Genomic DNA, 144,179 nt, shown 5'->3' on the forward strand with positions numbered 1-144,179 from the left:
CCCTGCGGGACCCCGACGGTGACGTCGGCAGGCCCTACGGCAACGCCAGAGCACGCCGACAGCTTCGCGGCCCGTGACAAGAGCTTCCTCTCACAACCGAGACGACGGACGTGCAAGCAGCCCAGCTTCAAGACCTAACCGCCTAAGGATGCAAGGAAGAAACGCCAGTCCCAAAAAACTCACAGCGACAGAGCGGCGCTGCTCACGCAGCCGGGAACGACGCCGCCCAAGACGACCGTCCGAGACGCCAAAACGATCCACGCCCGAAGCTTGCGACGCCAAAAGAGAAGCGCCCGACGGGCGCCGAGCCCACGACTAGGGCCTCGCCGGGCCCTACTAACGCTGCCGAGGCACCTGCCTGGCTCCTAAAGAACAAAGACAGCAACCGAGACCCGAGGAAGGTCGGAGACACCCAACACGAAACACACACACTGCACAATAACGCACACAGCCTGGAACCGCCCTGCCCGGCACACGTTCCCGTCACATTGAAGAGGAACCCGCTCCTTTTCCCTGCTCTCAAAGGGGACCGCTTCCCGGACAGCCCGCTCCGCTGCACCATCCTTAAAACCCCTGCCTCCCCCAACCCCTTCCCCAGCACCGTTGCCTCAACTTAGCTTTCAAGGGGCCGAGAGTCTCAGTCCACCCATCCTTCAGAAGAACAAGCGCACGGTCAGCCCACTGCATCGGTCCTCCACGGGCCAGGTGCCTTTTCGTCACCTAAACAAAAACAACAACAATACACACACAGCAGCCCTGTCAGCCGGCATCCCATCACTCCACAAGGACCCACCCCCGCAACGCCCCCCACCTCACGCGCGCCCGGCTGCTCCGCTCACCCGGCTGCTCCGTGCCCGTTCCGGACGAGGACGAACGCCATCCCCTGCGGCCCCTAGAGATACCACAGGGCACACAAAGTTACCGTCGCTCCGCCAAAAAAGGAAGAACGAACCACACCAGCCCCGCGCCCCTCCCCTCTGCGACCCAGCTCACCTCAAACGCGCATCCAGGCCCAAAGGCAGCCGGCGCACAACCTGCAAAACCAGAGACAAACGCTTCAACTGAGTGGCCGTACGACACCTTGCTCTCAAACAGCCGCCTGGCCTTCAAGCCCCTCACCTCTCGGACCTCTCGTCGGCACGCGGCGTCTCCCCTCCGAAGCCTGCGTGCGGCACCTGCAAGAACCCAAGCAAAAAAGGACCCGCTCGGGTGCTGCGGGAGTCTCAGGATACCCGCACAAACACCACCCCCCCCCACCCCCCATCTCAGGCATCTCAGACACGCACCTTTTCCTCGACAGCTCACCTGCCCGGCCTCCATCAGATCCGGTTGCCGTCTTGAGGCTCGCCCGCCACCTGCAAGAGCCAAACGCACGTTGCTCGCAACCACCTGCAACGCGACCCCTCAGGACGAATCGCTACGCTTCAGCCCACCCGTCACCGCTCACCCTGTGCCTGGGCACCCCTCCGGTGCCCAGATCCCGCTCGGCTCCTCGCATGCGTCCACAAAGAAAAATTACCACAACGGGCTCATAGAGCCAACAGCCACATCTTCCCTCCAGATACACCGCACACCAACTCACCTGCTTACAGCGCCGTCCTCCATCACCCTGCACGACTCCTCCCTCGGCACCTGCCAAACCGATGCCAAACACGTCACCTGCATGCGCAGCGACAGCTGAACCACGACGCAGGTCTCGATCGCACGTAGGAACACCCCTCGAGAGCCCAACTAGGGCGGCTCTTAAACATGCGCACAATACATCAAACAGTAAGCCCAGCACACAGACAAGCCAGAACACCCTTGACACGCTACCCGCTCAGCTAAGGCTCTAGCTCCCTCCCCCAGACACCTACGGTTGTTCCCTGGGGGCCCACAAAACCCAACAGGAATTACTTCCCTCACCCACCGACAACAGCCAGTCGATCCAAGACGGCTGCAAAATTCCTTCCCCCCCACCCCCGCCACAGCCTGGGCGCATCCCTAGATGCCAGCACCACCCGCCTTGCCCTGACTCTACATCCCCGGGCAAGGCGGCTCCAAGACAAACACAGAACAACGCTACACAGAACGCTACAGGCCACGCGCCCCGAAGGATGAGAGGCAGCTCTCGGAGAGAACGACGACACCCAGACGGAAACCCCCCGTCCGGCAAGACCGCCCTGCGGGACCCCGACGGTGACGTCGGCAGGCCCTACGGCAACGCCAGAGCACGCCGACAGCTTCGCGGCCCGTGACAAGAGCTTCCTCTCACAACCGAGACGACGGACGTGCAAGCAGCCCAGCTTCAAGACCTAACCGCCTAAGGATGCAAGGAAGAAACGCCAGTCCCAAAAAACTCACAGCGACAGAGCGGCGCTGCTCACGCAGCCGGGAACGCCGCCGCCCAAGACGACCGTCCGAGACGCCAAAACGATCCACGCCCGAAGCTTGCGACGCCAAAAGAGAAGCGCCCGACGGGCGCCGAGCCCACGACTAGGGCCTCGCCGGGCCCTACTAACGCTGCCGAGGCACCTGCCTGGCTCCTAAAGAACAAAGACAGCAACCGAGACCCGAGGAAGGTCGGAGACACCCAACACGAAACACACACACTGCACAATAACGCACACAGCCTGGAACCGCCCTGCCCGGCACACGTTCCCGTCACATTGAAGAGGAACCCGCTCCTTTTCCCTGCTCTCAAAGGGGACCGCTTCCCGGACAGCCCGCTCCGCTGCACCATCCTTAAAACCCCTGCCTCCCCCAACCCCTTCCCCAGCACCGTTGCCTCAACTTAGCTTTCAAGGGGCCGAGAGTCTCAGTCCACCCATCCTTCAGAAGAACAAGCGCACGGTCAGCCCACTGCATCGGTCCTCCACGGGCCAGGTGCCTTTTCGTCACCTAAACAAAAACAACAACAATACACACACAGCAGCCCTGTCAGCCGGCATCCCATCACTCCACAAGGACCCACCCCCGCAACGCCCCCCACCTCACGCGCGCCCGGCTGCTCCGCTCACCCGGCTGCTCCGTGCCCGTTCCGGACGAGGACGAACGCCATCCCCTGCGGCCCCTAGAGATACCACAGGGCACACAAAGTTACCGTCGCTCCGCCAAAAAAGGAAGAACGAACCACACCAGCCCCGCGCCCCTCCCCTCTGCGACCCAGCTCACCTCAAACGTGCATCCAGGCCCAAAGGCAGCCGGCGCACAACCTGCAAAACCAGAGACAAACGCTTCAACTGAGTGGCCGTACGACACCTTGCTCTCAAACAGCCGCCTGGCCTTCAAGCCCCTCACCTCTCGGACCTCTCGTCGGCACGCGGCGTCTCCCCTCCGAAGCCTGCGTGCACCACCTGCAAGAACCCAAGCAAAAAAGGACCCGCTCGGGTGCTGCGGGAGTCTCAGGATACCCGCACAAACACCACCCCCCCCCACCCCCCATCTCAGGCATCTCAGACACGCACCTTTTCCTCGACAGCTCACCTGCCCGGCCTCCATCAGATCCGGTTGCCGTCTTGAGGCTCGCCCGCCACCTGCAAGAGCCAAACGCACGTTGCTCGCAACCACCTGCAACGCGACCCCTCAGGACGAATCGCTACGCTTCAGCCCACCCGTCACCGCTCACCCTGTGCCTGGGCACCCCTCCGGTGCCCAGATCCCGCTCGGCTCCTCGCATGCGTCCACAAAGAAAAATTACCACAACGGGCTCATAGAGCCAACAGCCACATCTTCCCTCCAGATACACCGCACACCAACTCACCTGCTTACAGCGCCGTCCTCCATCACCCTGCACGACTCCTCCCTCGGCACCTGCCAAACCGATGCCAAACACGTCACCTGCATGCACAGCGACAGCTGAACCACGACGCAGGTCTCGATCGCACGTAGGAACACCCCTCGAGAGCCCAACTAGGGCGGCTCTTAAACATGAGCACAATACATCAAACAGTAAGCCCAGCACACAGACAAGCCAGAACACCCTTGACACGCTACCCGCTCAGCTAAGGCTCTAGCTCCCTCCCCCAGACACCTACGGTTGTTCCCTGGGGGCCCACAAAACCCAACAGGAATTACTTCCCTCACCCACCGACAACAGCCAGTCGATCCAAGACGGCTGCAAAATTCCTTCCCCCCCACCCCCGCCACAGCCTGGGCGCATCCCTAGATGCCAGCACCACCCGCCTTGCCCTGACTCTACATCCCCGGGCAGGGCGGCTCCAAGACAAACACAGAACAACGCTACACAGAACGCTACAGGCCACGCGCCCCGAAGGATGAGAGGCAGCTCTCGGAGAGAACGACGACACCCAGACGGAAACCCCCCGTCCGGCAAGACCGCCCTGCGGGACCCCGACGGTGACGTCGGCAGGCCCTACGGCAACGCCAGAGCACGCCGACAGCTTCGCGGCCCGTGACAAGAGCTTCCTCTCACAACCGAGACGACGGACGTGCAAGCAGCCCAGCTTCAAGACCTAACCGCCTAAGGATGCAAGGAAGAAACGCCAGTCCCAAAAAACTCACAGCGACAGAGCGGCGCTGCTCACGCAGCCGGGAACGCCGCCGCCCAAGACGACCGTCCGAGACGCCAAAACGATCCACGCCCGAAGCTTGCGACGCCAAAAGAGAAGCGCCCGACGGGCGCCGAGCCCACGACTAGGGCCTCGCCGGGCCCTACTAACGCTGCCGAGGCACCTGCCTGGCTCCTAAAGAACAAAGACAGCAACCGAGACCCGAGGAAGGTCGGAGACACCCAACACGAAACACACACACTGCACAATAACGCACACAGCCTGGAACCGCCCTGCCCGGCACACGTTCCCGTCACATTGAAGAGGAACCCGCTCCTTTTCCCTGCTCTCAAAGGGGACCGCTTCCCGGACAGCCCGCTCCGCTGCACCATCCTTAAAACCCCTGCCTCCCCCAACCCCTTCCCCAGCACCGTTGCCTCAACTTAGCTTTCAAGGGGCCGAGAGTCTCAGTCCACCCATCCTTCAGAAGAACAAGCGCACGGTCAGCCCACTGCATCGGTCCTCCACGGGCCAGGTGCCTTTTCGTCACCTAAACAAAAACAACAACAATACACACACAGCAGCCCTGTCAGCCGGCATCCCATCACTCCACAAGGACCCACCCCCGCAACGCCCCCCACCTCACGCGCGCCCGGCTGCTCCGCTCACCCGGCTGCTCCGTGCCCGTTCCGGACGAGGACGAACGCCATCCCCTGCGGCCCCTAGAGATACCACAGGGCACACAAAGTTACCGTCGCTCCGCCAAAAAAGGAAGAACGAACCACACCAGCCCCGCGCCCCTCCCCTCTGCGACCCAGCTCACCTCAAACGCGCATCCAGGCCCAAAGGCAGCCGGCGCACAACCTGCAAAACCAGAGACAAACGCTTCAACTGAGTGGCCGTACGACACCTTGCTCTCAAACAGCCGCCTGGCCTTCAAGCCCCTCACCTCTCGGACCTCTCGTCGGCACGCGGCGTCTCCCCTCCGAAGCCTGCGTGCGGCACCTGCAAGAACCCAAGCAAAAAAGGACCCGCTCGGGTGCTGCGGGAGTCTCAGGATACCCGCACAAACACACCCCCCCCCCCCACCCCCCATCTCAGGCATCTCAGACACGCACCTTTTCCTCGACAGCTCACCTGCCCGGCCTCCATCAGATCCGGTTGCCGTCTTGAGGCTCGCCCGCCACCTGCAAGAGCCAAACGCACGTTGCTCGCAACCACCTGCAACGCGACCCCTCAGGACGAATCGCTACGCTTCAGCCCACCCGTCACCGCTCACCCTGTGCCTGGGCACCCCTCCGGTGCCCAGATCCCGCTCGGCTCCTCGCATGCGTCCACAAAGAAAAATTACCACAACGGGCTCATAGAGCCAACAGCCACATCTTCCCTCCAGATACACCGCACACCAACTCACCTGCTTACAGCGCCGTCCTCCATCACCCTGCACGACTCCTCCCTCGGCACCTGCCAAACCGATGCCAAACACGTCACCTGCATGCACAGCGACAGCTGAACCACGACGCAGGTCTCGATCGCACGTAGGAACACCCCTCGAGAGCCCAACTAGGGCGGCTCTTAAACATGAGCACAATACATCAAACAGTAAGCCCAGCACACAGACAAGCCAGAACACCCTTGACACGCTACCCGCTCAGCTAAGGCTCTAGCTCCCTCCCCCAGACACCTACGGTTGTTCCCTGGGGGCCCACAAAACCCAACAGGAATTACTTCCCTCACCCACCGACAACAGCCAGTCGATCCAAGACGGCTGCAAAATTCCTTCCCCCCCACCCCCGCCACAGCCTGGGCGCATCCCTAGATGCCAGCACCACCCGCCTTGCCCTGACTCTACATCCCCGGGCAGGGCGGCTCCAAGACAAACACAGAACAACGCTACACAGAACGCTACAGGCCACGCGCCCCGAAGGATGAGAGGCAGCTCTCGGAGAGAACGACGACACCCAGACGGAAACCCCCCGTCCGGCAAGACCGCCCTGCGGGACCCCGACGGTGACGTCGGCAGGCCCTACGGCAACGCCAGAGCACGCCGACAGCTTCGCGGCCCGTGACAAGAGCTTCCTCTCACAACCGAGACGACGGACGTGCAAGCAGCCCAGCTTCAAGACCTAACCGCCTAAGGATGCAAGGAAGAAACGCCAGTCCCAAAAAACTCACAGCGACAGAGCGGCGCTGCTCACGCAGCCGGGAACGCCGCCGCCCAAGACGACCGTCCGAGACGCCAAAACGATCCACGCCCGAAGCTTGCGACGCCAAAAGAGAAGCGCCCGACGGGCGCCGAGCCCACGACTAGGGCCTCGCCGGGCCCTACTAACGCTGCCGAGGCACCTGCCTGGCTCCTAAAGAACAAAGACAGCAACCGAGACCCGAGGAAGGTCGGAGACACCCAACACGAAACACACACACTGCACAATAACGCACACAGCCTGGAACCGCCCTGCCCGGCACACGTTCCCGTCACATTGAAGAGGAACCCGCTCCTTTTCCCTGCTCTCAAAGGGGACCGCTTCCCGGACAGCCCGCTCCGCTGCACCATCCTTAAAACCCCTGCCTCCCCCAACCCCTTCCCCAGCACCGTTGCCTCAACTTAGCTTTCAAGGGGCCGAGAGTCTCAGTCCACCCATCCTTCAGAAGAACAAGCGCACGGTCAGCCCACTGCATCGGTCCTCCACGGGCCAGGTGCCTTTTCGTCACCTAAACAAAAACAACAACAATACACACACAGCAGCCCTGTCAGCCGGCATCCCATCACTCCACAAGGACCCACCCCCGCAACGCCCCCCACCTCACGCGCGCCCGGCTGCTCCGCTCACCCGGCTGCTCCGTGCCCGTTCCGGACGAGGACGAACGCCATCCCCTGCGGCCCCTAGAGATACCACAGGGCACACAAAGTTACCGTCGCTCCGCCAAAAAAGGAAGAACGAACCACACCAGCCCCGCGCCCCTCCCCTCTGCGACCCAGCTCACCTCAAACGCGCATCCAGGCCCAAAGGCAGCCGGCGCACAACCTGCAAAACCAGAGACAAACGCTTCAACTGAGTGGCCGTACGACACCTTGCTCTCAAACAGCCGCCTGGCCTTCAAGCCCCTCACCTCTCGGACCTCTCGTCGGCACGCGGCGTCTCCCCTCCGAAGCCTGCGTGCGCCACCTGCAAGAACCCAAGCAAAAAAGGACCCGCTCGGGTGCTGCGGGAGTCTCAGGATACCCGCACAAACACCCCCCCCACCCCCCACCCCCCATCTCAGGCATCTCAGACACGCACCTTTTCCTCGACAGCTCACCTGCCCGGCCTCCATCAGATCCGGTTGCCGTCTTGAGGCTCGCCCGCCACCTGCAAGAGCCAAACGCACGTTGCTCGCAACCACCTGCAACGCGACCCCTCAGGACGAATCGCTACGCTTCAGCCCACCCGTCACCGCTCACCCTGTGCCTGGGCACCCCTCCGGTGCCCAGATCCCGCTCGGCTCCTCGCATGCGTCCACAAAGAAAAATTACCACAACGGGCTCATAGAGCCAACAGCCACATCTTCCCTCCAGATACACCGCACACCAACTCACCTGCTTACAGCGCCGTCCTCCATCACCCTGCACGACTCCTCCCTCGGCACCTGCCAAACCGATGCCAAACACGTCACCTGCATGCACAGCGACAGCTGAACCACGACGCAGGTCTCGATCGCACGTAGGAACACCCCTCGAGAGCCCAACTAGGGCGGCTCTTAAACATGAGCACAATACATCAAACAGTAAGCCCAGCACACAGACAAGCCAGAACACCCTTGACACGCTACCCGCTCAGCTAAGGCTCTAGCTCCCTCCCCCAGACACCTACGGTTGTTCCCTGGGGGCCCACAAAACCCAACAGGAATTACTTCCCTCACCCACCGACAACAGCCAGTCGATCCAAGACGGCTGCAAAATTCCTTCCCCCCCACCCCCGCCACAGCCTGGGCGCATCCCTAGATGCCAGCACCACCCGCCTTGCCCTGACTCTACATCCCCGGGCAGGGCGGCTCCAAGACAAACACAGAACAACGCTACACAGAACGCTACAGGCCACGCGCCCCGAAGGATGAGAGGCAGCTCTCGGAGAGAACGACGACACCCAGACGGAAACCCCCCGTCCGGCAAGACCGCCCTGCGGGACCCCGACGGTGACGTCGGCAGGCCCTACGGCAACGCCAGAGCACGCCGACAGCTTCGCGGCCCGTGACAAGAGCTTCCTCTCACAACCGAGACGACGGACGTGCAAGCAGCCCAGCTTCAAGACCTAACCGCCTAAGGATGCAAGGAAGAAACGCCAGTCCCAAAAAACTCACAGCGACAGAGCGGCGCTGCTCACGCAGCCGGGAACGCCGCCGCCCAAGACAACCGTCCGAGACGCCAAAACGATCCACGCCCGAAGCTTGCGACGCCAAAAGAGAAGCGCCCGACGGGCGCCGAGCCCACGACTAGGGCCTCGCCGGGCCCTACTAACGCTGCCGAGGCACCTGCCTGGCTCCTAAAGAACAAAGACAGCAACCGAGACCCGAGGAAGGTCGGAGACACCCAACACGAAACACACACACTGCACAATAACGCACACAGCCTGGAACCGCCCTGCCCGGCACACGTTCCCGTCACATTGAAGAGGAACCCGCTCCTTTTCCCTGCTCTCAAAGGGGACCGCTTCCCGGACAGCCCGCTCCGCTGCACCATCCTTAAAACCCCTGCCTCCCCCAACCCCTTCCCCAGCACCGTTGCCTCAACTTAGCTTTCAAGGGGCCGAGAGTCTCAGTCCACCCATCCTTCAGAAGAACAAGCGCACGGTCAGCCCACTGCATCGGTCCTCCACGGGCCAGGTGCCTTTTCGTCACCTAAACAAAAACAACAACAATACACACACAGCAGCCCTGTCAGCCGGCATCCCATCACTCCACAAGGACCCACCCCCGCAACGCCCCCCACCTCACGCGCGCCCGGCTGCTCCGCTCACCCGGCTGCTCCGTGCCCGTTCCGGACGAGGACGAACGCCATCCCCTGCGGCCCCTAGAGATACCACAGGGCACACAAAGTTACCGTCGCTCCGCCAAAAAAGGAAGAACGAACCACACCAGCCCCGCGCCCCTCCCCTCTGCGACCCAGCTCACCTCAAACGCGCATCCAGGCCCAAAGGCAGCCGGCGCACAACCTGCAAAACCAGAGACAAACGCTTCAACTGAGTGGCCGTACGACACCTTGCTCTCAAACAGCCGCCTGGCCTTCAAGCCCCTCACCTCTCGGACCTCTCGTCGGCACGCGGCGTCTCCCCTCCGAAGCCTGCGTGCGGCACCTGCAAGAACCCAAGCAAAAAAGGACCCGCTCGGGTGCTGCGGGAGTCTCAGGATACCCGCACAAACACCCCCCCCCCCCACCCCCCATCTCAGGCATCTCAGACACGCACCTTTTCCTCGACAGCTCACCTGCCCGGCCTCCATCAGATCCGGTTGCCGTCTTGAGGCTCGCCCGCCACCTGCAAGAGCCAAACGCACGTTGCTCGCAACCACCTGCAACGCGACCCCTCAGGACGAATCGCTACGCTTCAGCCCACCCGTCACCGCTCACCCTGTGCCTGGGCACCCCTCCGGTGCCCAGATCCCGCTCGGCTCCTCGCATGCGTCCACAAAGAAAAATTACCACAACGGGCTCATAGAGCCAACAGCCACATCTTCCCTCCAGATACACCGCACACCAACTCACCTGCTTACAGCGCCGTCCTCCATCACCCTGCACGACTCCTCCCTCGGCACCTGCCAAACCGATGCCAAACACGTCACCTGCATGCACAGCGACAGCTGAACCACGACGCAGGTCTCGATCGCACGTAGGAACACCCCTCGAGAGCCCAACTAGGGCGGCTCTTAAACATGCGCACAATACATCAAACAGTAAGCCCAGCACACAGACAAGCCAGAACACCCTTGACACGCTACCCACTCAGCTAAGGCTCTAGCTCCCTCCCCCAGACACCTACGGTTGTTCCCTGGGGGCCCACAAAACCCAACAGGAATTACTTCCCTCACCCACCGACAACAGCCAGTCGATCCAAGACGGCTGCAAAATTCCTTCCCCCCCACCCCCGCCACAGCCTGGGCGCATCCCTAGATGCCAGCACCACCCGCCTTGCCCTGACTCTACATCCCCGGGCAGGGCGGCTCCAAGACAAACACAGAACAACGCTACACAGAACGCTACAGGCCACGCGCCCCGAAGGATGAGAGGCAGCTCTCGGAGAGAACGACGACACCCAGACGGAAACCCCCCGTCCGGCAAGACCGCCCTGCGGGACCCCGACGGTGACGTCGGCAGGCCCTACGGCAACGCCAGAGCACGCCGACAGCTTCGCGGCCCGTGACAAGAGCTTCCTCTCACAACCGAGACGACGGACGTGCAAGCAGCCCAGCTTCAAGACCTAACCGCCTAAGGATGCAAGGAAGAAACGCCAGTCCCAAAAAACTCACAGCGACAGAGCGGCGCTGCTCACGCAGCCGGGAACGCCGCCGCCCAAGACGACCGTCCGAGACGCCAAAACGATCCACGCCCGAAGCTTGCGACGCCAAAAGAGAAGCGCCCGACGGGCGCCGAGCCCACGACTAGGGCCTCGCCGGGCCCTACTAACGCTGCCGAGGCACCTGCCTGGCTCCTAAAGAACAAAGACAGCAACCGAGACCCGAGGAAGGTCGGAGACACCCAACACGAAACACACACTGCACAATAACGCACACAGCCTGGAACCGCCCTGCCCGGCACACGTTCCCGTCACATTGAAGAGGAACCCGCTCCTTTTCCCTGCTCTCAAAGGGGACCGCTTCCCGGACAGCCCGCTCCGCTGCACCATCCTTAAAACCCCTGCCTCCCCCAACCCCTTCCCCAGCACCGTTGCCTCAACTTAGCTTTCAAGGGGCCGAGAGTCTCAGTCCACCCATCCTTCAGAAGAACAAGCGCACGGTCAGCCCACTGCATCGGTCCTCCACGGGCCAGGTGCCTTTTCGTCACCTAAACAAAAACAACAACAATACACACACAGCAGCCCTGTCAGCCGGCATCCCATCACTCCACAAGGACCCACCCCCGCAACGCCCCCCACCTCACGCGCGCCCGGCTGCTCCGCTCACCCGGCTGCTCCGTGCCCGTTCCGGACGAGGACGAACGCCATCCCCTGCGGCCCCTAGAGATACCACAGGGCACACAAAGTTACCGTCGCTCCGCCAAAAAAGGAAGAACGAACCACACCAGCCCCGCGCCCCTCCCCTCTGCGACCCAGCTCACCTCAAACGCGCATCCAGGCCCAAAGGCAGCCGGCGCACAACCTGCAAAACCAGAGACAAACGCTTCAACTGAGTGGCCGTACGACACCTTGCTCTCAAACAGCCGCCTGGCCTTCAAGCCCCTCACCTCTCGGACCTCTCGTCGGCACGCGGCGTCTCCCCTCCGAAGCCTGCGTGCGGCACCTGCAAGAACCCAAGCAAAAAAGGACCCGCTCGGGTGCTGCGGGAGTCTCAGGATACCCGCACAAACACCCCCCCCCCCCCCCACCCCCCATCTCAGGCATCTCAGACACGCACCTTTTCCTCGACAGCTCACCTGCCCGGCCTCCATCAGATCCGGTTGCCGTCTTGAGGCTCGCCCGCCACCTGCAAGAGCCAAACGCACGTTGCTCGCAACCACCTGCAACGCGACCCCTCAGGACGAATCGCTACGCTTCAGCCCACCCGTCACCGCTCACCCTGTGCCTGGGCACCCCTCCGGTGCCCAGATCCCGCTCGGCTCCTCGCATGCGTCCACAAAGAAAAATTACCACAACGGGCTCATAGAGCCAACAGCCACATCTTCCCTCCAGATACACCGCACACCAACTCACCTGCTTACAGCGCCGTCCTCCATCACCCTGCACGACTCCTCCCTCGGCACCTGCCAAACCGATGCCAAACACGTCACCTGCATGCACAGCGACAGCTGAACCACGACGCAGGTCTCGATCGCACGTAGGAACACCCCTCGAGAGCCCAACTAGGGCGGCTCTTAAACATGAGCACAATACATCAAACAGTAAGCCCAGCACACAGACAAGCCAGAACACCCTTGACACGCTACCCGCTCAGCTAAGGCTCTAGCTCCCTCCCCCAGACACCTACGGTTGTTCCCTGGGGGCCCACAAAACCCAACAGGAATTACTTCCCTCACCCACCGACAACAGCCAGTCGATCCAAGACGGCTGCAAAATTCCTTCCCCCCCACCCCCGCCACAGCCTGGGCGCATCCCTAGATGCCAGCACCACCCGCCTTGCCCTGACTCTACATCCCCGGGCAGGGCGGCTCCAAGACAAACACAGAACAACGCTACACAGAACGCTACAGGCCACGCGCCCCGAAGGATGAGAGGCAGCTCTCGGAGAGAACGACGACACCCAGACGGAAACCCCCCGTCCGGCAAGACCGCCTGCGGGACCCCGACGGTGACGTCGGCAGGCCCTACGGCAACGCCAGAGCACGCCGACAGCTTCGCGGCCCGTGACAAGAGCTTCCTCTCACAACCGAGACGACGGACGTGCAAGCAGCCCAGCTTCAAGACCTAACCGCCTAAGGATGCAAGGAAGAAACGCCAGTCCCAAAAAACTCACAGCGACAGAGCGGCGCTGCTCACGCAGCCGGGAACGCCGCCGCCCAAGACGACCGTCCGAGACGCCAAAACGATCCACGCCCGAAGCTTGCGACGCCAAAAGAGAAGCGCCCGACGGGCGCCGAGCCCACGACTAGGGCCTCGCCGGGCCCTACTAACGCTGCCGAGGCACCTGCCTGGCTCCTAAAGAACAAAGACAGCAACCGAGAACCGAGGAAGGTCGGAGACACCCAACACGAAACACACACACTGCACAATAACGCACACAGCCTGGAACCGCCCTGCCCGGCACACGTTCCCGTCACATTGAAGAGGAACCCGCTCCTTTTCCCTGCTCTCAAAGGGGACCGCTTCCCGGACAGCCCGCTCCGCTGCACCATCCTTAAAACCCCTGCCTCCCCCAACCCCTTCCCCAGCACCGTTGCCTCAACTTAGCTTTCAAGGGGCCGAGAGTCTCAGTCCACCCATCCTTCAGAAGAACAAGCGCACGGTCAGCCCACTGCATCGGTCCTCCACGGGCCAGGTGCCTTTTCGTCACCTAAACAAAAACAACAACAATACACACACAGCAGCCCTGTCAGCCGGCATCCCATCACTCCACAAGGACCCACCCCCGCAACGCCCCCCACCTCACGCGCGCCCGGCTGCTCCGCTCACCCGGCTGCTCCGTGCCCGTTCCGGACGAGGACGAACGCCATCCCCTGCGGCCCCTAGAGATACCACAGGGCACACAAAGTTACCGTCGCTCCGCCAAAAAAGGAAGAACGAACCACACCAGCCCCGCGCCCCTCCCCTCTGCGACCCAGCTCACCTCAAACGCGCATCCAGGCCCAAAGGCAGCCGGCGCACAACCTGCAAAACCAGAGACAAACGCTTCAACTGAGTGGCCGTACGACACCTTGCTCTCAAACAGCCGCCTGGCCTTCAAGCCCCTCACCTCTCGGACCTCTCGTCGGCACGCGGCGTCTCCCCTCCGAAGCCTGCGTGCGGCACCTGCAAGAACCCAAGCAAAAAAGGACCCGCTCGGGTGCTGCGGGAGTCTCAGGATACCCGCACAAACACCCCCCCCCCCCCCCCACCCCCCATCTCAGGCATCTCAGACACGCACCTTTTCCTCGACAGCTCACCTGCCCGGCCTCCATCAGATCCGGTTGCCGTCTTGAGGCTCGCCCGCCACCTGCAAGAGCCAAACGCACGTTGCTCGCAACCACCTGCAACGCGACCCCTCAGGACGAATCGCTACGCTTCAGCCCACCCGTCACCGCTCACCCTGTGCCTGGGCACCCCTCCGGTGCCCAGATCCCGCTCGGCTCCTCGCATGCGTCCACAAAGAAAAATTACCACAACGGGCTCATAGAGCCAACAGCCACATCTTCCCTCCAGATACACCGCACACCAACTCACCTGCTTACAGCGCCGTCCTCCATCACCCTGCACGACTCCTCCCTCGGCACCTGCCAAACCGATGCCAAACACGTCACCTGCATGCACAGCGACAGCTGAACCACGACGCAGGTCTCGATCGCACGTAGGAACACCCCTCGAGAGCCCAACTAGGGCGGCTCTTAAACATGAGCACAATACATCAAACAGTAAGCCCAGCACACAGACAAGCCAGAACACCCTTGACACGCTACCCGCTCAGCTAAGGCTCTAGCTCCCTCCCCCAGACACCTACGGTTGTTCCCTGGGGGCCCACAAAACCCAACAGGAATTACTTCCCTCACCCACCGACAACAGCCAGTCGATCCAAGACGGCTGCAAAATTCCTTCCCCCCCACCCCCGCCACAGCCTGGGCGCATCCCGAGATGCCAGCACCACCCGCCTTGCCCTGACTCTACATCCCCGGGCAGGGCGGCTCCAAGACAAACACAGAACAACGCTACACAGAACGCTACAGGCCACGCGCCCCGAAGGATGAGAGGCAGCTCTCGGAGAGAACGACGACACCCAGACGGAAACCCCCCGTCCGGCAAGACCGCCCTGCGGGACCCCGACGGTGACGTCGGCAGGCCCTACGGCAACGCCAGAGCACGCCGACAGCTTCGCGGCCCGTGACAAGAGCTTCCTCTCACAACCGAGACGACGGACGTGCAAGCAGCCCAGCTTCAAGACCTAACCGCCTAAGGATGCAAGGAAGAAACGCCAGTCCCAAAAAACTCACAGCGACAGAGCGGCGCTGCTCACGCAGCCGGGAACGACGCCGCCCAAGACGACCGTCCGAGACGCCAAAACGATCCACGCCCGAAGCTTGCGACGCCAAAAGAGAAGCGCCCGACGGGCGCCGAGCCCACGACTAGGGCCTCGCCGGGCCCTACTAACGCTGCCGAGGCACCTGCCTGGCTCCTAAAGAACAAAGACAGCAACCGAGACCCGAGGAAGGTCGGAGACACCCAACACGAAACACACACACTGCACAATAACGCACACAGCCTGGAACCGCCCTGCCCGGCACACGTTCCCGTCACATTGAAGAGGAACCCGCTCCTTTTCCCTGCTCTCAAAGGGGACCGCTTCCCGGACAGCCCGCTCCGCTGCACCATCCTTAAAACCCCTGCCTCCCCCAACCCCTTCCCCAGCACCGTTGCCTCAACTTAGCTTTCAAGGGGCCGAGAGTCTCAGTCCACCCATCCTTCAGAAGAACAAGCGCACGGTCAGCCCACTGCATCGGTCCTCCACGGGCCAGGTGCCTTTTCGTCACCTAAACAAAAACAACAACAATACACACACAGCAGCCCTGTCAGCCGGCATCCCATCACTCCACAAGGACCCACCCCCGCAACGCCCCCCACCTCACGCGCGCCCGGCTGCTCCGCTCACCCGGCTGCTCCGTGCCCGTTCCGGACGAGGACGAACGCCATCCCCTGCGGCCCCTAGAGATACCACAGGGCACACAAAGTTACCGTCGCTCCGCCAAAAAAGGAAGAACGAACCACACCAGCCCCGCGCCCCTCCCCTCTGCGACCCAGCTCACCTCAAACGCGCATCCAGGCCCAAAGGCAGCCGGCGCACAACCTGCAAAACCAGAGACAAACGCTTCAACTGAGTGGCCATACGACACCTTGCTCTCAAACAGCCGCCTGGCCTTCAAGCCCCTCACCTCTCGGACCTCTCGTCGGCACGCGGCGCCTCCCCTCCGAAGCCTGCGTGCGGCACCTGCAAGAACCCAAGCAAAAAAGGACCCGCTCGGGTGCTGCGGGAGTCTCAGGATACCCGCACAAACACCCCCCCCCCCCCACCCCCCATCTCAGGCATCTCAGACACGCACCTTTTCCTCGACAGCTCACCTGCCCGGCCTCCATCAGATCCGGTTGCCGTCTTGAGGCTCGCCCGCCACCTGCAAGAGCCAAACGCACGTTGCTCGCAACCACCTGCAACGCGACCCCTCAGGACGAATCGCTACGCTTCAGCCCACCCGTCACCGCTCACCCTGTGCCTGGGCACCCCTCCGGTGCCCAGATCCCGCTCGGCTCCTCGCATGCGTCCACAAAGAAAAATTACCACAACGGGCTCATAGAGCCAACAGCCACATCTTCCCTCCAGATACACCGCACACCAACTCACCTGCTTACAGCGCCGTCCTCCATCACCCTGCACGACTCCTCCCTCGGCACCTGCCAAACCGATGCCAAACACGTCACCTGCATGCACAGCGACAGCTGAACCACGACGCAGGTCTCGATCGCACGTAGGAACACCCCTCGAGAGCCCAACTAGGGCGGCTCTTAAACATGAGCACAATACATCAAACAGTAAGCCCAGCACACAGACAAGCCAGAACACCCTTGACACGCTACCCGCTCAGCTAAGGCTCTAGCTCCCTCCCCCAGACACCTACGGTTGTTCCCTGGGGGCCCACAAAACCCAACAGGAATTACTTCCCTCACCCACCGACAACAGCCAGTCGATCCAAGACGGCTGCAAAATTCCTTCCCCCCCACCCCCGCCACAGCCTGGGCGCATCCCTAGATGCCAGCACCACCCGCCTTGCCCTGACTCTACATCCCCGGGCAGGGCGGCTCCAAGACAAACACAGAACAACGCTACACAGAACGCTACAGGCCACGCGCCCCGAAGGATGAGAGGCAGCTCTCGGAGAGAACGACGACACCCAGACGGAAACCCCCCGTCCGGCAAGACCGCCTGCGGGACCCCGACGGTGACGTCGGCAGGCCCTACGGCAACGCCAGAGCACGCCGACAGCTTCGCGGCCCGTGACAAGAGCTTCCTCTCACAACCGAGACGACGGACGTGCAAGCAGCCCAGCTTCAAGACCTAACCGCCTAAGGATGCAAGGAAGAAACGCCAGTCCCAAAAAACTCACAGCGACAGAGCGGCGCTGCTCACGCAGCCGGGAACGCCGCCGCCCAAGACGACCGTCCGAGACGCCAAAACGATCCACGCCCGAAGCTTGCGACGCCAAAAGAGAAGCGCCCGACGGGCGCCGAGCCCACGACTAGGGCCTCGCCGGGCCCTACTAACGCTGCCGAGGCACCTGCCTGGCTCCTAAAGAACAAAGACAGCAACCGAGAACCGAGGAAGGTCGGAGACACCCAACACGAAACACACACACTGCACAATAACGCACACAGCCTGGAACCGCCCTGCCCGGCACACGTTCCCGTCACATTGAAGAGGAACCCGCTCCTTTTCCCTGCTCTCAAAGGGGACCGCTTCCCGGACAGCCCGCTCCGCTGCACCATCCTTAAAACCCCTGCCTCCCCCAACCCCTTCCCCAGCACCGTTGCCTCAACTTAGCTTTCAAGGGGCCGAGAGTCTCAGTCCACCCATCCTTCAGAAGAACAAGCGCACGGTCAGCCCACTGCATCGGTCCTCCACGGGCCAGGTGCCTTTTCGTCACCTAAACAAAAACAACAACAATACACACACAGCAGCCCTGTCAGCCGGCATCCCATCACTCCACAAGGACCCACCCCCGCAACGCCCCCCACCTCACGCGCGCCCGGCTGCTCCGCTCACCCGGCTGCTCCGTGCCCGTTCCGGACGAGGACGAACGCCATCCCCTGCGGCCCCTAGAGATACCACAGGGCACACAAAGTTACCGTCGCTCCGCCAAAAAAGGAAGAACGAACCACACCAGCCCCGCGCCCCTCCCCTCTGCGACCCAGCTCACCTCAAACGCGCATCCAGGCCCAAAGGCAGCCGGCGCACAACCTGCAAAACCAGAGACAAACGCTTCAACTGAGTGGCCGTACGACACCTTGCTCTCAAACAGCCGCCTGGCCTTCAAGCCCCTCACCTCTCGGACCTCTCGTCGGCACGCGGCGTCTCCCCTCCGAAGCCTGCGTGCGGCACCTGCAAGAACCCAAGCAAAAAAGGACCCGCTCGGGTGCTGCGGGAGTCTCAGGATACCCGCACAAACACCCTCCCCCCCCACCCCCCATCTCAGGCATCTCAGACACGCACCTTTTCCTCGACAGCTCACCTGCCCGGCCTCCATCAGATCCGGTTGCCGTCTTGAGGCTCGCCCGCCACCTGCAAGAGCCAAACGCACGTTGCTCGCAACCACCTGCAACGCGACCCCTCAGGACGAATCGCTACGCTTCAGCCCACCCGTCACCGCTCACCCTGTGCCTGGGCACCCCTCCGGTGCCCAGATCCCGCTCGGCTCCTCGCATGCGTCCACAAAGAAAAATTACCACAACGGGCTCATAGAGCCAACAGCCACATCTTCCCTCCAGATACACCGCACACCAACTCACCTGCTTACAGCGCCGTCCTCCATCACCCTGCACGACTCCTCCCTCGGCACCTGCCAAACCGATGCCAAACACGTCACCTGCATGCACAGCGACAGCTGAACCACGACGCAGGTCTCGATCGCACGTAGGAACACCCCTCGAGAGCCCAACTAGGGCGGCTCTTAAACATGAGCACAATACATCAAACAGTAAGCCCAGCACACAGACAAGCCAGAACACCCTTGACACGCTACCCGCTCAGCTAAGGCTCTAGCTCCCTCCCCCAGACACCTACGGTTGTTCCCTGGGGGCCCACAAAACCCAACAGGAATTACTTCCCTCACCCACCGACAACAGCCAGTCGATCCAAGACGGCTGCAAAATTCCTTCCCCCCCACCCCCGCCACAGCCTGGGCGCATCCCGAGATGCCAGCACCACCCGCCTTGCCCTGACTCTACATCCCCGGGCAGGGCGGCTCCAAGACAAACACAGAACAACGCTACACAGAACGCTACAGGCCACGCGCCCCGAAGGATGAGAGGCAGCTCTCGGAGAGAACGACGACACCCAGACGGAAACCCCCCGTCCGGCAAGACCGCCTGCGGGACCCCGACGGTGACGTCGGCAGGCCCTACGGCAACGCCAGAGCACGCCGACAGCTTCGCGGCCCGTGACAAGAGCTTCCTCTCACAACCGAGACGACGGACGTGCAAGCAGCCCAGCTTCAAGACCTAACCGCCTAAGGATGCAAGGAAGAAACGCCAGTCCCAAAAAACTCACAGCGACAGAGCGGCGCTGCTCACGCAGCCGGGAACGACGCCGCCCAAGGCGACCGTCCGAGACGCCAAAACGATCCACGCCCGAAGCTTGCGACGCCAAAAGAGAAGCGCCCGACGGGCGCCGAGCCCACGACTAGGGCCTCGCCGGGCCCTACTAACGCTGCCGAGGCACCTGCCTGGCTCCTAAAGAACAAAGACAGCAACCGAGACCCGAGGAAGGTCGGAGACACCCAACACGAAACACACACACTGCACAATAACGCACACAGCCTGGAACCGCCCTGCCCGGCACACGTTCCCGTCACATTGAAGAGGAACCCGCTCCTTTTCCCTGCTCTCAAAGGGGACCGCTTCCCGGACAGCCCGCTCCGCTGCACCATCCTTAAAACCCCTGCCTCCCCCAACCCCTTCCCCAGCACCGTTGCCTCAACTTAGCTTTCAAGGGGCCGAGAGTCTCAGTCCACCCATCCTTCAGAAGAACAAGCGCACGGTCAGCCCACTGCATCGGTCCTCCACGGGCCAGGTGCCTTTTCGTCACCTAAACAAAAACAACAACAATACACACACAGCAGCCCTGTCAGCCGGCATCCCATCACTCCACAAGGACCCACCCCCGCAACGCCCCCCACCTCACGCGCGCCCGGCTGCTCCGCTCACCCGGCTGCTCCGTGCCCGTTCCGGACGAGGACGAACGCCATCCCCTGCGGCCCCTAGAGATACCACAGGGCACACAAAGTTACCGTCGCTCCGCCAAAAAAGGAAGAACGAACCACACCAGCCCCGCGCCCCTCCCCTCTGCGACCCAGCTCACCTCAAACGCGCATCCAGGCCCAAAGGCAGCCGGCGCACAACCTGCAAAACCAGAGACAAACGCTTCAACTGAGTGGCCGTACGACACCTTGCTCTCAAACAGCCGCCTGGCCTTCAAGCCCCTCACCTCTCGGACCTCTCGTCGGCACGCGGCGCCTCCCCTCCGAAGCCTGCGTGCGGCACCTGCAAGAACCCAAGCAAAAAAGGACCCACTCGGGTGCTGCGGGAGTCTCAGGATACCCGCACAAACACCCCCCCCCCCCACCCCCCATCTCAGGCATCTCAGACACGCACCTTTTCCTCGACAGCTCACCTGCCCGGCCTCCATCAGATCCGGTTGCCGTCTTGAGGCTCGCCCGCCACCTGCAAGAGCCAAACGCACGTTGCTCGCAACCACCTGCAACGCGACCCCTCAGGACGAATCGCTACGCTTCAGCCCACCCGTCACCGCTCACCCTGTGCCTGGGCACCCCTCCGGTGCCCAGATCCCGCTCGGCTCCTCGCATGCGTCCACAAAGAAAAATTACCACAACGGGCTCATAGAGCCAACAGCCACATCTTCCCTCCAGATACACCGCACACCAACTCACCTGCTTACAGCGCCGTCCTCCATCACCCTGCACGACTCCTCCCTCGGCACCTGCCAAACCGATGCCAAACACGTCACCTGCATGCACAGCGACAGCTGAACCACGACGCAGGTCTCGATCGCACGTAGGAACACCCCTCGAGAGCCCAACTAGGGCGGCTCTTAAACATGAGCACAATACATCAAACAGTAAGCCCAGCACACAGACAAGCCAGAACACCCTTGACACGCTACCCGCTCAGCTAAGGCTCTAGCTCCCTCCCCCAGACACCTACGGTTGTTCCCTGGGGGCCCACAAAACCCAACAGGAATTACTTCCCTCACCCACCGACAACAGCCAGTCGATCCAAGACGGCTGCAAAATTCCTTCCCCCCCACCCCCGCCACAGCCTGGGCGCATCCCTAGATGCCAGCACCACCCGCCTTGCCCTGACTCTACATCCCCGGGCAGGGCGGCTCCAAGACAAACACAGAACAACGCTACACAGAACGCTACAGGCCACGCGCCCCGAAGGATGAGAGGCAGCTCTCGGAGAGAACGACAACACCCAGACGGAAACCCCCCGTCCGGCAAGACCGCCTGCGGGACCCCGACGGTGACGTCGGCAGGCCCTACGGCAACGCCAGAGCACGCCGACAGCTTCGCGGCCCGTGACAAGAGCTTCCTCTCACAACCGAGACGACGGACGTGCAAGCAGCCCAGCTTCAAGACCTAACCGCCTAAGGATGCAAGGAAGAAACGCCAGTCCCAAAAAACTCACAGCGACAGAGCGGCGCTGCTCACGCAGCCGGGAACGACGCCGCCCAAGGCGACCGTCCGAGACGCCAAAACGATCCACGCCCGAAGCTTGCGACGCCAAAAGAGAAGCGCCCGACGGGCGCCGAGCCCACGACTAGGGCCTCGCCGGGCCCTACTAACGCTGCCGAGGCACCTGCCTGGCTCCTAAAGAACAAAGACAGCAACCGAGACCCGAGGAAGGTCGGAGACACCCAACACGAAACACGCACACTGCACAATAACGCACACAGCCTGGAACCGCCCTGCCCGGCACACGTTCCCGTCACATTGAAGAGGAACCCGCTCCTTTTCCCTGCTCTCAAAGGGGACCGCTTCCCGGACAGCCCGCTCCGCTGCACCATCCTTAAAACCCCTGCCTCCCCCAACCCCTTCCCCAGCACCGTTGCCTCAACTTAGCTTTCAAGGGGCCGAGAGTCTCAGTCCACCCATCCTTCAGAAGAACAAGCGCACGGTCAGCCCACTGCATCGGTCCTCCACGGGCCAGGTGCCTTTTCATCACCTAAACAAAAACAACAACAATACACACACAGCAGCCCTGTCAGCCGGCATCCCATCACTCCACAAGGACCCACCCCCGCAACGCCCCCCACCTCACGCGCGCCCGGCTGCTCCGCTCACCCGGCTGCTCCGTGCCCGTTCCGGACGAGGACGAACGCCATCCCCTGCGGCCCCTAGAGATACCACAGGGCACAAAAAGTTACCGTCGCTCCGCCAAAAAAGGAAGAACGAACCACACCAGCCCCGCGCCCCTCCCCTCTGCGACCCAGCTCACCTCAAACGCGCATCCAGGCCCAAAGGCAGCCGGCGCACAACCTGCAAAACCAGAGACAAACGCTTCAACTGAGTGGCCGTACGACACCTTGCTCTCAAACAGCCGCCTGGCCTTCAAGCCCCTCACCTCTCGGACCTCTCGTCGGCACGCGGCGTCTCCCCTCCGAAGCCTGCGTGCGGCACCTGCAAGAACCCAAGCAAAAAAGGACCCGCTCGGGTGCTGCGGGAGTCTCAGGATACCCGCACAAACACCACCACCCCCCACCCCCCATCTCAGACATCTCAGACACGCACTTTTTCCTCGACAGCTCACCTGCCTGGCCTCCATCAGATCCGGTTGCCGTCTTGAGGCTCGCCCACCACCTGCAAGAGCCAAACGCATGTTGCTCGCAACCACCTGCGACGCGACCACTCAGGACGAATCGCTACGCTTCAGCCCACCCGTCACCGCTCACCATAGCCTTCTCTGAAGTCTCATCACCACATTGTGTCTCTCCCGCAAAGCCTACATGGAACGTGCAAAAACTTAAGAAAGAAGATACGTGCTACGATATTACCCAGAACAGCAACCTACCCACGCCGAATCCCATCCTCACACATCTTTTCTTTGACAGCTTGCCTGCCCAGCCTCTGTCAGTTCCAGCTGCCACTTTGAGGCTCACCCATTTTCTGTAACACACAAGTAACAGAGGTCACTTTTACGTTCGCTATCAACACAACACCTCAGAAAGAACTGCTACTTCAGCACACCAATCACCTAGCTCAACTCCCCTCCTGTGTCCAGCTCACACTTGGCTCATTCCTTACTGCCTTCTAACTCCCCAAAACACACTGCAGAGTCATTCAGCCATCAGTCACATGTTCCTTCTATATACCACACACCGTCCTACCTTCTTACAGGATTTCCTCGGCTTTCCTATGTCACCCTGAACAACTCCTCCTCTGCCTCTGGAAAAAAAGGACATGGTAGAAGTCACCTGGATGCACAGAAATAGCTTAAATGATCCATAGGTCTTGGTCTCATGTAGGAATACCATGTAGAGCCCAACTACCACCTGCCATTAAAGGACATACGTTAACTCAAGCATTACACCCTATACACGTACAAACCTGAAGACCGTTAGCATGTACTCTCAGCTAGCACTCTAGCTGCCAGCTACAGTCATCTTCTTAACATCTACAAAATACTACTAAAGTTACTGACCTTTCCCATTGCTTTTGGCTATTGGCTCTGCACAAGCCTACACAGGGTTTTACAGAAGTCTATTGATATTAACTATACACTTGTATTGCTCTTCTTTTCTTAAAGAAACTGCATATATAAATTCCCATACATAAATGCATACAGAACACTCACCCTAACCCCAACCACATCTTATCAATACCCTTAACAGTTAATGTCAACACCTTCTAGATTACGCAAGAGAGTTTATGAAAATAATTTTGATTCAATAGAGAATTCCAATAATAAAAAGAAACATACTCAAAACTAAAAAGAAAAAAATAACAGAACAACATACTATCAAGCCATCTTACCACACCTGAACCTCCAATGCAGTATTAAATAAGGAAAAACATATAAGTTTAGACACAAATGATCTTTCAAATTTAAATGCCACCAACCCTTATTGAGTTCTAAAAGCCTTACCTCTCACAAGCATCTGCATGTCTTTAAATATCAAAACATACCTATCCAAAAATATTTAAACAGCTCAAAACTTACAATTAAGTACAGGAACACCAAAGCACCCACACTGGAGAAAGCCAGGAGGGAAGGGAGCTCCCTCACCAGAGGCTGTGGCTCATATACCCCGGGCCCCGCCCACCAACCTTCCCACAATCACCTGGGAAAGGGGAGGGGTGAACCACCACAGGGTATAAAGGCAGCTGAAGGAACAGCAGGGAGTTTTCTCAAGTGCTTTATGTTAACAGCATGGAAAAAGACAAAAAGAGTGGTTCTTACTGTAATTGTACTACTATTTGTTTTTCTTCACCTACATGTATTGCATCAGCAATGTGGCCAGGTAAGAAATTAAACTTCATTTTCCTAGGATGTATACAGGGAAAAACGATGTCTTACTAATTTATATAGAAGAGCACCTCCTGGATTATAATAGCACTATTATGACCATTAGTTGTATGTTTTACTTTTCTGTAAAACAGAAGAGTTATACAATTATGGTTCATTTCTAGCAAAACCACACATACTATCTACATACTAGCAGAGCTATAGTCTAGATATGACTGAATGGCAAAGTGAATTAAATCTCTGGTTCAAATGAAATTATTTTCTATAAATCACTGATAATTCAGAGTAATTTTGACACTCTGATTTCCTTAAGAGACTGATAGCAGTCTCAAAGGACAAAAATTTAAAAAGGGAAATACAGGAGCGGTATCAAAAGTTATATGAAGTGTCCTAATGAGCATATAAGCAGCTAAATAAAGAATAAAAGGGGAAGTGTAATAAAAACTCATTGAGACATGTGTTGCTAAAAATAGATCCAGGCTATTGATTCTCCAAGAATCTCAAGAGAAGATCAGAGCCACCCGTAGATATTTTTGGGGTACCAGATAGCAAAGAGAAACATACTATAAGACAGAAAACAAATTAATTACTGCGGAGTACAAAGATGGCTTTAGGAAAGGTTCTGGCAGAACAAGAGGCGTTGTCACAGGGATAGGAATAGTTTGTAATGGACCAGAGAAACTAAAGCAGTGGTGAGAATGCAGGAAGCTCAAAAGGGAATTGACCAAACTAACAGATATTCTCGGGGGAGCTGGAACGGGGGGCGGCAAAGAATTGAGGAAAGAAAAAAGTGATCGGGGTAACAGATACCGACTCAGGAATAGAGCTGGAGGGTAAAGAGGAGTGAAAAGTGCCCTTCTGAGCTAGAACAGGGCCCTGGGCTATCTCTATGAGGGGATGTCTCATGGGAACTCAGCAAATGGAGCAGAGGAGTCCCGAGGGAGCCCAAGACACCAAAGCAGCCTTGGAGCTGGAGCCTGAGGAGAGTCTAGGAAAGGACTGTGACTAGGATAGAAGATGTCCTGAGGAAGGCAGAGAGACAGAAAAGTATTTGGGGATGTGACAATTACATCCAGAGGGCATCTGAGCTCAGTAAACGCAACATGAGAAAGCCAGGGAACAAATAGAGGCACAAACAGAAGGAAGAAAGGACAGAATGACTGCTGTGCGCAGCATATACAGACTCAGAAAATCTTCAGATGGTGAGAGAGGGGTGTGAGTGCCACGGCAAAGCTAAAAGTGCGCAGAATGTGACCTCAAAGGGGCCGGTAGGTGTTGCGGCGCCCTGAGGGGTCCTGGGTGAGGCGCAGAGACAAAAGAATGCTCTGGGAAACGAGGATACGGTCTGGAGGGGTGTGACCAGATTACAGATCTCCTCAGGAGCCAGGGACCGGCTGGAGGTACCGTAGTCAGCAGACGGTATGCTAAGAGCGCTCCGAGGCACAAGCAAACCCGAAGACTGGGTTCAGAGATAACAAGGGAAGACCAAAGCCTGCTACTGAGCTAAAACAGGGTTGTGGGACGAAAAGGGGCTCTCTGGACACACGATGACTGGGAGCAGAGGGGTCACGAAAGGCTCGCGGGATAAGAGATTGAAAAGGAGAGTAAATGCTACCAAAATGCTGTGGAGCACAGGGAAGGTCTCGGGAGGCATCCTAGATGGCATAGAAAAGAAAAAGATTGCTCTTTTTTGGGAACAGATGTCTTGGAGAGGTGCGATTGTGACAACAATGTGCTGCTGGGGAACGTCTAAGACTGTGAGGTAAAAGGCCTATGAGGTAAAAGATGACATTTTAAAAGCTGCGACACTAACAAAAGACAAGAAATTATTCAAGTGTTAATACAGCCAATGGATAACATTAGGCAGAGGAGTTAAAAACTGATAGTAAAGAAATAGGGAAAAACATAAAACACCAAAGGCCAAGTGACTTGGAGATGTAGGGGAAAAAAAAAAATCAAGTGCGGGATGTTAGAAAAACAAAGAGAAAAATGAAAAGACGGACAGGAAACTGAAACGGGAGCGGAAAGAAAGTTAAAATGCAGCAGTACTAATGAAAGACAAGAAATAATTCTGAGAAACAGCAAAGGGAATAAAAGTAGACAGAACATTTAGGAAGCAAGAGATTAGGAAAAGGAAGGGCAAAAATAGATAGGGACAGCCATCTAAAAGAGACAGCAAATTTTAAAAGCTGTGACGCTAAGGGAAGAGAAGAAATAATTTTAAAAAGACAGCAAAGGGAGAAAAATTGGCATAGAAAAGGTTTAAAAAGCAAGGGGGATTATGGAACTAAAGATAAAATTTAAAACATAGGGACAGCAAACAGATGGATGAAGAAAACTGGTGAAGTGATGGTGTTAAGGGAAGACATATACTTGAAAGAAAACAGAGCAAAATAAGCACAGGAAACGGGCTAAAGGAAGAAATCTAAAAAGTGTCAGGGATTAGGGAAACCTAGAGCAAACTATTAATAATAGGGATGGAAAATAGAAAAATATTATAACAGCAAAGGTACTGCTACTAAGGACAAGAAATAACTAAAACAAAGACACCAGATAAAATTGTACAAAATTTTAGAGGAAAATACGATTCAAGAAATGAGGGAAAAAATTAAAAATAGCAACGGTCAAGTAAAATGGAAATGTAGAAATTAAGTGGAAAAAGCAAGGTCATTAGTGAAATAGAAGAAATAACTTTTTAAACTTCCAAAGGAATGAGAGTTAACTTATAAATAACATTTAAAAAGGAAGGGCTTGTAGGGAAATAAAAGAAAAAATTAAAACAGAGACTGTAACCTAGAAGGGAGGTAGAAAGGAAATGGAAAAAGCAAGGGCGCTAAAGAGAGATGAGAAATAATTTTGCAAAGACAGCAAAGAGAACTGAGGTTGCTGTAGAAAGAAAGCCTAGCCAGCAGTGCGTATTAGGAAATAAAGACAATCTTATGCAATAAGGACAGTGACCCAAAACAGACGTGAAAAGGAAATGTAAAAAGCGAGAGCGCTATGAAAAATAATTGAGAAGTAACACTGGCGAACGAGACAAAAGTAGGAAAGTTTAAAAGCCGAGGGATTAAGAGACAATAACAACTAAAAAATAGTAATAGAAATAAAACACAGACATAAAATTTTAAAAGCGATGGTGCTAAGGAAAGAGCTGAAAATGAACAAATGACCACAGTAAAGGTGATAATAGTACACAAAAAGAACACGATAAACGCAAGGGTGGTTAGGGTACCACTGGAAAAAAATTAAAAGGGATTGAATAAGGAGTTCATCTATCTCAAAGGGGGAAAAGCATTCTTCCTTGGGAATTTGCAGGGCTCGGGGAGGCGGCTTTAAGGGAGACTTGGAGGGGAAGGGATATAGCCAGGCTCGCTAAAGAAGAGCCTAGGGGCGGCATGCCGAGCTCGAGGGTGAAATCAATATCCCACCTTGAGCAGGTCTACCCCGATGCACACAGCATAGATGCCGTAAGGCAGGAGATAGAAGCTGTTGTGCAGCGGGATAGCTTTGATTTTCTTGCCATTGCAGACATCGCAGAATCATAGAACGTTCTGGGTCAGAAGGGACCCACGAGGATTAGAGTCCAACTCCTTTCCCTGCACAGGACAGCCCCAAATTCACCCCATGCCTCTGATGGTGTTGCCCTAGTGCTACTTGATTATTGTCAGGCTTGGTGCTGTGCCTGCTTCCCTGGGGAGCCTGTTCCGTGGCCCTCTGAGTGAAAAAACTTTTCCTAATACCCACCCTAAACCTCCCCTGGCCCATCCTCCTGCCGTTCCCTCAGGTCCTATTGTTGGTCACCGGAGAAAAATGATCGGCGCCTGTGCCTCCTCCACCCCTTGTGAGGAAGCTGCAGACTGAGATGAGGTCTCCCTGTCTCTAGGCTTAATAAACCAAGTGACTTTAGCTGCTCCTAGTACGGTTTCTCACCAGATGCGGTGGGATGCCTCGTACAATTCGAGTGCTGCGATGGATGGCTCTAATCTCTTACGAAGGGTTAGGCAAGGAAGGAGATGTGGTGGGGTGGCTCTGTACGTTAGGTAGTGTTTTGGTTGTAGAGAGCTCAGTGATTGGGAGGATGAGGTTGACGGCTTATGGGTAAGGATGAGGGGAAAGGCCAAGGAGGCAGATATCCAGCTGGGGGTCTGCTGTAGACCACCTGACTGCAATGAAGAAGTAGCTGAAGAATTCTACAGGCAGCTGGCAGAACTCTCCCAGTTGCTACCCCTTATTCTCATGGGGCACTTGAACTTACCAGATGTCTGCTGGAAAGAAAACGCAGCAGAGGAAACTGTCTAGGAGGTTCATGGAGCACGTGGAAGGTAACTTCCTGATGCAGCTGGTAAATGAGCCTACTGGGGAGGTGCCTCGACTGACCTGCTCTTTAGAAACAGAAGGACCGGTGGGAGATGTGGGGGTTGGAAGCCATTTTGCGCCTAGCAACTGCACCCTGATAGAATTCCTGATGCCTGGCAAAATAAGGAAGGGGGGGCTGGCAAAATATATACTGTGGACTTGCGGAGGGCAGGCTTTGGACTCTTTGGGACACTGGTTGAAAGGGTTCCTTGGGATGAAGTCCTGAAGGGCTAAGGGGTCCTGGAAGGCTGGACGTTGAAGAAGGAAATCTGGAAGGTGCAGAACCAGGTTGTCCCTGTGTGCAGTAAGACAAACGGGCAGGAAGATGACAGGCCTGGCTGAACAGAGAGCTTTTGTGGTGGCTGGGGGGGGGCAGGGAAAGGAGAGTTTACTGCTTTTGAAGAATGGGTAGGCAAGTCAGGAACAGAACACAGAGCTTGTTATGCAAACCAGGAAGGCAAAAGCCCAGCTAGAACTCAACTGGCCACTGTTATTAGAGATGACAAAACATGCTTTTACATATATGCTAACAGAAAGAGAGCCAAAGAGACTCTCCAGCCTCTACTGGGGGCCGGGGTGGGGAATGCTGCCACTGAGGACTAGACTGAGGTACTTGAGGCCTTCTTGGCCTCAGTCTCTAGTAGACTGGCTGTTTATCACCAGGGTAGTAATGGTTCACCTTCAGTGCGCTCACCAGGCATGTACAGGATGACCAGGGGATCAGGCCCAGACACCGCAGGTTCTGCCTGACCAACCCAGTCTTCTTCTATGACCAGGTGACCCACCTAGTGGATGAGGGAAGGGCCGTGGATGTTATCTACCTGTACTTCAGTAAAGCCTTTGACACTGTCTCCCACAGCATTCTCCTGGAGAAGCTGGTGGTTCCTAGCTTGGACAGGTGTACTCCTTGAGTACAAAACTAGCTGGATGGCTGAGCCCAAAGAGTAGTGGTGACAGAGGTTAAACCAAATTTGTGGCTGGTCATGAGCGCTGTTCCCCAGGGGTCAACTTTAGGACTAGTCTTGTTCCATGTCTATATCAATGCTCTGAATGAGGGGACAGTGTGCCTTCAGTAAGTTTGCAGATGATACCAAGTTGGGCGGGAGTGTTCATCTGCTCGAGGGTAGGAAGGCTCTGCAGAGGGATCTGGACAGGCTGGACCCATGGCCTGACGTCAACTCTATGAGAATTAACAAGGCTGAGTGCCGGGTCCTGTGCTCGGGTCACAACGACCCCATGCAATGCTACAGGCTTGGGGAAGAGCGACTGGAAAACTGTGCGGCAGAGAAGGACCCGGGGGTGCCGGTTGACAGCCGGCTGAACGTGAGGCGGTGGTCTGCCTGGGTTGGCAAGGAGGCCGATGGGGTCCTGCCTTGTATCAGAAATAGCGTGGCCAGCAGGAGTAGGGAAGTGATCGTACCCCTGACTTGGCACTGGTGAGGCCGCACCTTGAGTATTGTGTTCCCTTTCGGGCCCTTCAGGACAAAAAGGACATTGAGTAGTTGGAGTATGTCCAGAGAAGGGCAACAAAGCTTGGGGAAGGGTCTGGAAAACAAGTCTTATGAAGAGCGGCTGAGGGAACTGGGGTTGTTTAAGTCTGCAGAAGAGGAGGCTTAGAGGAGGTTGTAGTAAACTGGGTGTAGGTTCCTTTTCCCAACGAGCTAGCGATTGGACAAGAGGAAATGGTGTCGAGTTCCATCAGGGAATGATCAGAGAGGGTATTAGGAAAAATTTCTTTACCCAAAGAGTCGTCAGGTATTGGAACAGGCTGTCCAGAGAGGTGGGGCAGTTGCCCTCCGTGGAGGCGTTCAAAAGATGCGTATACGTGGCGCTGTAGGAGGCACCGTAGTGTTGGGTTGATGATTGGACTCAATGATACCACAGGCCTTTTCCAACCTTATTAACTCTATTAAAAAAAAAAGTCACCTTGATAAAATATTTTAAAAGCAATGGGGTGCATGAGCAACAAATAACCCTTAAAATTAGGGATTGGCAGCTTCGTAAAACTAAACCTAGAAAGAGAATTTTAAAAGCAATGGAGTAAGGGTCAGACAGGAAAAAGTAAGAAATAGGGACCGCAAACTAAATCAATGAAGACAAACAAAATTGGAAAAGTGATTTAGTTGAGGACAGGCAGGAAGAAACAAACGTGGACGCGGAACTGAACGTAGACAGACAGCACAAATGTAAAAATCAACGGGGTTCTGGCCATGTGGGTAGAAGTTAAATATCAAGAGAGGGAGACAGATAGATGGCCACAGAGAAAGGATGTAGGAAGAGCAAGCCGGGGCAGAGCAGAGTCAGTCACTGAAATGGAGATAGGTCGCTGGGTAGAGGCAGACCTAGAAATGCAATTTTTACAAGTAATAGGGAAGAAAAAAATAGCAGGAGTGGAGCCAGAAAAGGAGAGGTATAGAAAGGACACATAGAAGGCGATGGGGTGCAGGGCAGTGTTGGCAGAAGACCAAAAAGCTTTGGTGAGCTGTGCAGCCTGAGAAGGAGACAGAGGCAGGGACAGGCAAGGAGGCAGACAGACACTGGGAAAAGCATAGCAGGGATAGGCCCAGATGCATGGGAGGAGCTGTGCGACTCACTGCAGCTCCTGTTGTGGGCAGGACACCTTCACAGCCCTGAGGTTTCTCTCTCTCCCTCTGCCCCTTCCCCCTCCACAGTGCTGGCTGCCCAAACCATGCCCCTCCCGGAGCAGGAGGCGGGTGCCCCGAGACTCCTCTCCGACCGTGTTTCCTGGACACACGGGGGCCAACGCACATAGCCAACAGAGCTGCTGATATCCTGTTACCTTGTGCTGGCGGCGTGCTCTGGCCGGGATGGATCCTTCCTTGCTCAACGACACGCTGTTCCTTGCTGGAGGCACCTGCCTGTGGAACACCCTTCCTTTCACTCCTCAGCCAGCTCCTGCAGGCAGGAGTGTCCAGGCAGCCCTCTCCCCAGCTAGAGCCCCTTGGCACAGCAGGGCCAGCCCTGTCCTCGGACTCACCAGCTGCATCCAACAGCACATCATCTTCTCCCTTGGACCCAGCTGCAGCCACTCACCCCGAAGCCCAGGGGCTGCAAACGCATCTGGGAATGCGCAGGAAGCAGCGAAGCCTTGTCCCTTCACACGCGTCAGATATGGTTGCAGTGAGCTGGCTACCAGGGTCAGCACCCAAAAGCAGTGTGACAGAGGAAAAAGAATAAATAGGGAGGAAGGACAGAGGAAAGAGCTGGAACAAGGCACATGGGAACCAGAAACAAAGAGGTGAAGCGTACAGGGCAGAACTGGCAAAAGAGCAACAACTTTTGGGGCACCAGAGAGGTAGGTGGACCAGAATCGGGGATTTGGGGATGCATTAGTGCTGTGGCAGCAGCTCTCGCTCTGCAAGCGCAGCCCTGCAGGAGCAAGTCACCAACTGGGAGGATGGGCCCTGACTTGGAGCGGAAAAGGGATAAGGGGCAGCTTTAGAAAGCGCTTTTATAACTTCAGTACGTATGAAGGGGGGGGTTGAGCTTCTGAAACCGTTCTATAAATAGTGTTTTTCTTAGTGTTGTAAAAACCCTATATAGCAGATATTTTAACACTGAAGTATCTACCTAAATATATGTATATTCAGGGAATACATAGATGTTTGATAACTTAGTGTAAACAGATATTATCTATTGTGACTATATCTATATACATCTATAGAATATTTATGCATCTATTTAGACATACCGATCAACACTTTTATCAGAACTTCTATTTAGCTATCTGTTTAAACTTACATATATCATCACTAATTTTACACTTCTCTATTTAGACTGAGATATCTACTTATCTCTATACCTGTTTACACTTATTTTATTATCTTTATTTAGATTACATAGAATATCTAACAGAAGGGTTGGACTAGATGATCCCTGAGAACCTTCCAACCTGTGACCCTGCGGTAGGCTTATTATAGAACACACACTAAATTCACATAGCTTTATCCAGGCAGACGACTTCTTATATATTTTGAAAACCAATATTAACTTATAAATAAAGAAAAAACTTTAAATTTTTTATATTCCAAGTTCTTTGTACTATACAGTAGGTAAAAAGTTTATTTTAAAGGAGAAACATGTACAGGCTCTTAAAATATAAAAAACTTGTATAGACATAATTTTTTTGTGCATTTTAAACTCTATATAGAGGAAGGAATTCAAAATAGAAAAAAAACCCTTTTCCTTTATTGCAATGTCACACACCCATACTTATAGTTTATAATATGTAATAATCCCCCCACGACTCTTTGGGGAGGGACCCCCCATTACACCCCCATCTGTAACAGGTTAGCAGGATTCCTATGCACAAAATTCACCCAACATATGATATTTCAAAAGCACAACAGTATTTATTGCTCTGTTAGAGCCTTGCAGAAGCAGTTACTAGCATATTGTTTTCCCCTCATCGGAGTCTGACCAACCTGACTATGCCCGAGACACCGCCGAGCAGGAGGGTGACCGTGAGCAAGGTCATCGTGGAGAAGGGAGGTAGGCGTGGCACCTTCAGGGTGTCCCCTGTGGTTCCCAGAGCGTGCTCTGTCTCCCCCCCGCTCTGCTTTGAGACGCCCCTTTTTATACCCTCAGCAGATTCAAGGCAAAAGTACTGCCTAGACGTTGCCGCACGCGTGGCCGGCACATGCAACCAGGCCTGCCGGGTACGTGCTCTGCCAGCTAACGGCGGTTCTGGGGTTGCAACAACATATTGTGCAATGACATTCCTCCCACTTCCCCGCTTCGAGGTTGCGTTCTCACAGCTGTGTTCAGCTTGTGATTCTTCCACTGTGGCCCTACACTGACCACCATCTAAAATCCCTCACGCACCATCCCCCCTCACCTGCTGCTCTGCTGCATCATTTCCCCACCCATAGTGACATTAGTGTGCCCCGAGTAACAGGAAGCAAGCATGGGTGGGGACGTATTTACTGAGAATACCGAGATGCTTTCATCAAGATGTTGGAAAAACAAAAATCTAACTATATGTCACCATATTAAAAAAATGGGAGCAGATGAAAATACAAACTGTTGTCAGCCTAAGGCATAGTCTATCAGTTCAGTCAAAGGAGGTTTCTAAGTAAATGAATCAGCTTGAAACACAACATATCCTTTACAGCTTAAGTGAGTAGAACACTTAAAAAACTATTAACAGCTATTTATACTAAAAATCTGACCAAAATGGTACCACACTAAAGATTCTTGCTGGTGTTAGAAAAAGCCTCATCCCTTCCTTACGGCACTGCCGCAGGGAGATAACCCTATGAGACTGCAGGGCAATGCTATAGCGTACCAAGAACCTATGCTTACCGATTCCCCACCACGGCTACAGCTCTTTCACTGCTGCTGCTGCACATCATGCTTACTCAATGAAGCCCAAAGTGTCAAACCTAAAGGAGTAAAATCAGGGGAACACAGCTGCCCTTCTGAAGGCAGGCTGCCTGGGGTGATGGGGGCAGCTGTGCGTCAGGGCACGGGGCAGCCAGGCAGACCAGATGCCAGTGGCTGACCTGCAAAGGAGTTGTGCACTGCTGAGCCTTGGGCTTCGTTGGCTTGGCAGCGCCTCGCCTCTGCACTGCCAGGACCCTGCTCTGCTCATCCTGCGTAAGCACAAGGCTTCAGCGAGCACAGAACAGGAGGCCAGGGTAAGTGAGGGCATGTCACCAAGAAAAAACCCACACAGGAGAAAACCTCATGCAGGAGGCCCATTTCAGTGGAAGGGAGGGCACAGACACATGGAGAGGAAGGGTGGGGGAGGAGACAGACACTGCTGGATGGGGGAATGTCTGGGCAGACACTCCATGGGGAACATGCATGGGGATGACTGACACCAGGGGGTCCCCCCAGGATAATCCACAACGGGCAACTCACCTGGGATAACCTGCAGATGATGATCCGCTCCAGATAACTGACCCACTGCGGAGAATCCATTCCAGACAAGCCCCAGAAATGCCCTTCCAAATGCAGGTGTTTCACACCTAGTAATCCCCAAAACAGGATTTTCATAGTTTTTTTTTTTATAGGGTTGGGTTGGTCAATTATTGCTTTGGAGGGTTTTTTTTTTTATCCTTGGGTTGTGTTGTTTTCCATTTTGCTGGGTTTCTTGGGGATTTGTGTTTTGAGTCCTTTTTTAATAATATAAAAATTGGGGTTTTTTTTTCAAAAACATTGTATAAAGTGGGGGGGGTTTGTGTTTTTGAACCACAAGAATTGCTGATTTTCAGTTTATGTTTTGTGGATGAGAGTGGCTGGTCCATGGGTTTTCTTCATTTGGAGTTTTTTGTAGGTTTTTTTTTTTGTGGTGTGTGTTTGTTTTGTCACTCCCCAGCCCACCTACCTGATGTGCGGAAAGCGGACTCCACAATCTGTAAGATTGTGAAGTAGGTATGTTTATTCAGTGCTGGGCAGCACGGGGGGTAGTCCCACCAAAGTCATGCGCACCTGTGTGATAGTTTGTCTTCCATTTATATAGTAAAGCATTACAGATACATACAATTTCCCAATACGCCTATAGATATGCATGACCTTTCCCCACGTCGTATTAAAATTAGCCAAAAAAGTAGTTTCCATAAATCTTTCCCAACTGAGCTTGCGCAGTGCCTCCTCGTGGTGGTGATCGGGGGTAGTAAAGATGAAGGCTGCTGGCTCCTCTTCATCACCGCTAGTAACCTTTTGGTTTTGCGCAGACTCAGTTATCTCTTGACACTTGTCCAAACTACTGTTTTACCTGGTTCTTTAGACAATTTTCCATCCTTCTCAGGAATTTGTCCTTCGCAAGTGGATTCCAGGCCTCCTTGCTAATTATTTTACACAGTGGCTAGACAAGCGTTCCGCAACAATTAACTTTCAGCTGGATAAGCATTCAGAGATAGAACAGTTAACTTCTGGTTTTGCATCTTAAGAGCCCCTTCCCCCTTTCATAGCCCCCAGCCATTTTCTTGCTTTCCAGCTGCACAAATCCACCTGGAGTTGACTCTTCCAGTTTGCTTTGGTTCCACCACCCCCCACCACTGCAGACCCAGACTCAAAAGGTTTGGGGTTCTTTTGTACCCTGGCAGCAGCTCCCACTCCGCATATGCGGCCCCATAGGGGAAAATCCCCATTTGGGGGAATCAGGCCCACACTGGGATAGGAAAAGGAGAAGGTGAGAGGGGCAGCATTTGAAAGCACATTTGTATCTTCAGTTGATGGGGGGAGTTGAGGGGCGTTGTCCAATTTATAAATCCTATGTATAAATAGGGTTTCTTTGCATTTTAAAAACCTTATATAGCATAGACATTTACACTTATGTGTGTACTTACACATCCATATGCTTATGGAATACATATATTTTACACATATCTATTTAGACTATTTACACTTACACAGAATAGCTATTTCCACATACCTGTTTAGACTTACATATCAATACATACATAGAACACCTATTTAGACTAGCTATCTGCTTACTTATACTTTTCTGACACTTGAATCTTTTTCAACTTCTCTATTTAGACATCTACTTAGACTATGTAATACACAGTAAGTGTAGATGCTCGCTCTAGTCAGACTTCCTTCTATTTTGAATTCCTTCATAAATCCTTTTTCTTCATTTTAAACGCCTTTATTTTTTATTTTAAATGTATGTAGACAGGCGAGTTACTTTTGTATTTTAAAATCCCGTATCTCAATGTAGAATTCTTTCTATCCTAAAAGCCCTTTATACATCTATAAAGTAATAATACTTTTCAATATATATAAAATAAGAGGTTTTCTCTAATTCAGTGCCTCACACCCACGTTTGCTTCTTAAAATATTTTTCTTAATAGCCCCCTGAATTTTCTGGCATTTTTGGGCTGCAACCCCCCTTTTTGAGGGGGGGGAACCCCTAGATGACCCACACACACTGACCTGCTCCTCTGATGCATTATCAGCTCCCCCATTGACACTGGGGTGCCCTGCATGACATCATCACCCGCCCAGGACTCCCCCTATTTTATTATAGTAAGGTTGGACTAGGTGATCCCTGAGGTCCCTTCCAACCTAAGAATCTGTGATTCAACCCCAAGAAGGGCACTAAACAAGGGAATCTGCTCCAACCTGCAGCTCATTAATAGTGTCATTTACAAAGGTACACACACCCACCCCACCCACCCCCCCAAAAAAGGGGAGCTCTGCTAATATCTAAAAGGTGGGGCAGCCCCCCCAGCCCCTGTCCGCAGGCTGGCGGCCACCCCACAGCGGAGCGGGAGCGTGCCAGAGGACAGTGTCACATCTCTCTCAGGCTCTGCTCGGCCATGCTCCCCCTCTGTTACCGCTCTGGGACGGGCTCCCTGGGGCAACAAACAGCCCCGGTCCCTGGGGGCCCCGACTCTCCCCTCCAGGCAGCCCTTGCGGCCGCACCTGCGGGGCACCTGCTGGAGACAGAGCCGGGAGCCTCCAGGCAGAGGGATGGCCCCTTACCTTCACCACGCTTAACGACCAGCAGGCAAACCCGGGCCGGGGGGCATCTCTTGAGCATCACGAGACACTTAGAAGACATCTGAAAAACAGAAATCCCAAACTATATTTCAGCACGTTAATAAAATAGCACAGAAGAAAATGGAGGAGCTCAGTCAGCCTAAGGGATAGGAAGGAAATTGAGCCGCAGCAAGATCCTAGGCAAACAGGTCATCTCAAAACACAACACATCCTTTAAAAGCTAGAGTGATTGGAACACTTGAAAACAGTATTAAGACTAACCGATACCATTTTGAACAGATTCTTCGTGTAACACTGAACGCTCTGGCTGCTGCTGGAAAACGTCTCATCCCTTCCTTACGGCACCGCTGCGGGGAGATAACCCCGTGAGGCTGCGGGGCAAAGTTGTACCAGAACCTCCGCTTACAGATCCACCGCAGCAGCTACAGCCCTCGCCCTGCCGCCGCACGTCTTGCTGCCTGGCTCCACGAAGCCTGAAGTGAAGCGTCAAACTTGAAAGAGTAACGTAAAAAATTAAGAATAAGTCTCAGTAATTCACTTTGTGCTGAGAAGGCGGGCGCGTGTTTACGCACATCCAATATGAGCGTCTAGGCTATAAAAGCTTTCCATTTTCCTTCTGCGTTCATTTAACTCGCACAGCCGTTCACGCCCGCCATAAGATTATCTATCTCCAAAATACACAGCAGCAACGTGACTGGGGGGTTTTGGCGTGTTACGGAGTCGGGAGGGACGTCCGCCCAGCTGCCCTGCCCAAGAGGTGCTGCTGAACTGCCAGGGAAACGCGCGTCGAAAGCGAGACTGAAATAAAATACTTAAGAGCGCTCCCTCAAAATACCGGCAGGAAACCCCCCCGCCCCCCAACATTCAGTCGCCCCTCATTAAATATTCACAACAAATACCTACCTGCGCTTAAGTACACCTAACAAATCGTACCCTACATCTGCTTGGCAGTTACAGCTGAAACAGCGCAAGTCACGTCGTAAATCAGACACTGTTAGCTTTTTTTAAACTTTCATTTATGACAGAAGAATCGGTGCGTGAAGAGATCCCCGATACAGTTTTACTTTTTTGGGGGAAAAAAAATACCACAACAAAAAAAACACGCAAATCAAATCCCCAGTGTTGCAATACACGGGGCTACCAAGAAGGACCAGCAGACCTGCTAATGCGTTCGGCTGTACCGAAGCATACAGGGGAACCGTATTTTTATGGTATCTCGACTGTTACAACTGGGAACCCAAGCACTACCAATGCCATCAACATCTGGAGTATGTGCTGTGCTTGGATCTCCGCAAGGACCATTGATTTTTTTATCTTAAAAAAAAAAGCAATACTTTGCAAGTCTTGTGCTGATGAGTTCTACTGACAAAGACATTGTCTCTGAGATGCACTCTGATGGCAAGTTCATAGAATGCAACCTCACTGAATAAGAAATATCTCAATTTTATAAAATCTCTTCCTAACAAAAGTCACACTGCGGGGCTTTCAGATGGGCCAGATTATGAATCCTTTCACAACAAGAAACACACCAGCTAACCAGGATATTCTCGCAGTGGCCAGGTGCCTCTTCATCACGTGGAAAAAAAAATAAAAAAAAAAACCAAAACAAAACCCAAAAAACACCAGGGCCAGCAATAAGTATCACACAGGTCAACACAGATCTCTTCCAGAGCACCCCCCTCATCAAAACGAACATGCCCATCGGCTCACCTGCTCTGCACAGATTCCAGCATCACACCCCGCTTCCGTCATCGCTTGTGGCACCAAATGTATGAACACACAGTAAACTACCGTTACGCTCGTGAGAAATCACCGCCCCGTGACTTCCTCATTACTACCCAGCTCACTTCTAATGCTCATACGCTGTTCCAAAGACGGCCCACGTGTTACCTACAAAACTGAAGAGCTCGACGACGGACCACAGCATTCTCTGGTCTTAGATGCTGGCCACTGCCCCACCTTCTCAGACCTCTCATAGGCATGCGGCAGCACCGCTCCGAGCCTGCCAGCGGCACCTGCAAAAAGCCAAGCGAAAAGGCACCTCCTGAGATGCTGCCCGATGCCACAGCCTGCCCGCACCAATCCCCGTCTTGCACCCCTTTCCCTCGACAGCCTCCCACCCAGCCTACGTCACTTCCAGGTGCCGTGTTCAGCTCGCCCGCCGTCCGTAACACCCGAACAACGCGCGTTGCTTATAACTTCCCCAGCAACACAACACCTCAGAAGAGCTGCTACTTCAGCCCACCAATCACCACTCGCCTTGCTCGACTTGCCTCCTTTGCTCATTGCTACGCTACTTCAAACCCGAAACAAAAGACAAACGCAAGGAGCAATGGAGTCATAGAGCCATCGGTCACATCTTCCCTCTATATACACCATGCACCAACTCACCCGCTTACATCGGTCCCCTCAGTTCCCCTCCGTCGCCCTGCACGACTCGTCCCTCGGCATCTCCAAAACCAATACCAAACAAGTCGCCTGGTTGCACAGCAGTACCTTAACGGGTCCTGAAGACCGACTATAACCTGCCATTAAAAACAAACATATGACATCAAACATGAAGCCCTACGCACGTACAAGCTTGAACACCCTGCAGAGGTAATCTGCTCAGCTGAACTCTAGCTGCCTCTCCCAGATAGCTACGGTCACGGCCTCCGAGCCCACAAAACGGTCCTCGCCCGCTGAGGAGGGCCACTCAATCTGAGATGACAGTACGACCTTTTCCCCCAACAGCCTTGGCACAGCAACAGATGAACCCTAACCTCTCATCGCTGTGCCACCTACCCGACTCTACACGGCCAACAAGGCGGTCCGAGACAAACTCAAACGCACACACCAATGCTATGAGAAACACTACAAACTGCGCGCCTCCGAGACGAGAGAACGCTCTCGGCAAACACAGAGACAACTGGACGGAAGAGCTCGTCCAGCAACAAGACCTGCAGAACCCTGACAGGGATGCAAGGAGGCCCTAACGCGATCCAAAAAGATTAGAAGAGCGTCAGGGCCCGTGACAAGAAGTTCCTCTCAAAACTGAGAGGGAGGAGGCACAAGAAGCCCAGCTACAAGACCTAAGAATGTAAGGATGCAGGAAAGAAATCACGCTCCCTGAAAACAGACAGCGACAGAGCAGAGCTGTTCACGCATCTGGGAACGACGCCGCAGACGACAACTGCCCAGAAACTCCTCAAACATCAGAGCGATCCACGCTTTAAACTGTAACGCAAAAAGAAGCACCCGATGGGCGCCGGCCCCACAATTAGAACCTTGCCAGCCCCTAGGGATAGCGCTGTGCTCCTGAGAGCAAAGAGAACAAAGTCACCAGCCCCATGCGCCCCCTCACTGCGACCCAGCTCGCCTGAAATGCTCCTCAAATAGCCTTCGGTCGCATCTTCCCTTTAATCCCGCACACGGACCCGCCACCTTAGTGTGCTCTACTCAGCTCTGCTCTGTCACCCTGCACAGCTCCATCTTCATCCTCTGCAAGAACAGCATGATAGAACAAGTCACCTGGACGCACAGCAACAGCTTAACCATTCCACAGGTCTTGCTTCCACGTAGGAATACCATCTAGAGCCCAACTACTGCATGCCATTAAAGGAAATACCTTCAATCAAATGCTAAGCCCCACGCACGTACAAGCTTGAACAGCTGAGAGGTGCCCTCTGCTCAGCTAGCACTCTAGCTGCCTCTCCCAGACAGCTACGGTCATCCCCTCGGCACCCACAAAACGCCCCGGAAATTACCGTCCTCGCCCGCTGCCAACGGCCACTCGCTCCGACGAGGGTTGTACGGGCGTTGCCAAAACAGTCTACGCATATTAACATTAACCATATACTCTTATTGCTATTCTTTCCCCCGCTCTACCATTGCTACACCCCCAGGCGGAGCAGCTCTGACACAGGCATCGACGTGCACGGACCGACACCGCTCACAAATACTACAAGCGACGCGATCGAGGCACCTAAGAAAACTCTCACCGAGACGACGGACTTCCGGCCCAGAGATGCCACCGGGCGAGAAGATCTATACGGCAGCGAGGAAGAAGCTATAGCATCCGCAGAGAAGTCACGTACCATCATCACCTGCGATGAAACCATATACCCACAACTAGGACGATGCACGAGCGACAAGCCACTCTTAAAGACCTCAGAACGTTCAGGTGCAGGGAACAGGTCCCAGAAAAGGGCTCTGCGTATTCAGACTGCTCTTCAGCAGCAGTACTGAGGCCGCCTTAAGCACCGCCGCAAAAAGATGACCTTCTATAAAGGTCTAATATTTCAGACACAAGACAAATCTATGCAGTAGACTTAAAATGCGAGAAAGGAAGCTCTCGGTTACCATTATGCCGATGAGCCAGGGCTTGCAAAACCCTCAATATTGCTACCTAGGTGCCTGCTCAGCACGGAGAACAACAGACACATCGAGACCCAAGTACAGTAAGGAACAGACTACAAAATCCACACAACAGCACAAGCACAGGCAGGAATTCCCCTGCCTGGCAGATGCTTCTGTTTTGCAGAAAGGACACCACAACCTCCCTCGGCCCAAACGTGTCCGGTCTCTGAACGGTACCCTCCACTGATTTTACAACCCTTGCCTGCCCCACCTGCGCTTCCCCCAACCGACCGGCCACCTGCACAAAGACAGCATCGGCCCCTCAGCTTCCCTTCCAAATCCGGGGGCTCAAAAGCCATCCTTTAAGAAGGCCACACAGGCTATGTAGGATGGGGCTGTGGTCACACGGATACTCTTCATCTCCAAACGTGCGGTGCCATCACTCAGCATCGCACCACTCAACGCCGGCCACTTCCGCAACAACAGCCTCCTCGGAAGCGCCGTGAACTTCCGCTCCCCCACGCTCTAATGAGGCTGGATGTCGTGGCCGCCGCCGCCTACGGTGCCTAGAGAACCAGAGAGACAAGGCGACCCCTGCGCCTGGAAGCGGCCGCCCGCTCACAAACAATTCCACACCTCAAAAATAACAGCTGCTACGGCTCCCTGTTCATCGCTCACCTTGCCCGATGAGCTCGGGGCAGACATCCCGCTTTGCATATAGTTTTGTGAGTCCCTTCATTAACTAGTCACATAGGTGCTCGCACTGCACGACCCCTCCGTTGTCACGTGCTGACCTACCTTCTCACGATGCTCTGTTCGCCCCCTCCCTCCCGTGTCCGGCTCCCTACCGCGCATCTCCACCAACAGCCACATTCCAGACTCATCCTTTCCCCTACCGTGCCAACACGGCTCCGCTCACCTCCCAGTCCGTGCCTCCCGGGTCAGTGGCCGCGTCAGGCGCCTGCTCACGTACTCGGTCCGTCCCCGATGGCTGGGGAACCGTCACCTTCAATGCTGGGCCCACTTCTGGGGAAATACGGAGAGGCACACAGATGTTGGACACTGCTTTCCAAAAGCAAGAGCTCACCACGCAAAACAAACAATCCTTTTGACTGACTTGTTCGGCAACACAGAGACCCCAAAGGCAGAAATCCCAGACGAGTGACCTCACAGCCTGCCTCGTCACAGCACACGACGCCATCTGCTCGCCTTTGCTGTCACGCCTCACTCAATTGTCCTGCTTAACCCTAGACCTATTACTTGAACTGCAAGAAAAAGTCAAACCACGCAACACACAAAAATCACAGTTCGTGTCAGATGACTCAAGCACAGGCGGACACCGATAGGGCAAATGCCAAAAGCAATACGGGAAGCAAACGGGCGTGGCTGGTGTAGTGACACACACTCCCTTTGTAGGTAACTCACTCCTGAGCGACTCCATGAACAGCCGCGTGGAGAACCTCTCGGCAGACAGCACGCTCGAGCGGCCGCGCTGACACATACGGGGAAGGAGACTGGGCTACCGGAGGCTGCTTGCACACAGAACACGACCATTAGCTAACACTTAAACACCCCTTTCCCAACCATTCCCCGGTACCAAGACTTCAAAAACCCCTCCTCTCCTCCTGAACTGTTAGGGAAGGAACCTCACTCCTTCCCGACAGCTCCTGCCCTGTATTTGCACCCCTAAAGCCCCTCTGTCAGCCGCTCCTCGGGAGCTGCCCTTCCCACCTCTGCCCCGCGTTCTGCGAGCACCTCCCACCTTCCGGCTTCCCGCAGACTCCATGCTCTCTACAGGCCCACAAAATAACAGAAGCCCTGATGCTTATAATCTACAAGGGACCTGCCGCAAGCTGCAAAGGTTCTCAGGACAACGTGGTACTCTGCGGGCGATCGGGAAAGGCGACGAGCAGTCCCGTACACCGACACACACTATGCGTTACGTCCCTGCTGCTTTCTGAAGGAAGGCTAGAGCTCCATATACAGATGTGTACAACACACTCACCCTAACCCCTACCGCAGCATCTCACCATCAGTCCTATTGAGAGATAACGTCAACAACTTGCACAACACACAGGCAAAACCGGTGGAAAAAATATAAGCTTCTACCTTTGGTCAAGTCATAAAATTCCGGGAAAACAAAACAACCAAACAAAAAAACCTACCACACACACAAAAGAACAACAAACCACAAACAAAAAAACCCAGACAAAACCATAACACCCCCACAAAACCAAATAATCCAAAACAATCTATCAGACCATCTTGCTACCCCTGAACACCCAACACAAACTTACTGACCCAAGGAAAAACAAAAGCTCGTACAAGTGTACTTTCTAATATATATCTGCTGCTCAACTTTGACTGCTCCTTAATCTCTTACCTCAGCCAGAAACCTCCCCATCTCTGAATGTCAAAACACACCTACCCAAAGAGCTTAGACAGCTCAAAACCTGCAACCAACTCAAGGAACAGTACCAGAGAAGCCCAGGAGCAGAATGAGCCTCCCGAAAAAAGGCTGGGGCTCATCTACGCCAGCGGAATGGCAAAGCAGAATGAAATTTTTTAAGAACCCCTTCTCAAAAAATATCTCTGGTTATAAAGTCAATCATTTACTGTAAAACCATCAACCATTCGGAGTCACCTCAACGCTCTCTCTCGCTCAGTCCCTTAACAGAACTGGATCAGTCTCAAAGGACAAAAAACATGAAAAGAAACGTGGAAATACACAAGCGTATCGGGAACTGTATGAAGCAGTTAAATTAACACCTCAATAGCTGGGACAAAACTAAATTGTAAAGGACAACAAAAAAACACCCCAGGAGACGCATCGATAAAAACAGATGAAGGCTCTCTCTTCTCGCAGAAGCTCAAGGAGAGACATGAGCCAACGGTACACAGCTCTGGGGTATCGGATACCGAAAAGAAACATACTCGAGACAGAAAACAGACTGCTGTGGAGCACAAAGGTGGCTTTGGCAAAGGTTCTGCCGGGACAAGAGTCACAGTTACAGGGAACGGACAGCGGCCGGCAGGGGAAACGCCGTCGGCGTGGAGGGGCCAGCGGGGTAAATGCCGCCCTCAGCTAACGCTGCGCTATCAAGCCTTAAGCGAAAACCGCAGAGTAGTTACAGGAGACGGGCATAAGATGGATGCTGAATATCACTTGATGGTCACAAAATCTCATGGGGATGGGCACCACGTAGCCTCACGGACACCCCTTAGACCCAAACGCTTAACGAAAGACGCTTCTTGCCAAAACACAAGCTCGACGAGGAAAAGCCAAAGCTGATGCGGGGGCAACTACTAAAATCTCAGTACGTGAGCAGGCATTACTTAAGATGGTGCGGTGGTTCTGCCGGGTCCGTCCAACCTGAGCAACGGGTTCTAACGCCTGTCCAGCAGCGTCCATGATCTCTCTCACGGCCTCCCACATCATAGACACCTCCCCTGCCCGGGACCGCGTTTTCCATGTCCCACCCCTCCCCATCCCCGCAATGAAAATCAAACACAACAAATACGCACTCTACTTCATCTTCTTGGCCTCCAAAAGAAGCTTCCTTCCACTGCTGAGCGTCGACACCGACATCCTCATGCTGTTCCTCAAAAGCAGGCTGGCCCTCGGGTGCCCGTACTGCCAAAGGAAGAGAAAATGATTATGCTCTTATAATGAGCTCCATCATCCTCTCCTTCTTCAGGAAATCGAATCCCGATCACTACATACCAGAAGTTTGTGCAGTAGATGTCCGAGGCCAGCCCCGTAAATGAAGCACTCTGTGACCCTGCTTTCTCTTTTGGCCACAGCACCCGCCACCGGGGAACCCAAACCCCTTTGTGACTCCCTAGGAAAACCAGATACAACTAGTTCAAAACATCTGGCAGGAGAGAGATGACCGACAAACACGTATAGCCCACCTCAAACCAGCTAGAGAGCTGACTTCCTCCCCCACTAAACTCTCGTCTTCGACAAATACACCAAACAGAACAATGTTTACGCTGAACAGAACAAAACCCTTACCCCTCTGACACTCTGAAAAGGATTTGTGCACCCACAAAATATATATATTCATGTTATCGACCCACGTGCCACACTTCCTCAGGGTCAGCCCCGCAAAGACAGGAGAACACCCGATGCTCTCTCCACAGATACCCCGATACTCCGCTCCCTTCTTCGCCGCTCCTGTCACGGGAAAATGCTGGGAATAAAAAAAAGGTTCAGAGAAGCAAAACAATAAACAATAGGGAGAGGAACCAGTGCAAAGGAATAGAGAGAGGAAGAGACGAACAGGAAGGACAGACAACCCCATCCTGAGCACAGCCTCTGGGAGAGGGAAAGAGGAAACAGCAACCGTTATCACCGCAGATCGACCCAGACCAAAGCCTCTCCTTCCGCAGGGGCTTCTGGACACACCGCTCCTTCCCTGCGCTACTGCCAAGGGCCCCTGCACTGAGGGGGAATCCACTGCAGGCAGAGAGAGGCGGAGAAAGGAAAAGTAGCCACAGGCTACAGGAAAGAGAGAGGGAGGACTGAAAAGACGGGGAGGCAGGGAGCCACTCAGAGCGAGACGGAGAAAGAAGGTGCGGGGGGGGCGCAAAAAAAAAATAATTTTGCAGCAGGTAAGGAAAGAGAGGGGGCCGGGGGAGAGACAGGGAGGGCCCAGGACGTACAAGAGAGGCAACGGGGCCCCACTGGCCCAGGACTCACCGCGACTCTCGCTCTCAGCGCTGCTGGCACAATTTAGCCGTTCACATGCTTCTTTCCCCTCCTCTCCTCCCTGCCTCTTCTGCAGCTCCAGACTCTAGGCCGACCTCCACCTGAAGAGAACACGGGGGTGTCTTACAGCTCTTACGAGATGAGGCTTCCTAGGCACGTAGCCTAGCTCGCTCGTGCCCTACACGCCCGTACCGAACTGCGGGTTCCAACTGTGGGAAGAAGGGGGAGTCCTTGGGGGCTACGGCATTTCTCTTCCTAAGTAACCGTTACACATGACAGAGCCCTGCTTTCCCAGAAACAGCTCAACACCTGCCCGCCGAAAAGGAGGAGCGAATTAATTCCTTGCTTTGCTTCCACGCACAGCTTTTGCTTTACCTATTAAACCGTCTTGATCTCGACCCATGATTTTTCTCACTTTTACCCTTCCAGCTCTCTCCCCCAGCCCACTGAGGGTGGAGTGAGCAAGCAGCTCCCTGGTGCAGAATAGCCAGCTGGGGCTAAGCCACGGCACGCGCTTGTCCCGGTTTGGCAGGGAACGGACCGTCCGTCGCCTGGCTCCTGGAGCGACGGGCTGCTGGGCAGAGGGGGAGGCCACCAAAGGTGAGGAGCAGGGCACAGGACAGTAGGAGGAGAGAAGACAAGAGCAGCACCCGGCTGGACGGGGGCGGGGGGGTGGGGGTGGGGGGGCGTGTGTGCGTGTAGTGAGAAGGCACGAGGCAGGGAACAGGACGGCCAGAGGAGGACAGGGAGCCTGACGGAGGTGGAGATAAAAGCAGCAGAGAGAGGGGAAGAGCAGGGCACAGACCAACAAAGAAGGATGAGGAGCAGGCTGGAGACGCACAAAGAACCTGGGGCAGGCAGCACGACAGCGAGGGAGGAAAGAAGAACAGGGGCAGGAAGCTGGACCGAGCGAGATGGAGACAGACAAGATAAGCGACAAGAACAGGGCAGAAAGGGAAGAATGAAGCCACGGAGACAGGGAGCCGAGACAGCCAACGACGGAGGGAAGGGGCCGGGGAGGGAACACCACAAAACAAACCACGGGGCTACGTGGTACAGAGCATGAGAAGGCAGAGAATTAACAATTAGGGACAGGGAGCCAGAAAAACAACAAAAAAAACACCAAAACAAAGGGAGATGGAGAGCAAAAGGAATCGCAATGCGTACAGAGAGAAGAGAGAAACAATTCTAAGAGAGGGTCACGGGGAAGCCAGAGACAGCAAGATGGAGAAAGGACAGAAGCTACAGGCTACAGGGCAGAGAGGGAAGAATTAATGAATAGACGCAGAGAGCTGGGCAGAAAGAGGTGGAGAAAGGCTGAAGATCACACGGCCAACAGGGAAGAGAGAAGAGAGGGAGGAATTTTAAAAACAGGGGCAAGAAGCCAGAGAGAGGGAGAGAGAGGCAACAATAAATGGGGACAAGCCACAGGGCAGCGAGGAGGGAATCGATGAATAAGAACAGCAGACCAAAGAGAACACAACGTAGAATGGAAAAAAGGAACAGCGGCCCAACAGGGAAGGAGGAATTAAAGATCAGGCACTGGGAGGCAGACAGAGACACATGAAGAAACAAGTGGGAAAAAAAAAAACAACAACGGCAACGGGCTACAAAGACAGACAGAGAGGGAAGAAATAAAACATCGCAGCAAGGAGCTGGACAGAGAGAGATGAGGACAAACAAATAGCACGGGTCTAAGTGACAGAGAACGTGGAATTAGAACACAGAGAGAGGGAGCCGGACAGAGAGAGAGGCCGAGAGAAAAACCTAGACGGGCTACAGCGGGCAGAGGCAGGGATTAAAACCTAGGGACAGGGAGCTGGACAGAGAGAGACGGAGGTCACAGGGAACAGCGGTGGCTGCAGGAAGAACAGGAATCCACAAATAGGGAAAGGGAGCTCGACAGAGAAGAACTCAGAAAGGCAAGAACAGTAGCAGGGTGCAGAGCAGAGCAGACGAATGAAAAAGCGCGGGGGGAGCGTTGAGGCAGACAGAGAGAGATTAAGAAAAAAGTCACGGGCTACGTGGCAAAGCAGGAGGAATTCAGAAACGGGGATGGCAACCAAGGGAGAGTGAGCTGGTGAAGGACAACGGGCATTCCAAGTGAGGGACGGGGAGCTGGGAAAAGCGAGGCAGAGAAAAACAGAATCACAGAGAGAATCACACAAAGCCAAAAAAGAAGAAACTGAACAACAGGAACAGGTGTAACCAAAGCGATGAAATCAGCCAACCAGAGACGGTGTTCCATTACGGGAACATGGAGCGTACGAATCAGCGCATCCGTCGATCTGCATTTTAGTCCCTAGGCGATCGTTAACGTCAGCAGAACAACAGACAACGTGCTTCTGTCAGAAAAGGACGACAAAACGCGGTTTCGTGGAGCGGACTGAGAGAACTAGCCAAGACTGCCAAGATTAACAGCCAAGAAGGTAAAAGGCAATTCTGGCAGGGGGAGATCGCGACCACCGACTCACGGACCACCACCGAGCCTGCGCAGCGATTTACATACGGAACGAGCAAGTTTGTACCGATCAGCAGACAGGACAATAATGAATACGTATGAATACGTAAAATTTTGATCTACAAATTGAACGGGAAAGGTGCGTGAGGTACGCACGCCAGGAGGAGCGATCCCCCGTGCATCCGGCGCCGTGAATAAAGAATGCCTGCTCTTTAATACTAAATTGGCCTTGAGGAGTTGTTTCCGATTTTACCGCGTTTTTCGGTAACACAGGGAGTCAGACCGAGAGAGCCAGAGAAAGACAAAAATACCGACAGGCTACAGGACAGAGCAGGAGGAGTAAAAAAATAAAAACGGAGCCAGAGCCAGGCAGAGAGAGGCGGAGAAAGAACAAGTAGCCACAGGCTACAGGACAGAGAGAGGGAGGACTGAAAAGACGGGGAGGCAGGGAGCCACTCAGAGCGAGACGGAGAAAGAAGGTGCGGGGGGGGGCGCAAAAAAAATAATTTTGCGGCAGGTAAGGAAAGAGAGGGGGCCGGGGGAGAGACAGGGAGGGCCCAGGACGTACAAGAGAGGCAACGGGGCCCCACTGGCCCAGGACTCACCGCGACTCTCGCTCTCAGCGCTGCTGGCACAATTTAGCCGTTCACATGCTTCTTTCCCCTCCTCTCCTCCCTGCCTCTTCTGCAGCTCCAGACTCTAGGCCGACCTCCACCTGAAGAGAACACGGGGGTGTCTTACAGCTCTTACGAGATGAGGCTTCCTAGGCACGTAGCCTAGCTCGCTCGTGCCCTACATGCCCGTACCGAACTGCGGGTTCCAACTGTGGGAAGAAGGGGGAGTCCTTGGGGGCTACGGCATTTCTCTTCCTAAGTAACCGTTACACATGACAGAGCCCTGCTTTCCCAGAAACAGCTCAACACCTGCCCGCCGAAAAGGAGGAGCGAATTAATTCCTTGCTTTGCTTCCACGCACAGCTTTTGCTTTACCTATTAAACCGTCTTGATCTCGACCCATGATTTTTCTCACTTTTACCCTTCCAGCTCTCTCCCCCAGCCCACTGAGGGTGGAGTGAGCAAGCAGCTCCCTGGTGCAGAATAGCCAGCTGGGGCTAAGCCACGGCACGCGCTTGTCCCGGTTTGGCAGGGAACGGACCGTCCGTCGCCTGGCTCCTGGAGCGACGGGCTGCTGGGCAGAGGGGGAGGCCACCAAAGGTGAGGAGCAGGGCACAGGACAGTAGGAGGAGAGAAGACAAGAGCAGCACCCGGCTGGACGGGGGCGGGGGGGTGGGGGTGGGGGGGCGTGTGTGCGTGTAGTGAGAAGGCACGAGGCAGGGAACAGGACGGCCAGAGGAGGACAGGGAGCCTGACGGAGGTGGAGATAAAAGCAGCAGAGAGAGGGGAAGAGCAGGGCACAGACCAACAAAGAAGGATGAGGAGCAGGCTGGAGACGCACAAAGAACCTGGGGCAGGCAGCACGACAGCGAGGGAGGAAAGAAGAACAGGGGCAGGAAGCTGGACCGAGCGAGATGGAGACAGACAAGATAAGCGACAAGAACAGGGCAGAAAGGGAAGAATGAAGCCACGGAGACAGGGAGCCGAGACAGCCAACGACGGAGGGAAGGGGCCGGGGAGGGAACACCACAAAACAAACCACGGGGCTACGTGGTACAGAGCATGAGAAGGCAGAGAATTAACAATTAGGGACAGGGAGCCAGAAAAACAACAAAAAAAACACCAAAACAAAGGGAGATGGAGAGCAAAAGGAATCGCAATGCGTACAGAGAGAAGAGAGAAACAATTCTAAGAGAGGGTCACGGGGAAGCCAGAGACAGCAAGATGGAGAAAGGACAGAAGCTACAGGCTACAGGGCAGAGAGGGAAGAATTAATGAATAGACGCAGAGAGCTGGGCAGAAAGAGGTGGAGAAAGGCTGAAGATCACACGGCCAACAGGGAAGAGAGAAGAGAGGGAGGAATTTTAAAAACAGGGGCAAGAAGCCAGAGAGAGGGAGAGAGAGGCAACAATAAATGGGGACAAGCCACAGGGCAGCGAGGAGGGAACCGATGAATAAGAACAGCAGACCAAAGAGAACACAACGTAGAATGGAAAAAAGGAACAGCGGCCCAACAGGGAAGGAGGAATTAAAGATCAGGCACTGGGAGGCAGACAGAGACACATGAAGAAACAAGTGGGAAAAAAAAAAAAAAAACAACAACGGCAACGGGCTACAAAGACAGACAGAGAGGGAAGAAATAAAACATCGCAGCAAGGAGCTGGACAGAGAGAGATGAGGACAAACAAATAGCACGGGTCTAAGTGACAGAGAACGTGGAATTAGAACACAGAGAGAGGGAGCCGGACAGAGAGAGAGGCCGAGAGAAAAACCTAGACGGGCTACAGCGGGCAGAGGCAGGGATTAAAACCTAGGGACAGGGAGCTGGACAGAGAGAGACGGAGGTCACAGGGAACAGCGGTGGCTGCAGGAAGAACAGGAATCCACAAATAGGGAAAGGGAGCTCGACAGAGAAGAACTCAGAAAGGCAAGAACAGTAGCAGGGTGCAGAGCAGAGCAGACGAATGAAAAAGCGCGGGGGGAGCGTTGAGGCAGACAGAGAGAGATTAAGAAAAAAGTCACGGGCTACGTGGCAAAGCAGGAGGAATTCAGAAACGGGGATGGCAACCAAGGGAGAGTGAGCTGGTGAAGGACAACGGGCATTCCAAGTGAGGGACGGGGAGCTGGGAAAAGCGAGGCAGAGAAAAACAGAATCACAGAGAGAATCACACAAAGCCAAAAAAGAAGAAACTGAACAACAGGAACAGGTGTAACCAAAGCGATGAAATCAGCCAACCAGAGACGGTGTTCCATTACGGGAACATGGAGCGTACGAATCAGCGCATCCGTCGATCTGCATTTTAGTCCCTAGGCGATCGTTAACGTCAGCAGAACAACAGACAACGTGCTTCTGTCAGAAAAGGACGACAAAACGCGGTTTCGTGGAGCGGACTGAGAGAACTAGCCAAGACTGCCAAGATTAACAGCCAAGAAGGTAAAAGGCAATTCTGGCAGGGGGAGATCGCGACCACCGACTCACGGACCACCACCGAGCCTGCGCAGCGATTTACATACGGAACGAGCAAGTTTGTACCGATCAGCAGACAGGACAATAATGAATACGTATGAATACGTAAAATTTTGATCTACAAATTGAACGGGAAAGGTGCGTGAGGTACGCACGCCAGGAGGAGCGATCCCCCGTGCATCCGGCGCCGTGAATAAAGAATGCCTGCTCTTTAATACTAAATTGGCCTTGAGGAGTTGTTTCCGATTTTACCGCGTTTTTCGGTAACACAGGGAGTCAGACCGAGAGAGCCAGAGAAAGACAAAAATACCGACAGGCTACAGGACAGAGCAGGAGGAGTAAAAAAATAAAAACGGAGCCAGAGCCAGGCAGAGAGAGGCGGAGAAAGAACAAGTAGCCACAGGCTACAGGACAGAGAGAGGGAGGACTGAAAAGACGGGGAGGCAGGGAGCCACTCAGAGCGAGACGGAGAAAGAAGGTGCGGGGGGGGGGGCGCAAAAAAAAAATAATTTTGCAGCAGGTAAGGAAAGAGAGGGGGCCGGGGGAGAGACAGGGAGGGCCCAGGACGTACAAGAGAGGCAACGGGGCCCCACTGGCCCAGGACTCACCGCGACTCTCGCTCTCAGCGCTGCTGGCACAATTTAGCCGTTCACATGCTTCTTTCCCCTCCTCTCCTCCCTGCCTCTTCTGCAGCTCCAGACTCTAGGCCGACCTCCACCTGAAGAGAACACGGGGGTGTCTTACAGCTCTTACGAGATGAGGCTTCCTCGGCACGTAGCCTAGCTCGCTCGTGCCCTACACGCCCGTACCGAACTGCGGGTTACGCGTACGGACCCTGCGGTGCACGTTGGTGGCCTGGCCCGCTGCGGGCTATGAAGGGGGATCCTTCCTCCCTCACCTGCAGGGACAGGCTCTCTCTTGCCTGCAGCAGGAAAGCAGCTGGCAGCCAGAGCGCCTTCAGTTTCTTCTGCTTTACCTTTCGTTGGCGTCTCCAGCTTCAGCCGAGGCAGCTCCTCTCCACAGCCGGGAAGGGCTTTGTCTATCCCTTTTCGGCCCTGCGCTGCAAGGACGGCGAGGCCGGGCAGAGAGAAGCCACGCGAGCCTGAGACGGCCGCAGTCAACGGCATCCCCGGGGGAAGGACAGACAACCACGTCCTCAGCACGGTCTCTGGGAGAGGGAAAGAAGAAACAGCGACCGTCATTACCGTCCATCGACCCTGGCCAAAGCCTCTCCTTGCGCAGGGGCTTCTGGACACAGCGCCCCTTCCCCGCGCTACTGCTAAGGGCCCCTGCGCCGAGGGGGAATCCAGTGCGCTTGAGGGCCGGCTCGCTGCCTTCACGACAGGGCCTGGGGGCGGCCAAGGGCTACGCGGCACGCTGTAGGGGACGTGCCGGGGCTGGGGGCAGGCGCACGGGGCAAGGGGGGGGCAAGGGGAGGCTGAGCGGGAGCTCCGGCGAGCCGGGGAGGCGGCCATCATCTGCGCCCTGGGCACGGGGAAAACGTCACCGTCCTCCTCCTTTCCCTCTTCCCTTCTGTCAGCTCCCGGGGAACTCACCGCTTCTCGGGGAGCGGCCGCACCCGCAAGCCCCCAGAAATCAACACGAATCCAACCCCAAATACACCGCGCGTACCGTACGCGGCACGGCCGCCCGGCACCCGAGCGCCGGAAGACCGCGCCTCCCGCCACGCCCCGGCGAACCACGTGACAGCGCCGGCAGCCACTGCGCCTGGACTACACCTCCCGGCATGCTCTGCGCCACAACACGGCCGCCCGGCAGCCGCGCGCCCCAAGGACTACACCTCCCGGCATGCTCTGCGCCACAACACGGCCGCCCGGCAGCCGCGCGCCCCAAGGACTACACCTCCCGGCATGCTCTGCGCCACAACACGGCCGCACCGCAGCCGCGCGCCACAAGGACTGCAGCTCCCGGCACGCTCTGCGACACAACACGGCCGCACGGCCAGCCGGCAGGCGCACCACCACAGCTCCCGGAATGCCGCGAGCCCGCCCTCCCGCTCTCTGACCCTGCGGGGCGCCGTCCCTCCCGCCGATGCACCCGGAACCCCCACCGAGCCCTCACCACAGCCTCGCTCTCCCCACAGCTCCGCTCCGACCCGGCGCTGCCCCGCCGCAGCCCTCCTCGGGGCTTTACCCGGGACCCAGCGGCCCACCCCCCAGCCCCCGCTCACCTTCTCCCTCGCTACAGTCGCAGCCCGCTGACGCTCGGCCACAGCTCCGCTCCGCTCCGCCCTCGGCTCACACTGGCCCCCCGGAGCAGGGCACCACCCCTTTTCCAGGGAGGAGCCGGCACCATCAGCCCCACTGCCCGCACCTGGGGCTCCTCCAGCCCCCGCGCGCACCTGAGGCACAGCAGCAACGGGGGGCCCCCTCCCCTCACCCCCACAGTGCACCACCTCCTCCCCTGGGCTCCATCACAGCCCCTTGCCCCACGCAAAGGCAGCGCAAACGCAGCCCTGAGGGCAAAGGAGAGGGCAGGTGTTTGTGCAGGCGCACACACGTAACAAGTCCCAGGAGCCATTCGTGGCTCAGGGTCCCCAACGCTCCCACTGCCCCAAGGCCACCTCGGCCGCCGTTGCCGCAACCGCAGAGCTGGTGTTGGCTGGGATAGTGCTCATTTTCTCCAGAGTAGCTAGGAAGGGATAAGTTTTGGATTTATGCTCAAAACACCGTTAATAATGTAGAGATGTTTTGGTTCTTGCTGAGCACTGCTTCCACAGTCAGGGCCTCTTCTGGTTCTCTCAGTGCCCCACCAGCAAGTAGGCTGGGAGAGGACACAGCTGGGAAAGCTTTCCCAGCTAACTGACCAAAGGGATATTCCATACCATTTGACATCATGCTCAGCACACGCAGCTGGGGGAAGAAGGGGGAGTCCTTGGGGGCTACGGCATTTCTCTTCCTAACTAACCGTTACACATGACAGAGCCCTGCTTTCCCAGAAACAGCTCAACACCTGCCCGCCGAAAAGGAGGAGCGAATTAATTCCTTGCTTTGCTTCCACGCACAGCTTTTGCTTTACCTATTAAACCGTCTTGATCTCGACCCATGATTTTTCTCACTTTTACCCTTCCAGCTCTCTCCCCCAGCCCACTGAGGGTGGAGCGAGCAAGCAGCTCCCTGGTGCAGAGTTGCCAGCTGGGGCTAAGCCACGGCACGCGCTTGTCCCGGTTTGGCAGGGAACGGACCGTCCGTCGCCTGGCTCCTGGAGCGACGGGCTGCTGGGCAGAGGGGGAGGCCACCAAAGGTGAGGAGCAGGGCACAGGACAGTAGGAGGAGAGAAGACAAGAGCAGCATCCGGCTGGACGGGGGCGGGGGGGCGTGTGTGCGTGTAGTGAGAAGGCACGAGGCAGGGAACAGGACGGCCAGAGGAGGACAGGGAGCCTGACGGAGGTGGAGATAAAAGCAGCAGAGAGAGGGGAAGAGCAGGACACAGACCAACAAAGAAGGATGAGGAGCAGGCTGGAGACGCACAAAGAACCTGGGGCAGGCAGCACGACAGCGAGGGAGGAAAGAAGAACAGGGGCAGGAAGCTGGACCGAGCGAGATGGAGACAGACAAGATAAGCGACAAGAACAGGGCAGAAAGGGAAGAATGAAGCCACGGGGACAGGGAGCCGAGACAGCCAACGACGGAGGGAAGGGGCCGGGGAGGGAACACCACAAAACAAACCACGGGGCTACGTGGTACAGAGCATGAGAAGGCAGAGAATTAACAATTAGGGACAGGGAGCCAGAAAAACAACAAAAAAAACACCAAAACAAAGGGAGATGGGGAGCAAAAGGAATCGCAATGCGTACAGAGAGAAGAGAGAAACAATTCTAAGAGAGGGTCACGGGGAAGCCAGAGACAGCAAGATGGAGAAAGGACAGAAGCTACAGGCTACAGGGCAGAGAGGGAAGAATTAATGAATAGACACAGAGAGCTGGGCAGAAAGAGGTGGAGAAAGGCTGAAGATCACACGGCCAACAGGGAAGAGAGAAGAGAGGGAGGAATTTTAAAAACAGGGGCAAGAAGCCAGAGAGAGGGAGAGAGAGGCAACAATAAATGGGGACAAGCCACAGGGCAGCGAGGAGGGAATCGATGAATAAGAACAGCAGACCAAAGAGAACACAACGTAGAATGGAAAAAAGGAACAGCGGCCCAACAGGGAAGGAGGAATTAAAGATCAGGCACTGGGAGGCAGACAGAGACACATGAAGAAACAAGTGGGGAAAAAAAAAAAAAACAACAACAGCAACGGGCTACAAAGACAGACAGAGAGGGAAGAAATAAAACATCGCAGCAAGGAGCTGGACAGAGAGAGATGAGGACAAACAAATAGCACGGGTCTAAGTGACAGAGAACGTGGAATTAGAACACAGAGAGAGGGAGCCGGACAGAGAGAGAGGCCGAGAGAAAAACCTAGACGGGCTACAGCGGGCAGAGGCAGGGATTAAAACCTAGGGACAGGGAGCTGGACAGAGAGAGACGGAGGTCACAGGGAACAGCGGTGGCTGCAGGAAGAACAGGAATCCACAAATAGGGAAAGGGAGCTCGACAGAGAAGAACTCAGAAAGGCAAGAACAGTAGCAGGGTGCAGAGCAGAGCAGACGAATGAAAAAGCGCGGGGGGAGCGTTGAGGCAGACAGAGAGAGATTAAGAAAAAAGTCACGGGCTACGTGGCAAAGCAGGAGGAATTCAGAAACGGGGATGGCAACCAAGGGAGAGTGAGCTGGTGAAGGACAACGGGCATTCCAAGTGAGGGACGGGGAGCTGGGAAAAGCGAGGCAGAGAAAAACAGAATCACAGAGAGAATCACACAAAGCCAAAAAAGAAGAAACTGAACAACAGGAACAGGTGTAACCAAAGCGATGAAATCAGCCAACCAGAGACGGTGTTCCATTACGGGAACATGGAGCGTACGAATCAGCGCATCCGTCGATCTGCATTTTAGTCCCTAGGCGATCGTTAACGTCAGCAGAACAACAGACAACGTGCTTCTGTCAGAAAAGGACGACAAAACGCGGTTTCGTGGAGCGGACTGAGAGAACTAGCCAAGACTGCCAAGATTAACAGCCAAGAAGGTAAAAGGCAATTCTGGCAGGGGGAGATCGCGACCACCGACTCACGGACCACCACCGAGCCTGCGCAGCGATTTACATACGGAACGAGCAAGTTTGTACCGATCAGCAGACAGGACAATAATGAATACGTATGAATACGTAAAATTTTGATCTACAAATTGAACGGGAAAGGTGCGTGAGGTACGCACGCCAGGAGGAGCGATCCCCCGTGCATCCGGCGCCGTGAATAAAGAATGCCTGCTCTTTAATACTAAATTGGCCTTGAGGAGTTGTTTCCGATTTTACCGCGTTTTTCGGTAACACAGGGAGTCAGACCGAGAGAGCCAGAGAAAGACAAAAATACCGACAGGCTACAGGACAGAGCAGGAGGAGTAAAAAAATAAAAACGGAGCCAGAGCCAGGCAGAGAGAGGCGGAGAAAGAACAAGTAGCCACAGGCTACAGGACAGAGAGAGGGAGGACTGAAAAGACGGGGAGGCAGGGAGCCACTCAGAGCGAGACGGAGAAAGAAGGTGCGGGGGGGGGCGCAAAAAAAATAATTTTGCGGCAGGTAAGGAAAGAGAGGGGGCCGGGGGAGAGACAGGGAGGGCCCAGGACGTACAAGAGAGGCAACGGGGCCCCACTGGCCCAGGACTCACCGCGACTCTCGCTCTCAGCGCTGCTGGCACAATTTAGCCGTTCACATGCTTCTTTCCCCTCCTCTCCTCCCTGCCTCTTCTGCAGCTCCAGACTCTAGGCCGACCTCCACCTGAAGAGAACACGGGGGTGTCTTACAGCTCTTACGAGATGAGGCTTCCTCGGCACGTAGCCTAGCTCGCTCGTGCCCTACACGCCCGTACCGAACTGCGGGTTACGCGTACGGACCCTGCGGTGCACGTTGGTGGCCTGGCCCGCTGCGGGCTATGAAGGGGGATCCTTCCTCCCTCACCTGCAGGGACAGGCTCTCTCTTGCCTGCAGCAGGAAAGCAGCTGGCAGCCAGAGCGCCTTCAGTTTCTTCTGCTTTACCTTTCGTTGGCGTCTCCAGCTTCAGCCGAGGCAGCTCCTCTCCACAGCCGGGAAGGGCTTTGTCTATCCCTTTTCGGCCCTGCGCTGCAAGGACGGCGAGGCCGGGCAGAGAGAAGCCACGCGAGCCTGAGACGGCCGCAGTCAACGGCATCCCCGGGGGAAGGACAGACAACCACGTCCTCAGCACGGTCTCTGGGAGAGGGAAAGAAGAAACAGCGACCGTCATTACCGTCCATCGACCCTGGCCAAAGCCTCTCCTTGCGCAGGGGCTTCTGGACACAGCGCCCCTTCCCCGCGCTACTGCTAAGGGCCCCTGCGCCGAGGGGGAATCCAGTGCGCTTGAGGGCCGGCTCGCTGCCTTCACGACAGGGCCTGGGGGCGGCCAAGGGCTACGCGGCACGCTGCAGGGGACGTGCCGGGGCTGGGGGCAGGCGCACGGGGCAAGGGGGGGGCAAGGGGAGGCTGAGCGGGAGCTCCGGCGAGCCGGGGAGGCGGCCATCATCTGCGCCCTGGGCACGGGGAAAACGTCACCGTCCTCCTCCTTTCCCTCTTCCCTTCTGTCAGCTCCCGGGGAACTCACCGCTTCTCGGGGAGCGGCCGCACCCGCAAGCCCCCAGAAATCAACACGAATCCAACCCCAAATACACCGCGCGTACCGTACGCGGCACGGCCGCCCGGCACCCGAGCGCCGGAAGACCGCGCCTCCCGCCACGCCCCGGCGAACCACGTGACAGCGCCGGCAGCCACTGCGCCTGGACTACACCTCCCGGCATGCTCTGCGCCACAACACGGCCGCCCGGCAGCCGCGCGCCCCAAGGACTACACCTCCCGGCATGCTCTGCGCCACAACACGGCCGCCCGGCAGCCGCGCGCCCCAAGGACTACACCTCCCGGCATGCTCTGCGCCACAACACGGCCGCACCGCAGCCGCGCGCCACAAGGACTGCAGCTCCCGGCACGCTCTGCGACACAACACGGCCGCACGGCCAGCCGGCAGGCGCACCACCACAGCTCCCGGAATGCCGCGAGCCCGCCCTCCCGCTCTCTGACCCTGCGGGGCGCCGTCCCTCCCGCCGATGCACCCGGAACCCCCACCGAGCCCTCACCACAGCCTCGCTCTCCCCACAGCTCCGCTCCGACCCGGCGCTGCCCCGCCGCAGCCCTCCTCGGGGCTTTACCCGGGACCCAGCGGCCCACCCCCCAGCCCCCGCTCACCTTCTCCCTCGCTACAGTCGCAGCCCGCTGACGCTCGGCCACAGCTCCGCTCCGCTCCGCCCTCGGCTCACACTGGCCCCCCGGAGCAGGGCACCACCCCTTTTCCAGGGAGGAGCCGGCACCATCAGCCCCACTGCCCGCACCTGGGGCTCCTCCAGCCCCCGCGCGCACCTGAGGCACAGCAGCAACGGGGGGCCCCCTCCCCTCACCCCCACAGTGCACCACCTCCTCCCCTGGGCTCCATCACAGCCCCTTGCCCCACGCAAAGGCAGCGCAAACGCAGCCCTGAGGGCAAAGGAGAGGGCAGGTGTTTGTGCAGGCGCACACACGTAACAAGTCCCAGGAGCCATTCGTGGCTCAGGGTCCCCAACGCTCCCACTGCCCCAAGGCCACCTCGGCCGCCGTTGCCGCAACCGCAGAGCTGGTGTTGGCTGGGATAGTGCTCATTTTCTCCAGAGTAGCTAGGAAGGGATAAGTTTTGGATTTATGCTCAAAACACCGTTAATAATGTAGAGATGTTTTGGTTCTTGCTGAGCACTGCTTCCACAGTCAGGGCCTCTTCTGGTTCTCTCAGTGCCCCACCAGCAAGTAGGCTGGGAGAGGACACAGCTGGGAAAGCTTTCCCAGCTAACTGACCAAAGGGATATTCCATACCATTTGACATCATGCTCAGCACACGCAGCTGGGGGAAGAAGGGGGAGTCCTTGGGGGCTACGGCATTTCTCTTCCTAACTAACCGTTACACATGACAGAGCCCTGCTTTCCCAGAAACAGCTCAACACCTGCCCGCCGAAACGGAGGAGCGAATTAATTCCTTGCTTTGCTTCCACGCACAGCTTTTGCTTTACCTATTAAACCGTCTTGATCTCGACCCATGATTTTTCTCACTTTTACCCTTCCAGCTCTCTCCCCCAGCCCACTGAGGGTGGAGCGAGCAAGCAGCTCCCTGGTGCAGAGTTGCCAGCTGGGGCTAAGCCACGGCACGCGCTTGTCCCGGTTTGGCAGGGAACGGACCGTCCGTCGCCTGGCTCCTGGAGCGACGGGCTGCTGGGCAGAGGGGGAGGCCACCAAAGGTGAGGAGCAGGGCACAGGACAGTAGGAGGAGAGAAGACAAGAGCAGCATCCGGCTGGACGGGGGCGGGGGGGCGTGTGTGCGTGTAGTGAGAAGGCACGAGGCAGGGAACAGGACGGCCAGAGGAGGACAGGGAGCCTGACGGAGGTGGAGATAAAAGCAGCAGAGAGAGGGGAAGAGCAGGACACAGACCAACAAAGAAGGATGAGGAGCAGGCTGGAGACGCACAAAGAACCTGGGGCAGGCAGCACGACAGCGAGGGAGGAAAGAAGAACAGGGGCAGGAAGCTGGACCGAGCGAGATGGAGACAGACAAGATAAGCGACAAGAACAGGGCAGAAAGGGAAGAATGAAGCCACGGAGACAGGGAGCCGAGACAGCCAACGACGGAGGGAAGGGGCCGGGGAGGGAACACCACAAAACAAACCACGGGGCTACGTGGTACAGAGCATGAGAAGGCAGAGAATTAACAATTAGGGACAGGGAGCCAGAAAAACAACAAAAAAAACACCAAAACAAAGGGAGATGGGGAGCAAAAGGAATCGCAATGCGTACAGAGAGAAGAGAGAAACAATTCTAAGAGAGGGTCACGGGGAAGCCAGAGACAGCAAGATGGAGAAAGGACAGAAGCTACAGGCTACAGGGCAGAGAGGGAAGAATTAATGAATAGACGCAGAGAGCTGGGCAGAAAGAGGTGGAGAAAGGCTGAAGATCACACGGCCAACAGGGAAGAGAGAAGAGAGGGAGGAATTTTAAAAACAGGGGCAAGAAGCCAGAGAGAGGGAGAGAGAGGCAACAATAAATGGGGACAAGCCACAGGGCAGCGAGGAGGGAATCGATGAATAAGAACAGCAGACCAAAGAGAACACAACGTAGAATGGAAAAAAGGAACAGCGGCCCAACAGGGAAGGAGGAATTAAAGATCAGGCACTGGGAGGCAGACAGAGACACATGAAGAAACAAGTGGGAAAAAAAAAAAAAAAAACAACAACGGCAACGGGCTACAAAGACAGACAGAGAGGGAAGAAATAAAACATCGCAGCAAGGAGCTGGACAGAGAGAGATGAGGACAAACAAATAGCACGGGTCTAAGTGACAGAGAACGTGGAATTAGAACACAGAGAGAGGGAGCCGGACAGAGAGAGAGGCCGAGAGAAAAACCTAGACGGGCTACAGCGGGCAGAGGCAGGGATTAAAACCTAGGGACAGGGAGCTGGACAGAGAGAGACGGAGGTCACAGGGAACAGCGGTGGCTGCAGGAAGAACAGGAATCCACAAATAGGGAAAGGGAGCTCGACAGAGAAGAACTCAGAAAGGCAAGAACAGTAGCAGGGTGCAGAGCAGAGCAGACGAATGAAAAAGCGCGGGGGGAGCGTTGAGGCAGACAGAGAGAGATTAAGAAAAAAGTCACGGGCTACGTGGCAAAGCAGGAGGAATTCAGAAACGGGGATGGCAACCAAGGGAGAGTGAGCTGGTGAAGGACAACGGGCATTCCAAGTGAGGGACGGGGAGCTGGGAAAAGCGAGGCAGAGAAAAACAGAATCACAGAGAGAATCACACAAAGCCAAAAAAGAAGAAACTGAACAACAGGAACAGGTGTAACCAAAGCGATGAAATCAGCCAACCAGAGACGGTGTTCCATTACGGGAACATGGAGCGTACGAATCAGCGCATCCGTCGATCTGCATTTTAGTCCCTAGGCGATCGTTAACGTCAGCAGAACAACAGACAACGTGCTTCTGTCAGAAAAGGACGACAAAACGCGGTTTCGTGGAGCGGACTGAGAGAACTAGCCAAGACTGCCAAGATTAACAGCCAAGAAGGTAAAAGGCAATTCTGGCAGGGGGAGATCGCGACCACCGACTCACGGACCACCACCGAGCCTGCGCAGCGATTTACATACGGAACGAGCAAGTTTGTACCGATCAGCAGACAGGACAATAATGAATACGTATGAATACGTAAAATTTTGATCTACAAATTGAACGGGAAAGGTGCGTGAGGTACGCACGCCAGGAGGAGCGATCCCCCGTGCATCCGGCGCCGTGAATAAAGAATGCCTGCTCTTTAATACTAAATTGGCCTTGAGGAGTTGTTTCCGATTTTACCGCGTTTTTCGGTAACACAGGGAGTCAGACCGAGAGAGCCAGAGAAAGACAAAAATACCGACAGGCTACAGGACAGAGCAGGAGGAGTAAAAAAATAAAAACGGAGCCAGAGCCAGGCAGAGAGAGGCGGAGAAAGAACAAGTAGCCACAGGCTACAGGACAGAGAGAGGGAGGACTGAAAAGACGGGGAGGCAGGGAGCCACTCAGAGCGAGACGGAGAAAGAAGGTGCGGGGGGGGGCGCAAAAAAAATAATTTTGCGGCAGGTAAGGAAAGAGAGGGGGCCGGGGGAGAGACAGGGAGGGCCCAGGACGTACAAGAGAGGCAACGGGGCCCCACTGGCCCAGGACTCACCGCGACTCTCGCTCTCAGCGCTGCTGGCACAATTTAGCCGTTCACATGCTTCTTTCCCCTCCTCTCCTCCCTGCCTCTTCTGCAGCTCCAGACTCTAGGCCGACCTCCACCTGAAGAGAACACGGGGGTGTCTTACAGCTCTTACGAGATGAGGCTTCCTAGGCACGTAGCCTAGCTCGCTCGTGCCCTACATGCCCGTACCGAACTGCGGGTTCCAACTGTGGGAAGAAGGGGGAGTCCTTGGGGGCTACGGCATTTCTCTTCCTAAGTAACCGTTACACATGACAGAGCCCTGCTTTCCCAGAAACAGCTCAACACCTGCCCGCCGAAAAGGAGGAGCGAATTAATTCCTTGCTTTGCTTCCACGCACAGCTTTTGCTTTACCTATTAAACCGTCTTGATCTCGACCCATGATTTTTCTCACTTTTACCCTTCCAGCTCTCTCCCCCAGCCCACTGAGGGTGGAGTGAGCAAGCAGCTCCCTGGTGCAGAATAGCCAGCTGGGGCTAAGCCACGGCACGCGCTTGTCCCGGTTTGGCAGGGAACGGACCGTCCGTCGCCTGGCTCCTGGAGCGACGGGCTGCTGGGCAGAGGGGGAGGCCACCAAAGGTGAGGAGCAGGGCACAGGACAGTAGGAGGAGAGAAGACAAGAGCAGCACCCGGCTGGACGGGGGCGGGGGGGTGGGGGTGGGGGGGCGTGTGTGCGTGTAGTGAGAAGGCACGAGGCAGGGAACAGGACGGCCAGAGGAGGACAGGGAGCCTGACGGAGGTGGAGATAAAAGCAGCAGAGAGAGGGGAAGAGCAGGGCACAGACCAACAAAGAAGGATGAGGAGCAGGCTGGAGACGCACAAAGAACCTGGGGCAGGCAGCACGACAGCGAGGGAGGAAAGAAGAACAGGGGCAGGAAGCTGGACCGAGCGAGATGGAGACAGACAAGATAAGCGACAAGAACAGGGCAGAAAGGGAAGAATGAAGCCACGGAGACAGGGAGCCGAGACAGCCAACGACGGAGGGAAGGGGCCGGGGAGGGAACACCACAAAACAAACCACGGGGCTACGTGGTACAGAGCATGAGAAGGCAGAGAATTAACAATTAGGGACAGGGAGCCAGAAAAACAACAAAAAAAACACCAAAACAAAGGGAGATGGAGAGCAAAAGGAATCGCAATGCGTACAGAGAGAAGAGAGAAACAATTCTAAGAGAGGGTCACGGGGAAGCCAGAGACAGCAAGATGGAGAAAGGACAGAAGCTACAGGCTACAGGGCAGAGAGGGAAGAATTAATGAATAGACGCAGAGAGCTGGGCAGAAAGAGGTGGAGAAAGGCTGAAGATCACACGGCCAACAGGGAAGAGAGAAGAGAGGGAGGAATTTTAAAAACAGGGGCAAGAAGCCAGAGAGAGGGAGAGAGAGGCAACAATAAATGGGGACAAGCCACAGGGCAGCGAGGAGGGAATCGATGAATAAGAACAGCAGACCAAAGAGAACACAACGTAGAATGGAAAAAAGGAACAGCGGCCCAACAGGGAAGGAGGAATTAAAGATCAGGCACTGGGAGGCAGACAGAGACACATGAAGAAACAAGTGGGAAAAAAAAAAAAAAAACAACAACGGCAACGGGCTACAAAGACAGACAGAGAGGGAAGAAATAAAACATCGCAGCAAGGAGCTGGACAGAGAGAGATGAGGACAAACAAATAGCACGGGTCTACGTGACAGAGAACGTGGAATTAGAACACAGAGAGAGGGAGCCGGACAGAGAGAGAGGCCGAGAGAAAAACCTAGACGGGCTACAGCGGGCAGAGGCAGGGATTAAAACCTAGGGACAGGGAGCTGGACAGAGAGAGACGGAGGTCACAGGGAACAGCGGTGGCTGCAGGAAGAACAGGAATCCACAAATAGGGAAAGGGAGCTCGACAGAGAAGAACTCAGAAAGGCAAGAACAGTAGCAGGGTGCAGAGCAGAGCAGACGAATGAAAAAGCGCGGGGGGAGCGTTGAGGCAGACAGAGAGAGATTAAGAAAAAAGTCACGGGCTACGTGGCAAAGCAGGAGGAATTCAGAAACGGGGATGGCAACCAAGGGAGAGTGAGCTGGTGAAGGACAACGGGCATTCCAAGTGAGGGACGGGGAGCTGGGAAAAGCGAGGCAGAGAAAAACAGAATCACAGAGAGAATCACACAAAGCCAAAAAAGAAGAAACTGAACAACAGGAACAGGTGTAACCAAAGCGATGAAATCAGCCAACCAGAGACGGTGTTCCATTACGGGAACATGGAGCGTACGAATCAGCGCATCCGTCGATCTGCATTTTAGTCCCTAGGCGATCGTTAACGTCAGCAGAACAACAGACAACGTGCTTCTGTCAGAAAAGGACGACAAAACGCGGTTTCGTGGAGCGGACTGAGAGAACTAGCCAAGACTGCCAAGATTAACAGCCAAGAAGGTAAAAGGCAATTCTGGCAGGGGGAGATCGCGACCACCGACTCACGGACCACCACCGAGCCTGCGCAGCGATTTACATACGGAACGAGCAAGTTTGTACCGATCAGCAGACAGGACAATAATGAATACGTATGAATACGTAAAATTTTGATCTACAAATTGAACGGGAAAGGTGCGTGAGGTACGCACGCCAGGAGGAGCGATCCCCCGTGCATCCGGCGCCGTGAATAAAGAATGCCTGCTCTTTAATACTAAATTGGCCTTGAGGAGTTGTTTCCGATTTTACCGCGTTTTTCGGTAACACAGGGAGTCAGACCGAGAGAGCCAGAGAAAGACAAAAATACCGACAGGCTACAGGACAGAGCAGGAGGAGTAAAAAAATAAAAACGGAGCCAGAGCCAGGCAGAGAGAGGCGGAGAAAGAACAAGTAGCCACAGGCTACAGGACAGAGAGAGGGAGGACTGAAAAGACGGGGAGGCAGGGAGCCACTCAGAGCGAGACGGAGAAAGAAGGTGCGGGGGGGGGCGCAAAAAAAATAATTTTGCGGCAGGTAAGGAAAGAGAGGGGGCCGGGGGAGAGACAGGGAGGGCCCAGGACGTACAAGAGAGGCAACGGGGCCCCACTGGCCCAGGACTCACCGCGACTCTCGCTCTCAGCGCTGCTGGCACAATTTAGCCGTTCACATGCTTCTTTCCCCTCCTCTCCTCCCTGCCTCTTCTGCAGCTCCAGACTCTAGGCCGACCTCCACCTGAAGAGAACACGGGGGTGTCTTACAGCTCTTACGAGATGAGGCTTCCTAGGCACGTAGCCTAGCTCGCTCGTGCCCTACACGCCCGTACCGAACTGCGGGTTCCAACTGTGGGAAGAAGGGGGAGTCCTTGGGGGCTACGGCATTTCTCTTCCTAAGTAACCGTTACACATGACAGAGCCCTGCTTTCCCAGAAACAGCTCAACACCTGCCCGCCGAAAAGGAGGAGCGAATTAATTCCTTGCTTTGCTTCCACGCACAGCTTTTGCTTTACCTATTAAACCGTCTTGATCTCGACCCATGATTTTTCTCACTTTTACCCTTCCAGCTCTCTCCCCCAGCCCACTGAGGGTGGAGTGAGCAAGCAGCTCCCTGGTGCAGAATAGCCAGCTGGGGCTAAGCCACGGCACGCGCTTGTCCCGGTTTGGCAGGGAACGGACCGTCCGTCGCCTGGCTCCTGGAGCGACGGGCTGCTGGGCAGAGGGGGAGGCCACCAAAGGTGAGGAGCAGGGCACAGGACAGTAGGAGGAGAGAAGACAAGAGCAGCACCCGGCTGGACGGGGGCGGGGGGGTGGGGGTGGGGGGGCGTGTGTGCGTGTAGTGAGAAGGCACGAGGCAGGGAACAGGACGGCCAGAGGAGGACAGGGAGCCTGACGGAGGTGGAGATAAAAGCAGCAGAGAGAGGGGAAGAGCAGGGCACAGACCAACAAAGAAGGATGAGGAGCAGGCTGGAGACGCACAAAGAACCTGGGGCAGGCAGCACGACAGCGAGGGAGGAAAGAAGAACAGGGGCAGGAAGCTGGACCGAGCGAGATGGAGACAGACAAGATAAGCGACAAGAACAGGGCAGAAAGGGAAGAATGAAGCCACGGAGACAGGGAGCCGAGACAGCCAACGACGGAGGGAAGGGGCCGGGGAGGGAACACCACAAAACAAACCACGGGGCTACGTGGTACAGAGCATGAGAAGGCAGAGAATTAACAATTAGGGACAGGGAGCCAGAAAAACAACAAAAAAAACACCAAAACAAAGGGAGATGGGGAGCAAAAGGAATCGCAATGCGTACAGAGAGAAGAGAGAAACAATTCTAAGAGAGGGTCACGGGGAAGCCAGAGACAGCAAGATGGAGAAAGGACAGAAGCTACAGGCTACAGGGCAGAGAGGGAAGAATTAATGAATAGACGCAGAGAGCTGGGCAGAAAGAGGTGGAGAAAGGCTGAAGATCACACGGCCAACAGGGAAGAGAGAAGAGAGGGAGGAATTTTAAAAACAGGGGCAAGAAGCCAGAGAGAGGGAGAGAGAGGCAACAATAAATGGGGACAAGCCACAGGGCAGCGAGGAGGGAATCGATGAATAAGAACAGCAGACCAAAGAGAACACAACGTAGAATGGAAAAAAGGAACAGCGGCCCAACAGGGAAGGAGGAATTAAAGATCAGGCACTGGGAGGCAGACAGAGACACATGAAGAAACAAGTGGGAAAAAAAAAAAAAAAAACAACAACGGCAACGGGCTACAAAGACAGACAGAGAGGGAAGAAATAAAACATCGCAGCAAGGAGCTGGACAGAGAGAGATGAGGACAAACAAATAGCACGGGTCTACGTGACAGAGAACGTGGAATTAGAACACAGAGAGAGGGAGCCGGACAGAGAGAGAGGCCGAGAGAAAAACCTAGACGGGCTACAGCGGGCAGAGGCAGGGATTAAAACCTAGGGACAGGGAGCTGGACAGAGAGAGACGGAGGTCACAGGGAACAGCGGTGGCTGCAGGAAGAACAGGAATCCACAAATAGGGAAAGGGAGCTCGACAGAGAAGAACTCAGAAAGGCAAGAACAGTAGCAGGGTGCAGAGCAGAGCAGACGAATGAAAAAGCGCGGGGGGAGCGTTGAGGCAGACAGAGAGAGATTAAGAAAAAAGTCACGGGCTACGTGGCAAAGCAGGAGGAATTCAGAAACGGGGATGGCAACCAAGGGAGAGTGAGCTGGTGAAGGACAACGGGCATTCCAAGTGAGGGACGGGGAGCTGGGAAAAGCGAGGCAGAGAAAAACAGAATCACAGAGAGAATCACACAAAGCCAAAAAAGAAGAAACTGAACAACAGGAACAGGTGTAACCAAAGCGATGAAATCAGCCAACCAGAGACGGTGTTCCATTACGGGAACATGGAGCGTACGAATCAGCGCACCTGTTGATCTGCATTTTAGTCCCTAGGCGATCGTTAACGTCAGCAGAACAACAGACAACGTGCTTCTGTCAGAAAAGGACGACAAAACGCGGTTTCGTGGAGCGGACTGAGAGAACTAGCCAAGACTGCCAAGATTAACAGCCAAGAAGGTAAAAGGCAATTCTGGCAGGGGGAGATCGCGACCACCGACTCACGGACCACCACCGAGCCTGCGCAGCGATTTACATACGGAACGAGCAAGTTTGTACCGATCAGCAGACAGGACAATAATGAATACGTATGAATACGTAAAATTTTGATCTACAAATTGAACGGGAAAGGTGCGTGAGGTACGCACGCCAGGAGGAGCGATCCCCCGTGCATCCGGCGCCGTGAATAAAGAATGCCTGCTCTTTAATACTAAATTGGCCTTGAGGAGTTGTTTCCGATTTTACCGCGTTTTTCGGTAACACAGGGAGTCAGACCGAGAGAGCCAGAGAAAGACAAAAATACCGACAGGCTACAGGACAGAGCAGGAGGAGTAAAAAAATAAAAACGGAGCCAGAGCCAGGCAGAGAGAGGCGGAGAAAGAACAAGTAGCCACAGGCTACAGGACAGAGAGAGGGAGGACTGAAAAGACGGGGAGGCAGGGAGCCACTCAGAGCGAGACGGAGAAAGAAGGTGCGGGGGGGGGCGCAAAAAAAATAATTTTGCGGCAGGTAAGGAAAGAGAGGGGGCCGGGGGAGAGACAGGGAGGGCCCAGGACGTACAAGAGAGGCAACGGGGCCCCACTGGCCCAGGACTCACCGCGACTCTCGCTCTCAGCGCTGCTGGCACAATTTAGCCGTTCACATGCTTCTTTCCCCTCCTCTCCTCCCTGCCTCTTCTGCAGCTCCAGACTCTAGGCCGACCTCCACCTGAAGAGAACACGGGGGTGTCTTACAGCTCTTACGAGATGAGGCTTCCTAGGCACGTAGCCTAGCTCGCTCGTGCCCTACACGCCCGTACCGAACTGCGGGTTCCAACTGTGGGAAGAAGGGGGAGTCCTTGGGGGCTACGGCATTTCTCTTCCTAAGTAACCGTTACACATGACAGAGCCCTGCTTTCCCAGAAACAGCTCAACACCTGCCCGCCGAAAAGGAGGAGCGAATTAATTCCTTGCTTTGCTTCCACGCACAGCTTTTGCTTTACCTATTAAACCGTCTTGATCTCGACCCATGATTTTTCTCACTTTTACCCTTCCAGCTCTCTCCCCCAGCCCACTGAGGGTGGAGTGAGCAAGCAGCTCCCTGGTGCAGAATAGCCAGCTGGGGCTAAGCCACGGCACGCGCTTGTCCCGGTTTGGCAGGGAACGGACCGTCCGTCGCCTGGCTCCTGGAGCGACGGGCTGCTGGGCAGAGGGGGAGGCCACCAAAGGTGAGGAGCAGGGCACAGGACAGTAGGAGGAGAGAAGACAAGAGCAGCACCCGGCTGGACGGGGGCGGGGGGGTGGGGGTGGGGGGGCGTGTGTGCGTGTAGTGAGAAGGCACGAGGCAGGGAACAGGACGGCCAGAGGAGGACAGGGAGCCTGACGGAGGTGGAGATAAAAGCAGCAGAGAGAGGGGAAGAGCAGGGCACAGACCAACAAAGAAGGATGAGGAGCAGGCTGGAGACGCACAAAGAACCTGGGGCAGGCAGCACGACAGCGAGGGAGGAAAGAAGAACAGGGGCAGGAAGCTGGACCGAGCGAGATGGAGACAGACAAGATAAGCGACAAGAACAGGGCAGAAAGGGAAGAATGAAGCCACGGAGACAGGGAGCCGAGACAGCCAACGACGGAGGGAAGGGGCCGGGGAGGGAACACCACAAAACAAACCACGGGGCTACGTGGTACAGAGCATGAGAAGGCAGAGAATTAACAATTAGGGACAGGGAGCCAGAAAAACAACAAAAAAAACACCAAAACAAAGGGAGATGGAGAGCAAAAGGAATCGCAATGCGTACAGAGAGAAGAGAGAAACAATTCTAAGAGAGGGTCACGGGGAAGCCAGAGACAGCAAGATGGAGAAAGGACAGAAGCTACAGGCTACAGGGCAGAGAGGGAAGAATTAATGAATAGACGCAGAGAGCTGGGCAGAAAGAGGTGGAGAAAGGCTGAAGATCACACGGCCAACAGGGAAGAGAGAAGAGAGGGAGGAATTTTAAAAACAGGGGCAAGAAGCCAGAGAGAGGGAGAGAGAGGCAACAATAAATGGGGACAAGCCACAGGGCAGCGAGGAGGGAATCGATGAATAAGAACAGCAGACCAAAGAGAACACAACGTAGAATGGAAAAAAGGAACAGCGGCCCAACAGGGAAGGAGGAATTAAAGATCAGGCACTGGGAGGCAGACAGAGACACATGAAGAAACAAGTGGGAAAAAAAAAAAAAAAACAACAACGGCAACGGGCTACAAAGACAGACAGAGAGGGAAGAAATAAAACATCGCAGCAAGGAGCTGGACAGAGAGAGATGAGGACAAACAAATAGCACGGGTCTAAGTGACAGAGAACGTGGAATTAGAACACAGAGAGAGGGAGCCGGACAGAGAGAGAGGCCGAGAGAAAAACCTAGACGGGCTACAGCGGGCAGAGGCAGGGATTAAAACCTAGGGACAGGGAGCTGGACAGAGAGAGACGGAGGTCACAGGGAACAGCGGTGGCTGCAGGAAGAACAGGAATCCACAAATAGGGAAAGGGAGCTCGACAGAGAAGAACTCAGAAAGGCAAGAACAGTAGCAGGGTGCAGAGCAGAGCAGACGAATGAAAAAGCGCGGGGGGAGCGTTGAGGCAGACAGAGAGAGATTAAGAAAAAAGTCACGGGCTACGTGGCAAAGCAGGAGGAATTCAGAAACGGGGATGGCAACCAAGGGAGAGTGAGCTGGTGAAGGACAACGGGCATTCCAAGTGAGGGACGGGGAGCTGGGAAAAGCGAGGCAGAGAAAAACAGAATCACAGAGAGAATCACACAAAGCCAAAAAAGAAGAAACTGAACAACAGGAACAGGTGTAACCAAAGCGATGAAATCAGCCAACCAGAGACGGTGTTCCATTACGGGAACATGGAGCGTACGAATCAGCGCACCTGTTGATCTGCATTTTAGTCCCTAGGCGATCGTTAACGTCAGCAGAACAACAGACAACGTGCTTCTGTCAGAAAAGGACGACAAAACGCGGTTTCGTGGAGCGGACTGAGAGAACTAGCCAAGACTGCCAAGATTAACAGCCAAGAAGGTAAAAGGCAATTCTGGCAGGGGGAGATCGCGACCACCGACTCACGGACCACCACCGAGCCTGCGCAGCGATTTACATACGGAACGAGCAAGTTTGTACCGATCAGCAGACAGGACAATAATGAATACGTATGAATACGTAAAATTTTGATCTACAAATTGAACGGGAAAGGTGCGTGAGGTACGCACGCCAGGAGGAGCGATCCCCCGTGCATCCGGCGCCGTGAATAAAGAATGCCTGCTCTTTAATACTAAATTGGCCTTGAGGAGTTGTTTCCGATTTTACCGCGTTTTTCGGTAACACAGGGAGTCAGACCGAGAGAGCCAGAGAAAGACAAAAATACCGACAGGCTACAGGACAGAGCAGGAGGAGTAAAAAAATAAAAACGGAGCCAGAGCCAGGCAGAGAGAGGCGGAGAAAGAACAAGTAGCCACAGGCTACAGGACAGAGAGAGGGAGGACTGAAAAGACGGGGAGGCAGGGAGCCACTCAGAGCGAGACGGAGAAAGAAGGTGCGGGGGGGGGCGCAAAAAAAATAATTTTGCGGCAGGTAAGGAAAGAGAGGGGGCCGGGGGAGAGACAGGGAGGGCCCAGGACGTACAAGAGAGGCAACGGGGCCCCACTGGCCCAGGACTCACCGCGACTCTCGCTCTCAGCGCTGCTGGCACAATTTAGCCGTTCACATGCTTCTTTCCCCTCCTCTCCTCCCTGCCTCTTCTGCAGCTCCAGACTCTAGGCCGACCTCCACCTGAAGAGAACACGGGGGTGTCTTACAGCTCTTACGAGATGAGGCTTCCTAGGCACGTAGCCTAGCTCGCTCGTGCCCTACACGCCCGTACCGAACTGCGGGTTCCAACTGTGGGAAGAAGGGGGAGTCCTTGGGGGCTACGGCATTTCTCTTCCTAAGTAACCGTTACACATGACAGAGCCCTGCTTTCCCAGAAACAGCTCAACACCTGCCCGCCGAAAAGGAGGAGCGAATTAATTCCTTGCTTTGCTTCCACGCACAGCTTTTGCTTTACCTATTAAACCGTCTTGATCTCGACCCATGATTTTTCTCACTTTTACCCTTCCAGCTCTCTCCCCCAGCCCACTGAGGGTGGAGTGAGCAAGCAGCTCCCTGGTGCAGAATAGCCAGCTGGGGCTAAGCCACGGCACGCGCTTGTCCCGGTTTGGCAGGGAACGGACCGTCCGTCGCCTGGCTCCTGGAGCGACGGGCTGCTGGGCAGAGGGGGAGGCCACCAAAGGTGAGGAGCAGGGCACAGGACAGTAGGAGGAGAGAAGACAAGAGCAGCACCCGGCTGGACGGGGGCGGGGGGGTGGGGGTGGGGGGGCGTGTGTGCGTGTAGTGAGAAGGCACGAGGCAGGGAACAGGACGGCCAGAGGAGGACAGGGAGCCTGACGGAGGTGGAGATAAAAGCAGCAGAGAGAGGGGAAGAGCAGGGCACAGACCAACAAAGAAGGATGAGGAGCAGGCTGGAGACGCACAAAGAACCTGGGGCAGGCAGCACGACAGCGAGGGAGGAAAGAAGAACAGGGGCAGGAAGCTGGACCGAGCGAGATGGAGACAGACAAGATAAGCGACAAGAACAGGGCAGAAAGGGAAGAATGAAGCCACGGGGACAGGGAGCCGAGACAGCCAACGACGGAGGGAAGGGGCCGGGGAGGGAACACCACAAAACAAACCACGGGGCTACGTGGTACAGAGCATGAGAAGGCAGAGAATTAACAATTAGGGACAGGGAGCCAGAAAAACAACAAAAAAAACACCAAAACAAAGGGAGATGGAGAGCAAAAGGAATCGCAATGCGTACAGAGAGAAGAGAGAAACAATTCTAAGAGAGGGTCACGGGGAAGCCAGAGACAGCAAGATGGAGAAAGGACAGAAGCTACAGGCTACAGGGCAGAGAGGGAAGAATTAATGAATAGACGCAGAGAGCTGGGCAGAAAGAGGTGGAGAAAGGCTGAAGATCACACGGCCAACAGGGAAGAGAGAAGAGAGGGAGGAATTTTAAAAACAGGGGCAAGAAGCCAGAGAGAGGGAGAGAGAGGCAACAATAAATGGGGACAAGCCACAGGGCAGCGAGGAGGGAATCGATGAATAAGAACAGCAGACCAAAGAGAACACAACGTAGAATGGAAAAAAGGAACAGCGGCCCAACAGGGAAGGAGGAATTAAAGATCAGGCACTGGGAGGCAGACAGAGACACATGAAGAAACAAGTGGGAAAAAAAAAAAAAAAACAACAACGGCAACGGGCTACAAAGACAGACAGAGAGGGAAGAAATAAAACATCGCAGCAAGGAGCTGGACAGAGAGAGATGAGGACAAACAAATAGCACGGGTCTAAGTGACAGAGAACGTGGAATTAGAACACAGAGAGAGGGAGCCGGACAGAGAGAGAGGCCGAGAGAAAAACCTAGACGGGCTACAGCGGGCAGAGGCAGGGATTAAAACCTAGGGACAGGGAGCTGGACAGAGAGAGACGGAGGTCACAGGGAACAGCGGTGGCTGCAGGAAGAACAGGAATCCACAAATAGGGAAAGGGAGCTCGACAGAGAAGAACTCAGAAAGGCAAGAACAGTAGCAGGGTGCAGAGCAGAGCAGACGAATGAAAAAGCGCGGGGGGAGCGTTGAGGCAGACAGAGAGAGATTAAGAAAAAAGTCACGGGCTACGTGGCAAAGCAGGAGGAATTCAGAAACGGGGATGGCAACCAAGGGAGAGTGAGCTGGTGAAGGACAACGGGCATTCCAAGTGAGGGACGGGGAGCTGGGAAAAGCGAGGCAGAGAAAAACAGAATCACAGAGAGAATCACACAAAGCCAAAAAAGAAGAAACTGAACAACAGGAACAGGTGTAACCAAAGCGATGAAATCAGCCAACCAGAGACGGTGTTCCATTACGGGAACATGGAGCGTACGAATCAGCGCACCTGTTGATCTGCATTTTAGTCCCTAGGCGATCGTTAACGTCAGCAGAACAACAGACAACGTGCTTCTGTCAGAAAAGGACGACAAAACGCGGTTTCGTGGAGCGGACTGAGAGAACTAGCCAAGACTGCCAAGATTAACAGCCAAGAAGGTAAAAGGCAATTCTGGCAGGGGGAGATCGCGACCACCGACTCACGGACCACCACCGAGCCTGCGCAGCGATTTACATACGGAACGAGCAAGTTTGTACCGATCAGCAGACAGGACAATAATGAATACGTATGAATACGTAAAATTTTGATCTACAAATTGAACGGGAAAGGTGCGTGAGGTACGCACGCCAGGAGGAGCGATCCCCCGTGCATCCGGCGCCGTGAATAAAGAATGCCTGCTCTTTAATACTAAATTGGCCTTGAGGAGTTGTTTCCGATTTTACCGCGTTTTTCGGTAACACAGGGAGTCAGACCGAGAGAGCCAGAGAAAGACAAAAATACCGACAGGCTACAGGACAGAGCAGGAGGAGTAAAAAAATAAAAACGGAGCCAGAGCCAGGCAGAGAGAGGCGGAGAAAGAACAAGTAGCCACAGGCTACAGGACAGAGAGAGGGAGGACTGAAAAGACGGGGAGGCAGGGAGCCACTCAGAGCGAGACGGAGAAAGAAGGTGCGGGGGGGGGCGCAAAAAAAATAATTTTGCGGCAGGTAAGGAAAGAGAGGGGGCCGGGGGAGAGACAGGGAGGGCCCAGGACGTACAAGAGAGGCAACGGGGCCCCACTGGCCCAGGACTCACCGCGACTCTCGCTCTCAGCGCTGCTGGCACAATTTAGCCGTTCACATGCTTCTTTCCCCTCCTCTCCTCCCTGCCTCTTCTGCAGCTCCAGACTCTAGGCCGACCTCCACCTGAAGAGAACACGGGGGTGTCTTACAGCTCTTACGAGATGAGGCTTCCTAGGCACGTAGCCTAGCTCGCTCGTGCCCTACACGCCCGTACCGAACTGCGGGTTCCAACTGTGGGAAGAAGGGGGAGTCCTTGGGGGCTACGGCATTTCTCTTCCTAAGTAACCGTTACACATGACAGAGCCCTGCTTTCCCAGAAACAGCTCAACACCTGCCCGCCGAAAAGGAGGAGCGAATTAATTCCTTGCTTTGCTTCCACGCACAGCTTTTGCTTTACCTATTAAACCGTCTTGATCTCGACCCATGATTTTTCTCACTTTTACCCTTCCAGCTCTCTCCCCCAGCCCACTGAGGGTGGAGTGAGCAAGCAGCTCCCTGGTGCAGAATAGCCAGCTGGGGCTAAGCCACGGCACGCGCTTGTCCCGGTTTGGCAGGGAACGGACCGTCCGTCGCCTGGCTCCTGGAGCGACGGGCTGCTGGGCAGAGGGGGAGGCCACCAAAGGTGAGGAGCAGGGCACAGGACAGTAGGAGGAGAGAAGACAAGAGCAGCACCCGGCTGGACGGGGGCGGGGGGGTGGGGGTGGGGGGGCGTGTGTGCGTGTAGTGAGAAGGCACGAGGCAGGGAACAGGACGGCCAGAGGAGGACAGGGAGCCTGACGGAGGTGGAGATAAAAGCAGCAGAGAGAGGGGAAGAGCAGGGCACAGACCAACAAAGAAGGATGAGGAGCAGGCTGGAGACGCACAAAGAACCTGGGGCAGGCAGCACGACAGCGAGGGAGGAAAGAAGAACAGGGGCAGGAAGCTGGACCGAGCGAGATGGAGACAGACAAGATAAGCGACAAGAACAGGGCAGAAAGGGAAGAATGAAGCCACGGAGACAGGGAGCCGAGACAGCCAACGACGGAGGGAAGGGGCCGGGGAGGGAACACCACAAAACAAACCACGGGGCTACGTGGTACAGAGCACGAGAAGGCAGAGAATTAACAATTAGGGACAGGGAGCCAGAAAAACAACAAAAAAAACACCAAAACAAAGGGAGATGGAGAGCAAAAGGAATCGCAATGCGTACAGAGAGAAGAGAGAAACAATTCTAAGAGAGGGTCACGGGGAAGCCAGAGACAGCAAGATGGAGAAAGGACAGAAGCTACAGGCTACAGGGCAGAGAGGGAAGAATTAATGAATAGACGCAGAGAGCTGGGCAGAAAGAGGTGGAGAAAGGCTGAAGATCACACGGCCAACAGGGAAGAGAGAAGAGAGGGAGGAATTTTAAAAACAGGGGCAAGAAGCCAGAGAGAGGGAGAGAGAGGCAACAATAAATGGGGACAAGCCACAGGGCAGCGAGGAGGGAATCGATGAATAAGAACAGCAGACCAAAGAGAACACAACGTAGAATGGAAAAAAGGAACAGCGGCCCAACAGGGAAGGAGGAATTAAAGATCAGGCACTGGGAGGCAGACAGAGACACATGAAGAAACAAGTGGGAAAAAAAAAAAAAAAACAACAACGGCAACGGGCTACAAAGACAGACAGAGAGGGAAGAAATAAAACATCGCAGCAAGGAGCTGGACAGAGAGAGATGAGGACAAACAAATAGCACGGGTCTAAGTGACAGAGAACGTGGAATTAGAACACAGAGAGAGGGAGCCGGACAGAGAGAGAGGCCGAGAGAAAAACCTAGACGGGCTACAGCGGGCAGAGGCAGGGATTAAAACCTAGGGACAGGGAGCTGGACAGAGAGAGACGGAGGTCACAGGGAACAGCGGTGGCTGCAGGAAGAACAGGAATCCACAAATAGGGAAAGGGAGCTCGACAGAGAAGAACTCAGAAAGGCAAGAACAGTAGCAGGGTGCAGAGCAGAGCAGACGAATGAAAAAGCGCGGGGGGAGCGTTGAGGCAGACAGAGAGAGATTAAGAAAAAAGTCACGGGCTACGTGGCAAAGCAGGAGGAATTCAGAAACGGGGATGGCAACCAAGGGAGAGTGAGCTGGTGAAGGACAACGGGCATTCCAAGTGAGGGACGGGGAGCTGGGAAAAGCGAGGCAGAGAAAAACAGAATCACAGAGAGAATCACACAAAGCCAAAAAAGAAGAAACTGAACAACAGGAACAGGTGTAACCAAAGCGATGAAATCAGCCAACCAGAGACGGTGTTCCATTACGGGAACATGGAGCGTACGAATCAGCGCATCCGTCGATCTGCATTTTAGTCCCTAGGCGATCGTTAACGTCAGCAGAACAACAGACAACGTGCTTCTGTCAGAAAAGGACGACAAAACGCGGTTTCGTGGAGCGGACTGAGAGAACTAGCCAAGACTGCCAAGATTAACAGCCAAGAAGGTAAAAGGCAATTCTGGCAGGGGGAGATCGCGACCACCGACTCACGGACCACCACCGAGCCTGCGCAGCGATTTACATACGGAACGAGCAAGTTTGTACCGATCAGCAGACAGGACAATAATGAATACGTATGAATACGTAAAATTTTGATCTACAAATTGAACGGGAAAGGTGCGTGAGGTACGCACGCCAGGAGGAGCGATCCCCCGTGCATCCGGCGCCGTGAATAAAGAATGCCTGCTCTTTAATACTAAATTGGCCTTGAGGAGTTGTTTCCGATTTTACCGCGTTTTTCGGTAACACAGGGAGTCAGACCGAGAGAGCCAGAGAAAGACAAAAATACCGACAGGCTACAGGACAGAGCAGGAGGAGTAAAAAAATAAAAACGGAGCCAGAGCCAGGCAGAGAGAGGCGGAGAAAGAACAAGTAGCCACAGGCTACAGGACAGAGAGAGGGAGGACTGAAAAGACGGGGAGGCAGGGAGCCACTCAGAGCGAGACGGAGAAAGAAGGTGCGGGGGGGGGCGCAAAAAAAATAATTTTGCGGCAGGTAAGGAAAGAGAGGGGGCCGGGGGAGAGACAGGGAGGGCCCAGGACGTACAAGAGAGGCAACGGGGCCCCACTGGCCCAGGACTCACCGCGACTCTCGCTCTCAGCGCTGCTGGCACAATTTAGCCGTTCACATGCTTCTTTCCCCTCCTCTCCTCCCTGCCTCTTCTGCAGCTCCAGACTCTAGGCCGACCTCCACCTGAAGAGAACACGGGGGTGTCTTACAGCTCTTACGAGATGAGGCTTCCTAGGCACGTAGCCTAGCTCGCTCGTGCCCTACACGCCCGTACCGAACTGCGGGTTCCAACTGTGGGAAGAAGGGGGAGTCCTTGGGGGCTACGGCATTTCTCTTCCTAAGTAACCGTTACACATGACAGAGCCCTGCTTTCCCAGAAACAGCTCAACACCTGCCCGCCGAAAAGGAGGAGCGAATTAATTCCTTGCTTTGCTTCCACGCACAGCTTTTGCTTTACCTATTAAACCGTCTTGATCTCGACCCATGATTTTTCTCACTTTTACCCTTCCAGCTCTCTCCCCCAGCCCACTGAGGGTGGAGTGAGCAAGCAGCTCCCTGGTGCAGAATAGCCAGCTGGGGCTAAGCCACGGCACGCGCTTGTCCCGGTTTGGCAGGGAACGGACCGTCCGTCGCCTGGCTCCTGGGCAGAGGGGGAGGCCACCAAAGGTGAGGAGCAGGGCACAGGACAGTAGGAGGAGAGAAGAGCAGCATCCGGCTGGACGGGGGCGGGGGGGCGTGTGTGCGTGTAGTGAGAAGGCACGAGGCAGGGAACAGGACGGCCAGAGGAGGACAGGGAGCCTGACGGAGGTGGAGATAAAAGCAGCAGAGAGAGGGGAAGAGCAGGGCACAGACCAACAAAGAAGGATGAGGAGCAGGCTGGAGACGCACAAAGAACCTGGGGCAGGCAGCACGACAGCGAGGGAGGAAAGAAGAACAGGGGCAGGAAGCTGGACCGAGCGAGATGGAGACAGACAAGATAAGCGACAAGAACAGGGCAGAAAGGGAAGAATGAAGCCACGGAGACAGGGAGCCGAGACAGCCAACGACGGAGGGAAGGGGCCGGGGAGGGAACACCACAAAACAAACCACGGGGCTACGTGGTACAGAGCATGAGAAGGCAGAGAATTAACAATTAGGGACAGGGAGCCAGAAAAACAACAAAAAAAACACCAAAACAAAGGGAGATGGAGAGCAAAAGGAATCGCAATGCGTACAGAGAGAAGAGAGAAACAATTCTAAGAGAGGGTCACGGGGAAGCCAGAGACAGCAAGATGGAGAAAGGACAGAAGCTACAGGCTACAGGGCAGAGAGGGAAGAATTAATGAATAGACGCAGAGAGCTGGGCAGAAAGAGGTGGAGAAAGGCTGAAGATCACACGGCCAACAGGGAAGAGAGAAGAGAGGGAGGAATTTTAAAAACAGGGGCAAGAAGCCAGAGAGAGGGAGAGAGAGGCAACAATAAATGGGGACAAGCCACAGGGCAGCGAGGAGGGAATCGATGAATAAGAACAGCAGACCAAAGAGAACACAACGTAGAATGGAAAAAAGGAACAGCGGCCCAACAGGGAAGGAGGAATTAAAGATCAGGCACTGGGAGGCAGACAGAGACACATGAAGAAACAAGTGGGAAAAAAAAAAAAAAACAACAACGGCAACGGGCTACAAAGACAGACAGAGAGGGAAGAAATAAAACATCGCAGCAAGGAGCTGGACAGAGAGAGATGAGGACAAACAAATAGCACGGGTCTACGTGACAGAGAACGTGGAATTAGAACACAGAGAGAGGGAGCCGGACAGAGAGAGAGGCCGAGAGAAAAACCTAGACGGGCTACAGCGGGCAGAGGCAGGGATTAAAACCTAGGGACAGGGAGCTGGACAGAGAGAGACGGAGGTCACAGGGAACAGCGGTGGCTGCAGGAAGAACAGGAATCCACAAATAGGGAAAGGGAGCTCGACAGAGAAGAACTCAGAAAGGCAAGAACAGTAGCAGGGTGCAGAGCAGAGCAGACGAATGAAAAAGCGCGGGGGGAGCGTTGAGGCAGACAGAGAGAGATTAAGAAAAAAGTCACGGGCTACGTGGCAAAGCAGGAGGAATTCAGAAACGGGGATGGCAACCAAGGGAGAGTGAGCTGGTGAAGGACAACGGGCATTCCAAGTGAGGGACGGGGAGCTGGGAAAAGCGAGGCAGAGAAAAACAGAATCACAGAGAGAATCACACAAAGCCAAAAAAGAAGAAACTGAACAACAGGAACAGGTGTAACCAAAGCGATGAAATCAGCCAACCAGAGACGGTGTTCCATTACGGGAACATGGAGCGTACGAATCAGCGCATCCGTCGATCTGCATTTTAGTCCCTAGGCGATCGTTAACGTCAGCAGAACAACAGACAACGTGCTTCTGTCAGAAAAGGACGACAAAACGCGGTTTCGTGGAGCGGACTGAGAGAACTAGCCAAGACTGCCAAGATTAACAGCCAAGAAGGTAAAAGGCAATTCTGGCAGGGGGAGATCGCGACCACCGACTCACGGACCACCACCGAGCCTGCGCAGCGATTTACATACGGAACGAGCAAGTTTGTACCGATCAGCAGACAGGACAATAATGAATACGTATGAATACGTAAAATTTTGATCTACAAATTGAACGGGAAAGGTGCGTGAGGTACGCACGCCAGGAGGAGCGATCCCCCGTGCATCCGGCGCCGTGAATAAAGAATGCCTGCTCTTTAATACTAAATTGGCCTTGAGGAGTTGTTTCCGATTTTACCGCGTTTTTCGGTAACACAGGGAGTCAGACCGAGAGAGCCAGAGAAAGACAAAAATACCGACAGGCTACAGGACAGAGCAGGAGGAGTAAAAAAATAAAAACGGAGCCAGAGCCAGGCAGAGAGAGGCGGAGAAAGAACAAGTAGCCACAGGCTACAGGACAGAGAGAGGGAGGACTGAAAAGACGGGGAGGCAGGGAGCCACTCAGAGCGAGACGGAGAAAGAAGGTGCGGGGGGGGGGGGCGCAAAAAAAAAATAATTTTGCAGCAGGTAAGGAAAGAGAGGGGGCCGGGGGAGAGACAGGGAGGGCCCAGGACGTACAAGAGAGGCAACGGGGCCCCACTGGCCCAGGACTCACCGCGACTCTCGCTCTCAGCGCTGCTGGCACAATTTAGCCGTTCACATGCTTCTTTCCCCTCCTCTCCTCCCTGCCTCTTCTGCAGCTCCAGACTCTAGGCCGACCTCCACCTGAAGAGAACACGGGGGTGTCTTACAGCTCTTACGAGATGAGGCTTCCTAGGCACATAGCCTAGCTCGCTCGTGCACTACACGCCCGTACCGAACTGCGGGTTCCAACTGTGGGAAGAAGGGGGAGTCCTTGGGGGCTACGGCATTTCTCTTCCTAACTAACCGTTACACATGACAGAGCCCTGCTTTCCCAGAAACAGCTCAACACCTGCCCGCCGAAAAGGAGGAGCGAATTAATTCCTTGCTTTGCTTCCACGCACAGCTTTTGCTTTACCTATTAAACCGTCTTGATCTCAACCCATGATTTTTCTCACTTTTACCCTTCCAGCTCTCTCCCCCAGCCCACTGAGGGTGGAGCGAGCAAGCAGCTCCCTGGTGCAGAGTTGCCAGCTGAGGCTAAGCCACGGCACGCGCTTGTCCCGGTTTGGCAGGGAACGGACCGTCCGTCGCCTGGCTCCTGGAGCGACGGGCTGCTGGGCAGAGGGGGAGGCCACCAAAGGTGAGGAGCAGGGCACAGGACAGTAGGAGGAGAGAAGACAAGAGCAGCACCCGGCTGGACGGGGGCGGGGGGGTGGGGGTGGGGGGGCGTGTGTGCGTGTAGTGAGAAGGCACGAGGCAGGGAACAGGACGGCCAGAGGAGGACAGGGAGCCTGACGGAGGTGGAGATAAAAGCAGCAGAGAGAGGGGAAGAGCAGGGCACAGACCAACAAAGAAGGATGAGGAGCAGGCTGGAGACGCACAAAGAACCTGGGGCAGGCAGCACGACAGCGAGGGAGGAAAGAAGAACAGGGGCAGGAAGCTGGACCGAGCGAGATGGAGACAGACAAGATAAGCGACAAGAACAGGGCAGAAAGGGAAGAATGAAGCCACGGAGACAGGGAGCCGAGACAGCCAACGACGGAGGGAAGGGGCCGGGGAGGGAACACCACAAAACAAACCACGGGGCTACGTGGTACAGAGCATGAGAAGGCAGAGAATTAACAATTAGGGACAGGGAGCCAGAAAAACAACAAAAAAAACACCAAAACAAAGGGAGATGGAGAGCAAAAGGAATCGCAATGCGTACAGAGAGAAGAGAGAAACAATTCTAAGAGAGGGTCACGGGGAAGCCAGAGACAGCAAGATGGAGAAAGGACAGAAGCTACAGGCTACAGGGCAGAGAGGGAAGAATTAATGAATAGACGCAGAGAGCTGGGCAGAAAGAGGTGGAGAAAGGCTGAAGATCACACGGCCAACAGGGAAGAGAGAAGAGAGGGAGGAATTTTAAAAACAGGGGCAAGAAGCCAGAGAGAGGGAGAGAGAGGCAACAATAAATGGGGACAAGCCACAGGGCAGCGAGGAGGGAATCGATGAATAAGAACAGCAGACCAAAGAGAACACAACGTAGAATGGAAAAAAGGAACAGCGGCCCAACAGGGAAGGAGGAATTAAAGATCAGGCACTGGGAGGCAGACAGAGACACATGAAGAAACAAGTGGGGAAAAAAAAAAAAAACCAACAACGGCAACGGGCTACAAAGACAGACAGAGAGGGAAGAAATAAAACATCGCAGCAAGGAGCTGGACAGAGAGAGATGAGGACAAACAAATAGCACGGGTCTAAGTGACAGAGAACGTGGAATTAGAACACAGAGAGAGGGAGCCGGACAGAGAGAGAGGCCGAGAGAAAAACCTAGACGGGCTACAGCGGGCAGAGGCAGGGATTAAAACCTAGGGACAGGGAGCTGGACAGAGAGAGACGGAGGTCACAGGGAACAGCGGTGGCTGCAGGAAGAACAGGAATCCACAAATAGGGAAAGGGAGCTCGACAGAGAAGAACTCAGAAAGGCAAGAACAGTAGCAGGGTGCAGAGCAGAGCAGACGAATGAAAAAGCGCGGGGGGAGCGTTGAGGCAGACAGAGAGAGATTAAGAAAAAAGTCACGGGCTACGTGGCAAAGCAGGAGGAATTCAGAAACGGGGATGGCAACCAAGGGAGAGTGAGCTGGTGAAGGACAACGGGCATTCCAAGTGAGGGACGGGGAGCTGGGAAAAGCGAGGCAGAGAAAAACAGAATCACAGAGAGAATCACACAAAGCCAAAAAAGAAGAAACTGAACAACAGGAACAGGTGTAACCAAAGCGATGAAATCAGCCAACCAGAGACGGTGTTCCATTACGGGAACATGGAGCGTACGAATCAGCGCATCCGTCGATCTGCATTTTAGTCCCTAGGCGATCGTTAACGTCAGCAGAACAACAGACAACGTGCTTCTGTCAGAAAAGGACGACAAAACGCGGTTTCGTGGAGCGGACTGAGAGAACTAGCCAAGACTGCCAAGATTAACAGCCAAGAAGGTAAAAGGCAATTCTGGCAGGGGGAGATCGCGACCACCGACTCACGGACCACCACCGAGCCTGCGCAGCGATTTACATACGGAACGAGCAAGTTTGTACCGATCAGCAGACAGGACAATAATGAATACGTATGAATACGTAAAATTTTGATCTACAAATTGAACGGGAAAGGTGCGTGAGGTACGCACGCCAGGAGGAGCGATCCCCCGTGCATCCGGCGCCGTGAATAAAGAATGCCTGCTCTTTAATACTAAATTGGCCTTGAGGAGTTGTTTCCGATTTTACCGCGTTTTTCGGTAACACAGGGAGTCAGACCGAGAGAGCCAGAGAAAGACAAAAATACCGACAGGCTACAGGACAGAGCAGGAGGAGTAAAAAAATAAAAACGGAGCCAGAGCCAGGCAGAGAGAGGCGGAGAAAGAACAAGTAGCCACAGGCTACAGGACAGAGAGAGGGAGGACTGAAAAGACGGGGAGGCAGGGAGCCACTCAGAGCGAGACGGAGAAAGAAGGTGCGGGGGGGGGCGCAAAAAAAATAATTTTGCGGCAGGTAAGGAAAGAGAGGGGGCCGGGGGAGAGACAGGGAGGGCCCAGGACGTACAAGAGAGGCAACGGGGCCCCACTGGCCCAGGACTCACCGCGACTCTCGCTCTCAGCGCTGCTGGCACAATTTAGCCGTTCACATGCTTCTTTCCCCTCCTCTCCTCCCTGCCTCTTCTGCAGCTCCAGACTCTAGGCCGACCTCCACCTGAAGAGAACACGGGGGTGTCTTACAGCTCTTACGAGATGAGGCTTCCTAGGCACGTAGCCTAGCTCGCTCGTGCCCTACACGCCTGTACCGAACTGCGGGTTCCAACTGTGGGAAGAAGGGGGAGTCCTTGGGGGCTACGGCATTTCTCTTCCTAAGTAACCGTTACACATGACAGAGCCCTGCTTTCCCAGAAACAGCTCAACACCTGCCCGCCGAAAAGGAGGAGCGAATTAATTCCTTGCTTTGCTTCCACGCACAGCTTTTGCTTTACCTATTAAACCGTCTTGATCTCGACCCATGATTTTTCTCACTTTTACCCTTCCAGCTCTCTCCCCCAGCCCACTGAGGGTGGAGCGAGCAAGCAGCTCCCTGGTGCAGAATAGCCAGCTGGGGCTAAGCCACGGCACGCGCTTGTCCCGGTTTGGCAGGGAACGGACCGTCCGTCGCCTGGCTCCTGGAGCGACGGGCTGCTGGGCAGAGGGGGAGGCCACCAAAGGTGAGGAGCAGGGCACAGGACAGTAGGAGGAGAGAAGAGCAGCATCCGGCTGGACGGGGGCGGGGGGGCGTGTGTGCGTGTAGTGAGAAGGCACGAGGCAGGGAACAGGACGGCCAGAGGAGGACAGGGAGCCTGACGGAGGTGGAGATAAAAGCAGCAGAGAGAGGGGAAGAGCAGGGCACAGACCAACAAAGAAGGATGAGGAGCAGGCTGGAGACGCACAAAGAACCTGGGGCAGGCAGCACGACAGCGAGGGAGGAAAGAAGAACAGGGGCAGGAAGCTGGACCGAGCGAGATGGAGACAGACAAGATAAGCGACAAGAACAGGGCAGAAAGGGAAGAATGAAGCCACGGGGACAGGGAGCCGAGACAGCCAACGACGGAGGGAAGGGGCCGGGGAGGGAACACCACAAAACAAACCACGGGGCTACGTGGTACAGAGCATGAGAAGGCAGAGAATTAACAATTAGGGACAGGGAGCCAGAAAAACAACAAAAAAAACACCAAAACAAAGGGAGATGGGGAGCAAAAGGAATCGCAATGCGTACAGAGAGAAGAGAGAAACAATTCTAAGAGAGGGTCACGGGGAAGCCAGAGACAGCAAGATGGAGAAAGGACAGAAGCTACAGGCTACAGGGCAGAGAGGGAAGAATTAATGAATAGACGCAGAGAGCTGGGCAGAAAGAGGTGGAGAAAGGCTGAAGATCACACGGCCAACAGGGAAGAGAGAAGAGAGGGAGGAATTTTAAAAACAGGGGCAAGAAGCCAGAGAGAGGGAGAGAGAGGCAACAATAAATGGGGACAAGCCACAGGGCAGCGAGGAGGGAATCGATGAATAAGAACAGCAGACCAAAGAGAACACAACGTAGAATGGAAAAAAGGAACAGCGGCCCAACAGGGAAGGAGGAATTAAAGATCAGGCACTGGGAGGCAGACAGAGACACATGAAGAAACAAGTGGGAAAAAAAAAAAAAAAACAACAACGGCAACGGGCTACAAAGACAGACAGAGAGGGAAGAAATAAAACATCGCAGCAAGGAGCTGGACAGAGAGAGATGAGGACAAACAAATAGCACGGGTCTAAGTGACAGAGAACGTGGAATTAGAACACAGAGAGAGGGAGCCGGACAGAGAGAGAGGCCGAGAGAAAAACCTAGACGGGCTACAGCGGGCAGAGGCAGGGATTAAAACCTAGGGACAGGGAGCTGGACAGAGAGAGACGGAGGTCACAGGGAACAGCGGTGGCTGCAGGAAGAACAGGAATCCACAAATAGGGAAAGGGAGCTCGACAGAGAAGAACTCAGAAAGGCAAGAACAGTAGCAGGGTGCAGAGCAGAGCAGACGAATGAAAAAGCGCGGGGGGAGCGTTGAGGCAGACAGAGAGAGATTAAGAAAAAAGTCACGGGCTACGTGGCAAAGCAGGAGGAATTCAGAAACGGGGATGGCAACCAAGGGAGAGTGAGCTGGTGAAGGACAACGGGCATTCCAAGTGAGGGACGGGGAGCTGGGAAAAGCGAGGCAGAGAAAAACAGAATCACAGAGAGAATCACACAAAGCCAAAAAAGAAGAAACTGAACAACAGGAACAGGTGTAACCAAAGCGATGAAATCAGCCAACCAGAGACGGTGTTCCATTACGGGAACATGGAGCGTACGAATCAGCGCATCCGTCGATCTGCATTTTAGTCCCTAGGCGATCGTTAACGTCAGCAGAACAACAGACAACGTGCTTCTGTCAGAAAAGGACGACAAAACGCGGTTTCGTGGAGCGGACTGAGAGAACTAGCCAAGACTGCCAAGATTAACAGCCAAGAAGGTAAAAGGCAATTCTGGCAGGGGGAGATCGCGACCACCGACTCACGGACCACCACCGAGCCTGCGCAGCGATTTACATACGGAACGAGCAAGTTTGTACCGATCAGCAGACAGGACAATAATGAATACGTATGAATACGTAAAATTTTGATCTACAAATTGAACGGGAAAGGTGCGTGAGGTACGCACGCCAGGAGGAGCGATCCCCCGTGCATCCGGCGCCGTGAATAAAGAATGCCTGCTCTTTAATACTAAATTGGCCTTGAGGAGTTGTTTCCGATTTTACCGCGTTTTTCGGTAACACAGGGAGTCAGACCGAGAGAGCCAGAGAAAGACAAAAATACCGACAGGCTACAGGACAGAGCAGGAGGAGTAAAAAAATAAAAACGGAGCCAGAGCCAGGCAGAGAGAGGCGGAGAAAGAACAAGTAGCCACAGGCTACAGGACAGAGAGAGGGAGGACTGAAAAGACGGGGAGGCAGGGAGCCACTCAGAGCGAGACGGAGAAAGAAGGTGCGGGGGGGGGCGCAAAAAAAATAATTTTGCGGCAGGTAAGGAAAGAGAGGGGGCCGGGGGAGAGACAGGGAGGGCCCAGGACGTACAAGAGAGGCAACGGGGCCCCACTGGCCCAGGACTCACCGCGACTCTCGCTCTCAGCGCTGCTGGCACAATTTAGCCGTTCACATGCTTCTTTCCCCTCCTCTCCTCCCTGCCTCTTCTGCAGCTCCAGACTCTAGGCCGACCTCCACCTGAAGAGAACACGGGGGTGTCTTACAGCTCTTACGAGATGAGGCTTCCTAGGCACGTAGCCTAGCTCGCTCGTGCCCTACACGCCCGTACCGAACTGCGGGTTACGCGTACGGACCCTGCGGTGCACGTTGGTGGCCTGGCCCGCTGCGGGCTATGAAGGGGGATCCTTCCTCCCTCACCTGCAGGGACAGGCTCTCTCTTGCCTGCAGCAGGAAAGCAGCTGGCAGCCAGAGCGCCTTCAGTTTCTTCTGCTTTACCTTTCGTTGGCGTCTCCAGCTTCAGCCGAGGCAGCTCCTCTCCACAGCCGGGAAGGGCTTTGTCTATCCCTTTTCGGCCCTGCGCTGCAAGGACGGCGAGGCCGGGCAGAGAGAAGCCACGCGAGCCTGAGACGGCCGCAGTCAACGGCATCCCTGGGGGAAGGACAGACAACCACGTCCTCAGCACGGTCTCTGGGAGAGGGAAAGAAGAAACAGCGACCGTCATTACCGTCCATCGACCCTGGCCAAAGCCTCTCCTTGCGCAGGGGCTTCTGGACACAGCGCCCCTTCCCCGCGCTACTGCTAAGGGCCCCTGCGCCGAGGGGGAATCCAGTGCGCTTGAGGGCCGGCTCGCTGCCTTCACGACAGGGCCTGGGGGCGGCCAAGGGCTACGCGGCACGCTGCAGGGGACGTGCCGGGGCTGGGGGCAGGCGCACGGGGCAAGGGGGGGGCAAGGGGAGGCTGAGCGGGAGCTCCGGCGAGCCGGGGAGGCGGCCATCATCTGCGCCCTGGGCACGGGGAAAACGTCACCGTCCTCCTCCTTTCCCTCTTCCCTTCTGTCAGCTCCCGGGGAACTCACCGCTTCTCGGGGAGCGGCCGCACCCGCAAGCCCCCAGAAATCAACACGAATCCAACCCCAAATACACCGCGCGTACCGTACGCGGCACGGCCGCCCGGCACCCGAGCGCCGGAAGACCGCGCCTCCCGCCACGCCCCGGCGAACCACGTGACAGCGCCGGCAGCCACTGCGCCTGGACTACACCTCCCGGCATGCTCTGCGCCACAACACGGCCGCCCGGCAGCCGCGCGCCCCAAGGACTACACCTCCCGGCATGCTCTGCGCCACAACACGGCCGCACCGCAGCCGCGCGCCACAAGGACTGCAGCTCCCGGCACGCTCTGCGACACAACACGGCCGCACGGCCAGCCGGCAGGCGCACCACCACAGCTCCCGGAATGCCGCGAGCCCGCCCTCCCGCTCTCTGACCCTGCGGGGCGCCGTCCCTCCCGCCGATGCACCCGGAACCCCCACCGAGCCCTCACCACAGCCTCGCTCTCCCCACAGCTCCGCTCCGACCCGGCGCTGCCCCGCCGCAGCCCTCCTCGGGGCTTTACCCGGGACCCAGCGGCCCACCCCCCAGCCCCCGCTCACCTTCTCCCTCGCTACAGTCGCAGCCCGCTGACGCTCGGCCACAGCTCCGCTCCGCTCCGCCCTCGGCTCACACTGGCCCCCCGGAGCAGGGCACCACCCCTTTTCCAGGGAGGAGCCGGCACCATCAGCCCCACTGCCCGCACCTGGGGCTCCTCCAGCCCCCGCGCGCACCTGAGGCACAGCAGCAACGGGGGGCCCCCTCCCCTCACCCCCACAGTGCACCACCTCCTCCCCTGGGCTCCATCACAGCCCCTTGCCCCACGCAAAGGCAGCGCAAACGCAGCCCTGAGGGCAAAGGAGAGGGCAGGTGTTTGTGCAGGCGCACACACGTAACAAGTCCCAGGAGCCATTCGTGGCTCAGGGTCCCCAACGCTCCCACTGCCCCAAGGCCACCTCGGCCGCCGTTGCCGCAACCGCAGAGCTGGTGTTGGCTGGGATAGTGCTCATTTTCTCCAGAGTAGCTAGGAAGGGATAAGTTTTGGATTTATGCTCAAAACACCGTTAATAATGTAGAGATGTTTTCGTTCTTGCTGAGCACTGCTTCCACAGTCAGGGCCTCTTCTGGTTCTCTCAGTGCCCCACCAGCAAGTAGGCTGGGAGAGGACACAGCTGGGAAAGCTTTCCCAGCTAACTGACCAAAGGGATATTCCATACCATTTGACATCATGCTCAGCACACGCAGCTGGGGGAAGAAGGGGGAGTCCTTGGGGGCTACGGCATTTCTCTTCCTAACTAACCGTTACACATGACAGAGCCCTGCTTTCCCAGAAACAGCTCAACACCTGCCCGCCGAAAAGGAGGAGCGAATTAATTCCTTGCTTTGCTTCCACGCACAGCTTTTGCTTTACCTATTAAACCGTCTTGATCTCGACCCATGATTTTTCTCACTTTTACCCTTCCAGCTCTCTCCCCCAGCCCACTGAGGGTGGAGCGAGCAAGCAGCTCCCTGGTGCAGAGTTGCCAGCTGGGGCTAAGCCACGGCACGCGCTTGTCCCGGTTTGGCAGGGAACGGACCGTCCGTCGCCTGGCTCCTGGAGCGACGGGCTGCTGGGCAGAGGGGGAGGCCACCAAAGGTGAGGAGCAGGGCACAGGACAGTAGGAGGAGAGAAGACAAGAGCAGCATCCGGCTGGACGGGGGCGGGGGGGCGTGTGTGCGTGTAGTGAGAAGGCACGAGGCAGGGAACAGGACGGCCAGAGGAGGACAGGGAGCCTGACGGAGGTGGAGATAAAAGCAGCAGAGAGAGGGGAAGAGCAGGACACAGACCAACAAAGAAGGATGAGGAGCAGGCTGGAGACGCACAAAGAACCTGGGGCAGGCAGCACGACAGCGAGGGAGGAAAGAAGAACAGGGGCAGGAAGCTGGACCGAGCGAGATGGAGACAGACAAGATAAGCGACAAGAACAGGGCAGAAAGGGAAGAATGAAGCCACGGGGACAGGGAGCCGAGACAGCCAACGACGGAGGGAAGGGGCCGGGGAGGGAACACCACAAAACAAACCACGGGGCTACGTGGTACAGAGCATGAGAAGGCAGAGAATTAACAATTAGGGACAGGGAGCCAGAAAAACAACAAAAAAAACACCAAAACAAAGGGAGATGGGGAGCAAAAGGAATCGCAATGCGTACAGAGAGAAGAGAGAAACAATTCTAAGAGAGGGTCACGGGGAAGCCAGAGACAGCAAGATGGAGAAAGGACAGAAGCTACAGGCTACAGGGCAGAGAGGGAAGAATTAATGAATAGACGCAGAGAGCTGGGCAGAAAGAGGTGGAGAAAGGCTGAAGATCACACGGCCAACAGGGAAGAGAGAAGAGAGGGAGGAATTTTAAAAACAGGGGCAAGAAGCCAGAGAGAGGGAGAGAGAGGCAACAATAAATGGGGACAAGCCACAGGGCAGCGAGGAGGGAATCGATGAATAAGAACAGCAGACCAAAGAGAACACAACGTAGAATGGAAAAAAGGAACAGCGGCCCAACAGGGAAGGAGGAATTAAAGATCAGGCACTGGGAGGCAGACAGAGACACATGAAGAAACAAGTGGGGAAAAAAAAAAAAAAACAACAACAGCAACGGGCTACAAAGACAGACAGAGAGGGAAGAAATAAAACATCGCAGCAAGGAGCTGGACAGAGAGAGATGAGGACAAACAAATAGCACGGGTCTAAGTGACAGAGAACGTGGAATTAGAACACAGAGAGAGGGAGCCGGACAGAGAGAGAGGCCGAGAGAAAAACCTAGACGGGCTACAGCGGGCAGAGGCAGGGATTAAAACCTAGGGACAGGGAGCTGGACAGAGAGAGACGGAGGTCACAGGGAACAGCGGTGGCTGCAGGAAGAACAGGAATCCACAAATAGGGAAAGGGAGCTCGACAGAGAAGAACTCAGAAAGGCAAGAACAGTAGCAGGGTGCAGAGCAGAGCAGACGAATGAAAAAGCGCGGGGGGAGCGTTGAGGCAGACAGAGAGAGATTAAGAAAAAAGTCACGGGCTACGTGGCAAAGCAGGAGGAATTCAGAAACGGGGATGGCAACCAAGGGAGAGTGAGCTGGTGAAGGACAACGGGCATTCCAAGTGAGGGACGGGGAGCTGGGAAAAGCGAGGCAGAGAAAAACAGAATCACAGAGAGAATCACACAAAGCCAAAAAAGAAGAAACTGAACAACAGGAACAGGTGTAACCAAAGCGATGAAATCAGCCAACCAGAGACGGTGTTCCATTACGGGAACATGGAGCGTACGAATCAGCGCATCCGTCGATCTGCATTTTAGTCCCTAGGCGATCGTTAACGTCAGCAGAACAACAGACAACGTGCTTCTGTCAGAAAAGGACGACAAAACGCGGTTTCGTGGAGCGGACTGAGAGAACTAGCCAAGACTGCCAAGATTAACAGCCAAGAAGGTAAAAGGCAATTCTGGCAGGGGGAGATCGCGACCACCGACTCACGGACCACCACCGAGCCTGCGCAGCGATTTACATACGGAACGAGCAAGTTTGTACCGATCAGCAGACAGGACAATAATGAATACGTATGAATACGTAAAATTTTGATCTACAAATTGAACGGGAAAGGTGCGTGAGGTACGCACGCCAGGAGGAGCGATCCCCCGTGCATCCGGCGCCGTGAATAAAGAATGCCTGCTCTTTAATACTAAATTGGCCTTGAGGAGTTGTTTCCGATTTTACCGCGTTTTTCGGTAACACAGGGAGTCAGACCGAGAGAGCCAGAGAAAGACAAAAATACCGACAGGCTACAGGACAGAGCAGGAGGAGTAAAAAAATAAAAACGGAGCCAGAGCCAGGCAGAGAGAGGCGGAGAAAGAACAAGTAGCCACAGGCTACAGGACAGAGAGAGGGAGGACTGAAAAGACGGGGAGGCAGGGAGCCACTCAGAGCGAGACGGAGAAAGAAGGTGCGGGGGGGGGCGCAAAAAAAATAATTTTGCGGCAGGTAAGGAAAGAGAGGGGGCCGGGGGAGAGACAGGGAGGGCCCAGGACGTACAAGAGAGGCAACGGGGCCCCACTGGCCCAGGACTCACCGCGACTCTCGCTCTCAGCGCTGCTGGCACAATTTAGCCGTTCACATGCTTCTTTCCCCTCCTCTCCTCCCTGCCTCTTCTGCAGCTCCAGACTCTAGGCCGACCTCCACCTGAAGAGAACACGGGGGTGTCTTACAGCTCTTACGAGATGAGGCTTCCTCGGCACGTAGCCTAGCTCGCTCGTGCCCTACACGCCCGTACCGAACTGCGGGTTACGCGTACGGACCCTGCGGTGCACGTTGGTGGCCTGGCCCGCTGCGGGCTATGAAGGGGGATCCTTCCTCCCTCACCTGCAGGGACAGGCTCTCTCTTGCCTGCAGCAGGAAAGCAGCTGGCAGCCAGAGCGCCTTCAGTTTCTTCTGCTTTACCTTTCGTTGGCGTCTCCAGCTTCAGCCGAGGCAGCTCCTCTCCACAGCCGGGAAGGGCTTTGTCTATCCCTTTTCGGCCCTGCGCTGCAAGGACGGCGAGGCCGGGCAGAGAGAAGCCACGCGAGCCTGAGACGGCCGCAGTCAACGGCATCCCCGGGGGAAGGACAGACAACCACGTCCTCAGCACGGTCTCTGGGAGAGGGAAAGAAGAAACAGCGACCGTCATTACCGTCCATCGACCCTGGCCAAAGCCTCTCCTTGCGCAGGGGCTTCTGGACACAGCGCCCCTTCCCCGCGCTACTGCTAAGGGCCCCTGCGCCGAGGGGGAATCCAGTGCGCTTGAGGGCCGGCTCGCTGCCTTCACGACAGGGCCTGGGGGCGGCCAAGGGCTACGCGGCACGCTGCAGGGGACGTGCCGGGGCTGGGGGCAGGCGCACGGGGCAAGGGGGGGGCAAGGGGAGGCTGAGCGGGAGCTCCGGCGAGCCGGGGAGGCGGCCATCATCTGCGCCCTGGGCACGGGGAAAACGTCACCGTCCTCCTCCTTTCCCTCTTCCCTTCTGTCAGCTCCCGGGGAACTCACCGCTTCTCGGGGAGCGGCCGCACCCGCAAGCCCCCAGAAATCAACACGAATCCAACCCCAAATACACCGCGCGTACCGTACGCGGCACGGCCGCCCGGCACCCGAGCGCCGGAAGACCGCGCCTCCCGCCACGCCCCGGCGAACCACGTGACAGCGCCGGCAGCCACTGCGCCTGGACTACACCTCCCGGCATGCTCTGCGCCACAACACGGCCGCCCGGCAGCCGCGCGCCCCAAGGACTACACCTCCCGGCATGCTCTGCGCCACAACACGGCCGCCCGGCAGCCGCGCGCCCCAAGGACTACACCTCCCGGCATGCTCTGCGCCACAACACGGCCGCACCGCAGCCGCGCGCCACAAGGACTGCAGCTCCCGGCACGCTCTGCGACACAACACGGCCGCACGGCCAGCCGGCAGGCGCACCACCACAGCTCCCGGAATGCCGCGAGCCCGCCCTCCCGCTCTCTGACCCTGCGGGGCGCCGTCCCTCCCGCCGATGCACCCGGAACCCCCACCGAGCCCTCACCACAGCCTCGCTCTCCCCACAGCTCCGCTCCGACCCGGCGCTGCCCCGCCGCAGCCCTCCTCGGGGCTTTACCCGGGACCCAGCGGCCCACCCCCCAGCCCCCGCTCACCTTCTCCCTCGCTACAGTCGCAGCCCGCTGACGCTCGGCCACAGCTCCGCTCCGCTCCGCCCTCGGCTCACACTGGCCCCCCGGAGCAGGGCACCACCCCTTTTCCAGGGAGGAGCCGGCACCATCAGCCCCACTGCCCGCACCTGGGGCTCCTCCAGCCCCCGCGCGCACCTGAGGCACAGCAGCAACGGGGGGCCCCCTCCCCTCACCCCCACAGTGCACCACCTCCTCCCCTGGGCTCCATCACAGCCCCTTGCCCCACGCAAAGGCAGCGCAAACGCAGCCCTGAGGGCAAAGGAGAGGGCAGGTGTTTGTGCAGGCGCACACACGTAACAAGTCCCAGGAGCCATTCGTGGCTCAGGGTCCCCAACGCTCCCACTGCCCCAAGGCCACCTCGGCCGCCGTTGCCGCAACCGCAGAGCTGGTGTTGGCTGGGATAGTGCTCATTTTCTCCAGAGTAGCTAGGAAGGGATAAGTTTTGGATTTATGCTCAAAACACCGTTAATAATGTAGAGATGTTTTCGTTCTTGCTGAGCACTGCTTCCACAGTCAGGGCCTCTTCTGGTTCTCTCAGTGCCCCACCAGCAAGTAGGCTGGGAGAGGACACAGCTGGGAAAGCTTTCCCAGCTAACTGACCAAAGGGATATTCCATACCATTTGACATCATGCTCAGCACACGCAGCTGGGGGAAGAAGGGGGAGTCCTTGGGGGCTACGGCATTTCTCTTCCTAACTAACCGTTACACATGACAGAGCCCTGCTTTCCCAGAAACAGCTCAACACCTGCCCGCCGAAACGGAGGAGCGAATTAATTCCTTGCTTTGCTTCCACGCACAGCTTTTGCTTTACCTATTAAACCGTCTTGATCTCGACCCATGATTTTTCTCACTTTTACCCTTCCAGCTCTCTCCCCCAGCCCACTGAGGGTGGAGCGAGCAAGCAGCTCCCTGGTGCAGAGTTGCCAGCTGGGGCTAAGCCACGGCACGCGCTTGTCCCGGTTTGGCAGGGAACGGACCGTCCGTCGCCTGGCTCCTGGAGCGACGGGCTGCTGGGCAGAGGGGGAGGCCACCAAAGGTGAGGAGCAGGGCACAGGACAGTAGGAGGAGAGAAGACAAGAGCAGCATCCGGCTGGACGGGGGCGGGGGGGCGTGTGTGCGTGTAGTGAGAAGGCACGAGGCAGGGAACAGGACGGCCAGAGGAGGACAGGGAGCCTGACGGAGGTGGAGATAAAAGCAGCAGAGAGAGGGGAAGAGCAGGACACAGACCAACAAAGAAGGATGAGGAGCAGGCTGGAGACGCACAAAGAACCTGGGGCAGGCAGCACGACAGCGAGGGAGGAAAGAAGAACAGGGGCAGGAAGCTGGACCGAGCGAGATGGAGACAGACAAGATAAGCGACAAGAACAGGGCAGAAAGGGAAGAATGAAGCCACGGGGACAGGGAGCCGAGACAGCCAACGACGGAGGGAAGGGGCCGGGGAGGGAACACCACAAAACAAACCACGGGGCTACGTGGTACAGAGCATGAGAAGGCAGAGAATTAACAATTAGGGACAGGGAGCCAGAAAAACAACAAAAAAAACACCAAAACAAAGGGAGATGGGGAGCAAAAGGAATCGCAATGCGTACAGAGAGAAGAGAGAAACAATTCTAAGAGAGGGTCACGGGGAAGCCAGAGACAGCAAGATGGAGAAAGGACAGAAGCTACAGGCTACAGGGCAGAGAGGGAAGAATTAATGAATAGACACAGAGAGCTGGGCAGAAAGAGGTGGAGAAAGGCTGAAGATCACACGGCCAACAGGGAAGAGAGAAGAGAGGGAGGAATTTTAAAAACAGGGGCAAGAAGCCAGAGAGAGGGAGAGAGAGGCAACAATAAATGGGGACAAGCCACAGGGCAGCGAGGAGGGAATCGATGAATAAGAACAGCAGACCAAAGAGAACACAACGTAGAATGGAAAAAAGGAACAGCGGCCCAACAGGGAAGGAGGAATTAAAGATCAGGCACTGGGAGGCAGACAGAGACACATGAAGAAACAAGTGGGGAAAAAAAAAAAAAACAACAACGGCAACGGGCTACAAAGACAGACAGAGAGGGAAGAAATAAAACATCGCAGCAAGGAGCTGGACAGAGAGAGATGAGGACAAACAAATAGCACGGGTCTAAGTGACAGAGAACGTGGAATTAGAACACAGAGAGAGGGAGCCGGACAGAGAGAGAGGCCGAGAGAAAAACCTAGACGGGCTACAGCGGGCAGAGGCAGGGATTAAAACCTAGGGACAGGGAGCTGGACAGAGAGAGACGGAGGTCACAGGGAACAGCGGTGGCTGCAGGAAGAACAGGAATCCACAAATAGGGAAAGGGAGCTCGACAGAGAAGAACTCAGAAAGGCAAGAACAGTAGCAGGGTGCAGAGCAGAGCAGACGAATGAAAAAGCGCGGGGGGAGCGTTGAGGCAGACAGAGAGAGATTAAGAAAAAAGTCACGGGCTACGTGGCAAAGCAGGAGGAATTCAGAAACGGGGATGGCAACCAAGGGAGAGTGAGCTGGTGAAGGACAACGGGCATTCCAAGTGAGGGACGGGGAGCTGGGAAAAGCGAGGCAGAGAAAAACAGAATCACAGAGAGAATCACACAAAGCCAAAAAAGAAGAAACTGAACAACAGGAACAGGTGTAACCAAAGCGATGAAATCAGCCAACCAGAGACGGTGTTCCATTACGGGAACATGGAGCGTACGAATCAGCGCATCCGTCGATCTGCATTTTAGTCCCTAGGCGATCGTTAACGTCAGCAGAACAACAGACAACGTGCTTCTGTCAGAAAAGGACGACAAAACGCGGTTTCGTGGAGCGGACTGAGAGAACTAGCCAAGACTGCCAAGATTAACAGCCAAGAAGGTAAAAGGCAATTCTGGCAGGGGGAGATCGCGACCACCGACTCACGGACCACCACCGAGCCTGCGCAGCGATTTACATACGGAACGAGCAAGTTTGTACCGATCAGCAGACAGGACAATAATGAATACGTATGAATACGTAAAATTTTGATCTACAAATTGAACGGGAAAGGTGCGTGAGGTACGCACGCCAGGAGGAGCGATCCCCCGTGCATCCGGCGCCGTGAATAAAGAATGCCTGCTCTTTAATACTAAATTGGCCTTGAGGAGTTGTTTCCGATTTTACCGCGTTTTTCGGTAACACAGGGAGTCAGACCGAGAGAGCCAGAGAAAGACAAAAATACCGACAGGCTACAGGACAGAGCAGGAGGAGTAAAAAAATAAAAACGGAGCCAGAGCCAGGCAGAGAGAGGCGGAGAAAGAACAAGTAGCCACAGGCTACAGGACAGAGAGAGGGAGGACTGAAAAGACGGGGAGGCAGGGAGCCACTCAGAGCGAGACGGAGAAAGAAGGTGCGGGGGGGGGGCGCAAAAAAAATAATTTTGCGGCAGGTAAGGAAAGAGAGGGGGCCGGGGGAGAGACAGGGAGGGCCCAGGACGTACAAGAGAGGCAACGGGGCCCCACTGGCCCAGGACTCACCGCGACTCTCGCTCTCAGCGCTGCTGGCACAATTTAGCCGTTCACATGCTTCTTTCCCCTCCTCTCCTCCCTGCCTCTTCTGCAGCTCCAGACTCTAGGCCGACCTCCACCTGAAGAGAACACGGGGGTGTCTTACAGCTCTTACGAGATGAGGCTTCCTCGGCACGTAGCCTAGCTCGCTCGTGCCCTACACGCCCGTACCGAACTGCGGGTTACGCGTACGGACCCTGCGGTGCACGTTGGTGGCCTGGCCCGCTGCGGGCTATGAAGGGGGATCCTTCCTCCCTCACCTGCAGGGACAGGCTCTCTCTTGCCTGCAGCAGGAAAGCAGCTGGCAGCCAGAGCGCCTTCAGTTTCTTCTGCTTTACCTTTCGTTGGCGTCTCCAGCTTCAGCCGAGGCAGCTCCTCTCCACAGCCGGGAAGGGCTTTGTCTATCCCTTTTCGGCCCTGCGCTGCAAGGACGGCGAGGCCGGGCAGAGAGAAGCCACGCGAGCCTGAGACGGCCGCAGTCAACGGCATCCCCGGGGGAAGGACAGACAACCACGTCCTCAGCACGGTCTCTGGGAGAGGGAAAGAAGAAACAGCGACCGTCATTACCGTCCATCGACCCTGGCCAAAGCCTCTCCTTGCGCAGGGGCTTCTGGACACAGCGCCCCTTCCCCGCGCTACTGCTAAGGGCCCCTGCGCCGAGGGGGAATCCAGTGCGCTTGAGGGCCGGCTCGCTGCCTTCACGACAGGGCCTGGGGGCGGCCAAGGGCTACGCGGCACGCTGCAGGGGACGTGCCGGGGCTGGGGGCAGGCGCACGGGGCAAGGGGGGGGCAAGGGGAGGCTGAGCGGGAGCTCCGGCGAGCCGGGGAGGCGGCCATCATCTGCGCCCTGGGCACGGGGAAAACGTCACCGTCCTCCTCCTTTCCCTCTTCCCTTCTGTCAGCTCCCGGGGAACTCACCGCTTCTCGGGGAGCGGCCGCACCCGCAAGCCCCCAGAAATCAACACGAATCCAACCCCAAATACACCGCGCGTACCGTACGCGGCACGGCCGCCCGGCACCCGAGCGCCGGAAGACCGCGCCTCCCGCCACGCCCCGGCGAACCACGTGACAGCGCCGGCAGCCACTGCGCCTGGACTACACCTCCCGGCATGCTCTGCGCCACAACACGGCCGCCCGGCAGCCGCGCGCCCCAAGGACTACACCTCCCGGCATGCTCTGCGCCACAACACGGCCGCCCGGCAGCCGCGCGCCGCAAGGACTACACCTCCCGGCATGCTCTGCGCCACAACACGGCCGCACCGCAGCCGCGCGCCACAAGGACTGCAGCTCCCGGCACGCTCTGCGACACAACACGGCCGCACGGCCAGCCGGCAGGCGCACCACCACAGCTCCCGGAATGCCGCGAGCCCGCCCTCCCGCTCTCTGACCCTGCGGGGCGCCGTCCCTCCCGCCGATGCACCCGGAACCCCCACCGAGCCCTCACCACAGCCTCGCTCTCCCCACAGCTCCGCTCCGACCCGGCGCTGCCCCGCCGCAGCCCTCCTCGGGGCTTTACCCGGGACCCAGCGGCCCACCCCCCAGCCCCCGCTCACCTTCTCCCTCGCTACAGTCGCAGCCCGCTGACGCTCGGCCACAGCTCCGCTCCGCTCCGCCCTCGGCTCACACTGGCCCCCCGGAGCAGGGCACCACCCCTTTTCCAGGGAGGAGCCGGCACCATCAGCCCCACTGCCCGCACCTGGGGCTCCTCCAGCCCCCGCGCGCACCTGAGGCACAGCAGCAACGGGGGGCCCCCTCCCCTCACCCCCACAGTGCACCACCTCCTCCCCTGGGCTCCATCACAGCCCCTTGCCCCACGCAAAGGCAGCGCAAACGCAGCCCTGAGGGCAAAGGAGAGGGCAGGTGTTTGTGCAGGCGCACACACGTAACAAGTCCCAGGAGCCATTCGTGGCTCAGGGTCCCCAACGCTCCCACTGCCCCAAGGCCACCTCGGCCGCCGTTGCCGCAACCGCAGAGCTGGTGTTGGCTGGGATAGTGCTCATTTTCTCCAGAGTAGCTAGGAAGGGATAAGTTTTGGATTTATGCTCAAAACACCGTTAATAATGTAGAGATGTTTTGGTTCTTGCTGAGCACTGCTTCCACAGTCAGGGCCTCTTCTGGTTCTCTCAGTGCCCCACCAGCAAGTAGGCTGGGAGAGGACACAGCTGGGAAAGCTTTCCCAGCTAACTGACCAAAGGGATATTCCATACCATTTGACATCATGCTCAGCACACGCAGCTGGGGGAAGAAGGGGGAGTCCTTGGGGGCTACGGCATTTCTCTTCCTAACTAACCGTTACACATGACAGAGCCCTGCTTTCCCAGAAACAGCTCAACACCTGCCCGCCGAAAAGGAGGAGCGAATTAATTCCTTGCTTTGCTTCCACGCACAGCTTTTGCTTTACCTATTAAACCGTCTTGATCTCGACCCATGATTTTTCTCACTTTTACCCTTCCAGCTCTCTCCCCCAGCCCACTGAGGGTGGAGCGAGCAAGCAGCTCCCTGGTGCAGAGTTGCCAGCTGGGGCTAAGCCACGGCACGCGCTTGTCCCGGTTTGGCAGGGAACGGACCGTCCGTCGCCTGGCTCCTGGAGCGACGGGCTGCTGGGCAGAGGGGGAGGCCACCAAAGGTGAGGAGCAGGGCACAGGACAGTAGGAGGAGAGAAGACAAGAGCAGCATCCGGCTGGACGGGGGCGGGGGGGCGTGTGTGCGTGTAGTGAGAAGGCACGAGGCAGGGAACAGGACGGCCAGAGGAGGACAGGGAGCCTGACGGAGGTGGAGATAAAAGCAGCAGAGAGAGGGGAAGAGCAGGACACAGACCAACAAAGAAGGATGAGGAGCAGGCTGGAGACGCACAAAGAACCTGGGGCAGGCAGCACGACAGCGAGGGAGGAAAGAAGAACAGGGGCAGGAAGCTGGACCGAGCGAGATGGAGACAGACAAGATAAGCGACAAGAACAGGGCAGAAAGGGAAGAATGAAGCCACGGGGACAGGGAGCCGAGACAGCCAACGACGGAGGGAAGGGGCCGGGGAGGGAACACCACAAAACAAACCACGGGGCTACGTGGTACAGAGCATGAGAAGGCAGAGAATTAACAATTAGGGACAGGGAGCCAGAAAAACAACAAAAAAAACACCAAAACAAAGGGAGATGGGGAGCAAAAGGAATCGCAATGCGTACAGAGAGAAGAGAGAAACAATTCTAAGAGAGGGTCACGGGGAAGCCAGAGACAGCAAGATGGAGAAAGGACAGAAGCTACAGGCTACAGGGCAGAGAGGGAAGAATTAATGAATAGACACAGAGAGCTGGGCAGAAAGAGGTGGAGAAAGGCTGAAGATCACACGGCCAACAGGGAAGAGAGAAGAGAGGGAGGAATTTTAAAAACAGGGGCAAGAAGCCAGAGAGAGGGAGAGAGAGGCAACAATAAATGGGGACAAGCCACAGGGCAGCGAGGAGGGAATCGATGAATAAGAACAGCAGACCAAAGAGAACACAACGTAGAATGGAAAAAAGGAACAGCGGCCCAACAGGGAAGGAGGAATTAAAGATCAGGCACTGGGAGGCAGACAGAGACACATGAAGAAACAAGTGGGGAAAAAAAAAAAAAACAACAACGGCAACGGGCTACAAAGACAGACAGAGAGGGAAGAAATAAAACATCGCAGCAAGGAGCTGGACAGAGAGAGATGAGGACAAACAAATAGCACGGGTCTAAGTGACAGAGAACGTGGAATTAGAACACAGAGAGAGGGAGCCGGACAGAGAGAGAGGCCGAGAGAAAAACCTAGACGGGCTACAGCGGGCAGAGGCAGGGATTAAAACCTAGGGACAGGGAGCTGGACAGAGAGAGACGGAGGTCACAGGGAACAGCGGTGGCTGCAGGAAGAACAGGAATCCACAAATAGGGAAAGGGAGCTCGACAGAGAAGAACTCAGAAAGGCAAGAACAGTAGCAGGGTGCAGAGCAGAGCAGACGAATGAAAAAGCGCGGGGGGAGCGTTGAGGCAGACAGAGAGAGATTAAGAAAAAAGTCACGGGCTACGTGGCAAAGCAGGAGGAATTCAGAAACGGGGATGGCAACCAAGGGAGAGTGAGCTGGTGAAGGACAACGGGCATTCCAAGTGAGGGACGGGGAGCTGGGAAAAGCGAGGCAGAGAAAAACAGAATCACAGAGAGAATCACACAAAGCCAAAAAAGAAGAAACTGAACAACAGGAACAGGTGTAACCAAAGCGATGAAATCAGCCAACCAGAGACGGTGTTCCATTACGGGAACATGGAGCGTACGAATCAGCGCATCCGTCGATCTGCATTTTAGTCCCTAGGCGATCGTTAACGTCAGCAGAACAACAGACAACGTGCTTCTGTCAGAAAAGGACGACAAAACGCGGTTTCGTGGAGCGGACTGAGAGAACTAGCCAAGACTGCCAAGATTAACAGCCAAGAAGGTAAAAGGCAATTCTGGCAGGGGGAGATCGCGACCACCGACTCACGGACCACCACCGAGCCTGCGCAGCGATTTACATACGGAACGAGCAAGTTTGTACCGATCAGCAGACAGGACAATAATGAATACGTATGAATACGTAAAATTTTGATCTACAAATTGAACGGGAAAGGTGCGTGAGGTACGCACGCCAGGAGGAGCGATCCCCCGTGCATCCGGCGCCGTGAATAAAGAATGCCTGCTCTTTAATACTAAATTGGCCTTGAGGAGTTGTTTCCGATTTTACCGCGTTTTTCGGTAACACAGGGAGTCAGACCGAGAGAGCCAGAGAAAGACAAAAATACCGACAGGCTACAGGACAGAGCAGGAGGAGTAAAAAAATAAAAACGGAGCCAGAGCCAGGCAGAGAGAGGCGGAGAAAGAACAAGTAGCCACAGGCTACAGGACAGAGAGAGGGAGGACTGAAAAGACGGGGAGGCAGGGAGCCACTCAGAGCGAGACGGAGAAAGAAGGTGCGGGGGGGGGCGCAAAAAAAATAATTTTGCGGCAGGTAAGGAAAGAGAGGGGGCCGGGGGAGAGACAGGGAGGGCCCAGGACGTACAAGAGAGGCAACGGGGCCCCACTGGCCCAGGACTCACCGCGACTCTCGCTCTCAGCGCTGCTGGCACAATTTAGCCGTTCACATGCTTCTTTCCCCTCCTCTCCTCCCTGCCTCTTCTGCAGCTCCAGACTCTAGGCCGACCTCCACCTGAAGAGAACACGGGGGTGTCTTACAGCTCTTACGAGATGAGGCTTCCTCGGCACGTAGCCTAGCTCGCTCGTGCCCTACACGCCCGTACCGAACTGCGGGTTACGCGTACGGACCCTGCGGTGCACGTTGGTGGCCTGGCCCGCTGCGGGCTATGAAGGGGGATCCTTCCTCCCTCACCTGCAGGGACAGGCTCTCTCTTGCCTGCAGCAGGAAAGCAGCTGGCAGCCAGAGCGCCTTCAGTTTCTTCTGCTTTACCTTTCGTTGGCGTCTCCAGCTTCAGCCGAGGCAGCTCCTCTCCACAGCCGGGAAGGGCTTTGTCTATCCCTTTTCGGCCCTGCGCTGCAAGGACGGCGAGGCCGGGCAGAGAGAAGCCACGCGAGCCTGAGACGGCCGCAGTCAACGGCATCCCCGGGGGAAGGACAGACAACCACGTCCTCAGCACGGTCTCTGGGAGAGGGAAAGAAGAAACAGCGACCGTCATTACCGTCCATCGACCCTGGCCAAAGCCTCTCCTTGCGCAGGGGCTTCTGGACACAGCGCCCCTTCCCCGCGCTACTGCTAAGGGCCCCTGCGCCGAGGGGGAATCCAGTGCGCTTGAGGGCCGGCTCGCTGCCTTCACGACAGGGCCTGGGGGCGGCCAAGGGCTACGCGGCACGCTGCAGGGGACGTGCCGGGGCTGGGGGCAGGCGCACGGGGCAAGGGGGGGGCAAGGGGAGGCTGAGCGGGAGCTCCGGCGAGCCGGGGAGGCGGCCATCATCTGCGCCCTGGGCACGGGGAAAACGTCACCGTCCTCCTCCTTTCCCTCTTCCCTTCTGTCAGCTCCCGGGGAACTCACCGCTTCTCGGGGAGCGGCCGCACCCGCAAGCCCCCAGAAATCAACACGAATCCAACCCCAAATACACCGCGCGTACCGTACGCGGCACGGCCGCCCGGCACCCGAGCGCCGGAAGACCGCGCCTCCCGCCACGCCCCGGCGAACCACGTGACAGCGCCGGCAGCCACTGCGCCTGGACTACACCTCCCGGCATGCTCTGCGCCACAACACGGCCGCCCGGCAGCCGCGCGCCCCAAGGACTACACCTCCCGGCATGCTCTGCGCCACAACACTGCCGCCCGGCAGCCGCGCGCCCCAAGGACTACACCTCCCGGCATGCTCTGCGCCACAACACGGCCGCACCGCAGCCGCGCGCCACAAGGACTGCAGCTCCCGGCACGCTCTGCGACACAACACGGCCGCACGGCCAGCCGGCAGGCGCACCACCACAGCTCCCGGAATGCCGCGAGCCCGCCCTCCCGCTCTCTGACCCTGCGGGGCGCCGTCCCTCCCGCCGATGCACCCGGAACCCCCACCGAGCCCTCACCACAGCCTCGCTCTCCCCACAGCTCCGCTCCGACCCGGCGCTGCCCCGCCGCAGCCCTCCTCGGGGCTTTACCCAGGACCCAGCGGCCCACCCCCCAGCCCCCGCTCACCTTCTCCCTCGCTACAGTCGCAGCCCGCTGACGCTCGGCCACAGCTCCGCTCCGCTCCGCCCTCGGCTCACACTGGCCCCCCGGAGCAGGGCACCACCCCTTTTCCAGGGAGGAGCCGGCACCATCAGCCCCACTGCCCGCACCTGGGGCTCCTCCAGCCCCCGCGCGCACCTGAGGCACAGCAGCAACGGGGGGCCCCCTCCCCTCACCCCCACAGTGCACCACCTCCTCCCCTGGGCTCCATCACAGCCCCTTGCCCCACGCAAAGGCAGCGCAAACGCAGCCCTGAGGGCAAAGGAGAGGGCAGGTGTTTGTGCAGGCGCACACACGTAACAAGTCCCAGGAGCCATTCGTGGCTCAGGGTCCCCAACGCTCCCACTGCCCCAAGGCCACCTCGGCCGCCGTTGCCGCAACCGCAGAGCTGGTGTTGGCTGGGATAGTGCTCATTTTCTCCAGAGTAGCTAGGAAGGGATAAGTTTTGGATTTATGCTCAAAACACCGTTAATAATGTAGAGATGTTTTGGTTCTTGCTGAGCACTGCTTCCACAGTCAGGGCCTCTTCTGGTTCTCTCAGTGCCCCACCAGCAAGTAGGCTGGGAGAGGACACAGCTGGGAAAGCTTTCCCAGCTAACTGACCAAAGGGATATTCCATACCATTTGACATCATGCTCAGCACACGCAGCTGGGGGAAGAAGGGGGAGTCCTTGGGGGCTACGGCATTTCTCTTCCTAACTAACCGTTACACATGACAGAGCCCTGCTTTCCCAGAAACAGCTCAACACCTGCCCGCCGAAAAGGAGGAGCGAATTAATTCCTTGCTTTGCTTCCACGCACAGCTTTTGCTTTACCTATTAAACCGTCTTGATCTCGACCCATGATTTTTCTCACTTTTACCCTTCCAGCTCTCTCCCCCAGCCCACTGAGGGTGGAGCGAGCAAGCAGCTCCCTGGTGCAGAGTTGCCAGCTGGGGCTAAGCCACGGCACGCGCTTGTCCCGGTTTGGCAGGGAACGGACCGTCCGTCGCCTGGCTCCTGGAGCGACGGGCTGCTGGGCAGAGGGGGAGGCCACCAAAGGTGAGGAGCAGGGCACAGGACAGTAGGAGGAGAGAAGACAAGAGCAGCATCCGGCTGGACGGGGGCGGGGGGGCGTGTGTGCGTGTAGTGAGAAGGCACGAGGCAGGGAACAGGACGGCCAGAGGAGGACAGGGAGCCTGACGGAGGTGGAGATAAAAGCAGCAGAGAGAGGGGAAGAGCAGGACACAGACCAACAAAGAAGGATGAGGAGCAGGCTGGAGACGCACAAAGAACCTGGGGCAGGCAGCACGACAGCGAGGGAGGAAAGAAGAACAGGGGCAGGAAGCTGGACCGAGCGAGATGGAGACAGACAAGATAAGCGACAAGAACAGGGCAGAAAGGGAAGAATGAAGCCACGGGGACAGGGAGCCGAGACAGCCAACGACGGAGGGAAGGGGCCGGGGAGGGAACACCACAAAACAAACCACGGGGCTACGTGGTACAGAGCATGAGAAGGCAGAGAATTAACAATTAGGGACAGGGAGCCAGAAAAACAACAAAAAAAACACCAAAACAAAGGGAGATGGGGAGCAAAAGGAATCGCAATGCGTACAGAGAGAAGAGAGAAACAATTCTAAGAGAGGGTCACGGGGAAGCCAGAGACAGCAAGATGGAGAAAGGACAGAAGCTACAGGCTACAGGGCAGAGAGGGAAGAATTAATGAATAGACGCAGAGAGCTGGGCAGAAAGAGGTGGAGAAAGGCTGAAGATCACACGGCCAACAGGGAAGAGAGAAGAGAGGGAGGAATTTTAAAAACAGGGGCAAGAAGCCAGAGAGAGGGAGAGAGAGGCAACAATAAATGGGGACAAGCCACAGGGCAGCGAGGAGGGAATCGATGAATAAGAACAGCAGACCAAAGAGAACACAACGTAGAATGGAAAAAAGGAACAGCGGCCCAACAGGGAAGGAGGAATTAAAGATCAGGCACTGGGAGGCAGACAGAGACACATGAAGAAACAAGTGGGAAAAAAAAAAAAAAAACCAACAACGGCAACGGGCTACAAAGACAGACAGAGAGGGAAGAAATAAAACATCGCAGCAAGGAGCTGGACAGAGAGAGATGAGGACAAACAAATAGCACGGGTCTAAGTGACAGAGAACGTGGAATTAGAACACAGAGAGAGGGAGCCGGACAGAGAGAGAGGCCGAGAGAAAAACCTAGACGGGCTACAGCGGGCAGAGGCAGGGATTAAAACCTAGGGACAGGGAGCTGGACAGAGAGAGACGGAGGTCACAGGGAACAGCGGTGGCTGCAGGAAGAACAGGAATCCACAAATAGGGAAAGGGAGCTCGACAGAGAAGAACTCAGAAAGGCAAGAACAGTAGCAGGGTGCAGAGCAGAGCAGACGAATGAAAAAGCGCGGGGGGAGCGTTGAGGCAGACAGAGAGAGATTAAGAAAAAAGTCACGGGCTACGTGGCAAAGCAGGAGGAATTCAGAAACGGGGATGGCAACCAAGGGAGAGTGAGCTGGTGAAGGACAACGGGCATTCCAAGTGAGGGACGGGGAGCTGGGAAAAGCGAGGCAGAGAAAAACAGAATCACAGAGAGAATCACACAAAGCCAAAAAAGAAGAAACTGAACAACAGGAACAGGTGTAACCAAAGCGATGAAATCAGCCAACCAGAGACGGTGTTCCATTACAGGAACATGCAGCGTACGAATCAGCGCATCCGTCGATCTGCATTTTAGTCCCTAGGCGATCGTTAACGTCAGCAGAACAACAGACAACGTGCTTCTGTCAGAAAAGGACGACAAAACGCGGTTTCGTGGAGCGGACTGAGAGAACTAGCCAAGACTGCCAAGATTAACAGCCAAGAAGGTAAAAGGCAATTCTGGCAGGGGGAGATCGCGACCACCGACTCACGGACCACCACCGAGCCTGCGCAGCGATTTACATACGGAACGAGCAAGTTTGTACCGATCAGCAGACAGGACAATAATGAATACGTATGAATACGTAAAATTTTGATCTACAAATTGAACGGGAAAGGTGCGTGAGGTACGCACGCCAGGAGGAGCGATCCCCCGTGCATCCGGCGCCGTGAATAAAGAATGCCTGCTCTTTAATACTAAATTGGCCTTGAGGAGTTGTTTCCGATTTTACCGCGTTTTTCGGTAACACAGGGAGTCAGACCGAGAGAGCCAGAGAAAGACAAAAATACCGACAGGCTACAGGACAGAGCAGGAGGAGTAAAAAAATAAAAACGGAGCCAGAGCCAGGCAGAGAGAGGCGGAGAAAGAACAAGTAGCCACAGGCTACAGGACAGAGAGAGGGAGGACTGAAAAGACGGGGAGGCAGGGAGCCACTCAGAGCGAGACGGAGAAAGAAGGTGCGGGGGGGGGCGCAAAAAAAATAATTTTGCGGCAGGTAAGGAAAGAGAGGGGGCCGGGGGAGAGACAGGGAGGGCCCAGGACGTACAAGAGAGGCAACGGGGCCCCACTGGCCCAGGACTCACCGCGACTCTCGCTCTCAGCGCTGCTGGCACAATTTAGCCGTTCACATGCTTCTTTCCCCTCCTCTCCTCCCTGCCTCTTCTGCAGCTCCAGACTCTAGGCCGACCTCCACCTGAAGAGAACACGGGGGTGTCTTACAGCTCTTACGAGATGAGGCTTCCTAGGCACGTAGCCTAGCTCGCTCGTGCCCTACACGCCCGTACCGAACTGCGGGTTCCAACTGTGGGAAGAAGGGGGAGTCCTTGGGGGCTACGGCATTTCTCTTCCTAAGTAACCGTTACACATGACAGAGCCCTGCTTTCCCAGAAACAGCTCAACACCTGCCCGCCGAAAAGGAGGAGCGAATTAATTCCTTGCTTTGCTTCCACGCACAGCTTTTGCTTTACCTATTAAACCGTCTTGATCTCGACCCATGATTTTTCTCACTTTTACCCTTCCAGCTCTCTCCCCCAGCCCACTGAGGGTGGAGTGAGCAAGCAGCTCCCTGGTGCAGAATAGCCAGCTGGGGCTAAGCCACGGCACGCGCTTGTCCCGGTTTGGCAGGGAACGGACCGTCCGTCGCCTGGCTCCTGGAGCGACGGGCTGCTGGGCAGAGGGGGAGGCCACCAAAGGTGAGGAGCAGGGCACAGGACAGTAGGAGGAGAGAAGACAAGAGCAGCACCCGGCTGGACGGGGGCGGGGGGGTGGGGGTGGGGGGGCGTGTGTGCGTGTAGTGAGAAGGCACGAGGCAGGGAACAGGACGGCCAGAGGAGGACAGGGAGCCTGACGGAGGTGGAGATAAAAGCAGCAGAGAGAGGGGAAGAGCAGGGCACAGACCAACAAAGAAGGATGAGGAGCAGGCTGGAGACGCACAAAGAACCTGGGGCAGGCAGCACGACAGCGAGGGAGGAAAGAAGAACAGGGGCAGGAAGCTGGACCGAGCGAGATGGAGACAGACAAGATAAGCGACAAGAACAGGGCAGAAAGGGAAGAATGAAGCCACGGGGACAGGGAGCCGAGACAGCCAACGACGGAGGGAAGGGGCCGGGGAGGGAACACCACAAAACAAACCACGGGGCTACGTGGTACAGAGCATGAGAAGGCAGAGAATTAACAATTAGGGACAGGGAGCCAGAAAAACAACAAAAAAAACACCAAAACAAAGGGAGATGGGGAGCAAAAGGAATCGCAATGCGTACAGAGAGAAGAGAGAAACAATTCTAAGAGAGGGTCACGGGGAAGCCAGAGACAGCAAGATGGAGAAAGGACAGAAGCTACAGGCTACAGGGCAGAGAGGGAAGAATTAATGAATAGACACAGAGAGCTGGGCAGAAAGAGGTGGAGAAAGGCTGAAGATCACACGGCCAACAGGGAAGAGAGAAGAGAGGGAGGAATTTTAAAAACAGGGGCAAGAAGCCAGAGAGAGGGAGAGAGAGGCAACAATAAATGGGGACAAGCCACAGGGCAGCGAGGAGGGAATCGATGAATAAGAACAGCAGACCAAAGAGAACACAACGTAGAATGGAAAAAAGGAACAGCGGCCCAACAGGGAAGGAGGAATTAAAGATCAGGCACTGGGAGGCAGACAGAGACACATGAAGAAACAAGTGGGAAAAAAAAAAAAAAAACCAACAACGGCAACGGGCTACAAAGACAGACAGAGAGGGAAGAAATAAAACATCGCAGCAAGGAGCTGGACAGAGAGAGATGAGGACAAACAAATAGCACGGGTCTACGTGACAGAGAACGTGGAATTAGAACACAGAGAGAGGGAGCCGGACAGAGAGAGAGGCCGAGAGAAAAACCTAGACGGGCTACAGCGGGCAGAGGCAGGGATTAAAACCTAGGGACAGGGAGCTGGACAGAGAGAGACGGAGGTCACAGGGAACAGCGGTGGCTGCAGGAAGAACAGGAATCCACAAATAGGGAAAGGGAGCTCGACAGAGAAGAACTCAGAAAGGCAAGAACAGTAGCAGGGTGCAGAGCAGAGCAGACGAATGAAAAAGCGCGGGGGGAGCGTTGAGGCAGACAGAGAGAGATTAAGAAAAAAGTCACGGGCTACGTGGCAAAGCAGGAGGAATTCAGAAACGGGGATGGCAACCAAGGGAGAGTGAGCTGGTGAAGGACAACGGGCATTCCAAGTGAGGGACGGGGAGCTGGGAAAAGCGAGGCAGAGAAAAACAGAATCACAGAGAGAATCACACAAAGCCAAAAAAGAAGAAACTGAACAACAGGAACAGGTGTAACCAAAGCGATGAAATCAGCCAACCAGAGACGGTGTTCCATTACGGGAACATGGAGCGTACGAATCAGCGCATCCGTCGATCTGCATTTTAGTCCCTAGGCGATCGTTAACGTCAGCAGAACAACAGACAACGTGCTTCTGTCAGAAAAGGACGACAAAACGCGGTTTCGTGGAGCGGACTGAGAGAACTAGCCAAGACTGCCAAGATTAACAGCCAAGAAGGTAAAAGGCAATTCTGGCAGGGGGAGATCGCGACCACCGACTCACGGACCACCACCGAGCCTGCGCAGCGATTTACATACGGAACGAGCAAGTTTGTACCGATCAGCAGACAGGACAATAATGAATACGTATGAATACGTAAAATTTTGATCTACAAATTGAACGGGAAAGGTGCGTGAGGTACGCACGCCAGGAGGAGCGATCCCCCGTGCATCCGGCGCCGTGAATAAAGAATGCCTGCTCTTTAATACTAAATTGGCCTTGAGGAGTTGTTTCCGATTTTACCGCGTTTTTCGGTAACACAGGGAGTCAGACCGAGAGAGCCAGAGAAAGACAAAAATACCGACAGGCTACAGGACAGAGCAGGAGGAGTAAAAAAATAAAAACGGAGCCAGAGCCAGGCAGAGAGAGGCGGAGAAAGAACAAGTAGCCACAGGCTACAGGACAGAGAGAGGGAGGACTGAAAAGACGGGGAGGCAGGGAGCCACTCAGAGCGAGACGGAGAAAGAAGGTGCGGGGGGGGGCGCAAAAAAAATAATTTTGCGGCAGGTAAGGAAAGAGAGGGGGCCGGGGGAGAGACAGGGAGGGCCCAGGACGTACAAGAGAGGCAACGGGGCCCCACTGGCCCAGGACTCACCGCGACTCTCGCTCTCAGCGCTGCTGGCACAATTTAGCCGTTCACATGCTTCTTTCCCCTCCTCTCCTCCCTGCCTCTTCTGCAGCTCCAGACTCTAGGCCGACCTCCACCTGAAGAGAACACGGGGGTGTCTTACAGCTCTTACGAGATGAGGCTTCCTAGGCACGTAGCCTAGCTCGCTCGTGCCCTACACGCCCGTACCGAACTGCGGGTTCCAACTGTGGGAAGAAGGGGGAGTCCTTGGGGGCTACGGCATTTCTCTTCCTAAGTAACCGTTACACATGACAGAGCCCTGCTTTCCCAGAAACAGCTCAACACCTGCCCGCCGAAAAGGAGGAGCGAATTAATTCCTTGCTTTGCTTCCACGCACAGCTTTTGCTTTACCTATTAAACCGTCTTGATCTCGACCCATGATTTTTCTCACTTTTACCCTTCCAGCTCTCTCCCCCAGCCCACTGAGGGTGGAGTGAGCAAGCAGCTCCCTGGTGCAGAATAGCCAGCTGGGGCTAAGCCACGGCACGCGCTTGTCCCGGTTTGGCAGGGAACGGACCGTCCGTCGCCTGGCTCCTGGAGCGACGGGCTGCTGGGCAGAGGGGGAGGCCACCAAAGGTGAGGAGCAGGGCACAGGACAGTAGGAGGAGAGAAGACAAGAGCAGCACCCGGCTGGACGGGGGCGGGGGGGTGGGGGTGGGGGGGCGTGTGTGCGTGTAGTGAGAAGGCACGAGGCAGGGAACAGGACGGCCAGAGGAGGACAGGGAGCCTGACGGAGGTGGAGATAAAAGCAGCAGAGAGAGGGGAAGAGCAGGGCACAGACCAACAAAGAAGGATGAGGAGCAGGCTGGAGACGCACAAAGAACCTGGGGCAGGCAGCACGACAGCGAGGGAGGAAAGAAGAACAGGGGCAGGAAGCTGGACCGAGCGAGATGGAGACAGACAAGATAAGCGACAAGAACAGGGCAGAAAGGGAAGAATGAAGCCACGGAGACAGGGAGCCGAGACAGCCAACGACGGAGGGAAGGGGCCGGGGAGGGAACACCACAAAACAAACCACGGGGCTACGTGGTACAGAGCATGAGAAGGCAGAGAATTAACAATTAGGGACAGGGAGCCAGAAAAACAACAAAAAAAACACCAAAACAAAGGGAGATGGGGAGCAAAAGGAATCGCAATGCGTACAGAGAGAAGAGAGAAACAATTCTAAGAGAGGGTCACGGGGAAGCCAGAGACAGCAAGATGGAGAAAGGACAGAAGCTACAGGCTACAGGGCAGAGAGGGAAGAATTAATGAATAGACACAGAGAGCTGGGCAGAAAGAGGTGGAGAAAGGCTGAAGATCACACGGCCAACAGGGAAGAGAGAAGAGAGGGAGGAATTTTAAAAACAGGGGCAAGAAGCCAGAGAGAGGGAGAGAGAGGCAACAATAAATGGGGACAAGCCACAGGGCAGCGAGGAGGGAATCGATGAATAAGAACAGCAGACCAAAGAGAACACAACGTAGAATGGAAAAAAGGAACAGCGGCCCAACAGGGAAGGAGGAATTAAAGATCAGGCACTGGGAGGCAGACAGAGACACATGAAGAAACAAGTGGGAAAAAAAAAAAAAACAACAACGGCAACGGGCTACAAAGACAGACAGAGAGGGAAGAAATAAAACATCGCAGCAAGGAGCTGGACAGAGAGAGATGAGGACAAACAAATAGCACGGGTCTACGTGACAGAGAACGTGGAATTAGAACACAGAGAGAGGGAGCCGGACAGAGAGAGAGGCCGAGAGAAAAACCTAGACGGGCTACAGCGGGCAGAGGCAGGGATTAAAACCTAGGGACAGGGAGCTGGACAGAGAGAGACGGAGGTCACAGGGAACAGCGGTGGCTGCAGGAAGAACAGGAATCCACAAATAGGGAAAGGGAGCTCGACAGAGAAGAACTCAGAAAGGCAAGAACAGTAGCAGGGTGCAGAGCAGAGCAGACGAATGAAAAAGCGCGGGGGGAGCGTTGAGGCAGACAGAGAGAGATTAAGAAAAAAGTCACGGGCTACGTGGCAAAGCAGGAGGAATTCAGAAACGGGGATGGCAACCAAGGGAGAGTGAGCTGGTGAAGGACAACGGGCATTCCAAGTGAGGGACGGGGAGCTGGGAAAAGCGAGGCAGAGAAAAACAGAATCACAGAGAGAATCACACAAAGCCAAAAAAGAAGAAACTGAACAACAGGAACAGGTGTAACCAAAGCGATGAAATCAGCCAACCAGAGACGGTGTTCCATTACGGGAACATGGAGCGTACGAATCAGCGCATCCGTCGATCTGCATTTTAGTCCCTAGGCGATCGTTAACGTCAGCAGAACAACAGACAACGTGCTTCTGTCAGAAAAGGACGACAAAACGCGGTTTCGTGGAGCGGACTGAGAGAACTAGCCAAGACTGCCAAGATTAACAGCCAAGAAGGTAAAAGGCAATTCTGGCAGGGGGAGATCGCGACCACCGACTCACGGACCACCACCGAGCCTGCGCAGCGATTTACATACGGAACGAGCAAGTTTGTACCGATCAGCAGACAGGACAATAATGAATACGTATGAATACGTAAAATTTTGATCTACAAATTGAACGGGAAAGGTGCGTGAGGTACGCACGCCAGGAGGAGCGATCCCCCGTGCATCCGGCGCCGTGAATAAAGAATGCCTGCTCTTTAATACTAAATTGGCCTTGAGGAGTTGTTTCCGATTTTACCGCGTTTTTCGGTAACACAGGGAGTCAGACCGAGAGAGCCAGAGAAAGACAAAAATACCGACAGGCTACAGGACAGAGCAGGAGGAGTAAAAAAATAAAAACGGAGCCAGAGCCAGGCAGAGAGAGGCGGAGAAAGAACAAGTAGCCACAGGCTACAGGACAGAGAGAGGGAGGACTGAAAAGACGGGGAGGCAGGGAGCCACTCAGAGCGAGACGGAGAAAGAAGGTGCGGGGGGGGGGCGCAAAAAAAATAATTTTGCGGCAGGTAAGGAAAGAGAGGGGGCCGGGGGAGAGACAGGGAGGGCCCAGGACGTACAAGAGAGGCAACGGGGCCCCACTGGCCCAGGACTCACCGCGACTCTCGCTCTCAGCGCTGCTGGCACAATTTAGCCGTTCACATGCTTCTTTCCCCTCCTCTCCTCCCTGCCTCTTCTGCAGCTCCAGACTCTAGGCCGACCTCCACCTGAAGAGAACACGGGGGTGTCTTACAGCTCTTACGAGATGAGGCTTCCTAGGCACGTAGCCTAGCTCGCTCGTGCCCTACACGCCCGTACCGAACTGCGGGTTCCAACTGTGGGAAGAAGGGGGAGTCCTTGGGGGCTACGGCATTTCTCTTCCTAAGTAACCGTTACACATGACAGAGCCCTGCTTTCCCAGAAACAGCTCAACACCTGCCCGCCGAAAAGGAGGAGCGAATTAATTCCTTGCTTTGCTTCCACGCACAGCTTTTGCTTTACCTATTAAACCGTCTTGATCTCGACCCATGATTTTTCTCACTTTTACCCTTCCAGCTCTCTCCCCCAGCCCACTGAGGGTGGAGTGAGCAAGCAGCTCCCTGGTGCAGAATAGCCAGCTGGGGCTAAGCCACGGCACGCGCTTGTCCCGGTTTGGCAGGGAACGGACCGTCCGTCGCCTGGCTCCTGGAGCGACGGGCTGCTGGGCAGAGGGGGAGGCCACCAAAGGTGAGGAGCAGGGCACAGGACAGTAGGAGGAGAGAAGAGCAGCACCCAGCTGGACGGGGGCGGGGGGGTGGGGGCGGGGGGGGCGTGTGTGCGTGTAGTGAGAAGGCACGAGGCAGGGAACAGGACGGCCAGAGGAGGACAGGGAGCCTGACGGAGGTGGAGATAAAAGCAGCAGAGAGAGGGGAAGAGCAGGGCACAGACCAACAAAGAAGGATGAGGAGCAGGCTGGAGACGCACAAAGAACCTGGGGCAGGCAGCACGACAGCGAGGGAGGAAAGAAGAACAGGGGCAGGAAGCTGGACCGAGCGAGATGGAGACAGACAAGATAAGCGACAAGAACAGGGCAGAAAGGGAAGAATGAAGCCACGGAGACAGGGAGCCGAGACAGCCAACGACGGAGGGAAGGGGCCGGGGAGGGAACACCACAAAACAAACCACGGGGCTACGTGGTACAGAGCATGAGAAGGCAGAGAATTAACAATTAGGGACAGGGAGCCAGAAAAACAACAAAAAAAACACCAAAACAAAGGGAGATGGAGAGCAAAAGGAATCGCAATGCGTACAGAGAGAAGAGAGAAACAATTCTAAGAGAGGGTCACGGGGAAGCCAGAGACAGCAAGATGGAGAAAGGACAGAAGCTACAGGCTACAGGGCAGAGAGGGAAGAATTAATGAATAGACGCAGAGAGCTGGGCAGAAAGAGGTGGAGAAAGGCTGAAGATCACACGGCCAACAGGGAAGAGAGAAGAGAGGGAGGAATTTTAAAAACAGGGGCAAGAAGCCAGAGAGAGGGAGAGAGAGGCAACAATAAATGGGGACAAGCCACAGGGCAGCGAGGAGGGAATCGATGAATAAGAACAGCAGACCAAAGAGAACACAACGTAGAATGGAAAAAAGGAACAGCGGCCCAACAGGGAAGGAGGAATTAAAGATCAGGCACTGGGAGGCAGACAGAGACACATGAAGAAACAAGTGGGAAAAAAAAAAAAAAACCAACAACGGCAACGGGCTACAAAGACAGACAGAGAGGGAAGAAATAAAACATCGCAGCAAGGAGCTGGACAGAGAGAGATGAGGACAAACAAATAGCACGGGTCTACGTGACAGAGAACGTGGAATTAGAACACAGAGAGAGGGAGCCGGACAGAGAGAGAGGCCGAGAGAAAAACCTAGACGGGCTACAGCGGGCAGAGGCAGGGATTAAAACCTAGGGACAGGGAGCTGGACAGAGAGAGACGGAGGTCACAGGGAACAGCGGTGGCTGCAGGAAGAACAGGAATCCACAAATAGGGAAAGGGAGCTCGACAGAGAAGAACTCAGAAAGGCAAGAACAGTAGCAGGGTGCAGAGCAGAGCAGACGAATGAAAAAGCGCGGGGGGAGCGTTGAGGCAGACAGAGAGAGATTAAGAAAAAAGTCACGGGCTACGTGGCAAAGCAGGAGGAATTCAGAAACGGGGATGGCAACCAAGGGAGAGTGAGCTGGTGAAGGACAACGGGCATTCCAAGTGAGGGACGGGGAGCTGGGAAAAGCGAGGCAGAGAAAAACAGAATCACAGAGAGAATCACACAAAGCCAAAAAAGAAGAAACTGAACAACAGGAACAGGTGTAACCAAAGCGATGAAATCAGCCAACCAGAGACGGTGTTCCATTACGGGAACATGGAGCGTACGAATCAGCGCATCCGTCGATCTGCATTTTAGTCCCTAGGCGATCGTTAACGTCAGCAGAACAACAGACAACGTGCTTCTGTCAGAAAAGGACGACAAAACGCGGTTTCGTGGAGCGGACTGAGAGAACTAGCCAAGACTGCCAAGATTAACAGCCAAGAAGGTAAAAGGCAATTCTGGCAGGGGGAGATCGCGACCACCGACTCACGGACCACCACCGAGCCTGCGCAGCGATTTACATACGGAACGAGCAAGTTTGTACCGATCAGCAGACAGGACAATAATGAATACGTATGAATACGTAAAATTTTGATCTACAAATTGAACGGGAAAGGTGCGTGAGGTACGCACGCCAGGAGGAGCGATCCCCCGTGCATCCGGCGCCGTGAATAAAGAATGCCTGCTCTTTAATACTAAATTGGCCTTGAGGAGTTGTTTCCGATTTTACCGCGTTTTTCGGTAACACAGGGAGTCAGACCGAGAGAGCCAGAGAAAGACAAAAATACCGACAGGCTACAGGACAGAGCAGGAGGAGTAAAAAAATAAAAACGGAGCCAGAGCCAGGCAGAGAGAGGCGGAGAAAGAACAAGTAGCCACAGGCTACAGGACAGAGAGAGGGAGGACTGAAAAGACGGGGAGGCAGGGAGCCACTCAGAGCGAGACGGAGAAAGAAGGTGCGGGGGGGGCGCAAAAAAAAGAATAATTTTGCAGCAGGTAAGGAAAGAGAGGGGGCCGGGGGAGAGACAGGGAGGGCCCAGGACGTACAAGAGAGGCAACGGGGCCCCACTGGCCCAGGACTCACCGCGACTCTCGCTCTCAGCGCTGCTGGCACAATTTAGCCGTTCACATGCTTCTTTCCCCTCCTCTCCTCCCTGCCTCTTCTGCAGCTCCAGACTCTAGGCCGACCTCCACCTGAAGAGAACACGGGGGTGTCTTACAGCTCTTACGAGATGAGGCTTCCTAGGCACGTAGCCTAGCTCGCTCGTGCACTACACGCCCATACCGAACTGCGGGTTCCAACTGTGGGAAGAAGGGGGAGTCCTTGGGGGCTACGGCATTTCTCTTCCTAACTAACCGTTACACATGACAGAGCCCTGCTTTCCCAGAAACAGCTCAACACCTGCCCGCCGAAAAGGAGGAGCGAATTAATTCCTTGCTTTGCTTCCACGCACAGCTTTTGCTTTACCTATTAAACCGTCTTGATCTCGACCCATGATTTTTCTCACTTTTACCCTTCCAGCTCTCTCCCCCAGCCCACTGAGGGTGGAGCGAGCAAGCAGCTCCCTGGTGCAGAATAGCCAGCTGAGGCTAAGCCACGGCACGCGCTTGTCCCGGTTTGGCAGGGAACGGACCGTCCGTCGCCTGGCTCCTGGAGCGACGGGCTGCTGGGCAGAGGGGGAGGCCACCAAAGGTGAGGAGCAGGGCACAGGACAGTAGGAGGAGAGAAGACAAGAGCGGCATCCGGCTGGACGGGGGCGGGGGGGGCGTGTGTGCGTGTAGTGAGAAGGCACGAGGCAGGGAACAGGACGGCCAGAGGAGGACAGGGAGCCTGACGGAGGTGGAGATAAAAGCAGCAGAGAGAGGGGAAGAGCAGGGCACAGACCAACAAAGAAGGATGAGGAGCAGGCTGGAGACGCACAAAGAACCTGGGGCAGGCAACACGACAGCGAGGGAGGAAAGAAGAACAGGGGCAGGAAGCTGGACCGAGCGAGATGGAGACAGACAAGATAAGCGACAAGAACAGGGCAGAAAGGGAAGAATGAAGCCACGGAGACAGGGAGCCGAGACAGCCAACGACGGAGTGAGGGGGCCGGGGAGGGAACACCACAAAACAAACCACGGGGCTACGTGGTACAGAGCATGAGAAGGCAGAGAATTAACAATTAGGGACAGGGAGCCAGAAAAACAACAAAAAAAACACCAAAACAAAGGGAGATGGAGAGCAAAAGGAATCGCAATGCGTACAGAGAGAAGAGAGAAACAATTCTAAAAGAGGGTCACGGGGAAGCCAGAGACAGCAAGATGGAGAAAGGACAAAAGCTACAGGCTACAGGGCAGAGAGGGAAGAATTAATGAATAGACACAGAGAGCTGGGCAGAAAGAGGTGGAGAAAGGCTGAAGATCACACGGCCAACAGGGAAGAGAGAAGAGAGGGAGGAATTTTAAAAACAGGGGCAAGAAGCCAGAGAGAGGGAGAGAGAGGCAACAATAAATGGGGACAAGCCACAGGGCAGCGAGGAGGGAATCGATGAATAAGAACAGCAGACCAAAGAGAACACAATGTAGAATGGAAAAAAGGAACAGCGGCCTACAGGGAAGGAGGAATTAAAGATCAGGCACTGGGAGGCAGACAGAGACACATGAAGAAACAAGTGGGAAAAAAAAAAAAAAACCAACAACGGCAACGGGCTACAAAGACAGACAGAGAGGGAAGAAATAAAACATCGCAGCAAGGAGCTGGACAGAGAGAGATGAGGACAAACAAATAGCACGGGTCTACGTGACAGAGAACGTGGAATTAGAACACAGAGAGAGGGAGCCGGACAGAGAGAGAGGCCGAGAGAAAAACCTAGACGGGCTACAGCGGGCAGAGGCAGGGATTAAAACCTAGGGACAGGGAGCTGGACAGAGAGAGACGGAGGTCACAGGGAACAGCGGTGGCTGCAGGAAGAACAGGAATCCACAAATAGGGAAAGGGAGCTCGACAGAGAAGAACTCAGAAAGGCAAGAACAGTAGCAGGGTGCAGAGCAGAGCAGACGAATGAAAAAGCGCGGGGGGAGCGTTGAGGCAGACAGAGAGAGATTAAGAAAAAAGTCACGGGCTACGTGGCAAAGCAGGAGGAATTCAGAAACGGGGATGGCAACCAAGGGAGAGTGAGCTGGTGAAGGACAACGGGCATTCCAAGTGAGGGACGGGGAGCTGGGAAAAGCGAGGCAGAGAAAAACAGAATCACAGAGAGAATCACACAAAGCCAAAAAAGAAGAAACTGAACAACAGGAACAGGTGTAACCAAAGCGATGAAATCAGCCAACCAGAGACGGTGTTCCATTATGGGAACATGGAGCGTACGAATCAGCGCATCCGTCGATCTGCATTTTAGTCCCTAGGCGATCGTTAACGTCAGCAGAACAACAGACAACGTGCTTCTGTCAGAAAAGGACGACAAAACGCGGTTTCGTGGAGCGGACTGAGAGAACTAGCCAAGACTGCCAAGATTAAGAGCCAAGAAGGTAAAAGGACAATCAGTAGACAGGACAATAATGAATGTGTATGAATACCTAAAATTTTGATCTACAAATTGAACGGGAAAGGTGCGTGAGGTACGCACGCCAGGAGGAGCGATCCCCCGTGCGTCTGGCGCCGTGAATAAACAACGCCTGCTCTTTAATACTAAATTGGCGTTGAGGAGTCGTTTCCGATTTTACCGCGTTTTTCGGTAACGCAGGGAGTCAGACCGAGAGAGCCAGAGAAAGACAAAAATACCGACAGGCTACAGGACAGAGCAGGAGGAGTAAAAAAATAAAAACGGAGCCAGAGCCAGGCAGAGAGAGGCGGAGAAAGAACAAGTAGCCACAGGCTACAGGACAGAGAGAGGGAGGACTGAAAAGACGGGGAGGCAGGGAGCCACTCAGAGCGAGACGGAGAAAGAAGGTGCGGGGGGGGCCCAAAACAAAAAAAAAAATTTTTACAGCAGGTAAGGAAAGAGAGGGGGCCAGGGGAGAGACAGGGAGGGCCCAGGACGCACAAGAGAGGCAACGGGGCCCCACTGGCCCAGGACTCACCGCGACTCTCGCTCTCAGCGCTGCTGGCACAATTTAGCCGTTCACATGCTTCTTTCCCCTCCTCTCCTCCCTACCTCTTCTGCAGCTCCAGACTCTAGGCCGACCTCCACCTAAAGAGGATACGTGGGTGTCTTACCGCTCTTACGAGATGAGGCTTCCTCGGCACGTAGCCTAGCTCGCTCGTGCCCTACACGCCCGTACCCAACTCCGGGTTACCGCGTACGGACCCTGCGGTGCACGTTGGTGGCCTGGCCCGCTGCGGACTATGAAGGGGGATCCTTCCTCCCTCACCTGCAGGGACAGGCTCTCTCTTGCCTGCAGCAGGAAGGCAGCTGGCAGCCAGAGCGCCTTCAGTTTCTTCTGCTTTACCTTTCGTTGGCGTCTCCAGCTTCAGCCGAGGCAGCTCCTCTCCACAGCCGGGAAGGGCTCTGTGTGTCCCTTTTCGCCCCGGCGCCGCGAGGATGGCAAAGCCGGGCAGAGAGAAGCCACGCAAGCCTGAGACGGCCGCAGTCGACGGCGTCCCCGGGGGAAGGACAGACAACCACGTCCTCAGCACGGTCTCTGGGAGAGGGAAAGAGGAAACAGCGACCGTCATTACCGTCGATCGACCCTGACCAAAGCCTCTCCTTGCGCAGGGGCTTCCGGACACAGCGCCCCTTCCCCGCGCTACTGCTAAGGGCCCCTGCGCCGAGGGGGAATCCAGTGCGCTTGAGGGCCGGCTCGCTGCCTTCACGACAGGGCCTGGGGGCGGCCAAGGGCTACGCGGCACGCTTCAGGGGACGTGCCGGGGCTGGGGGCAGGCGCACGGGGCAAGGGGGGGCCAGGGGAGGCTGAGCGGTAGCTCCGGCGAGCCGGGGAGGCGGCCATCATCTGCGCCCTGGGCAGGGGGAAAAGGTCCTCCTCCTTTCCCTCTTCCCTTCTGTCAGCTCCCGGGGAACTCACCGCTTCTCGGGGAGCGGCCGCACCCGCAAGCCCCCAGAAATCAACACGAATCCAACCCCAAAAATACACCGCGCCTACCGTACGCGGCACGGCCGCCCGGCACCCGAGCGCCGGAAGACCGCGCCTCCCGCCACGCCCCGGCGAACCACGTGACACGGCCGGCAGCCACTGCGCCAGGACTACACCTCCCGGCATGCTCTGCGCCACAACACGGCCGCCCGGCAGCCGCGCGCCGCAAGGACTACACCTCCCGCCATGCTCTGCGCCACAACACGGCCGCCCGGCAGCCGCGCGCCCCAAGGACTACACCTCCCGGCACGCTCTGCGCCACAACACGGCCGCACGGCCAGCCGGCAGGCGCACCACCACAGCTCCCGGCACGCCGCCAGCCCGCCCTCCCCGCTCTAGGACCCTGCGAGCCACCGTCCCGGCCGCCGATGCACCCGGAAGCCCCACCGAGCCCTCACCACAGCCTCGCTCTCCCCACCGCCCGCTCCGACCCGGCGCTGCCCCGCCGCAGCCCTCCTCGGGGCTTGACCCGGGACGCAGCGCTCCACCACCCAGCCCCCGCTCACCTCCACCCTCGCTACAGTCGCAGCCCGCTGACGCTCGGCCACAGCTCCGCTCCGCTCCGCCCTCGGCTCACACTGGCCCCCCGGAGCCGGGCACCACCCCTTTTCCAGGGAGGAGCCGGCACCGTCAGCCCCACCGCCCGCACCTGGGGCTCCTCCATCCAGACCCCGCCCACAGCTGAGGCGCAGCAGCAACGGGGGGCCCCCTCCCCTCACCCCCACAGTGCACCACCTCCTCCCCTGGGCTCCATCACAGCCCCTTGCCCCACGCAAAGGCAGCGCAAACGCAGCCCTGAGGGCAAACGAGAGGGCAGGTGTTTGTGCAGGCGCACACGCGTAACAAGTCCCAGGAGCCATTCGTGGCTCAGGGTCCCCAACGCTCCCCCCCTGCCCCAAGGCCACCTCGGCCGCCGTTGCCGCAGCCGCACAGAGCTGGTGTTGGCTGCGATAGTGCTCATTTTCGCCACAGTAGCTAGGAAGGGATACGTTTTGGATTTATGCTCAAAACACCGTTAATAATGTAGAGATGTTTTGGTTCTTGCTGAGCACTGCTTCCACAGTCAGGGCCTCTTCTGGTTCTCTCAGTGCCCCACCAGCAGGTAGGCTGGGAGAGGACACAGCTGCGAAAGCTTTCCCAGCTAACTGACCAAAGGGATATTCCATACCATTTGACATCATGCTCAGCACACGCAGCTGGGGGAAGAAGGGGGAGTCCTTGGGGGCTACGGCATTTCTCTCCCTAAGTAACCGTTACACATGACAGAGCCCTGCTTTCCCAGAAACAGCTCAACACCTGCCCGCCGAAAAGGAGGAGCGAATTAATTCCTTGCTTTGCTTCCACGCACAGCTTTTGCTTTACCTATTAAACCGTCTTGATCTCAACCCATGATTTTTCTCACTTTTACCCTTCCAGCTCTCTCCCCCAGCCCACTGAGGGTGGAGCGAGCAAGCAGCTCCCTAGTGCAGAGTTGCCAGCTGAGGCTAAGCCACGGCACGCGCTTGTCCCGGTTTGGCAGGGAACGGACCGTCCGTCGCCTGGCTCCTGGAGCGACGGGCTGCTGGGCAGAGGGGGAGGCCACCAAAGGTGAGGAGCAGGGCACAGGACAGTAGGAGGAGAGAAGAGCAGCATCCGGCTGGACGGGGGCGGGGGGGGCGTGTGTGCGTGTAGTGAGAAGGCACGAGGCAGGGAACAGGACGGCCAGAGGAGGACAGGGAGCCTGACGGAGGTGGAGATAAAAGCAGCAGAGAGAGGGGAAGAGCAGGGCACAGACCAACAAAGAAGGATGAGGAGCAGGCTGGAGACGCACAAAGAACCTGGGGCAGGCAGCACGACAGCGAGGGAGGAAAGAAGAACAGGGGCAGGAAGCTGGACCGAGCGAGATGGAGACAGACAAGATAAGCGACAAGAACAGGGCAGAAAGGGAAGAATGAAGCCACGGAGACAGGGAGCCGAGACAGCCAACGACGGAGGGAAGGGGCCGGGGAGGGAACACCACAAAACAAACCACGGGGCTACGTGGTACAGAGCATGAGAAGGCAGAGAATTAACAATTAGGGACAGGGAGCCAGAAAAACAACAAAAAAAACACCAAAACAAAGGGAGATGGAGAGCAAAAGGAATCGCAATGCGTACAGAGAGAAGAGAGAAACAATTCTAAGAGAGGGTCACGGGGAAGCCAGAGACAGCAAGATGGAGAAAGGACAGAAGCTACAGGCTACAGGGCAGAGAGGGAAGAATTAATGAATAGACGCAGAGAGCTGGGCAGAAAGAGGTGGAGAAAGGCTGAAGATCACACGGCCAACAGGGAAGAGAGAAGAGAGGGAGGAATTTTAAAAACAGGGGCAAGAAGCCAGAGAGAGGGAGAGAGAGGCAACAATAAATGGGGACAAGCCACAGGGCAGCGAGGAGGGAATCGATGAATAAGAACAGCAGACCAAAGAGAACACAACGTAGAATGGAAAAAAGGAACAGCGGCCCAACAGGGAAGGAGGAATTAAAGATCAGGCACTGGGAGGCAGACAGAGACACATGAAGAAACAAGTGGGAAAAAAAAAAAAAAAAACAACAACGGCAACGGGCTACAAAGACAGACAGAGAGGGAAGAAATAAAACATCGCAGCAAGGAGCTGGACAGAGAGAGATGAGGACAAACAAATAGCACGGGTCTAAGTGACAGAGAACGTGGAATTAGAACACAGAGAGAGGGAGCCGGACAGAGAGAGAGGCCGAGAGAAAAACCTAGACGGGCTACAGCGGGCAGAGGCAGGGATTAAAACCTAGGGACAGGGAGCTGGACAGAGAGAGACGGAGGTCACAGGGAACAGCGGTGGCTGCAGGAAGAACAGGAATCCACAAATAGGGAAAGGGAGCTCGACAGAGAAGAACTCAGAAAGGCAAGAACAGTAGCAGGGTGCAGAGCAGAGCAGACGAATGAAAAAGCGCGGGGGGAGCGTTGAGGCAGACAGAGAGAGATTAAGAAAAAAGTCACGGGCTACGTGGCAAAGCAGGAGGAATTCAGAAACGGGGATGGCAACCAAGGGAGAGTGAGCTGGTGAAGGACAACGGGCATTCCAAGTGAGGGACGGGGAGCTGGGAAAAGCGAGGCAGAGAAAAACAGAATCACAGAGAGAATCACACAAAGCCAAAAAAGAAGAAACTGAACAACAGGAACAGGTGTAACCAAAGCGATGAAATCAGCCAACCAGAGACGGTGTTCCATTACGGGAACATGGAGCGTACGAATCAGCGCATCCGTCGATCTGCATTTTAGTCCCTAGGCGATCGTTAACGTCAGCAGAACAACAGACAACGTGCTTCTGTCAGAAAAGGACGACAAAACGCGGTTTCGTGGAGCGGACTGAGAGAACTAGCCAAGACTGCCAAGATTAACAGCCAAGAAGGTAAAAGGCAATTCTGGCAGGGGGAGATCGCGACCACCGACTCACGGACCACCACCGAGCCTGCGCAGCGATTTACATACGGAACGAGCAAGTTTGTACCGATCAGCAGACAGGACAATAATGAATACGTATGAATACGTAAAATTTTGATCTACAAATTGAACGGGAAAGGTGCGTGAGGTACGCACGCCAGGAGGAGCGATCCCCCGTGCATCCGGCGCCGTGAATAAAGAATGCCTGCTCTTTAATACTAAATTGGCCTTGAGGAGTTGTTTCCGATTTTACCGCGTTTTTCGGTAACACAGGGAGTCAGACCGAGAGAGCCAGAGAAAGACAAAAATACCGACAGGCTACAGGACAGAGCAGGAGGAGTAAAAAAATAAAAACGGAGCCAGAGCCAGGCAGAGAGAGGCGGAGAAAGAACAAGTAGCCACAGGCTACAGGACAGAGAGAGGGAGGACTGAAAAGACGGGGAGGCAGGGAGCCACTCAGAGCGAGACGGAGAAAGAAGGTGCGGGGGGGGGGGCGCAAAAAAAAAATAATTTTGCAGCAGGTAAGGAAAGAGAGGGGGCCGGGGGAGAGACAGGGAGGGCCCAGGACGTACAAGAGAGGCAACGGGGCCCCACTGGCCCAGGACTCACCGCGACTCTCGCTCTCAGCGCTGCTGGCACAATTTAGCCGTTCACATGCTTCTTTCCCCTCCTCTCCTCCCTGCCTCTTCTGCAGCTCCAGACTCTAGGCCGACCTCCACCTGAAGAGAACACGGGGGTGTCTTACAGCTCTTACGAGATGAGGCTTCCTAGGCACGTAGCCTAGCTCGCTCGTGCCCTACACGCCCGTACCGAACTGCGGGTTACGCGTACGGACCCTGCGGTGCACGTTGGTGGCCTGGCCCGCTGCGGGCTATGAAGGGGGATCCTTCCTCCCTCACCTGCAGGGACAGGCTCTCTCTTGCCTGCAGCAGGAAAGCAGCTGGCAGCCAGAGCGCCTTCAGTTTCTTCTGCTTTACCTTTCGTTGGCGTCTCCAGCTTCAGCCGAGGCAGCTCCTCTCCACAGCCGGGAAGGGCTTTGTCTATCCCTTTTCGGCCCTGCGCTGCAAGGACGGCGAGGCCGGGCAGAGAGAAGCCACGCGAGCCTGAGACGGCCGCAGTCAACGGCATCCCCGGGGGAAGGACAGACAACCACGTCCTCAGCACGGTCTCTGGGAGAGGGAAAGAAGAAACAGCGACCGTCATTACCGTCCATCGACCCTGGCCAAAGCCTCTCCTTGCGCAGGGGCTTCTGGACACAGCGCCCCTTCCCCGCGCTACTGCTAAGGGCCCCTGCGCCGAGGGGGAATCCAGTGCGCTTGAGGGCCGGCTCGCTGCCTTCACGACAGGGCCTGGGGGCGGCCAAGGGCTACGCGGCACGCTGCAGGGGACGTGCCGGGGCTGGGGGCAGGCGCACGGGGCAAGGGGGGGGCAAGGGGAGGCTGAGCGGGAGCTCCGGCGAGCCGGGGAGGCGGCCATCATCTGCGCCCTGGGCACGGGGAAAACGTCACCGTCCTCCTCCTTTCCCTCTTCCCTTCTGTCAGCTCCCGGGGAACTCACCGCTTCTCGGGGAGCGGCCGCACCCGCAAGCCCCCAGAAATCAACACGAATCCAACCCCAAATACACCGCGCGTACCGTACGCGGCACGGCCGCCCGGCACCCGAGCGCCGGAAGACCGCGCCTCCCGCCACGCCCCGGCGAACCACGTGACAGCGCCGGCAGCCACTGCGCCAGGACTACACCTCCCGGCATGCTCTGCGCCACAACACGGCCGCCCGGCAGCCGCGCGCCCCAAGGACTACACCTCCCGGCATGCTCTGCGCCACAACACTGCCGCCCGGCAGCCGCGCGCCCCAAGGACTACACCTCCCGGCATGCTCTGCGACACAACACGGCCGCACCGCAGCCGCGCGCCACAAGGACTGCAGCTCCCGGCACGCTCTGCGACACAACACGGCCGCACGGCCAGCCGGCAGGCGCACCACCACAGCTCCCGGAATGCCGCGAGCCCGCCCTCCCGCTCTCTGACCCTGCGGGGCGCCGTCCCTCCCGCCGATGCACCCGGAACCCCCACCGAGCCCTCACCACAGCCTCGCTCTCCCCACAGCTCCGCTCCGACCCGGCGCTGCCCCGCCGCAGCCCTCCTCGGGGCTTTACCCGGGACCCAGCGGCCCACCCCCCAGCCCCCGCTCACCTTCTCCCTCGCTACAGTCGCAGCCCGCTGACGCTCGGCCACAGCTCCGCTCCGCTCCGCCCTCGGCTCACACTGGCCCCCCGGAGCAGGGCACCACCCCTTTTCCAGGGAGGAGCCGGCACCATCAGCCCCACTGCCCGCACCTGGGGCTCCTCCAGCCCCCGCGCGCACCTGAGGCACAGCAGCAACGGGGGGCCCCCTCCCCTCACCCCCACAGTGCACCACCTCCTCCCCTGGGCTCCATCACAGCCCCTTGCCCCACGCAAAGGCAGCGCAAACGCAGCCCTGAGGGCAAAGGAGAGGGCAGGTGTTTGTGCAGGCGCACACACGTAACAAGTCCCAGGAGCCATTCGTGGCTCAGGGTCCCCAACGCTCCCACTGCCCCAAGGCCACCTCGGCCGCCGTTGCCGCAACCGCAGAGCTGGTGTTGGCTGGGATAGTGCTCATTTTCTCCAGAGTAGCTAGGAAGGGATAAGTTTTGGATTTATGCTCAAAACACCGTTAATAATGTAGAGATGTTTTCGTTCTTGCTGAGCACTGCTTCCACAGTCAGGGCCTCTTCTGGTTCTCTCAGTGCCCCACCAGCAAGTAGGCTGGGAGAGGACACAGCTGGGAAAGCTTTCCCAGCTAACTGACCAAAGGGATATTCCATACCATTTGACATCATGCTCAGCACACGCAGCTGGGGGAAGAAGGGGGAGTCCTTGGGGGCTACGGCATTTCTCTTCCTAACTAACCGTTACACATGACAGAGCCCTGCTTTCCCAGAAACAGCTCAACACCTGCCCGCCGAAAAGGAGGAGCGAATTAATTCCTTGCTTTGCTTCCACGCACAGCTTTTGCTTTACCTATTAAACCGTCTTGATCTCGACCCATGATTTTTCTCACTTTTACCCTTCCAGCTCTCTCCCCCAGCCCACTGAGGGTGGAGCGAGCAAGCAGCTCCCTGGTGCAGAGTTGCCAGCTGGGGCTAAGCCACGGCACGCGCTTGTCCCGGTTTGGCAGGGAACGGACCGTCCGTCGCCTGGCTCCTGGAGCGACGGGCTGCTGGGCAGAGGGGGAGGCCACCAAAGGTGAGGAGCAGGGCACAGGACAGTAGGAGGAGAGAAGAGCAGCATCCGGCTGGACGGGGGCGGGGGGGCGTGTGTGCGTGTAGTGAGAAGGCACGAGGCAGGGAACAGGACGGCCAGAGGAGGACAGGGAGCCTGACGGAGGTGGAGATAAAAGCAGCAGAGAGAGGGGAAGAGCAGGACACAGACCAACAAAGAAGGATGAGGAGCAGGCTGGAGACGCACAAAGAACCTGGGGCAGGCAGCACGACAGCGAGGGAGGAAAGAAGAACAGGGGCAGGAAGCTGGACCGAGCGAGATGGAGACAGACAAGATAAGCGACAAGAACAGGGCAGAAAGGGAAGAATGAAGCCACGGGGACAGGGAGCCGAGACAGCCAACGACGGAGGGAAGGGGCCGGGGAGGGAACACCACAAAACAAACCACGGGGCTACGTGGTACAGAGCATGAGAAGGCAGAGAATTAACAATTAGGGACAGGGAGCCAGAAAAACAACAAAAAAAACACCAAAACAAAGGGAGATGGAGAGCAAAAGGAATCGCAATGCGTACAGAGAGAAGAGAGAAACAATTCTAAGAGAGGGTCACGGGAAGCCAGAGACAGCAAGATGGAGAAAGGACAGAAGCTACAGGCTACAGGGCAGAGAGGGAAGAATTAATGAATAGACACAGAGAGCTGGGCAGAAAGAGGTGGAGAAAGGCTGAAGATCACACGGCCAACAGGGAAGAGAGAAGAGAGGGAGGAATTTAAAAACAGGGGCAAGAAGCCAGAGAGAGGGAGAGAGAGGCAACAATAAATGGGGACAAGCCACAGGGCAGCGAGGAGGGAATCGATGAATAAGAACAGCAGACCAAAGAGAACACAACGTAGAATGGAAAAAAGGAACAGCGGCCCAACAGGGAAGGAGGAATTAAAGATCAGGCACTGGGAGGCAGACAGAGACACATGAAGAAACAAGTGGGGAAAAAAAAAAAAAACAACAACGGCAACGGGCTACAAAGACAGACAGAGAGGGAAGAAATAAAACATCGCAGCAAGGAGCTGGACAGAGAGAGATGAGGACAAACAAATAGCACGGGTCTAAGTGACAGAGAACGTGGAATTAGAACACAGAGAGAGGGAGCCGGACAGAGAGAGAGGCCGAGAGAAAAACCTAGACGGGCTACAGCGGGCAGAGGCAGGGATTAAAACCTAGGGACAGGGAGCTGGACAGAGAGAGACGGAGGTCACAGGGAACAGCGGTGGCTGCAGGAAGAACAGGAATCCACAAATAGGGAAAGGGAGCTCGACAGAGAAGAACTCAGAAAGGCAAGAACAGTAGCAGGGTGCAGAGCAGAGCAGACGAATGAAAAAGCGCGGGGGGAGCGTTGAGGCAGACAGAGAGAGATTAAGAAAAAAGTCACGGGCTACGTGGCAAAGCAGGAGGAATTCAGAAACGGGGATGGCAACCAAGGGAGAGTGAGCTGGTGAAGGACAACGGGCATTCCAAGTGAGGGACGGGGAGCTGGGAAAAGCGAGGCAGAGAAAAACAGAATCACAGAGAGAATCACACAAAGCCAAAAAAGAAGAAACTGAACAACAGGAACAGGTGTAACCAAAGCGATGAAATCAGCCAACCAGAGACGGTGTTCCATTACGGGAACATGGAGCGTACGAATCAGCGCATCCGTCGATCTGCATTTTAGTCCCTAGGCGATCGTTAACGTCAGCAGAACAACAGACAACGTGCTTCTGTCAGAAAAGGACGACAAAACGCGGTTTCGTGGAGCGGACTGAGAGAACTAGCCAAGACTGCCAAGATTAACAGCCAAGAAGGTAAAAGGCAATTCTGGCAGGGGGAGATCGCGACCACCGACTCACGGACCACCACCGAGCCTGCGCAGCGATTTACATACGGAACGAGCAAGTTTGTACCGATCAGCAGACAGGACAATAATGAATACGTATGAATACGTAAAATTTTGATCTACAAATTGAACGGGAAAGGTGCGTGAGGTACGCACGCCAGGAGGAGCGATCCCCCGTGCATCCGGCGCCGTGAATAAAGAATGCCTGCTCTTTAATACTAAATTGGCCTTGAGGAGTTGTTTCCGATTTTACCGCGTTTTTCGGTAACACAGGAGTCAGACCGAGAGAGCCAGAGAAAGACAAAAATACCGACAGGCTACAGGACAGAGCAGGAGGAGTAAAAAAATAAAAACGGAGCCAGAGCCAGGCAGAGAGAGGCGGAGAAAGAACAAGTAGCCACAGGCTACAGGACAGAGAGAGGGAGGACTGAAAAGACGGGGAGGCAGGGAGCCACTCAGAGCGAGACGGAGAAAGAAGGTGCGGGGGGGGGGGCGCAAAAAAAAAATAATTTTGCAGCAGGTAAGGAAAGAGAGGGGGCCGGGGGAGAGACAGGGAGGGCCCAGGACGTACAAGAGAGGCAACGGGGCCCCACTGGCCCAGGACTCACCGCGACTCTCGCTCTCAGCGCTGCTGGCACAATTTAGCCGTTCACATGCTTCTTTCCCCTCCTCTCCTCCCTGCCTCTTCTGCAGCTCCAGACTCTAGGCCGACCTCCACCTGAAGAGAACACGGGGGTGTCTTACAGCTCTTACGAGATGAGGCTTCCTAGGCACGTAGCCTAGCTCGCTCGTGCCCTACACGCCCGTACCGAACTGCGGGTTACGCGTACGGACCCTGCGGTGCACGTTGGTGGCCTGGCCCGCTGCGGGCTATGAAGGGGGATCCTTCCTCCCTCACCTGCAGGGACAGGCTCTCTCTTGCCTGCAGCAGGAAAGCAGCTGGCAGCCAGAGCGCCTTCAGTTTCTTCTGCTTTACCTTTCGTTGGCGTCTCCAGCTTCAGCCGAGGCAGCTCCTCTCCACAGCCGGGAAGGGCTTTGTCTATCCCTTTTCGGCCCTGCGCTGCAAGGACGGCGAGGCCGGGCAGAGAGAAGCCACGCGAGCCTGAGACGGCCGCAGTCAACGGCATCCCCGGGGGAAGGACAGACAACCACGTCCTCAGCACGGTCTCTGGGAGAGGGAAAGAAGAAACAGCGACCGTCATTACCGTCCATCGACCCTGGCCAAAGCCTCTCCTTGCGCAGGGGCTTCTGGACACAGCGCCCCTTCCCCGTGCTACTGCTAAGGGCCCCTGCGCCGAGGGGGAATCCAGTGCGCTTGAGGGCCGGCTCGCTGCCTTCACGACAGGGCCTGGGGGCGGCCAAGGGCTACGCGGCACGCTGCAGGGGACGTGCCGGGGCTGGGGGCAGGCGCACGGGGCAAGGGGGGGGCAAGGGGAGGCTGAGCGGGAGCTCCGGCGAGCCGGGGAGGCGGCCATCATCTGCGCCCTGGGCACGGGGAAAACGTCACCGTCCTCCTCCTTTCCCTCTTCCCTTCTGTCAGCTCCCGGGGAACTCACCGCTTCTCGGGGAGCGGCCGCACCCGCAAGCCCCCAGAAATCAACACGAATCCAACCCCAAATACACCGCGCGTACCGTACGCGGCACGGCCGCCCGGCACCCGAGCGCCGGAAGACCGCGCCTCCCGCCACGCCCCGGCGAACCACGTGACAGCGCCGGCAGCCACTGCGCCAGGACTACACCTCCCGGCATGCTCTGCGCCACAACACGGCCGCCCGGCAGCCGCGCGCCCCAAGGACTACACCTCCCGGCATGCTCTGCGCCACAACACTGCCGCCCGGCAGCCGCGCGCCCCAAGGACTACACCTCCCGGCATGCTCTGCGACACAACACGGCCGCACCGCAGCCGCGCGCCACAAGGACTGCAGCTCCCGGCACGCTCTGCGACACAACACGGCCGCACGGCCAGCCGGCAGGCGCACCACCACAGCTCCCGGAATGCCGCGAGCCCGCCCTCCCGCTCTCTGACCCTGCGGGGCGCCGTCCCTCCCGCCGATGCACCCGGAACCCCCACCGAGCCCTCACCACAGCCTCGCTCTCCCCACAGCTCCGCTCCGACCCGGCGCTGCCCCGCCGCAGCCCTCCTCGGGGCTTTACCCGGGACCCAGCGGCCCACCCCCCAGCCCCCGCTCACCTTCTCCCTCGCTACAGTCGCAGCCCGCTGACGCTCGGCCACAGCTCCGCTCCGCTCCGCCCTCGGCTCACACTGGCCCCCCGGAGCAGGGCACCACCCCTTTTCCAGGGAGGAGCCGGCACCATCAGCCCCACTGCCCGCACCTGGGGCTCCTCCAGCCCCCGCGCGCACCTGAGGCACAGCAGCAACGGGGGGCCCCCTCCCCTCACCCCCACAGTGCACCACCTCCTCCCCTGGGCTCCATCACAGCCCCTTGCCCCACGCAAAGGCAGCGCAAACGCAGCCCTGAGGGCAAAGGAGAGGGCAGGTGTTTGTGCAGGCGCACACACGTAACAAGTCCCAGGAGCCATTCGTGGCTCAGGGTCCCCAACGCTCCCACTGCCCCAAGGCCACCTCGGCCGCCGTTGCCGCAACCGCAGAGCTGGTGTTGGCTGGGATAGTGCTCATTTTCTCCAGAGTAGCTAGGAAGGGATAAGTTTTGGATTTATGCTCAAAACACCGTTAATAATGTAGAGATGTTTTCGTTCTTGCTGAGCACTGCTTCCACAGTCAGGGCCTCTTCTGGTTCTCTCAGTGCCCCACCAGCAAGTAGGCTGGGAGAGGACACAGCTGGGAAAGCTTTCCCAGCTAACTGACCAAAGGGATATTCCATACCATTTGACATCATGCTCAGCACACGCAGCTGGGGGAAGAAGGGGGAGTCCTTGGGGGCTACGGCATTTCTCTTCCTAACTAACCGTTACACATGACAGAGCCCTGCTTTCCCAGAAACAGCTCAACACCTGCCCGCCGAAAAGGAGGAGCGAATTAATTCCTTGCTTTGCTTCCACGCACAGCTTTTGCTTTACCTATTAAACCGTCTTGATCTCGACCCATGATTTTTCTCACTTTTACCCTTCCAGCTCTCTCCCCCAGCCCACTGAGGGTGGAGCGAGCAAGCAGCTCCCTGGTGCAGAGTTGCCAGCTGGGGCTAAGCCACGGCACGCGCTTGTCCCGGTTTGGCAGGGAACGGACCGTCCGTCGCCTGGCTCCTGGAGCGACGGGCTGCTGGGCAGAGGGGGAGGCCACCAAAGGTGAGGAGCAGGGCACAGGACAGTAGGAGGAGAGAAGAGCAGCATCCGGCTGGACGGGGGCGGGGGGGCGTGTGTGCGTGTAGTGAGAAGGCACGAGGCAGGGAACAGGACGGCCAGAGGAGGACAGGGAGCCTGACGGAGGTGGAGATAAAAGCAGCAGAGAGAGGGGAAGAGCAGGACACAGACCAACAAAGAAGGATGAGGAGCAGGCTGGAGACGCACAAAGAACCTGGGGCAGGCAGCACGACAGCGAGGGAGGAAAGAAGAACAGGGGCAGGAAGCTGGACCGAGCGAGATGGAGACAGACAAGATAAGCGACAAGAACAGGGCAGAAAGGGAAGAATGAAGCCACGGGGACAGGGAGCCGAGACAGCCAACGACGGAGGGAAGGGCCGGGGAGGGAACACCACAAAACAAACCACGGGGCTACGTGGTACAGAGCATGAGAAGGCAGAGAATTAACAATTAGGGACAGGGAGCCAGAAAAACAACAAAAAAAACACCAAAACAAAGGGAGATGGAGAGCAAAAGGAATCGCAATGCGTACAGAGAGAAGAGAGAAACAATTCTAAGAGAGGGTCACGGGGAAGCCAGAGACAGCAAGATGGAGAAAGGACAGAAGCTACAGGCTACAGGGCAGAGAGGGAAGAATTAATGAATAGACACAGAGAGCTGGGCAGAAAGAGGTGGAGAAAGGCTGAAGATCACACGGCCAACAGGGAAGAGAGAAGAGAGGGAGGAATTTTAAAAACAGGGGCAAGAAGCCAGAGAGAGGGAGAGAGAGGCAACAATAAATGGGGACAAGCCACAGGGCAGCGAGGAGGGAATCGATGAATAAGAACAGCAGACCAAAGAGAACACAACGTAGAATGGAAAAAAGGAACAGCGGCCCAACAGGGAAGGAGGAATTAAAGATCAGGCACTGGGAGGCAGACAGAGACACATGAAGAAACAAGTGGGGAAAAAAAAAAAAACAACAACGGCAACGGGCTACAAAGACAGACAGAGAGGGAAGAAATAAAACATCGCAGCAAGGAGCTGGACAGAGAGAGATGAGGACAAACAAATAGCACGGGTCTAAGTGACAGAGAACGTGGAATTAGAACACAGAGAGAGGGAGCCGGACAGAGAGAGAGGCCGAGAGAAAAACCTAGACGGGCTACAGCGGGCAGAGGCAGGGATTAAAACCTAGGGACAGGGAGCTGGACAGAGAGAGACGGAGGTCACAGGGAACAGCGCGGTGGCTGCAGGAAGAACAGGAATCCACAAATAGGGAAAGGGAGCTCGACAGAGAAGAACTCAGAAAGGCAAGAACAGTAGCAGGGTGCAGAGCAGAGCAGACGAATGAAAAAGCGCGGGGGGAGCGTTGAGGCAGACAGAGAGAGATTAAGAAAAAAGTCACGGGCTACGTGGCAAAGCAGGAGGAATTCAGAAACGGGGATGGCAACCAAGGGAGAGTGAGCTGGTGAAGGACAACGGGCATTCCAAGTGAGGGACGGGGAGCTGGGAAAAGCGAGGCAGAGAAAAACAGAATCACAGAGAGAATCACACAAAGCCAAAAAAGAAGAAACTGAACAACAGGAACAGGTGTAACCAAAGCGATGAAATCAGCCAACCAGAGACGGTGTTCCATTACGGGAACATGGAGCGTACGAATCAGCGCATCCGTCGATCTGCATTTTAGTCCCTAGGCGATCGTTAACGTCAGCAGAACAACAGACAACGTGCTTCTGTCAGAAAAGGACGACAAAACGCGGTTTCGTGGAGCGGACTGAGAGAACTAGCCAAGACTGCCAAGATTAACAGCCAAGAAGGTAAAAGGCAATTCTGGCAGGGGGAGATCGCGACCACCGACTCACGGACCACCACCGAGCCTGCGCAGCGATTTACATACGGAACGAGCAAGTTTGTACCGATCAGCAGACAGGACAATAATGAATACGTATGAATACGTAAAATTTTGATCTACAAATTGAACGGGAAAGGTGCGTGAGGTACGCACGCCAGGAGGAGCGATCCCCCGTGCATCCGGCGCCGTGAATAAAGAATGCCTGCTCTTTAATACTAAATTGGCCTTGAGGAGTTGTTTCCGATTTTACCGCGTTTTTCGGTAACACAGGGAGTCAGACCGAGAGAGCCAGAGAAAGACAAAAATACCGACAGGCTACAGGACAGAGCAGGAGGAGTAAAAAAATAAAAACGGAGCCAGAGCCAGGCAGAGAGAGGCGGAGAAAGAACAAGTAGCCACAGGCTACAGGACAGAGAGAGGGAGGACTGAAAAGACGGGGAGGCAGGGAGCCACTCAGAGCGAGACGGAGAAAGAAGGTGCGGGGGGGGGCGCAAAAAAAATAATTTTGCGGCAGGTAAGGAAAGAGAGGGGGCCGGGGGAGAGACAGGGAGGGCCCAGGACGTACAAGAGAGGCAACGGGGCCCCACTGGCCCAGGACTCACCGCGACTCTCGCTCTCAGCGCTGCTGGCACAATTTAGCCGTTCACATGCTTCTTTCCCCTCCTCTCCTCCCTGCCTCTTCTGCAGCTCCAGACTCTAGGCCGACCTCCACCTGAAGAGAACACGGGGGTGTCTTACAGCTCTTACGAGATGAGGCTTCCTAGGCACGTAGCCTAGCTCGCTCGTGCACTACACGCCCGTACCGAACTGCGGGTTCCAACTGTGGGAAGAAGGGGGAGTCCTTGGGGGCTACGGCATTTCTCTTCCTAACTAACCGTTACACATGACAGAGCCCTGCTTTCCCAGAAACAGCTCAACACCTGCCCGCCGAAAAGGAGGAGCGAATTAATTCCTTGCTTTGCTTCCACGCACAGCTTTTGCTTTACCTATTAAACCGTCTTGATCTCGACCCATGATTTTTCTCACTTTTACCCTTCCAGCTCTCTCCCCCAGCCCACTGAGGGTGGAGTGAGCAAGCAGCTCCCTGGTGCAGAATAGCCAGCTGGGGCTAAGCCACGGCACGCGCTTGTCCCGGTTTGGCAGGGAACGGACCGTCCGTCGCCTGGCTCCTGGAGCGACGGGCTGCTGGGCAGAGGGGGAGGCCACCAAAGGTGAGGAGCAGGGCACAGGACAGTAGGAGGAGAGAAGACAAGAGCAGCACCCGGCTGGACGGGGGCGGGGGGGGTGGGGGTGGGGGGGCGTGTGTGCGTGTAGTGAGAAGGCACGAGGCAGGGAACAGGACGGCCAGAGGAGGACAGGGAGCCTGACGGAGGTGGAGATAAAAGCAGCAGAGAGAGGGGAAGAGCAGGGCACAGACCAACAAAGAAGGATGAGGAGCAGGCTGGAGACGCACAAAGAACCTGGGGCAGGCAGCACGACAGCGAGGGAGGAAAGAAGAACAGGGGCAGGAAGCTGGACCGAGCGAGATGGAGACAGACAAGATAAGCGACAAGAACAGGGCAGAAAGGGAAGAATGAAGCCACGGGGACAGGGAGCCGAGACGGCCAGCGACGGAGGGAAGGGGCCGGGGAGGGAACACCACAAAACAAACCACGGGGCTACGTGGTACAGAGCATGAGAAGGCAGAGAATTAACAATTAGGGACAGGGAGCCAGAAAAACAACAAAAAAAACACCAAAACAAAGGGAGATGGAGAGCAAAAGGAATCGCAATGCGTACAGAGAGAAGAGAGAAACAATTCTAAGAGAGGGTCACGGGGAAGCCAGAGACAGCAAGATGGAGAAAGGACAGAAGCTACAGGCTACAGGGCAGAGAGGGAAGAATTAATGAATAGACACAGAGAGCTGGGCAGAAAGAGGTGGAGAAAGGCTGAAGATCACACGGCCAACAGGGAAGAGAGAAGAGAGGGAGGAATTTTAAAAACAGGGGCAAGAAGCCAGAGAGAGGGAGAGAGAGGCAACAATAAATGGGGACAAGCCACAGGGCAGCGAGGAGGGAATCGATGAATAAGAACAGCAGACCAAAGAGAACACAACGTAGAATGGAAAAAAGGAACAGCGGCCCAACAGGGAAGGAGGAATTAAAGATCAGGCACTGGGAGGCAGACAGAGACACATGAAGAAACAAGTGGGGAAAAAAAAAAAAAACAACAACGGCAACGGGCTACAAAGACAGACAGAGAGGGAAGAAATAAAACATCGCAGCAAGGAGCTGGACAGAGAGAGATGAGGACAAACAAATAGCACGGGTCTAAGTGACAGAGAACGTGGAATTAGAACACAGAGAGAGGGAGCCGGACAGAGAGAGAGGCCGAGAGAAAAACCTAGACGGGCTACAGCGGGCAGAGGCAGGGATTAAAACCTAGGGACAGGGAGCTGGACAGAGAGAGACGGAGGTCACAGGGAACAGCGGTGGCTGCAGGAAGAACAGGAATCCACAAATAGGGAAAGGGAGCTCGACAGAGAAGAACTCAGAAAGGCAAGAACAGTAGCAGGGTGCAGAGCAGAGCAGACGAATGAAAAAGCGCGGGGGGAGCGTTGAGGCAGACAGAGAGAGATTAAGAAAAAAGTCACGGGCTACGTGGCAAAGCAGGAGGAATTCAGAAACGGGGATGGCAACCAAGGGAGAGTGAGCTGGTGAAGGACAACGGGCATTCCAAGTGAGGGACGGGGAGCTGGGAAAAGCGAGGCAGAGAAAAACAGAATCACAGAGAGAATCACACAAAGCCAAAAAAGAAGAAACTGAACAACAGGAACAGGTGTAACCAAAGCGATGAAATCAGCCAACCAGAGACGGTGTTCCATTACGGGAACATGGAGCGTACGAATCAGCGCACCTGTTGATCTGCATTTTAGTCCCTAGGCGATCGTTAACGTCAGCAGAACAACAGACAACGTGCTTCTGTCAGAAAAGGACGACAAAACGCGGTTTCGTGGAGCGGACTGAGAGAACTAGCCAAGACTGCCAAGATTAACAGCCAAGAAGGTAAAAGGCAATTCTGGCAGGGGGAGATCGCGACCACCGACTCACGGACCACCACCGAGCCTGCGCAGCGATTTACATACGGAACGAGCAAGTTTGTACCGATCAGCAGACAGGACAATAATGAATACGTATGAATACGTAAAATTTTGATCTACAAATTGAACGGGAAAGGTGCGTGAGGTACGCACGCCAGGAGGAGCGATCCCCCGTGCATCCGGCGCCGTGAATAAAGAATGCCTGCTCTTTAATACTAAATTGGCCTTGAGGAGTTGTTTCCGATTTTACCGCGTTTTTCGGTAACACAGGGAGTCAGACCGAGAGAGCCAGAGAAAGACAAAAATACCGACAGGCTACAGGACAGAGCAGGAGGAGTAAAAAAATAAAAACGGAGCCAGAGCCAGGCAGAGAGAGGCGGAGAAAGAACAAGTAGCCACAGGCTACAGGACAGAGAGAGGGAGGACTGAAAAGACGGGGAGGCAGGGAGCCACTCAGAGCGAGACGGAGAAAGAAGGTGCGGGGGGGGGCGCAAAAAAAATAATTTTGCGGCAGGTAAGGAAAGAGAGGGGGCCGGGGGAGAGACAGGGAGGGCCCAGGACGTACAAGAGAGGCAACGGGGCCCCACTGGCCCAGGACTCACCGCGACTCTCGCTCTCAGCGCTGCTGGCACAATTTAGCCGTTCACATGCTTCTTTCCCCTCCTCTCCTCCCTGCCTCTTCTGCAGCTCCAGACTCTAGGCCGACCTCCACCTGAAGAGAACACGGGGGTGTCTTACAGCTCTTACGAGATGAGGCTTCCTAGGCACGTAGCCTAGCTCGCTCGTGCACTACACGCCCGTACCGAACTGCGGGTTCCAACTGTGGGAAGAAGGGGGAGTCCTTGGGGGCTACGGCATTTCTCTTCCTAACTAACCGTTACACATGACAGAGCCCTGCTTTCCCAGAAACAGCTCAACACCTGCCCGCCGAAAAGGAGGAGCGAATTAATTCCTTGCTTTGCTTCCACGCACAGCTTTTGCTTTACCTATTAAACCGTCTTGATCTCGACCCATGATTTTTCTCACTTTTACCCTTCCAGCTCTCTCCCCCAGCCCACTGAGGGTGGAGTGAGCAAGCAGCTCCCTGGTGCAGAATAGCCAGCTGGGGCTAAGCCACGGCACGCGCTTGTCCCGGTTTGGCAGGGAACGGACCGTCCGTCGCCTGGCTCCTGGAGCGACGGGCTGCTGGGCAGAGGGGGAGGCCACCAAAGGTGAGGAGCAGGGCACAGGACAGTAGGAGGAGAGAAGACAAGAGCAGCACCCGGCTGGACGGGGGCGGGGGGGTGGGGGTGGGGGGGCGTGTGTGCGTGTAGTGAGAAGGCACGAGGCAGGGAACAGGACGGCCAGAGGAGGACAGGGAGCCTGACGGAGGTGGAGATAAAAGCAGCAGAGAGAGGGGAAGAGCAGGGCACAGACCAACAAAGAAGGATGAGGAGCAGGCTGGAGACGCACAAAGAACCTGGGGCAGGCAGCACGACAGCGAGGGAGGAAAGAAGAACAGGGGCAGGAAGCTGGACCGAGCGAGATGGAGACAGACAAGATAAGCGACAAGAACAGGGCAGAAAGGGAAGAATGAAGCCACGGGGACAGGGAGCCGAGACGGCCAGCGACGGAGGGAAGGGGCCGGGGAGGGAACACCACAAAACAAACCACGGGGCTACGTGGTACAGAGCATGAGAAGGCAGAGAATTAACAATTAGGGACAGGGAGCCAGAAAAACAACAAAAAAAACACCAAAACAAAGGGAGATGGAGAGCAAAAGGAATCGCAATGCGTACAGAGAGAAGAGAGAAACAATTCTAAGAGAGGGTCACGGGGAAGCCAGAGACAGCAAGATGGAGAAAGGACAGAAGCTACAGGCTACAGGGCAGAGAGGGAAGAATTAATGAATAGACGCAGAGAGCTGGGCAGAAAGAGGTGGAGAAAGGCTGAAGATCACACGGCCAACAGGGAAGAGAGAAGAGAGGGAGGAATTTTAAAAACAGGGGCAAGAAGCCAGAGAGAGGGAGAGAGAGGCAACAATAAATGGGGACAAGCCACAGGGCAGCGAGGAGGGAATCGATGAATAAGAACAGCAGACCAAAGAGAACACAACGTAGAATGGAAAAAAGGAACAGCGGCCCAACAGGGAAGGAGGAATTAAAGATCAGGCACTGGGAGGCAGACAGAGACACATGAAGAAACAAGTGGGAAAAAAAAAAAAAAACCAACAACGGCAACGGGCTACAAAGACAGACAGAGAGGGAAGAAATAAAACATCGCAGCAAGGAGCTGGACAGAGAGAGATGAGGACAAACAAATAGCACGGGTCTACGTGACAGAGAACGTGGAATTAGAACACAGAGAGAGGGAGCCGGACAGAGAGAGAGGCCGAGAGAAAAACCTAGACGGGCTACAGCGGGCAGAGGCAGGGATTAAAACCTAGGGACAGGGAGCTGGACAGAGAGAGACGGAGGTCACAGGGAACAGCGGTGGCTGCAGGAAGAACAGGAATCCACAAATAGGGAAAGGGAGCTCGACAGAGAAGAACTCAGAAAGGCAAGAACAGTAGCAGGGTGCAGAGCAGAGCAGACGAATGAAAAAGCGCGGGGGGAGCGTTGAGGCAGACAGAGAGAGATTAAGAAAAAAGTCACGGGCTACGTGGCAAAGCAGGAGGAATTCAGAAACGGGGATGGCAACCAAGGGAGAGTGAGCTGGTGAAGGACAACGGGCATTCCAAGTGAGGGACGGGGAGCTGGGAAAAGCGAGGCAGAGAAAAACAGAATCACAGAGAGAATCACACAAAGCCAAAAAAGAAGAAACTGAACAACAGGAACAGGTGTAACCAAAGCGATGAAATCAGCCAACCAGAGACGGTGTTCCATTACGGGAACATGGAGCGTACGAATCAGCGCATCCGTCGATCTGCATTTTAGTCCCTAGGCGATCGTTAACGTCAGCAGAACAACAGACAACGTGCTTCTGTCAGAAAAGGACGACAAAACGCGGTTTCGTGGAGCGGACTGAGAGAACTAGCCAAGACTGCCAAGATTAACAGCCAAGAAGGTAAAAGGCAATTCTGGCAGGGGGAGATCGCGACCACCGACTCACGGACCACCACCGAGCCTGCGCAGCGATTTACATACGGAACGAGCAAGTTTGTACCGATCAGCAGACAGGACAATAATGAATACGTATGAATACGTAAAATTTTGATCTACAAATTGAACGGGAAAGGTGCGTGAGGTACGCACGCCAGGAGGAGCGATCCCCCGTGCATCCGGCGCCGTGAATAAAGAATGCCTGCTCTTTAATACTAAATTGGCCTTGAGGAGTTGTTTCCGATTTTACCGCGTTTTTCGGTAACACAGGGAGTCAGACCGAGAGAGCCAGAGAAAGACAAAAATACCGACAGGCTACAGGACAGAGCAGGAGGAGTAAAAAAATAAAAACGGAGCCAGAGCCAGGCAGAGAGAGGCGGAGAAAGAACAAGTAGCCACAGGCTACAGGACAGAGAGAGGGAGGACTGAAAAGACGGGGAGGCAGGGAGCCACTCAGAGCGAGACGGAGAAAGAAGGTGCGGGGGGGGGGGCGCAAAAAAAAAATAATTTTGCAGCAGGTAAGGAAAGAGAGGGGGCCGGGGGAGAGACAGGGAGGGCCCAGGACGTACAAGAGAGGCAACGGGGCCCCACTGGCCCAGGACTCACCGCGACTCTCGCTCTCAGCGCTGCTGGCACAATTTAGCCGTTCACATGCTTCTTTCCCCTCCTCTCCTCCCTGCCTCTTCTGCAGCTCCAGACTCTAGGCCGACCTCCACCTGAAGAGAACACGGGGGTGTCTTACAGCTCTTACGAGATGAGGCTTCCTAGGCACGTAGCCTAGCTCGCTCGTGCCCTACACGCCCGTACCGAACTGCGGGTTACGCGTACGGACCCTGCGGTGCACGTTGGTGGCCTGGCCCGCTGCGGGCTATGAAGGGGGATCCTTCCTCCCTCACCTGCAGGGACAGGCTCTCTCTTGCCTGCAGCAGGAAAGCAGCTGGCAGCCAGAGCGCCTTCAGTTTCTTCTGCTTTACCTTTCGTTGGCGTCTCCAGCTTCAGCCGAGGCAGCTCCTCTCCACAGCCGGGAAGGGCTTTGTCTATCCCTTTTCGGCCCTGCGCTGCAAGGACGGCGAGGCCGGGCAGAGAGAAGCCACGCGAGCCTGAGACGGCCGCAGTCAACGGCATCCCCGGGGGAAGGACAGACAACCACGTCCTCAGCACGGTCTCTGGGAGAGGGAAAGAAGAAACAGCGACCGTCATTACCGTCCATCGACCCTGGCCAAAGCCTCTCCTTGCGCAGGGGCTTCTGGACACAGCGCCCCTTCCCCGCGCTACTGCTAAGGGCCCCTGCGCCGAGGGGGAATCCAGTGCGCTTGAGGGCCGGCTCGCTGCCTTCACGACAGGGCCTGGGGGCGGCCAAGGGCTACGCGGCACGCTGCAGGGGACGTGCCGGGGCTGGGGGCAGGCGCACGGGGCAAGGGGGGGGCAAGGGGAGGCTGAGCGGGAGCTCCGGCGAGCCGGGGAGGCGGCCATCATCTGCGCCCTGGGCACGGGGAAAACGTCACCGTCCTCCTCCTTTCCCTCTTCCCTTCTGTCAGCTCCCGGGGAACTCACCGCTTCTCGGGGAGCGGCCGCACCCGCAAGCCCCCAGAAATCAACACGAATCCAACCCCAAATACACCGCGCGTACCGTACGCGGCACGGCCGCCCGGCACCCGAGCGCCGGAAGACCGCGCCTCCCGCCACGCCCCGGCGAACCACGTGACAGCGCCGGCAGCCACTGCGCCTGGACTACACCTCCCGGCATGCTCTGCGCCACAACACGGCCGCCCGGCAGCCGCGCGCCCCAAGGACTACACCTCCCGGCATGCTCTGCGCCACAACACTGCCGCCCGGCAGCCGCGCGCCCCAAGGACTACACCTCCCGGCATGCTCTGCGACACAACACGGCCGCACCGCAGCCGCGCGCCACAAGGACTGCAGCTCCCGGCACGCTCTGCGACACAACACGGCCGCACGGCCAGCCGGCAGGCGCACCACCACAGCTCCCGGAATGCCGCGAGCCCGCCCTCCCGCTCTCTGACCCTGCGGGGCGCCGTCCCTCCCGCCGATGCACCCGGAACCCCCACCGAGCCCTCACCACAGCCTCGCTCTCCCCACAGCTCCGCTCCGACCCGGCGCTGCCCCGCCGCAGCCCTCCTCGGGGCTTTACCCGGGACCCAGCGGCCCACCCCCCAGCCCCCGCTCACCTTCTCCCTCGCTACAGTCGCAGCCCGCTGACGCTCGGCCACAGCTCCGCTCCGCTCCGCCCTCGGCTCACACTGGCCCCCCGGAGCAGGGCACCACCCCTTTTCCAGGGAGGAGCCGGCACCATCAGCCCCACTGCCCGCACCTGGGGCTCCTCCAGCCCCCGCGCGCACCTGAGGCACAGCAGCAACGGGGGGCCCCCTCCCCTCACCCCCACAGTGCACCACCTCCTCCCCTGGGCTCCATCACAGCCCCTTGCCCCACGCAAAGGCAGCGCAAACGCAGCCCTGAGGGCAAAGGAGAGGGCAGGTGTTTGTGCAGGCGCACACACGTAACAAGTCCCAGGAGCCATTCGTGGCTCAGGGTCCCCAACGCTCCCACTGCCCCAAGGCCACCTCGGCCGCCGTTGCCGCAACCGCAGAGCTGGTGTTGGCTGGGATAGTGCTCATTTTCTCCAGAGTAGCTAGGAAGGGATAAGTTTTGGATTTATGCTCAAAACACCGTTAATAATGTAGAGATGTTTTCGTTCTTGCTGAGCACTGCTTCCACAGTCAGGGCCTCTTCTGGTTCTCTCAGTGCCCCACCAGCAAGTAGGCTGGGAGAGGACACAGCTGGGAAAGCTTTCCCAGCTAACTGACCAAAGGGATATTCCATACCATTTGACATCATGCTCAGCACACGCAGCTGGGGGAAGAAGGGGGAGTCCTTGGGGGCTACGGCATTTCTCTTCCTAACTAACCGTTACACATGACAGAGCCCTGCTTTCCCAGAAACAGCTCAACACCTGCCCGCCGAAAAGGAGGAGCGAATTAATTCCTTGCTTTGCTTCCACGCACAGCTTTTGCTTTACCTATTAAACCGTCTTGATCTCGACCCATGATTTTTCTCACTTTTACCCTTCCAGCTCTCTCCCCCAGCCCACTGAGGGTGGAGCGAGCAAGCAGCTCCCTGGTGCAGAGTTGCCAGCTGGGGCTAAGCCACGGCACGCGCTTGTCCCGGTTTGGCAGGGAACGGACCGTCCGTCGCCTGGCTCCTGGAGCGACGGGCTGCTGGGCAGAGGGGGAGGCCACCAAAGG

The sequence above is a fragment of the Phalacrocorax aristotelis genome, unplaced genomic scaffold (genome assembly GCF_949628215.1).
Source record: "Phalacrocorax aristotelis unplaced genomic scaffold, bGulAri2.1 scaffold_65, whole genome shotgun sequence".
Classification (NCBI taxonomy): domain Eukaryota; kingdom Metazoa; phylum Chordata; class Aves; order Suliformes; family Phalacrocoracidae; genus Phalacrocorax; species Phalacrocorax aristotelis.